The sequence below is a fragment of the Vigna umbellata genome, chromosome 1 (assembly GCF_029865625.1).
Source record: "Vigna umbellata cultivar VRB3 chromosome 1, Vumbellata_1.0, whole genome shotgun sequence".
In the NCBI taxonomy this organism is placed as follows: domain Eukaryota; kingdom Viridiplantae; phylum Streptophyta; class Magnoliopsida; order Fabales; family Fabaceae; genus Vigna; species Vigna umbellata.
In genome coordinates this window covers 60,485,640-60,629,818 of record NC_142165.1, presented here as the reverse complement: position 1 = coordinate 60,629,818, position 144,179 = coordinate 60,485,640, and the positions used below count along the sequence as shown (strand labels likewise).

Below are 144,179 nucleotides of genomic sequence, written 5' to 3'. Positions count from 1 at the left end.
AAGGAGCATTGGTATCTTGAAGAAAATGAAGTTTTGATGATGTTAAAAGATGAAGAATTGAAGACTCTTGTTGTATTTACATTAAAAGCAATTTTGTAGAAATAACTGTATAGGAATAATTTATTGAGGTAAGATCGCTTAGAAGTTTTCCATTTTAGAGAAACCTTTCGCAAATAATCGATTATTTCGTGTAATAATCGATAATCATGAGCCAAAGTAGAAAGAGATTGCTCGCTCAAATAATCGCTTGTCCAGGTCACGCAAATAATCAATTATCTCTCAAGATAATCGATTATCACTTTTTGAAAACCCCATAACGGACACAAATAATCGATTATCACTTATAATAAGCGATCATCACTGGCGATTGGGAGATATCTTTTCAGTTTTTGACCTTGCACTAGGCTTATAAATAGAGGACTTCACAGCTCTTAAAAAGTAACTTTTCATTTGAGAGTATTAGAGCTGTGTGCCTAAGGGAAGCTCTATGTGAGTGAAAAGTTTAACTAAGTCATTTGAGAATACAAAAATAGTCTGAGGAAGTCCTCAAGTGTCAGTGTTGCTCAAATCACGTCTTGTGAAAAGGAGAAGCTTGCGCTTAGTGTATCTAAGGTCGAAGCGGTTCTCTACAAGTTGATTGAGCAGGTTCATCTATAATCTTTTTTTGATCTAATTGTAATCTATGAACAATATTTTAGTGAAAAAGGTTAATCACTGTTTATAGTGATTAATGCCTAGACATAGAATCTTTTGATTCGAACCAGGATAAAACATCTTGTGTGATTTTCTCTATCTCTGGACCTTTTAATTTACCAACTATTTTTAAACGTCCTAAAAGAAAATCACGATTTTTAAAAGAACCAATTCACCCCTCCCTTCTTGGCTTTTGACCGTTACACGTTCTTTAAACATTTTGTTGCGCGGTATCGGTTGTACCAACACTTTATGTTGTTGAGGGGGAACAAATTTTGAGGGGGAGTCTCCTATCTTTAAAGTTTAAATTTTTCTTACTTTAAAATCTTTTTGTTTATGATAAAAAGGGGGAGAAACATTATAATAAGAGTTATTATTGCTTAAAGCTACTAACATCGTTATGTTTGTTGTAAGTTTAAAACTATGCATATAAACATAAAGACTTTTCATCAAAGAGATTTTTTATCATTATCTAAAAAAGGCAGATTGTTACCATTGAGGAGCATTGATGTCTTGAAGTAATTTTGATGATGATTTTTGAAGACTTGAAAAATCTTTATTATCAATGTTAAAAGCATTCTTTGTAGAAATCATTGTATAGGAATCTCTTTGCATCTGTAAAAGCACTTCGAAGTTTCATGTCTAGTAATTCCTTACGTCAATAATCGATTATCCAAGGGAATAATCGATTATCATAGGGGCTAATCGATTATCACTGTTTGGTTTTATATTATCCAGGGTGTGGCAATAATCGATCATCACTAAGCATAATCGATTATCACATTTTCTAAAACCCCATAACGGCCTCAGATAAATTATTTTCACTTATGGTAATCGATTATCACTATCAATTAAAAGCAGGTTTTTCAGTTTCTGACCCTAGCCTATATACACCTTTCCTAAACCTTTAATAAAAAAACTAAGCCTTTTGAGAATACAAATTTGTTCTAAGGAAGTTTTCAAGCTTTAGATTGAGTTCAATCAATTTTTGTGAAAAGGAGAAGCTTGTGTTTAGTGTGTCTAAGGTCCGAGCGCTTCTCTTCAAGTTCATTTAGCTAGGTACTTTCCATCGTGTGTTGAAGGAAGGTGTTTTCTATTTCTAAATCTTTGCATTACTTTGTTTGTAATCTGATATTAATTTTTAGTGAAAAAGGTTAATCACTCTTTATAGTGATTAACGACTAGACATAGAATCTGTTGATTCGAACTAGGATAAAATCCTTTGTATGATTTTCTTCAACTCTATAACTCTTGCTTATAAACTATTCGATAAAAGTTGCAAAAGAAAATCATACTTTTTAAAACAACCAATTCACCCCTCCCCTCTTGGTTTTTTACTATATTCACGCTCTTTAAACGTTTCGTTGCGCGACACCAATCTCATTATTTTCTCCTTTTAGCATCAACAGCCATAAAACGCTTCGTTGCACTAAAGCTGATTGTTCTAAAATGACATGTTTCATACTTAGAGCACCAACCTTGCAATGTTGACCAATTTCAACCCCTTTGACCAAGGGCTGATATTCAAATAAGAAAAAGGAACAAGGGTCAGAGTGCAATTAATGAAAGAAGAAACCTATCTAAGAGCGAAAACTAATTTTTAAAACTAATTTTTCTCTTTTGAAAAAAGGGCATTTTATTAATTCTAAAAATCCATTTAAAAACACCTTTTTTAACTACATTTTTACAAAACTATGGATTTAAAGGAAAAACTTAAAATTGTTATAATTCTAGAAACTTAAGAACTATAATGAATTAAAACAGACTTCTGAACACAGAAAAAGATGGAAAACTTGGGAGTTATCAAAGGAAAAATACAAGCCTATGAAATCCTACACTACTAAAGGCAAAATACAAGTCATGAAACATGTTATACTCTTTTTTTACAAAGCTATAAAGAGCCAATAAATGAAATGGTTTCCTTTAGCCAAACATCTTGTCATCCTTTTATTCTCTTCATCCTTTGCCCTATATATGATCACATCACATAGTTCAATCCACTTTGGGGCCTAGCAATTGTTATCCTTGGCTCCTCTCTTATCACGACCCTTAACATAAGTAAATCCATTTTTTGTCTATATTCCTCTACACTCATGTTCTGTTGTTGGAGGCTGTGGAGCTTGTCAATTAACTCCCTATATATCATAGTAAGAAGGTCCATGTCTTCTCCTTAGGGCTAACCTAAGCTCATCCCAATATCTTATTTAGGGTTGATGATGTATTCTTAGGTCCTTAACCAAGGTAATCCACAAATAGATTACACGGCCTTGAAAGCTTAATCTAGACATGTGAACTCTTCTTTCCTCACTTATATGGTGATACTCAAACACTTTTTCAACCTTCATCTCTCAATCTAAGTATTCTTCTATGTCATCCTTTCCATGGAAGGGGGGAAGGTATGTCTATGGGATCTCCTAGGTAGGGATTGGTAGAAGTCCTCATTGCAGTGACTACGGTAAAGCTTATGTCGACTAGGAGAGGAGGATGTTTCTCTAGTGTACCTTCTTTTTCTATGTGAGGATTCTTCTTCTTGTTTTCCCATGTTTTGGCTCACCATGAATTGGGCAAACATATATGTCAACTAAATTATCTCTCTCTTTTGTTGTTGGAGTTCATCTATAAGATGCATGCCCTCTTGGTTATCCATCACACTACCATGTACACTAGAATGATGTGAATGGTCACTCATGTTGTGAAGTAAAAGTAGTTTGCAAAGGTTTTCAAAAGAACTTCACAATTATGAATGAAAAAGGTTTTCACAAATGATTTTCTTCTTTTTGGTGGAGGATTTCTGGAAAGAAACAAGGTGTAAAGGTGTTCCAAGTAGCTCCCAAGAAGGAGAGGTGAGTTACAATGGACAAGCTTAGAAACCAAGTCCTTCCTAGACAAAATTTCCTTATATTACCTTTACCTAAGCTTTTAGGTAAAAATCTTCCAAAACACTTTATCAAATGCAAATGTAAGAGTGGTCCTAAGCTAAAGAAAGGTTTATCTAAGATTATACAAACACAACTATATAGCATAGAGATTTAAAAAAAAGGAAACAAAGCAAAGAATAAAAGGAATGTAAATAGAATGTAAATATGTTAAACGGTCTTATGTGAAAGTGCAAGTGAAAATTTGGAGCCCCTTGACAGACTTGCATTTTTAAAGGTGGAATTAATACTATTACAATAATTTAGCTATGGAGATGAGACTGTACCAATGACATTTTCCCAAGACACAAAGCAAAGAAATAAATGAAACAAAATTACAAATCAAGAAAACTAAACAACACAAAGGTTTCATGATATTGAAGCAACAAAAGCAATGAGTAAACATCATTTTCTTCTTCCTTCTCAATTGTTTGTCATCTCCTTGTGTTTCCCTCCCAAATTCTTCTTTATATTCTCTCTTTTCGAAGCCAAAAGGAATCCCTCTATCTTCCTTCAAACTTTAAGATGCAACCTTCAATGATATTCAAACTCCAAAAAAGGAAGCACAAACCCAAGATGTTTCAAGCCCTCTAAAGGCCAAGAAAGAAAGAAAAAAAAGCACGATTTGAAAGGTTAGCTCAAAGGGAATAGAAATGGACAAGACGTAAAGATGGTCAAGAAAAGACAATATAAAAATAAGGCATAAAAACATGTAGGCACTAAAATGGAAATTCGTAAGAATGGTGCTAGAATAGATGAAAGAAACCAAAACAAACTAAGAGTAAAAATATGTGATGATCTTAGCCAAGGAGAAAGAAGCTTACGATAATAAAAAAGGGTTCATAAACAAGACCAAATTTCAAGATCAAAATGGGTTTCTAGTTGTTGTTGTTACTTTTCTTGTATCTCTTTTGTCTTTACTTCTTTTTGTCCTTTTTCTTTTCTTCTTTTCTTTAACTTTTGTATAGGGGAATAAACTTTTTTTCTTATATCAACTAGACACAACAATAACCAACATAATATTTTTTTCACTTTCATACCCATTATCAAAGGCTAAGACAATACAAAATTCATACTAAATCCTAAGCAATCGAGTATAATTTGACAATTACAAAGAAGACTCTATGGAATCCTAACTCTAAGAACTTGTTTAGAAACTAAAAACAAGTGTGAATCAGGCCAACGTACCCACACGTAAAACCCATAATTGACACAACATAAGAACATGAAATTCGGTTTTCAAACTTTGGTGTTTTGTAAAATGAAAATAAAATGGTAAAACGAGAAAGTAATGACATTTTGGATTCAACAAGACTTTAGATAAAACAATAAGATCATAAAATCAAAGAAAAAGTCTCAAAAACATAACCCATACCCATGAAAAATAGAGAAAAATTGTGCAAATATTCATATGGAAAATGGAAATCCTAAAACACAAACATGGATGATTCAAAAAGAATAAGTAGTTTGAATAAAATTTAAAAACACATGAACAAATATATGAATCAAAACACAACATAAGATATGTAGGAATAGACAAGACAACACGAAATGGGTAAAGACATACAAAAAAATGGGTAAGAACCAAAAAACATGTATTTCTTATAGACCTCCACTAAAAGTAACCTTAGCTTTAGATACTAATTGACGGAGGCTCCTTCAATGAAATTGATGAAGATCCCTTGATGAAGATGATCAAGGTGTAGAAGCATGAAGAAGAAGAGATGAAGTGGCTTGATGAATGGGTAAGTGATGCATCTTTGAAGGAGGTTGGGCCAACCTTGAAGGAAAAGATAGAAGAACTTAGAAAATTGAGAATTGCAATTTTGGCAAAGTTTCAGTAATGTCATTCAAGTTCTAAATCTTATAAAGGAAGGAGCTCTCCTTTTATAGAAGAAGAAGAACCCTCTAGAAAGAAAATAGTATATGCACTTGAAAATAACTTAGAAGCTTCCTTATCCAAGGGGAGGGGAGGGGTTGAATGAAAGCCTCTCCTTTCAACCAACTCCTAACAAATGTCCAAGGGAGATGCATGGGAGCCTTTCCCTTAAGTGACCGACCAAGGGGGGTGTCCCTTCTCCATTCCAAGTTTAAAGGCTCTTTAAGGCCCAAATCAAGCCCAATTAGGCATTAAACAAAGTCCAAGGCCCAAAAGGTGGCACGAATCTCCTCTAATTTGCGCAAAGCTACTTAACAAAACTAAACAATGTTATTGGCCCAAATACAAGGCCTAAAAGAGAGTTATATTACATATTTACAAAGTTATTTAAGAGAAAGGAAAAGCTTAGTAATTGATGCTCCACAAAAGTAGAGTTTCTGGAGCTTCATCTTTCTCTTCCATGCTCTTTGTCATTACTCTTATGAGTGGTTCAATATGTCCTTTAGATAATTCTCCTCAAATTGCCTCATCTGTCGTCTACTTCGACACTTAGGAGTTCGAAAAATCATTCACTGAGTGAAGAAAGAGGTTGAAAAGCATAAAGAATGAAGAGATTTGTTTAAAGAAAGATACTAGAAATAGGAAAGACAAAGAGATGAACCCACTTTCATCGAGAATGATGACCTTCAGGAGAGTTCTTCTTCGGAAAGGCGGTGGTGAGTGATGGAATTGGAAGAAGAAGAAGGAGCAACATCAAAAATTCCCTTTAATTCAGACTTCAACAAAAAATTTTCCAATTTTCTTTTTTAAAAATGTTAAATTTCACGTCATTGAGCTACGTCATTTAAAAATTACACAACATGCAATGTCTGTTTTTTAACGTTGTTCAACAAATTTAATGACAAAAGTTATATTACTTTAATTTTTCAAAATTAAAGACTCAATTGAGACAAAAGTTACATTGCTAATTTTTCAAAATTAAAGACTTAATTGAAACAAAAAACTTTCAAGGATCGACCTGCAATTTCCAACAAAAACAAGAAACGTGGATAATGATTAAACCTATTTATTTTATAATTGTATCTTGTTAAGTAAGATGTTACAAATTTTTTAATATAATTTATAACATTATTATTGCAATACGGTTGTAAATATTTCTATTATAATATTTTTATTTTAAATAAAATAAAAAAAATACTAAATTAAATATTTAAATTATATTGCTTTAAAATCATAAATTATTTTTTATTTTGTTGCTTCTGCTATATAAAGTTTAAATTTAATATTTTTAATGAATTATTTTAAATTATTTTTTCATAATTTTAATTTTAATTTCATTTTTTTTATTTTTCTTCTCATTTTGATGAAACAAAATATAAAGAGTCAAACATAGCATCAATAATGTTCCAATAAACCTATTTAAAAAAAATAATTCTGCAATAAATATATTTAAATAAATTTTCTTCAAAAAATATTATTTTTTAAAAATCACTTTATTATGCTTGGGTCTCTTAAACACGTAATTGGGAGTTGAGATGCAATATCTGGTAGGTGAAGTCTTTCATAATTCAATCACATCTTTCACGTGATATTTATTCTAAAATATGTGTTGGAACAATTTTTCCTTTATTATGTTTTAAAAAAATATTGTTAAGAAAGATTTATAGAGAGCAAAAACGTCTAACAACTTTTGTTTGAAAATTTAATCAACAAACATAACTTAAACTGTATTTACGATTGATAAAAACAGTGTTGAACGATGTAAACAAATGATCTATATTTAGCCAGAATAATAATTTATAAAACTCACAAGTGTGTAATAAAATTGCGTTATAACATTTCAAACTATTTAAAACAAAATTATTATTAAATGTTGTATCTTGTAAATGTTATGTTACTTAAAAGAACAAACGCATAATACACAAAAACATGTATCATCACTCTATAGTTTATAATATTAGATATATGTACAATTTGTACTTCTTTTTATATATGTTTTGCTTCTTCTCTATATAATCATGATAATATCAAATTTTATTCAAAAGTTATATACAAATACAAGATCAGAAAAATTTTCTGCAATAAGATCATCGGTCCCACGGACAGCTATTAAAAAGTAGGAAAGCTATAGTAATATTTTTGGTTGTGTAATGACTATTTTTTAATTTAGAACAATGATATGCATATATTTTAATTCTATCTATCTATTATATATTTAAAATTTTTATCTTTGTTTTCTTATCATATAATATTATTTGTAAATTTATCAGTTTTTCTTTCTAAAATATATTTTAAATATCAATGTATGTTTTTGGTATTCAAATACATATTTAAGTAAATAATCACAGAAAATTAAATTGAAAAAAAAAATTAATTGATGTTCTAATGTTTAAGTAAATTTTTTAAAAGATTTTAAAGGACGATTAAGTAAATTTTTTAACATGAATTCAAATTCCGAGGAGATATTTTTAACATATTGGAGGTGAAGGATGAAAATAAGAAGGTGGTGGGGACTGCTAAAAAGAAGCATTGAACACGCCTATTTAATTCCTTATTTATCTTCTGTCCCACGGATAGCTATAAAAAAACTAGGAAAACTATAGTAACTTAGTTATCGAAAAATAGTAATAAATTATCTTAATAATTTAATAATATAATGTTTTATGACAAAAAATAAAATAAAAATAATTAAAATATTATTATTTTTTTGTTGTGTAGCGATTATTTTTTAATTTAGAACAATGATATGAGATATTTTAATTTTATCTATCTATTATATATTTAAATTTTTTATCTTTTTTTCTTATCATATTATATTATTTGTAAATTAATCAGTTTTTCTTTATAAAATATATTTTAAATATCAACGTATGTTTTTGGTATTCATAAATATATTTTGGAAAATGATACTTGAACAACCTCTTTTGACAACATTTAGACACGGGACAGGTGTCTAAATAGGAGTGGTCCACGTGGAAAATCAAAATAAAAATGAAATCTGACGTGGAAAGGGGGTGGGCAGGGTTTTCAAGATGTGCGTTTCAAATTTGAAATTCATTTTGGAAGAATTGTAGAGAGAGAAGCGCGAAGGTTGAGAGGGAGAGTGTGACCTAGAGAGAGAGGCCGAGAGAGTTGGAGAAAGGGAGTTCGAGAGAGAGAGGTTCGACGGAGTGCTTGCCGGAGTGCCGCCGGACAACGTTGAAGGCCGTGTCGGAGCTATTCAAGCCCTCCAGCCGGTACCGATTCACGGCCGCCGCAGCTCCGACGTTGGCCAACGAAGCAAAGACGGGATCGTGTTTCGTCCGGCCCAGCGAAGTAGGGGCGCGTTCAAGGTCTCGCTTCGTCCCACCTGCTTCCGTCCCTGTGCCGGAGTGCCGCCGGAGCATCGCCGGAGTGTCGACTGTTCGGTGGACGAAAAAGAGGGGTTTTCCGGGTTGTTAGTCCCACCCACACATTTTTCTTCGTCTTTGTTCCAACTGGCACACCTCTCATGTCTTGTAGCTCATTTCATCTATTTCTGAGTAAATTGGAAACAATTATTTAGGAATTAATTAACAAATTCGTGGCACACAAAGCACAATTGGTAACGATGCAGGTGCTGGACCAAAACTGGTACCAAAGGCTGAATAAGTGGGTACTTGGGTGTAACTTTTTGCACAGAAAGGCCAGCTTGGTCCACCACACTCATTTTGGAGTGCCTCATGTCTTGTAGCTCATTTCATCTATTTCTGAGTAATTTGGAAACAATTATTTAGGAATTAATTAACAAATTCGTGGCACAAAAAGCACAATTGGTAACGCTGCAGGTGCTGGACCAGAACTGGTACCAAAGGTTGAATAAGTGGGTACTTGGGTGTAACTTTTTGCACAGAAAGGCCATCTTGGTCCACCACACTCATTTTGGAGTGCCTCATGTCTTGTAGCTCATTTCATCTATTTCTGAGTAATTTGGAAACAATTATTTAGGAATTAATTAACAAATTCGTGGCACACAAAGCACAATTCGTAACGCTGTAGGTGTTGGACCAGAACTGGTACCAAAGGCTGAATAAGTGGGTACTTGGGTGTAACTTTTTGCACAGAAAGGCCATCTTGGTCCACCACACTCATTTTGGAGTGCCTCATGTCTTGTAGCTCATTTCATCTATTTCTGAGTAATTTGGAAACAATTATTTAGGAATTAATTAACAAATTCGTGGCACACAAAGCACAATTGGTAACGCTGCGGGTGCTGGACCAGAACTGGTACCAAAGGCTGAATAAGTGGGTACTTGGGTGTAACTTTTTGCACAGAAGGGCCATCTTGGTCCACCACACTCATTTTGGAGTGCCTCATGTCTTGTAGCTCATTTCATCTATTTCTGAGTAATTTGGAAACAATTATTTAGGAATTAATTAACAAATTCGTGGCACACAAAGCACAATTGGTAACGCTGCAGGTGCAGGAACAGAACTGGTACCAAAGGCTAAATAAGTGTGTACTTGGGTATAACTTTTTGCACATAAAGGCCAACTAGGTAATTGGGTAAAAGGTTTTGCACATGAAAGTCAATTAAGTACAACAAACTGAATTTCAACTGCCAAATATATTTCTCAATAATTTGTGAAATCAAATTTGATGTCCAACCAATACATAAATATGAAAAGTAACAAGTTTTCTTTCATCAATAATCTCCAACATTCGACAAAATGCCTAAATCTTCCAGCACTTGATTCCTCCGCACGTTGTCCACATCCAAAATCCATTGACAAACATATTGCTTCCTAACTTGTTGTAGTTCTTCCTGCAAAGACAGTAATGCACAAAACATGAATCAAATGCAACATTCGTATGAAAGATGCAGAACATATAAATTTTTACAGCTTACAGTTGTGTAACTGGGCATTGTGTTTCTTTCATATTTCTCAATGTCATCCCACAACTCCATAATTTTCAAAACAATTACTCCACAATCAAATCTACAACAAAACAAGTCCAACAACGCAAGTATGATATTTAACATATGAATTATACAATAAAATATTATATTTACAAAAATCAACATTACAAACATACTTGTTTGGTTGGATTAGAGTATGCAAGTGTTGTACCTCCAATGATGGTTTCTTGTCTTCCGAACAATTCAACAAATGTCCAAAAAGCAATGCAAGATTATGTGCCTGAAAAACAACACACTCCCCTAATAAATTTGTAATTACAAAGTAAACATCAATTACTACACATACAATGACATTGTCAATCTTTTGGCGTTCTTTTCTTTTGTGCCCAAAAGAGTCCAGGGCAAACATTTGCAGTGATGGAATCTTCACAGCGTAGCACCACCAATGCCCGTCATGGATAATTGGGACAAACAACTACAACAAATAAAATATCACACCATAAAGTACGAATAACCATAAACATATTGTCGAAATTAATTAAATGAAATGTAATTGCACTAACAAATTCGGCATTAACAATGTCATCAAATCCGATGATATTAGACTGGAAGTAGTGACAGTAGTCATTCAATGTCCAAACTTTGCGATTACTCTTTCTCTTTCTTGAGTCAATTAAAACATGGGTCTGCAAGGAAGTCACATAGTTAGCTTTCATTCTCATGTTAATAGAATATTAAGAGCATAAAATATCTACTATTTTAACCAACCGCATATAATGGACTAAAACATATCCTTTTCACTAGTCCAGTGCTCCTTCTTTCAAAGAACATGAACACGGATGTGCCAAACAAAATCCCCTACACAACCAAGAACTTCTTAATACTATACAATTCAACCGACATATAAACTAAATCATAAATTAACACACCAAATTTCATTATTACCATGTTGCCAAGCTGCATCCTAGGTCCAAAAGAATAACACTCTTGGGTTCCAAATGTTTGACCGCAAATTTCAGAAACAACCCTAAAAAAAAATATCACATAAGTCAACATGTTTCATCATCACACTATTAATAAATATAATTTAAAAATTGTCAAATTATCAAATTCATTACCTCTAAGGAAGCTTAAACGGAATAACCAAGTTGTACAAGTATTTTGGATTTACATTCAATAAATTATCATCCTCATTATCATCATATTGTGCCACAGTGCATACAAGAGGTGTAACATCCATAACGTCCTCAACGTCCTCCTTCTCTTCTTCGAAACAACCACCCACATCACTATACCTCACTATTTCAAAACATTGGCCTTCCCCATCTGCCCCACCATCAACATGACCATCATCTGCTTTACCATCATCCCCTTCTTCATCATCACCTTCAACTTCATCACGTTCAACATCAACACCACATGTACCACCATTTTTAAAAAAAGAAGGTTGCTCTGTTTCTTTCTTCCCAACACCTACCATTGTAGCCAAAGTTCTTAAATCTTTATTCATTGCAACCATTTTTCTTTGGTTGTCTTCAATTTTCTTCATCACCACTTGTTCCCAACTCAACCCTAACTCATGTCCATCATCTTCCGGTATTGGCCCTTGTTCCAAATGAAGGGCCGCACGAACGATTGAGTTTCGACGATCCTCCTCCCGCAAAAACCACTCCCAACATATCTATAAACATCCATATATAAGTAATCATTAAATAACAAAAAACACAATTCATGTACTACCTATTAAAAATGTAAATAAAAATAAGAACTAACTTACCTCTTTCCGTTTAAACAAGTCCTCTATTTTGTTAGACCTTAACTTAAGCGAAGGCCAATTTATTACTCGCGGGAAGACAATGTGATGTGCACCGTCCGCTAAACCCAAACGTTCAACCGCCCATAGCTAAAAAACAAATATTAACCAAAACGAAAATCATATAATAAACAAATTACGGCCACATGAAACGTAATAAAATTTTAAAATTGTTACCTGCAACACTGCAACATTCCCACTGAGACCTAGGTCCCTTATGTCACGTTGCCTTATCATCCTTGACGCATTTCCTAAACTATTTACCACAAATGTGTGCACAACTTTTGCCCAATTATATTGGTACAAATTATCGATGTTATCTAATACTGTAAAAGGCATGTTACTAACTGCCTTTGAATGTCTAGGAAAGTAGAAAACAATAAAACAAACTAAAAAATATACAAACGACAAACACAATCAACATCCATGTCATTATTTTGAATTAAGAACTTTATCCTATGTATGACATCTTTTAGAGTGAACGACTTTGATGAAAATTGATGACAAACAACAGCATCAAAGTTATCATCAAAATTTACATCTAAACCACCAACACCCAACCCTAAACCCATGCAAACATCGCCAACTATAAATGGTACCATTGTTTGCTTCAAAACAAAACATTCGTTGCGGCAAACCCAACGTCTAACCATTTCCTTGAACAAAGGACTGCAGAACTCAATTGGATTATTCATATAAAGACACCACTTGAATGGAGTCCCCTCGATACGTGTCCTATCACTTTGGCGTAGTATAGAATTAAGGTCGACTATCGGTTTTGTGTCACTCCATGCCCGCAACCGCAACTACAATTCATTTTCAAACAATAAAACCATCATAACCTCTTTTCAAACAAAAAAACCATCATACCCTCTTTTCAAAGAAAGTTATAAGTTTTGATAATATTAAATCTACTTACATTCTTGTAACCTTCTTCTTTTGTGCAATCCATGACTACCAATCCAACAAAATTACAACAACAATGTAAGATTAACCAAACAACATCTATAAAAATCATGAACACAACAAAATGCAATAGAATTCAATTATATGTCAAATTGTAAAGGATAAACATGAAATGGACAACCACACACACAATATCATTAATTATATCAAAGGACCTTCTAAAATCCCAAGTCATCCAACCACATTTATTTCATCTAATAACTTATCAAATATCTAGATTACAGGTAAAGCACAAAAAGTGAAATTTATTCCATAAATTTTCCCACTTTTTCCGTAAACATTTTCAGTATCGTCAAAGGAATAATGTTTATGTTCTCATGTCCATAGTATCAATCACCACACATTTAATTTATCCAACAAGTCATATTATTACAGCTTACAGACAACGGATCATACATAACCAAAATCATCCACAAACAACATCATGCATATATTATATTAAAGCTTCAATCCACTGGAATAAAAAAAACGAACCTTGAGTGAACACAAGGTGTGCCGATTGGAACAGAGACGAAGAAAAATGTGTGGGTGGGACTAATAACCCGGAAAACCCCTCTTTTTCGTCCACCGAACAGTCGACACTCCGGCGATGCTCCGGCGGCACTCCGGCACAGGGACGGAAGGAGGTGGGACGAAGTGAGACCTTGAACGCGCCCCTACTTCGCTGGGCCGGACGGAACACGATCCCGTCTTCGCTTCGTTGGCCAACGTCGGAGCTGCGGCGGCCGTGAATCGGTACCGGTTGGAGGGCTTGAATAGCTCCGACACGGCCTTCAACGTTGTCCGGCGACACTCCGGCAAGCACTCCATCAAACCTCTCTCTCTCGAACTCCCTTTCTCCAACTCTCTCGGCCTCTCTCTCTAGGTCACACTCTCCCTCTCAACCTTCGCGCTTCTCTCTCTACAATTCTTCCAAAATGAATTTCAAATTTGAAACGCACATCTTGAACACCCTGCCCATCCCCTTTCCACGTCAAATTTCATTTTCATTTTGATTTTCCACGTGGACCACTCCCATTTAGACACATGTCCCGTGTCTAAATGTTGTCAAAAGAGGTTGTTAAAGTATCATTTTCCATATATTTTTTTACTTTATCTGGACGAAGGATATCATTCTGAAGAAATGTTTCTTTAGTTTTAGGTTGTGAATTAAGTAACTATTTTATTTTTCATTACATAAATATAGGCCGACAAAAGAATCTTTCTATAAACACGAGTTTTGCGCATGAGTTGATAAATCAACACTTCTGGATGATAACGTCAAGCTCGACGATTTCCGCATTAAATTGCACTTATCATATCGACAACCAACCTACCATATATATATAGAAAGCACGTCTCTCAGCTCCTATTTCACCTTCACCTTCTTCACTGTTATTGCTCTTTTATTTTCATTGTGATAAGAGAAAGTGAAACAGTGAAACACAACATTAAACTCCAGTCTACTATAAATTAAACACTTAGCACTTCCATATAAACAACAAACCATTCACAAAAATGAAGTATCTAAGCTCCTATTTCACCTTTGCTACCGTCATTGCTTTTTTATTTTCATTTGAACCTCCTTCACTTGATACTCGTGAAAAGTTTGTTCGATGTCTTTACAACTATCCCCATATCTCCAACTCAATCCCCGATGTTGTTTACACACAAACCAACTCTTCATACTCCTCTATACTGGACATGGCCATTCGAAATTATAGGTTCTCCAATTTAAGCTCAAAACCCCAAGTCATTGTCACGCCACTCCACGTTTCCCACATTCAAGCCACCATAATGTGCTCCCAACGCCATGGCTTGCAGATTCGAACCCGAAGTGGAGGCCATGATTACGAGGGTCTCTCGTTCGTTGCCCAGGTTCCCTTTGTCCTCATTGATATCTTCAACCTTCGAAATATCACAGTTGACGTAGAAAACCAAACTGCATGGGTTCAAGCTGGGGCAAATCTTGGTGAACTTTACTACACCATTAGCCAGAATAGCAAAACACTAGGTTTCCCAGCGGGTGTGTGTGCCACTGTAGGCACTGGTGGCCACTTCAGCGGTGGTGGTTATGGATCCTTGATGCGTAAGTACGGTCTTGCCGCAGATAATATCATTGATGCTCACATAATAGACGTGAATGGTAATCTTCTTGACAGAAAAGCCATGGGTGAGGATCTGTTTTGGGCCATTAGAGGAGGTGGTGGAGCAAGCTTTGGAGTCATCGTGGCTTGGAAGATAAAGCTAGTCCCAGTTCCATCAACTGTGACAGTGTTCAATGTTGCAAGGACATTGGAAGAGAATGCAACCGAGATCATTCAAAAGTGGCAGCTTGTGGCCAATAAAATGGACGAGCGCATATTCATTAGGGTGGACGTGAAAAAGGTAAATTCAGTTGAAGATGGAAAGCAAACAATACAAGCAAATTTTGTGTCCATGTTTCAAGGAGGTGTAGAAGAACTTATTCCATTGATGCAAAAGAGTTTACCGGAGTTGGGTTTGGACAGAAAAGACTGTACTGAGACTAGTTGGATTGGTTCAGTTGTTTTCGCGAATGCTGTGTTGCTTGGATCTAAAATGAATGAAGAGCCTGAAGTTTTGCTGAACAGAAGTCGATTTCGTCCAGGAATAAACAAAGCAAAATCTGATTATGTTAGGAAACCCATTCCTGTTGATGGATTACAAGGGTTATGGCGTTTGCTGTATGAAGTTCCAGATGGTGAGCTTCAATTCGCCCCTTATGGAGGCAAAATGGATGAGATATCGGAATCTGAAATTGCATTCTCACACAGATCTGGATTCATATTTCATATTCACTATGTGGTCGTTTGGGAAGAGGAAGGGGATGAGGCTGCAGAAAGGTACATGAATTGGATTAGAAAGTTGTACAAATATATGGAACCTTATGTTTCACAGTCTCCGAGAGCTGCATATCTGAATTACAGAGACCTTGACATTGGAGTTAATAACAATGGCTACACAAGCTACGACCAAGCCAGCATTTGGGGTCTCAAGTATTTCGGTAACAATTTCAGAAGATTGGCTGAAGTGAAGACCAAGGTTGATCCTCACAACTTCTTTAGAAACGAACAAAGCATTCCTACCCTATCCGATGAAGAAAGTTAAATTAACTCTAAACCATCTAGTATCTATAATTGGAATGGAATAAAATAAATTATATGCAATATGTACTGTATGTATAAAACATTCTATTATGATATATTTATTTTCTTTCATTATTGTTCTTCAATTTTTGTTGCCATTATTAAATAAAACTAATATTCTCTGTCAAAATATAAACGGATTGAAAAAATTAATTAAAATATAAACTTCTTTATCATTCCTATATGCATATTTGATTACATATATATATATATATATATATATATATATATATATATATATATATATATATATATATATATATATATATATATATATATATATAAAGAATCACATCAATGTTAGTTATAATTAAATTTTAATTATTTAATTCTCATATATGGAATATCTGCTTGATTTATTATGATGCGTTTTCTACTTCACAAAAAGATGTTGAAATACTTTCTTTCCTCAATAAAGTTTTGCTGTAGTTCACCTTCGACGTACAAGATTTGAGAGTAAATAATAGAGTTGATAATGTGTTTAAATGATGGAAGTAATATTAAAAACCTAAAAGTAAAAAGAAAATTTTTGTTAATGAATCTCGTTACTTAAAATTCATATTATCTTATTAAAACTGGTTCTTCTTTGATGATCCTCTGTCATCTTTTTTAGTGTTCTAATCGTTAGGTGATTTATTTTAAGATTAGAAAGTACCTAAGTGATCACTACAACAAGGTCTTTATTCCTATCAAATCAATTATTGTTAAAGAATAAATGAATTTATGCTCTTTTTCTCTATTTTTCATGTTTTTGGATGTATGTGAGCTTAACTCTATCACATGTATCATCTACGTCTTCCATTAGGTTTTCTATTGACCAATGATTTTAACGACGTAACTTGATCATGATTTTGTGTTTGTGGGGGTAGATAGAGTTATTTGATCTTTAGTGTTGTTTTGAGTTCTTTTAGGGTTGTTTGACTTTCTAACTAGTAAGGGAAGCTATTTTTTTTAATGTTTTTTACTATTTTGATATTTTGAAATAGTATACTTAAGTTGAATTAATGAATTGAGTTGCTGCATTTGAGATATTTTGAGTTTGTTGAAGTTCTATTGTGTTGTGATATACTTGCTTGAACTTTTGGTTTGAAAATCTTATGGTTTAGTTTGAGAAAATACTGATGAAACTGCTTGTTAATTGGTACTTGCAAAATGAGTAAATTGATATCCAATATAAGGCTTAAATATGTTTTCCAAACAACCACAATTATAAGGATACCAATTTGGTCAATTGCATAAGACTTGAGTACACGCAGATCAAGAATGAAAGCTACTGGTTTCTGATGTGGAATTGAGGGTTTAGAGTGACAATTAGCAGTCCAAAGTCAGAGAGCCACTGGGCTCCAAGGCATGGAACGACCAGTTTGGGAATTGAGCTGCAAAGTTAGTGGGCTCTTTGTGTTTAGGCACTACAGAACACTATAGGTCATTGAACATTATGAAATCAATGGGCTCTTTGTTTGGGTTGACACTGTTTGTTGGGCGCTGAGCAGTGCTTGGTGGTGTTGAGTGTCACTTCTTCCCTATAAGTCTAGAACCCTTTTTCTCCGTAATTCGTTGGGTGTCCTTTTTCGATTTTGTTTATGCTTTTTGTGTTTTTCTAATTCTTGTTGGTTTGAACTGTTTTATATAGAATCAATGCTTAATTGTGTGGAAATTATGGATGTTTTATGTTTGATGAATATGGTTGTATGTATTGTTAAAGAATGATGTGAAAAGAGTTCCAAGAGAATTTCTTGTGGTTGTTTCAAACAATGTATGTATTGATGTAGGGCTTACATTTCGGGGGTTATCTTGACACTCTAATAACCAACCAATCTTAAGTGGAGAATGATGAGTTATGTGTGAGAAGTAGCAGGAGGTCCTAGTTTATGGTATGGTTCTTTGGCCATAGGTAGTAGACAAACTAACCTTGTGTGGTAGCTTGGGTGAGTAAGTTGTTTCACCACTACAAGTGCATAAATCGCCAAAGTCCTACATCAATACATATATTTAAATGGTAGAGTTTATGTGTATGCTTATATTGTCGCTTGAATTTAGAGTGTAATTGTTGTATTATTGATCTAAAATGCATGTTTATTCTTTTGTAAAAATTAGGTTATCTTTTTATTTGTTTGTATGTTTTATTGTGTTTCTCTTTTATAATAATCATCTTATTGGTGTGAGCATAGAATAATGTTTCAGTGAAACAAGACTAAAAGGTGAGAAAACTTATGTATAGACACTAAAATTAATTTTATGTATATTTGTAATTTTGTAAAACTAATTCCAAACAAATCAGACTATGTATAAATACTCTTAGTTTTTTTAACATCATTATATATAAAGTTAGATATTATGATTATGATTAAATAACTATAATGATATTTTATATATTTTATTTAAATTAATTGTTTTTATTTATTGGATATTTGACGCTTTCGTAATAATGTTAAAACTATTAAAATATAATACATTGAATGCAAAAGTTTAATCACGTTAACAAATTATTGTGAAAAAATTTGAATGAGATGGAAAGGAATTGAGAGAAAGATATGTAAAAGAAAATAATATAAAGATAAAGAGAACATAAAACAAACGGGCTTTCTGAAAATAAATTAAACTGGAATTAAGGAAGACTTGTATCTCTGTGGTGAGGGCCATGCAGTTATCAATACGAAAAAGAAAGAAAGTGAAGGAAACCTGCCTGGTGTATTTATTTTCAACCTCAAATTTCAAGGAATATTAAAAATAAAAAAAAAAATAGCATGCAACTAACACATGCTCAACTACCTTTCACTTGGTATTGCAGGCAGGCATTTCGTAATTTAGTTTTTAAATAGAGTGTATTCAAAATAAAAGATAAAAATAAAAAGTTTGCAAGGAAAGAAATGCCTTCAAAGTGGGAGTGTCAAGGAATAAAATAATATTAACATTGAAAATTATAATTCATCAATCTTTATACTTTCTCTACATTGTTGAGAAGATTTATAGGAGAAACAATATCAAAAAAATTAAATCAATTATTAAAAATTTAAATTGATTTTATTTTATATTTTAAAATTATAATGTAAGATATAATAATTAAATATTTCTGAATATATTTTATAATTATATAAAATAATAATAAATAAAATGTGTTTATCTAATAGTTATAATAATTCCATGTTATTTTAATATAATTTCATGAATTAAATTTTTTTATTTTAAATAATAACAATAATTTTATTTTAACATAATTTATACTAATAATATTTGATTTTAAATTACATTTTAAACACTAAAATAAAATTATAATTTTATAATTTTATTCTTTAAAATATTTTTTTGTTTATTAAACCATTCACATCACTCCTAAATTTTCTTCTAATTTTCTACCATTTTACACTTAATCTAAATAACGTCTAAATGTGAGAATGTGGAATAATGAATTTAAGAAAAACAAAATATAAGAAAAAAGTGGAAGTTGAAAAGTAAATAAAAATATATATTTAATTTCATGGATGTGATAAATTAAAAAAATATTTTAATTAATAAAATTATAAGATTATAATTTTATCCTTGAAATTAAAATTAGTTTAAAATAAAAGTTAATTATTTTCATAAGTTAAAAAATGTGTTATCATTTAAAAAAATTAGCAATATTAATTAAAATAAAAAATAATTAATATAAATTAAGTTAAAATAAAACAGATTCATTAGTTTAAATAATATAAAAAATAATAATTTTAATTAGTAAAAATATTTCAATTTAAAATATGATTGACTAAAATTAATTTAAATTTAATGACTTCTTAAAAATTATGTTTTAATTCATTAAAATAATTTTAAAAAAAAGTATGAAATAAAAATTGATAAAATGAAATAAAATATGATTTTTTAACAAAAATCCAGAAAAAAATCTATTGTCACTCAACCATCCATAATCAGTTGCGGTAAAATATTTGACCCGTGTATTTATATCTAATGGTCATTATTGAATTTTGTCGAAATAAATAAAAACTAAAAATAAAAAAATAATAAAAATATTTTTCATTTCATAAAACATTAATGTGTTTCTATTTGTATAATAATTCCACCTGTCATTTTCTTTAATTTTATTTTTATAATAATATTATATAAATAAATAAATAAATATATAATTAAAAATTATGTGAGTACATCTTTAAAAAATAATAATAGAAAAAAATGAAATAAAAAAATTTAATCTCTCAACCATACCATTATCAGATTACGAATGAAGAGCAAAAAAAAGGTGTTATTTCACAGGCTATAAAGGAACCATACCATTACCAGATTCACTACTATTCCCTCAATTTCTTCCCCAACCAATTATTGAAATTCTCCAAAAAGTTTCGTCAACTTTTTCAAACAGAAAAGTAAGCCTACCACAATACTGTCTTCAAACCTACAAAAATTTCCAACTTTAGACCAGCCCATCGTCTACGGCTTCTTACTCTATCAGATTCATTATCATTCAATTCAGAAAACCTCTATCATACGAATACAACAAATAAGTTTAATCATATTATCTATTCAAAAAGAACAAAATCCAAACTGCCAAAATTTCATCAAATAAATTAATATAATTCAACAAGTAAGATAAATCAATACAATCAAACGAGAAAAATAAAATTTTGTTCCAATTTATATCCTATCTTAGAATCAACTTTCAGTTTTTCTAATTTTTTTTGTTCATTTTCTTTCTATTGTAAAAAAGAAATCTAAAAAATAAAAAACATGCAAAAGTGAAAGAGTGATTATACCATGTCAAATGTGTTTGTCTTCTTTTAAGTTAGTTTTTTCCATAGTACAATCTTGATGTTTACGGATATATCTATTTCACGTTCCTTGCAAGGAATCCTACCGGATTTAAGTTCAAAGAGTCTATGGCCAAATTTTTTTCATATCAAAATAAAAGTTCTTTTCCTTATTTTCTTCTTAATAGGGACAAGTGGCCTTGTTCTACCCGTGTTCCTCTTTCATACCATCAAATGAAGGAAGGTTAATAATGATTTTTCAACCGATATATCCCATCATTAGTGACAATATAAAGATTTAAACGAAAGAAAAAACATGAGCAGGATAGAGTGGCTTAAAAGAAAAGCAAAATTAGATATGAAATATATTGATCGGAATTGATTGTCATTAAGCAGATACTAATAGGTGATTGTCTTACGCTCTACAAATATACGACATTAATGATTAATATTGGATTTGATTACCTAAAATATATTGCATTAATGGTTAATCAATGGGCGTGGTTGTTACAAGCCTTGTAGACAGCTGATGTTCGGATACAATCATCATTTTCTATCCTAATAAAATATAGACCTCTTTATGAAACATATCTGAGCGTCGGAGTGTCTTGTTCAAGTCAACAACCCTTGGAGTGGATCGCGTTCTCGAGGAGGATTGGAGATCAAAAGAGAGCAGAGCAAAGAAGGACGACCGACCCTCGGACCAATTCAACTGAAACATTTTGGCGCCCACCGTGGGGTCGAGCGGCATCCCCATGAAGCCACGAAGAACCAGACGCCCGCTCGGTCTCGACATCGCTACTTCAGATCAACACCGGGCTTTGCAACAAGAGTAAAAAATTCCGTAATAATTCCAAAAGGCATGACTTTTGTTTTTAGAACTTTCAGGAACGTTCAGCCCTACATCCAACCTTGACAGGTTCCAGTTTTCATTATAATTTATAAATTATAATATATTTGTTTAACTCATATTTTTGTGAGTAAAAATATCCTGCATAGGAAGGTAAAGAGCTGTGTTCAACCTTGTGAGGTTTTACCAACTCTTAAATTATAAAATATTATGCACAAGATGGTTCAGAGCTGCGTTCAACCTTGTCAGATTCTACCCACTCTTAAATTTAAATTATAAAATATTATGGACAAGATGGTTCAGAGCTGCGTTCAACCTTGTCAGGTTCTAACCACTCTTAGTTTTAAATTATAAAAATTATATATTATGCACAGGATGGTTCAGAGCTGCGTTCAACCGTTCAACCTTGCAGGTTCTAACCACTCTTAATTTTAATATATAAAAATTATAAAATATTATGCACAGGATGGTTCAGAGCTGCGTTCAACCTTGTCAGGTTCTACCAACTCTTAATTTTAAATTATAAAATATTATCCACAGGATAGTTCAGAGCTTTAAAATATTATGCACAGGATGATTCAGAGCTACGTTCAACCTTATTAGGTTCTAACAACTCTTAATTTTAAATTATAAAATATTATGTGCAGGTCAGACCTCAACTTGGTCAGGTTATAATGGCCACTTGGGGGAAGTCAGAAAAATGACTTCAGAAATCTCCGCTCAACGCAGGAAATCAGAAAAATGACTTCTCCCTCAAGACCGCTCGGGGGAAGTCAGAAAAATGACTTCAGAAATCCCCGCTCAACGTAGGAAGTCAGAAAAAGGACTCCTGCCTCAAGCCGCTCGGGGGAAGTCAGAAAAATGGCTTCAGAAATCCCCGCTCAACGCAGGAAGTCAGAAAAATGACTCCTGCCTCAAGCCGCTCGGGGGAAGTCAGAAAAATGACTTCAGAAATCTCCGCTCAACGCAGGAAGTCAGAAAAATGACTATGCCTCAAGCCGCTTGGGGGGAAGTCAGAAAAATGGTTTTAGAAATCCCCATTGAATGTAGGAAGTTCGAAAAAGAACTCTTATCAATCACTACTCAACAAGTTCAACTTTGTCAGGTTCTAATGCCTTTTCATTATAAAAATAAATATTGAAGCGTTTACTTTATTTAAAAGCATATTTTTTGGAGTGAAAATCTCTTGCAGAGGAAAAAGTTTCAAAGAGAATTCTTAGCATTTTTTGTTCAGTCTAAGGAACAGATCCAAAGAGAACTCCTAGAGTTCGCCGCTCGGTACATAGAGCAATGAAGACTTAAAGCATCGAAGATAGACTCCTTAAATACAAGGTGAGCGACCTCTTTTAAAGCTCATAATAATCCCTACGCACCTCTTTTAATAAAGAGCTTGCTCGGACTTCGGGGACTTATGTACTATATGAAGTATACGGATCGGAATTGATTGTCATTAAGCAAGTACTAATAGGTCAGATTGCCTTCGCTCTACAAATATACAGCATTAATGATTAATTATTGGGTTTGATTACCTAAAATATATTGCACTAATGGTTAATCAATGGACGTAGCTGTCACAAGCCTTATAAGTAGAAAACTGATGACTAGGTACAATCATCCTTTTCTATCCTAATAAAATATAGACCTCTTTATGAAACATATCTGACTTGAGCGTCGGAGTGTCTTCTGCAGGTTAACAACACATTGGAGTGGATCATGTTCTCGGGGAGGATTGAAGATCAAAAGAGAGCAGAGCAAAGAAGGACGACCGACCCGCGAACCAATTCAACCGAAACATCGCAAGGTGAGTATAATAACAAATGGAAGAAGGTGTAACGGAGGAAGAAGGAATAAAAAGGAAATGATTGAAAGAAAAGAAGCCTCACAAATTCAGATGAAGAGAAGGTTGCGCACTTAGAGGCTCACTCACTCAAAAGCTCTCAAAAAAAGTTAGAGATTTCCTCACAAACTCTCAAAGCTCACTCTCTCAAATCTCACAATAACTCATGTCGCGTAACGCGTTTAAGCTCTCCTTTTATATTAAAATAGATTCATTGTGTCGATAGTTCCAATTACTGGAGCCTTCAATGGTACCATTTTTTGAAAAAGTTAAAAAAAACAAAAGAAAAAAAAATAAAAAAAAGCATAATATATGAAAATCAATAATGTTTTTTTTTCTATTTTTCATTTTTTTCATGGGATAAAAAATGTTTCAAATATACATTTAATTCTTTTAATTTTTTATTTTTTATTTTTTGTTGTAGCATGCATATAAATTTATTTTCTTTATATTTTTCAAATTGATCTAAAATAATGAAATTTCAAAATAAAATGAAAAAATGAAAATCAATTCAAATAAAAAAAAACAAACTCATATTTTTCCAAGTTTTTCCACTATGATAGCAGAGAGAATAGTTCTCGAACCCATAAGGCCTAGTTGATATGCATGGTTTCCTTGGGTCTAATTTCTCTAAAAATTTCAAAAGAAAAGGAAAAATGAAAAGTAAATAAATAATTAAAAAAAATAGAGAATGAAAATAAAAATACAAAATTCATATTTTCCAAGATATTTTGTTCTTCAATGGGATATCGGAGAACAGGTTCATAAGTCCATTAGGCTTAGTTTTCATATATGATTTCCCTTGAGCCTATTTCTTTGAAAAAAAAAAGAAAAAAACTTCTTTTACATTTCAAAATTTTCACTTGACATCATATTTTTTGAAATTATTTCAAATAAACTCAGAAATTAAAAATCAAAAACATAATTTTCCCAGTTGTTTTCATTATAAATTAAAAAAAACAAAAAAATTGAAAAAAAAAAATGAAAGTAAAAAGAAGAAGAGGAAGAACAACTCTTGATCCTATTAGGCCTACTTGCTATGTATGATTTCCCTCGAGCCCAGTTCCTCTGAATTTATTTCAAAAATAAAAGGAGGTAAAATGATTTCTTTTAACATGTTTTCATATTCATAATTTTATTTTTTTCTTTTCTTTCGTGATAGAAATATTTTGAACATACAAATATTTTTTTATAATCTTTAGCCTAAAATTTATAGCATGTACATAAATAATTTTTAATTTTTTCATATGTATGGTCCTCTTCGTTCATACGAATGACCTATATATTCATGAAAAGAAAAACAAATAAATTTTGAAAAAGGAAAGAAAAAGAAGCAAAATTATTTTTTGAGATTTTTATTCTTACCTTTGACAAAAATAAGAATAGCTCTCAAGCACGTCAAACCCAATTGTAATATGTGATTTCCCTTGAGTTCAATTTCTCTAAAATTAAAAATGACAATAAAAAATACAAAAAAGATTTCTTCAAGACATTCTTTGAGTAAGACTTGTCAAACCCACAATAGTAATTTACTTTGTATGCTCAACCTTGTTGCAAACTTGATAGGTTGGTTTAGACATTCTTTCTCTTCTTTGCGTATTCTCTAACCTCTAAAATCAAAGTCTTTGTAGTTGGTGTTCGAGTTGGAATTGTTGCCTTAGTAATAAGTTTTCTAAACAAAATTTACTAGTGCATTAAGATTTATGCTGCTGAGACTAGTTTGATTAAATAGCTTGACTATTTTATGATTATATTTAGAATGGTTTAAATAATTGATAAGTGCTTGATATTTGTGAAATTGAATATTTAATTAACACGTATCTTGTTTTGATTATGTATAAATTATATGATAATTACCCCCAATTTTACTAAATTTGAAAAAACACAAGAATTCAAGGAGTTAAATCTATAAATTGTAGAAAAGAAGAAGAAATCTAACCATTTTAGAAGAATCAGCCTTACCACGGTTGTAGCACCACCTAAGGTCTTGAACCACAAAGAAAACTCATGCATGAAGGATTCTTTAAGCCATGAGCTGGAGCTTGAGCTTTAGAAGAATGCTTCAATATTAAGTAACCTAGAACAACTCTAGCCTAGGAATTCATAGCCTAAGCCGTGGAGGAAACCCACCAAGGGAGGAAACCTCAACGCTAGAGCCATGAACCATCACTTGAGCCATGACGCGAGAGTCTATAAATAGAACATTCTAGACAGATTCAAAAAGAGAGGTGGAGCAAGAGAGAACTAGAGAGAGAAAGGAATTTGGTTTTAGCCTTCTTAGGGTGATTTTAAAGAGAGACGCATAATCCTTGTATTTCATAGACACATTCTTATAGGATGAGGAGATGTTTTCCTCCTTCTTGCATGTACTTCTTTCCATATTCGTGAGAAATTAAACCTCCATTGTGTTGAAACATGATGTAGCATATTCAAACTCTCTTATATTCTTTGACACTTTCATTTATGGAGTTTTCATTTGATTTAAGTAGTTAATTGATTTATGCTTTATTGTGGGATGAACTAATCACTTATCATGTTTAACTGGCTTAAGATTGAGCATAAGCTATTCTTGAGTTGTGGTCCAATTAGTTTTCCTATATCTTTCTGGATGAAATAGGCTAGAGATGTTCAATTGGAATATAGTTTTATTTGTAATGCATGTGAGTTGTACGCGGTCACTGGCATGTTTTATACTAGACAATAGGAAAAATACTAGTCTTTGGGTCGTGGGATGGGCCTAAAGTACCATAAAGAGCACCCCTAGGACTTGATCAATTGAAGCTGCAAGTTTGAAGGAAAATATGATACAAGAGAGGAGGGATATATGAAATAAGACTCCAACACGATTTTAATACTATAATCACTTCTTTGATAGCTTAAATCGATTTCTAGATTAAAGTGACAAAACTCTTGACCTCCATACTCACACTTTTTACATAAAAACAATCTCATATCAAATCAAACTAATCACAAAATAGTTATTTCCGCAAAATATCTATGGATATGACACTTGTTTACTACAATAAACCTAGTATACTTGTTGGCATACTTTTGATATTGCTAACCAGAGCATGTAACAATAATCATATCAGAGTTGTAAATAAGATAGCCTACAAGCTTAAGTTTGTCAATGAGATTCTTCACCTCTCCTTTTCTGATGCTATGAAACTCAAATCATATGTGATTTCAGACCTTGTGTGAGCACCGACTAGACTTTGAGTTTCATTCTAAAATTGTTTTAAGGTTTCACAAAGCAGAAACTATGTTGTTATTTCAACAATCATTAAATTCATCAACCATCCAAAGAGTTGATTCATGGGCCAACCAATCGTCAAAGCATTTTTTGCTTGATTCTGCAAAAATATTGAATTCTTCAAGGCACTCCTTTGTCCCTAGCATATACCCATCAAGTTTACAACCTTTGATAATAAAAAGCACCAATGATTTCATAGTAGATAGTTGTCCCTGTCTAGCTTAACAAATACAATGGATGAGAAATTGTAAGACTCGTGAAAAATATTTATAATAGTAAATTTTAGCATTTTATTTGTAATAATAATTTTATGGATAGAAAAAAATTAAATTTTTGGATATAAAATTATTGTAATTTTAGAAGTTCAAATTTTTTTCTTATTCAGAATTTTTAAGAAAAGTGAATAGTGAATAGTGAATAGTGAATAGTAAAAAGTGAATAGTAAAAAAAATAAAATAAAATAAAAAAAATTGGAAGGATAAGAATTCCTACGTAGCATGGAAGGAGATGGGATAAGATTTATCAAGTTGTTCATTAAAATACTATTTTTAAAATAATATTAAAATAATAAATAATATTAAAAAATTAATGAATAGTAAAAATTTTTACCTATAAATAGAGATCAGAGGAATGGAGTTTTTGCACCAAGAAGTAGAGAGAAATTAGGAGAAGAGAAGAAATTAGGAAGTTTTTGGAGTAGGAAGAAATTTTAGAGTAGAGGTTCTGAAGAGTTTTCGGGGAAGCAAATTCAGAGCAAGAGAAGTCTGGAATAGAGGTAGGGGAGCTAACCTTTCTAAGCTTTTATGTTATGATATAGTACTGTTTTATTACTATTCATGTCTTGAAATTATGTGTGAATACTGTTAATGCTTACTATTTATTTATCTTGAATTTCTGTGTCAATATTATATGCTGTTATTTTGAATCTGTAAATAAGAAATTTGTTAAAAACTAGTTGAGGAACACTTTGGCTAAGGAAAGACTTGGTACTTAAGTTGTCCATTGTGACGCACCTCTCTTTCCTGGAAGTCTACTCGACAAACTTTTAACTTAATTCTTGTTGAACAGATTATGTACTGTTAAATTATTATGCAATATATCTCGTTGGAATGAATTTATGTTATTGTGGTAGATACGAAATTGTGAATTTTAATTGTGATGATTGTAATTTATTATATTGGATTTGAATTTATGCATCCGAACATGATATGAGTATTATGGGGAGATTTCGTAATAGTATAATGTGAGTTGAGAAATGTGAGCATTGTATGAGTCTCGTGGAGAGATTCTGTATTGATGTGGTAATTGTGTATATGTTGATGTTGAGGGTCCTGTAGTTGGAGGTTATCCTGATACTCTAATAATCATCCAGTCTCAAGTAGAGAAGGATGAATTATGTGGTGAGAGGAGCAGGAGGTCCTGGTCTATGTGCCGGTTTTGGACATAGTGAGGGGACTAACCTTGTGAATGGTATGAAGTATTTTGGAAGTGTATTTGTAAGAAGAAGTAGAAGTCATCACAAGTGCATAACCTCCCGTGACCGCTCATCAACGTATCATCCGGATGAGTGTCTTTTTGGGTATTGTGGGATGAGTGTCTTTTTGGGTATTGTGGGATGAGTGTCTTTTTGGGTATTGTGGAATGAGTGTCTTTTTGGGTATTGTGGGATGAGTGTCTTTTTGGGTATTGTGGAATGAGTGTCTTTTGGGTATTTTGGAACGAGTGTATGATAGGAATTATGGTATGATGGTTTGAGGGTGTATGACATAATTATTATATGATGTTAGTATCAAAGCAATTATGCATGTTTTATAAATGAGTGTTGCATGTTAGCTCACCCTACTTGTTTGTGTTGTTTGTGTTTGGGTATGTACGATGATCGTATAATTTGTTATACGGGAGTAGATGAAGGAATGTCGTATGATCCAGTACCAATGAAGAAAGAGATTGAAGAATAAGTTAGAAGAATTCGAGTTATATTTAGAAGTTTATAGTTGAAATCTGAGTTTAAAATATGTATAGATATATATCAGCTGTAAATCTTTAAGTGTGAGATTACGGAATGTTACCGTAAATGTAATGTTACAATATATAAATTATGAATTATCCAGTGTGAGATATTGGGATGTTACATTAATGGTATCAGAGCAATTCGTCCTTAGGATGACATGTGGGTTGTACGTTTAAGTTGCCTTTCAGAGAAGAGGGCTAAGTGACATGATTTGTCATGTGTTTTTAAGTTTAAATCGTAGAGTGAGTGCAACCTACTTAAGGTTTTAAGAACAGAAAAACGTCTTGATAAGAGTAATGAGGGTGCACACTCATGACTTTATCAGAGACGAATTTCCTTTCTTAATTCTTAAGGTTCGGGAGGGAAGAGTTATGGTCTGAGTCTTTTTGTGGTGTGCTCTATAGTGATAGAGGGATACAGATTCAAGGATAACTTTACCTTTATACCTTCTTTAGATTTAATAAAAACCTTTGAGACAAGTTTTTTTTCTCTCAAAGATAGCTAGATGTTGTGTATTGGAGCTTGAAAGTAAAAACACCAGAGTTTTGGTCTTGAAGTATAGAACCGTCGTTTTTACTTGGAAGTGTTTCAAGAACCGAGCGAGAGGATCAGATATCAATAGTTGTACAATAAGAGTTAAGTTCAAAGGTTTAAATGAAAAGAGTGTTGGGGTAAGCATTAGTGTGGCAAGGTTTGAGAAATCAACTTAGTTCTGCATATAGGTGATGCTTGAAGATTGGAGAAAAGAAAATAGTGAAAGAGTTGAAGTTAAAGTTAAAAAAAAAAGATAGGAATACTAAAGTAGATTAAGGAGAAATCAAATATTAGACGAAGAGTAGAGGAGGAGTTGTATATGGCATATAGCAGATTTAGAGAAAGTTTAGTAGGAGAAGAAATTTATAAGTTAAGAGAACACGAGGTGTTTAGAAAAGAATGAAGTATTGAAAGGATTCTAAGCTAAGATGAATAAAAGGAAATGGTTAGATTTTTTCAGTGAATGTATTGGAGTTAAGATTTGAGAGTATGAGATTCTGGTATGATGAGCAGTGGAGAAAATCCAGGTACGAAAATTTTGGCTTTCGGCTTGTGCAACATGTTATAGTTGTTAATTCTCAAAGAAAAAAAGTATGAGAGGATTAAAGGATCACGGTTCATGGTTTAATGGTGGTAAATCTTATTGGTTTTGAAATATTAAAGTAGTGTAGGTTGAATTAATATGAACATGGTAAGATAAACTGGAAGGGGAAGTGGTTCAAGTTTAAATTGGAAGTACAATTAGAAGTTGATTTGTTAAGTGTCAGTTTAAATAGTAATACAAGTTAATAAGGGTTGATACAAGTTTGGATGGCTATGTGTTATGAGAATGAGAGTTGTATTGCAAGAATTAGAGGATTAATTAGTACAACCATTAAACTATATTTTAATGTCATAAGGTGGATTTAACTTATGTGATATAAGCGGTTTATTTAAATGAGTAGGTGCAATATTGATAAGGTATGATAGTGGGAAATTAGTTAGTTTTAAATTCGGCCTTATCGAGATTAAAATATATGATTTCAGAATTTATAACATTGGTGATATTAAGTGATCTGTTGAGTCTGATCAGAAAGGTATAATTGTTAGGTGCTAGGTTACAGACAACACTGAGTTTATAGGATTAGGTTAGGTTAGAAAGTGGGATTAAAATTGTTAACCTCAATGGTTATGTGAAAGATGGGTGAAGATGTGTATGTCTCACCTTGATCTTTGACTAGTGATGCGTGTGTGAGTTTATACTTATTACTCTTAATTCACATAAGATACAAATTTGAGATTTGGTTAATACTAAATATCCTTGGGATATGGTATTGGTCTAGGGAAGCACGTTACAATTGAGATGGCGTTGTTGTCATCAACCCTAATAAGCTCCCTAGAGAGAGTGGTGGGAAGTACACTTACACTTACCCGGTGTAGCTCCGGATGGGCGATGGGGGGGTGACGTTGTGTACTTGCCCTGATAAGCTCTTTGAGTGATAGGAATTGCCCTGACAATCTTTAGGCGAGTGGTGGGAAGTAACATGGTGGTTAAATGGTTGGGAAGGTGTAATTACCTGAAAGAGCTCTTAAATAGAGTGGTGGGAAGTGATACTTGGCACAATGATTTTGTGTTATGACATGTTTTGGTGATCCATAAATTCCTTATACCTTTGGGTGTAAGGTTGTAAGAGGAGAAAATATGATATATAAATGTATACAAATTAGGGTGTTTCAAAGCCAGTCGTGATGCTTGAATGGATATATTGTTTGGCGCAGTTAGTAGTATAATTTGTATAGATACTTTGAAAGATATAATCTTATGTGCTCTTGTTTCATGATTGTGGTATTACTAATATGTGTTATGTGCCATATCAATAATTATGATCCTATAATATTCGATCCTTTTGAATTCTGTAAAGACGACATTAAATATGATTTTTAGCTGGGGTGGTCATGTGAAATTAAAAATTATGCTAGTTGTTCCGTTATAGTTTAAATTTGAGTTTGAATTACAAATATGTGTTAGCATAAGAGTATACAAACGAGAGCTATTCTCAAAGAAATTTCAATTTCATTATTGAAAATGAATAAAACAATGGTGTATGATATGACAAATATCATATATTTCAATAACTCAGGTCTATAAAGTCATTAGGACTACACAATTTTTCAATTGATGCAATTTTGTATTGTCCGAATCTCATAGGTATAACCAGATGCCTTAATCTTCATGTGAAAATGATATATCACCCATGTGCTAAGCAAACATATCTTATAGGGCTGTAAAAAAAAAAAAATTCATTAACTAGCAAAGCAGATAAATATCACAATGCATAAATAAAATAAAATGTTCACGTGTCGGCCACAAGTGGTCGTTAAGAGTACAGGCCATAAAAATATAATAATTAAATAAAAATAGTCTCCTTAAGGAGACTATTGATCGGCGAACGACAATCTCAAAGAAAGCTCTGTGGAAGGGGCTTTGATGCGAAACGGCATGGGTTGAGTAACTTTCTCTTCTTCTTCATGTATAGCGGGGATGGGAAAGAGATCTAGGAGCCTTGGAGCCTGTGGAATTACCCATGAAGGATCTCCGATGGTGCCAAAAAAAAAAAATAATAGTAGTCAGAGATAAATAAAATAAAATAAATAAAGAAATTAGAAAAAAAAAAAAAAAGGAAAAGAAAGAAAGTTTACCATACATAAACGACGGAAGGAGGGAATATGAAGGTTCAGATGTACCAGGGACGTCTTGCGGCAAGCGTCGATGCTTCACCCGATTTCCATGGTTTTGAAACCAACAATAGACGCTATATTCTCCAACTTCTCCGTACTCCTTGAGTCGTTCTGTAATCTCGCGAATTTGATCTCGACTAGGATTAATGATCCCATGGTTGAAGATGTTCAACAAGATGTTAACTTGTTCCGGGGTGGACCGCCATCGTTTATAAACTGTCTTGGCTTTGATATCCATTTTTTTCTAAGTTTTTGTTCATAAAGTAAAGTAAAAGTAAAAAGATTTATTACGTTGAAGTCAAGTTTCCAATTTAAGTCAAGTTTTCCATTTTGCTTCTTCTCTTTTTAGTTTAATTTTCATTGTTCAGTCTTTGAAGTCTCAATGTCAGAAAATAGATCTGTTTCACGGTCCTCGCAATGGATCCTAACTAGATCTAAGTCCACAGAGTCCATATTTTTATTGTTGTTTAAGTAAAAGTTGTTTTGGTTCGTTTTAATTGGGGTACGTGGCGTTGTTCTACCCGAATGTCTCTTTCATACCTTCAAATGAAGGGAGATTAACAACGGTTTTCCAGCCTATATACCCCGTGCTTTAAGACAAAGTGTTCATTAATATGACAATATATATATATATATATATAACGAGTAAGAAAAAGAGAAAAAGGAAAGAGAAGTAATGAATATAATACTAATCAAGCGTAAAGCAGAAAAACATAGAAGAAAAGCTTTAAGAAAGAGAAGAAGGGTTGAGAGAGAGAAAAACTTACGAACGAGGAAGTAGAGGCAGGGTCTCACTTGATAGAGGGTTCACTGAGAAGCTCTTAGACACGCTCGAAGGAGGATCTCACTCGTGTTCAGATCCCACAAGCTCTCACACTTAGAACTCTTAGCGCTCAGATCTCACTCACACCCAGAGGATCGCTCGAAAGCTCTCTCACTTAGAAAATCTCACACTCTCTCACACGCTTCAAAATCGCAACGCCCCAAAGTGTCGCTCAACGCGGTTCGCTCCTCCTTATATAGCCAAAATCTCACTGTGCCCACAATTCCGGTCATGCATACCGGAGGCTTCAATAGTATCGGTAAAAAAAAAAATAATAATAATAATAATAATAATAATAAATAAATGGTAGTAGTATCTAATCTTTTCTGCATTTTGGAAGTATAAAATATTCAAATTAGAAAGGATCTTCTAGTAAAAATTTAACCATTCGGTATAGAAGGTCATATGATAAAATGGTTTGGAGAAATATCAACTTAGTCAGGGTAGTTTGGGATAGGAGAACAGGTGACTCTACATGGGAGTTAGAAGAAGAAATGAAGCAATTATATCCTCAACTATTTTCTTGATGTATAGAATTTTCGAGGTCGAAAATTTTTGTTGTTGGGGAGAATGTAAGACTCGTGAAAAATATTTATAATAGTAAATTTTAGCATTTTATTTGTAATAATAATTTTATGGATAGAAAAAAATTAAATTTTTGGATATAAAATTATTGTAATTTTAGAAGTTCAAATTTTTTTCTTATTCAGAATTTTTAAGAAAAGTGAATAGTGAATAGTGAATAGTGAATAGTAAAAAGTGAATAGTAAAAAAAAAAAATAAAATAAAAAAAATTGGAAGGATAAGAATTCCTACGTAGCATGGAAGGAGATGGGATAAGATTTATCAAGTTGTTCATTAAAATACTATTTTTAAAATAATATTAAAATAATAAATAATATTAAAAAATTAATGAATAGTAAAAATTTTTACCTATAAATAGAGATCAGAGGAATGGAGTTTTTGCACCAAGAAGTAGAGAGAAATTAGGAGAAGAGAAGAAATTAGGAAGTTTTTGGAGTAGGAAGAAATTTTAGAGTAGAGGTTCTGAAGAGTTTTCGGGGAAGCAAATTCAGAGCAAGAGAAGTCTGGAATAGAGGTAGGGGAGCTAACCTTTCTAAGCTTTTATGTTATGATATAGTACTGTTTTATTACTATTCATGTCTTGAAATTATGTGTGAATACTGTTAATGCTTACTATTTATTTATCTTGAATTTCTGTGTCAATATTATATGCTGTTATTTTGAATCTGTAAATAAGAAATTTGTTAAAAACTAGTTGAGGAACACTTTGGCTAAGGAAAGACTTGGTACTTAAGTTGTCCATTGTGACGCACCTCTCTTTCCTGGAAGTCTACTCGACAAACTTTTAACTTAATTCTTGTTGAACAGATTATGTACTGTTAAATTATTATGCAATATATCTCGTTGGAATGAATTTATGTTATTGTGGTAGATACGAAATTGTGAATTTTAATTGTGATGATTGTAATTTATTATATTGGATTTGAATTTATGCATCCGAACATGATATGAGTATTATGGGGAGATTTCGTAATAGTATAATGTGAGTTGAGAAATGTGAGCATTGTATGAGTCTCGTGGAGAGATTCTGTATTGATGTGGTAATTGTGTATATGTTGATGTTGAGGGTCCTGTAGTTGGAGGTTATCCTGATACTCTAATAATCATCCAGTCTCAAGTAGAGAAGGATGAATTATGTGGTGAGAGGAGCAGGAGGTCCTGGTCTATGTGCCGGTTTTGGACATAGTGAGGGGACTAACCTTGTGAATGGTATGAAGTATTTTGGAAGTGTATTTGTAAGAAGAAGTAGAAGTCATCACAAGTGCATAACCTCCCGTGACCGCTCATCAACGTATCATCCGGATGAGTGTCTTTTTGGGTATTGTGGGATGAGTGTCTTTTTGGGTATTGTGGGATGAGTGTCTCTTTGGGTATTGTGGAATGAGTGTCTTTTTGGGTATTGTGGGATGAGTGTCTTTTTGGGTATTGTGGAATGAGTGTCTTTTGGGTATTTTGGAACGAGTGTATGATAGGAATTATGGTATGATGGTTTGAGGGTGTATGACATAATTATTATATGATGTTAGTATCAAAGCAATTATGCATGTTTTATAAATGAGTGTTGCATGTTAGCTCACCCTACTTGTTTGTGTTGTTTGTGTTTGGGTATGTACGATGATCGTATAATTTGTTATACGGGAGTAGATGAAGGAATGTCGTATGATCCAGTACCAATGAAGAAAGAGATTGAAGAATAAGTTAGAAGAATTCGAGTTATATTTAGAAGTTTATAGTTGAAATCTGAGTTTAAAATATGTATAGATATATATCAGCTGTAAATCTTTAAGTGTGAAATTACGGAATGTTACCGTAAATGTAATGTTACAATATATAAATTATGAATTATCCAGTGTGAGATATTGGGATGTTACAGAAATCATTTTTGCTATTTGAAATTGTAGTGGATGTCATGGTTTGTATTGGATTAAGAGCCTTTAAGACTTAAATGCTCTAATACCATATTGAGAAGTAGACTTTAAGTCTCACTCAACCTTACAAAATTGACTTGTAAGATGAGATATACACCTACAATATATATATATATATATATATATATATATATATATATATATATATATATATATATATATACATACATACATATACAGAGAGAGAGAGAGAAAAATTAACCTTATCATTATTCGACGTGGGACTTCCAACACACCTCCTTAAGATGGGCAATATACATATTGTGTGTGAGACTAAACATAATTGTATGTCTAATATAGGGATGACAATGGGTCAGGTCAGATACGGATAGTGTCTACCTGTAACCCGCCCGCTACCCGCACGAGCACCTGTTTCAAAAAAAAATTGCAGATATTTTAAAACCCGCGGGTACCCACAAATATCAAAAAATACATATTTTATACATTTTTAAAATAAAATTACAAAATAATATATGAATTTTAATATAAATAAAATAAAACATAAATTAAAATTTAATTTTAATTAAATTGAATCTAATAAATATAAGTTAATTTTATTTTAAATTAAATTTATTTAAATAAAATATAAATTAAATTATTATTTTCATATTTTGCGTGTAACGCGTATCCGCAGGTCGGGTTAATATCTGCACTCGACTCGTTTATAAGCGGGGTATTAAAATATTCGTTACTCGCAACTCGTGGGTAGTAAATATCTGCGTGTATCAGCTATCCGCCGTGGATTTTATCCTCATTATTCGTGGGTGTAGATGTTTTTGCCATCTCTAATTTGATAACAACTCAATAACAATAGGCCCAATAAATAACAAACTTAACTAGGATAAACTTTTAAGTCATGATTCTTATACTAAAATAAAAAATAAATATATTGAAGGTAAGAGAATAATGTATTAATATAATAGTAATAATTTACATATATAACACATGTTAACATGATCCTATGATTATTAAGTAATAATTAGTTTTACAATCATTGATTAACAATTTCATTAATTATAATGATTGACAATATTAAAAAGGTAATATTGGATACACAAATATAATCAAATCAAGGGATCTTGTTTCTATTTGCGAACAAAGTCAGAAATCCCATGACTCATGCAGGAAACCCATGACTTGCGGATGAAAAATTCTCTAGTTAAGGAGAAATCCATGTCTTGCAAAGAGGAATGAACGATCCAACAACGATTGTGGAACAAATTCACAATTTTGGTGGAGAGGATCTTGCACTAATTGTGGAGTAGCTTCCTTAGAATAACTTATGTGAAACTCTGCTACAAAATTGACATCATATGTGAAGAAATCACTAGAAAAAGAGAATTCTTACAAAATCGTTGTAGAATGAATAAAAAAAAAGGAAAAGTAATGCTACAATTGCGAATGTCAATTTTAAAGAAAGAACAAAACAAGTCATAATAATCTATTTTTATAACACTTTTAAATTACATACTCTTATTTCAAAATAATACAATACCTGATATATAATAATTGAACTTAATTATGTTACTTCAACATAATTGACATTAGATACTTAAAAATAAAACTTAATTGTTCATTGAAATTAGCACAAATGAATGTGAGGAGGAATTAACATGGCGATGTTAGTGTTTGAGTGGAATGGCATGCAAATGCAAGTGGTGATGAGGCATAATAATGTCATAGGTAGGTAGGGTTATTGGGTGAAGGTAGAGTGAGCTTATAGAGAAAAACTTGAGAACCACTTTACAGTTTTGTCAGTTCGATGGTTCCTATGTAGCCCTTGTACCGTGTTAGTAAACTAGGTTTGTTGGATCTCTACATTTTCCATTGCACTTTACCCCATCATAGGATGCTTCTTAATTCCATTTCGTTTTATACTTTATTTAGAATCAAACTGAAATAGAACATCCACAGTAAAGAAATAAAAGAAGGAAAAAAATTAAAAAATAAATAGAGGTACAAACAACAGAGTAAAAATGTCATTTGATAATTATGAAAATGTTTCTTCATTTTGATAGATAGATCAAGTATGAAAATATATTTTTATATTAATTCCAAAATTTAAATTTAAAATGTAGACATCCTACTCTATTATATATTTACTATTTAAAAGTTAAGAATATAGGTAAGTTTTATATTAAAATATGACTTTTCCTTTTTTTTCTTTTTGATCCATATAAAAAATTATAAAAGTTAGTTTTAGGTACTTCTGAATAAATAAAAATAAATAAAAACAAACCCATGTTTTTATAAGCACAACTTGCCATATTTTGCAATTTTTTAAAATTTAATATAATATAATGTTTTCCTTAGTGATGTTGATCTAAAAATTTCAATTTTACTAAATATTAGTATTTATTAAAATATAATCATTATTTGAATCATGTGTTTTGTTTTATTTACATTTGTCGAATTTAAGATTTTAAATATTCAAAATAAATCTCAAATCTACGGTATATTTCATAGATTAATATTAAAAAATTTAAATTTGATCTCATAGGTTGGTGGATTAAACATTCATTAATTCATTGACAAGTTTTTTGTTTTCAATTTAAAAAAAAATTTAACAATTTTTTTCTAATTCAAATCTAAATAAATTTTAATCCAAAATGATGTTAAATTAAAAAGATAATTCAAAATAAAAAATATAATACAATTCAAATACAGTCCAAAATCATCTTAAATTTCAAATATAATGAAAAACAAACACAAAAATCAAAGTTAAGTGGATTGGCGAGCTAACCATGCTCACCGCGAATTCAACACTCAGATGAGTGAGATTTTAGTAGGTCGGACTCAAAATTAACCCATATCAAAATTTCAATTTTTTTTAATGTAGTGAATCGAATTAACTCATTTATTCCAACCCATTTTAACAATACTAAATAAAATCATTTGTTAAATTCAGTACATTTTAGTAATATAGTATTTATTAAATAAAGACTTTGCTTAAATAGTTTCCTTTACTACTACGTTTGTAAACTATTATTCTCCGTACTACATAGGAATTATTCTAGAAGGATGTAAAACGTTCCCATCTTTTAACATAAATAATATATATATATATATATATATATATATATATATATATATATATATATATATATAAAGAAAAAGAATTAATTTAACTTTTTCATTTTTTCATAAGGAATGCTTTATTGTGATGGATATCAATCCAAATTATTATACTCATCTTTTAATATTTGATTGTCAATAAAATATTTACAAACACCTTTTTTTAATACATTTCGATTTTAATTGGTTGAGAAAACATCAAGTCGCATTTGAAATATTATCTGTTTTAAGATTTAGAATTCTACAATTTTATTTTGAATTTAAAGATGTTTTTGAGAAAAATATATTTAAATTAACTTTAATTTTAAGTTTTAAATAATATAAGGGTATTAGACGTACGGAACATTAATTGAGATAACAAAGCAACAATGAGTATAATCTATACATCCGTATCCATTATCTATTGTTGGATACTTGAAGCATGCAACTCTAATTATGGTATAGTCAGCTCAAGCTAGTTTTTGTTTTTCGTATTCTAGACACTTTAATATCACACACACATTAATTGGTCTCAGTATTTTGACTATTTATATAATATCCTTTTATCCCCTCATTTTAAGATATTACACTTTTCTTTTTCTAGTTTATCTCATGTTAGTGTTCCACACACTTTTGTTTTTTTTTTATTGTATAATATTTCATTTGATAGCTTAGAATTATTAAAACAACATCATATAATCAATACTTAAGAATATATAACTCAAAGATATATACTGTTATTATAGTCATCTAAAATATAACTAATATATATATATATATATATATATATATGATTTTACACAATTAAAAAATAAAATTATACTAAAGTCTATAAAAAAAAACTTATATAAAACAAAATCATTGTAAATTATAGTAGATTACAGTCATTATCCTAAATTATATCAACAAATATATTATTACATGTTCATACCATTAAGATGATAATTAGAAACAAATAAAATAAACAAAAAAAGTAAAATAATGTGAAGAAAAAGTATTCATTAATTAGTTTATTTTCCGTTAATTCAAGTTACTTTAAAAAATAATTCTATTTGATAAAAACATCTTTACTAGTACTTCATTTATGTTGTAAGGTATTTTTGTACAAAATAATATTTTTTATTTATTTTAAAGTGACAAATAACTTGAGATAAAATATTATTCTAAAGTGAGAAATAAAATGAAATAATGAAATGGGAAGAATATTAAAGGGAGCCAAATTTGAAGTGAATACACAGGGAACAAAATACACTTAATGGACAGTGTTTCGGTGTAAATGTTGGGATCGAGATATGAACCTCTTGAGTCGTCTCCACTCCTTCTGTCGTGTCTTTATCTTCGTTTCCTTTGCTTTATCCACCAACTTAAGGGAGAATGGGAGGGTACCTGCGAAGGCACTCCGACGCTCAAGTCAGAAAAAATGGGAATTGTAGAACTCTCTCAGTTCAATAATAGTAGTAAAAAATCATCAATCTCGCCTAGGAAAAACGTACCCTTTTTTCCCCTCTGCTTTTCATATTTTAAAACAGTAAAATAAACCGTTTACCTGAAAATCTGGTCGGTTATAGAAGTTGACCACCTGGAAATTGTAACCGTTAGATCGTGCTTAATATTGGGTCAGTTACTCCCGTGGTTCGTGGCATTAGACTGATATGTCTAACCGTCTGATATTTCTAACCGTTGATTAAGATTTAATATGTTCAATTTGACTAAAGTTGACCGGAGGTGTTTCTCTTGAAACTAACTGGATTGTCGCGACATCACTGGTTAATTGCCGATAGTCTAGTGTATCGACACAAACATGCGAGCGTTATATGTCGCGACGTCGCTTGGATGATTGTCGATTATCTAGTGTATCGACACAATCATGCGAGCGTTATGTGTCGCTAGGTTGGTTGTCGATCATCTAGTGTATCGACACAATCATGTGAGCGTTATGTGTCGCTACGACGCTTGGTTGATTGTCGATCATCTAGTGCATCGACACAATCATGCGAACGCGATAATACGATCGTTTTAACGTTTGATGTCCAAAAGGTAAGTCGCGGGTTCGGCATTGACCTTGTGATGTTTTCGTCATACAATTGGTGAATTTAGGTATCCTACGGTACAGAGAGAAATACAAATAACATATTTTTCTGATTAATTAGTTTACATGGCATGTTTCGTTAATATTATTGATTAACTTTTTTCCCAAGATATTAAATAATAGGAAGGATTTACAATAATATATATATATATATATATATATATATATATATATATATATATATATATATATTCTAATAAGTTTCAATAGCATACTTAATAGAACATAAGAAAACTGAGATTTAAGAAAAAAAAAGTGTCGAATTAGTGTTTATAATTATTATATCAACTACAAAAATGTCATCCGATCAGGAGGCATTATATGAATACTTCTATTATAATTAAAAACAGAAAAAAATAATAAAATAGAGTAGGAAAATAGAAGGAAAAAACACAGATGTTAATTAATAAAGTTTTAGAATGACAGAGTGTGACCAAAATAAATATGAAGAATATTTGGTAGCAGAAGATCGAAGTGCTTCAGTTTGCAATTTCAATTAGGAAATCATCTTTGGATATTTTGTACATAAATTTTGTTTGCACTCTCTTATCTTCCACTACACTGCGTCAAGTTGATGTCTACGTCGATTGTGTAAGTGAAAATTCTTAGCAGACACGGCCCAGCAAGGGGTTCTGGTCAGTGTCAAAACTGCTACACATCAGTAGTGACACAATCCCAGCATGAGATTTGGCACATTATAACATTACAAGATTACTAATAAGAACAAAAAAAAAACTATAAGATTAACGAGGAAAGTGAAAAACATTAGAGACAGGTTTTTTAGTATATGGTTATGTAAATATTAAGAAGGAGGGTTGCATTGTTTGTTTGACTTTGTGTATGGAAATTAAAAAGAAAAGGGATGGTTGAGTTGGGGATTGCTTGGGAGTGAACATAATTTACTAAATATGTTTGGTTAGGCTTTTTCTGAAAATGGAGATTTCTTGAAGGAACAGAAAGATTTCGAAAGCAGAGGATGAACACTTTTTCCATAAGTTGAAGGAGTGTTGAATGGGAGAGATTGACACGAACAAGACAGCGTGACAGAAGAGGGGGGAAGGGGGGGCTTTTCTGACTGAGATTTGCTTCCCTTAACAAAACCAAACAAAAGCCAATTGGGTGAGAGAAAGGGAATATTATGACTCATAGAAAGAAGAAAGGAATAGTGAATAAGTTGAATGAATGAATATGATGAATAAGAAAGGATGATGAAGGAACTAATATAGCATGCTAATAGTATATAGTATAGCTTTGTGTATGGCATGAGTACAGCTAGCTTTAGCAGCACCAAAAGCTTTTCCTTTTGGTAGTTCACGCCTCCCTCTGCTCTGTAAACTGTAAAGAAACCTATCACTTCGATGGGATTGGACGTATGCATGTATCATCTGACACCACACTTTGTATCATTCTGATTTTATTCATATCATTTCTTCACCAACTCATCTATAATCAACAAATACATAACCTTCTCATGCATTAATCATCAATTTTTTTTTTCATTTAATTACTTCTCTCTTACTTGTTAGAGTTTTAGTAAAAATCAACAAAACTATAAAATGGCCTAAAACCTCAAGTTGTTTTCAGCAGTAACTTTTATAACAAAACTTGAGCAAAAACCCTAAAAACTATAAAATTATTTTCATGAAAGAGTCGTGAGTTTTCAGCAATAAATATATTATGATATAATGACTTTTTTTAAGTAAGATTTGATGCACCTTTTCCATGCTAGAGTTGTCATCTACATACATATGAAGTGTACTTCTCATTGATGGCCTTGTTTTGTCCCTTTGTGGGAATAACCTGCGTTTGAACAAGAGCAACGAGAAAAAGAAAAAGGAAATGCCGCTACTCTTTGAGATTTATGACAGAGAAATTGGTTTGGATTTGGATGAATATTGAATCAACACTCATGAACACTATTTTATATGCCCCCATGTGTTTGTCCTAGCAGGGTGTTGCGCTTTCATCAATTGCATCTGTCTCACTTTTCTGCCACTATGTCCTTCCAACCTCGGCCTTGACAAAACAACACTGAAATGATAGATGCATTCATCAGAATCACTTGCCTTTTCTTTCTCTTTCTTTCTCATCCTCCAAAAGATGCCAACACACACAGATATGCATCCACTAATTAATTAATTATGCTATCACCAAATGAACAATTCAACAACCCAAACATGTTCTTTCATCTTATATATACACTTGTCCCCACTTACCACCAATGCCACAACACAACACACCAAAACACAACACCCAATAATTTCTTTCTTCACATCATAACCACCACCAACTTCTAAATCCCACGTCTTTTGTTCCATTTCTGGTTGTGTTGCATCACACTTCTTCACTTCCAAAACCGTCTTCCCTTCTCTCCATTCTCCAACACCCCACTGAAAATGAGGAACAGAAACAACCATCCCAGGTGATTGCTATAGCTAGGAGGAGTCAGCAAACAACATGACAACAACAACAGCTTCAACAATTATCCTTCCAAAAGCCACTTTTTTCGTTTTCCCTTGTGGAAGCTACACTGCTTTCCCCTCTTAGGTTGTTCCCTAAAATCATTTCCACACCCATTTTCCTCACTATTACGCAGCAAAACAAGAAACCATGCATAACCTTTCCTTTAACATTAAAGGCAAGCCTATCTAGCATAAAAAAAAACTGCACTACACTCCTCAACATTTCCCATTTCCTCCACTCTTTTACTTTGTGTTTAACCAAGCAAACACAGATAATCTTATACATATCCATCTCGAGCCAACCGAATATATTTATATATATGGAAGGTTTTCACCCTTCTATGACGTCTCCTTTTTCGTACACATTCCCCATCAGTGGTGCTGGAAGTAGTACTACTACTAGCAATCTTACCACTGCCACTTACAGCACTTCTAGTCTATGGATGAACAGCAGAATATGGAGCAAGCTCCCTCAGAGGCTTCTCGACCGTGTCATAGCCTTCCTTCCTCCACCAGCTTTCTTTCGTGCACGTTGTGTTTGCAAGAGATGGTATGCCCTTCTCTTCTCCAACACCTTCCTTGAATTATACCTCCAAGTCTCTCCACACCGCCACTGGTTCATATTCTTCAAGCACCACAAAACTCGCAAGAGCTACATCTACAAGAACAACAACAACGGTAGTGGCTGTGGACATGGTGCAGCCTCTTCCTGTGAAGAAGGGTACCTCTTTGATCCCTCTGACATGGCATGGTATCGCATTTCCTTTGCTTTGGTTCCTTCTGGCTTCTCTCCAGCCTCTTCTTCTGCTGGTTTACTTTGTTGGGTTTCTGACGAGGCTGGTCCTAAGACCATGCTTCTGTGCAACCCTTTGGTTGGTTCTATCACTCAGTTACCTCCAACGTTGAGACCTAGACTATTCCCTTCCATTGGCTTAACCATCAGCCCCACCTGCATAGATGTCACTGTTGCCGGGGATGACATGATATCTCCTTATGCAGTGAAGAACTTGACATCTGAAAGCTTTCACATCGATGGAGGAGGGTTTTACTCCTTGTGGGGCACTACCTCTTCTCTGCCTAGGCTTTGCAGCCTTGAATCCGGTCGAATGGTTTACGCTGAAGGAAAGTTTTACTGCATGAATTGCAGCCCTTTCAGCGTCCTGGCTTATGACATCACATCAAACAACTGGTTCAAAATACAAGCCCCAATGAGGAGGTTCCTTAGGTCTCCCAACCTCGTTGAGTGCAAGGGGAAGCTGCTTCTTGTTGCGGCTGTTGAGAAGAGCAAGCTGAACGTGCCAAAGAGTTTGAGGGTGTGGAGTTTGCAGGCTTGTGGGACGATGTGGGTGGAGTCAGAGAGAATGCCGCAGCAGCTTTATATTCAGTTTGCTGAATTAGAAGTTGGAAACGGGTTTGAATGTGTAGGGCATGGGGATTTTATTGTGATCATGATTCGTGGAACAGACAAAGCGTTGCTGTTTGATATATGCAGGAAGAGGTGGCAGTGGATTCCACCTTGTCCTTACATTGCACATGATGGCTTTGAATTGCATGGTTTTGCATATGAACCTAGACTCGCCACTCCTGTCACTGGTCTCCTTGATCAATTGGCTCTTCCCTTCCACACTTTTGGTGCTTAAATCAGAAAATCATTTTCAACTTTGTCATATATATTCTATGATTTAATCATGCCATGGTAATCAAGGAATGCATGTCGCATATTAGCTAGGAGAATGAAAAACTAATGATGTCTTAGTGATTTGGTTTGTAGAATCAATATTAACGTGTCACTACACTGGTTAATTACTTAGCTGTTACAATATTTCTGAGGTGCGGTTTGAAATCTAATCAACTAAGTTGTGAATGCAATTTTAAATTGCCTCTTTTTTGCTGTTATCAGCTTCCACATGCAGCAGCTAAAATGTCTATTATTACCTGTTATTTTCCTGCTCCCTCCAATGAACTCATTCAATAAGGTCTCATGGAGAAAGTTTAATCAGTGATGTATTATCATATATACCGATATGAACGTTTAAATTTTACCTTGTTTCCATTCATTTCTTGCTGCCTTCTATTGAGCTAAATCAATCTCGTGACCTCTGAAAATTGGACTAATATTTTGCATCCAAGAGATAAGCTATTGCTTCTTTACCAAATTATTCCACGTTTCTTCACTGATATTGATGCAATATTTACAAGAGGAATGACATATAGTATGTATACTTTTTCTATATAATTATTTGAAAGCTTTGGAGTAAGTAAAACATTTTTTAAATATTATTATTCTAAAAGACATGTCAATTACTAGATATTAAAATAAGGTTCAGAACATTATTTCCCTTTTATAATATATTTTTATAGTTTATCTTTTTATCATTATTTAAATTACTCATCTTTTTTTTTAAATTGAATTGTAAGAATTGTTTATTAGGGTTTATCCAAGTTTATTACGAATTTTAAAAATTTAGCTAAAAAAGAGTTTGATAATAAGTTAACATAATTTTGCTAAACGCATAAGAATTTAATAATTAAGTTGAGAATTTGAAAATTTTAAAAAGGGAGTAACAATTCTTATATCCCTTTGACAAATTCATAAGTTTTACAATGTAATTAACAACTAATAAATTTTAGCTTCATCGCATCGAAAGAGTGCTTCCAAATTTTGACACAAGTAAATACTACAAAGTAGTATTAAATTAAGCAATTTTTATCTGTATTTTTTAGTGTATACTAACTTCTGAACGTGTTTGGTTTCAATTGAATTACACAACTTATACATCATATATAAAGGAACTAAATTAAAAAGTTAGGATTCGAAAAATGTGGAATCAAGGAACTCAATGTTTTATAATATCTTTGAATTAAAATCTAGATATTATATTTTATAGTATTTAAGTTATAGGCTTAGGGAGAAAGATGAATTAGTAATACAACTGTTTAGAAAATGGTCAACATAGAGATGAGTTGGAAGCCTTAGAAGACAGAAGCAATATGCAGTACTCTATCATGACTGCAGAAGCACAAGGAAACATCGATTCTAACAAGTCATTTGTTTCACTTCCTAAAGACATCACTAGAATTTTGAGATATTTATTGTATTACGTACTCATGTTGTTTGTGCTTGGTCAAATTAAACTTTATACAGCTAGTGAATTCTTATGATATATTTAGTAAGCTACTAAGGTGAGTTCTCTTGGAAAGTTTTGAGAAATATCGTCATTTCTTTCTTTCAGTTTTGTAAATAAAGGTTGTACATATTTTATATATTTCTTGCTAATAAAAAAATGAGTTCAAAATCAGATAAAAAAAAAAGAAAAAAAGAACAAGAGAAGAACAAAGTGAGTGTGCGTATTACTGATACACAGTACATATATATAAGACATCGAATCATGTGTAGAAAACTGTTGGACATATATTTTGGTTTGACCATCTGCAAAATGGTTGAATTGCAAACTATCAAACTTCAGAATTCTCAAAACTACATGTGTGTAATGGCCATATATATATATATATATATATTCACCAAGCATGCAAGAGTTGAACCAATGAAATTTAGGAGCTTCCGAAAAAATCTTCAAAGAAAGATGGTTTGAGCCCTTCTAGCTATTAATTTGTACCAGTTGATAATTCTGAACTTAATAAGGTTGTTGTGTTTGAGTTTAGCTTAATACTGCATGCTACAGTATCATTGGTCTATGATCTCTGCACAACACCCCAAATCTCTAATGAACTATGATGGCTTGGTATAAAAGAAAACTTTTGTTTTAGAAGAAGGTGCGATCTACTGTTCACGATTGCGTGTTAATGATTTTTCCCCTAGTATTGGTATTGTGGCTAATTTGGGAAGGTCAAATGGATATAGCAGTAAGAAACTTACATTTTTGCTTATATGATTCCCACGTCTCTAATTGAAATTCATGGTTTTTTTAAAGTGGATTCACTTGTACACAACTCTTTTTCTTTCCTTTTTAATTCTAGCACCTCTCATGAGTATTCTTACTCCAATGTAACATCTCTTTTCAAGTTCTTAAATAAATTTCTTTATTTTCGGTTAAAAAATCGCATTTTTATATTTTATCAATAATTTATTTATTAAGTTAAAGTTATTTAATTTTCAGAATAGATAAAATATTAAAAAAATAAGAGATTTATTCATATTTTTCAAAATATTTTTAATAATAATAAAAGTATATATTTAACTATGTTAAATTTTATTTAAAAACAATGAAAACAAACATAATTACACAATTAGATCAATGCAAAATTCTAAAGTTAATAAATATTTACACAATTTAAAATAATTAATTCGGTAATAGTTCATCACTACAAAAATATTTTTTCTGTCATATGACAAAAATGTTGTTACAAAAAGTGTAAGTTCAGTAATATTTTTTTTTTTTGTAACAAGTTTGTGTCTTTTTTAAACTGTGTATCAATCATAAAAATTATGTTAGTGAGAAATCTTTGTATCATCAAATGTTCATCTTTAAAATTGTGCATCACAAACTATATTACAAAAGGTATTAAAAGAATGAGTGATGATTTTTGTTTCTCACAGCTAGTGTGTCACATAAGTGATCATAATAAAACATATTGGATATATATTAACAATGTTTAAAATTTGAGATATAGAGAAAATTCAAATGGTTACAAACCCATGACATATAATTTAAGAGGACATATAAACATAAAATTCCTTAAGGCTTTTCAAATGCTCTTATAGAGTTGGTGTGGTGTTGGTGCTTGGATTTGATGCAATAAGACAATAATTACAATAGAAATGGAGTAATTAGGATTGACAAAATAGAGCAAAATTAATGCCTCTAATAGAAATTCTTAAATGGTTCATTGCACACAAAGTGAATTCTTGGTTCAAAGCATTTTAAGAGATTGATACAGAGAGATTCGTGTGTAATATTTACTTTTAATTTTCATTTCACTAATGAAGCAACTAACTTATTTGTTTAATTTTAGAAATAAAAGATAAACTTCATTCCAACATGTTGATATCTTTTTCAAAAGACTCATATGACAACTAAAAATGACTCTAAGTTCACAAAATTATTGAGTTGGATAATGGTTTTACCACTTCAAGCTTTTAATACAGTAATTCATGTGAACAATTAATATTGAATCTCACTTTGATTATTTTTTTCTTTCAGGATGGTTATGAAAAACTTAAGGCTCACTGAGATTCCCCCAAGTCACATTGAAAGATGGTGTGTCCAGTCATCCATTTGATGATGTCATATTATGCAATCTTGTAAGAGGATTGAACAAAAGAGAAAGACTTTATATATGGCCTAGGATCAACAAAGTGAAAAATTCATAAAACCTTCAACTTCTTCAAATGTCATCACATAAGGAGAATTTCAGTAAATGAGACATCTTATATCTAACTTATTTACATAAAAGGACATGATAATTTCTCGAACATGAGCTACATATGTTTTACTAGTGCAAAAAAACTTCCGATGTCGGTGTTTTTCGGTCTTTAACGTCCAAGCATAAGCCAACAACATATCGAAAGACATTAATTTGACATCAGAAAATATCATCGACGTTTTTCGATGTTGGAAAACTATGCACACCAACATCCTATGACGTCCATCGCAATCCTCTTGACACTTAGTGGAGATCCAAAGGATGGTTTTTGTAGAATGGAAAGGGGATATTTGATATCTGAAAATGGGATCACCAACGTCAATATCGTTGAGTCACACCTTCTCGTTCAGATAAAATTTCCCCCTCGAGTGGGCATTATAAGGGATTTGATATCGTAATATGCACTTTCTGATGTTAAATTGACGTTGAAAATGGCAACGCGTGATGTCAATCAACATCTATTAACATCGAGTAGTGCAACGCCCGATGTCTTTTTAGTATATTTTTTTTATAAAAGCTTCGTTTTTTCAATATTACCACACCTGAAAATTAGAAAATCAATTTTTGCATTTGATATATCCAGAAATTATCTATTCACAATTCAAACTACAACTAAAGCTATGACAAATAAAACTAAAAACTAAAACTATCAATATCAAAACAAAAAGAATTGAAAGTAAATTATTTTAGCCTAACTCCATCTCTTCCAAAGATATGATGCTCAATCTTGTCTTAGCTTCCTAATTGTGGCATCTGTTAATGCGGAATGATTGTTGAACCGCTATAAAAACAAGAAAACTTGACTATTATTTTCATTATAATGTTCAAAGTTGAATGTGATTTGTAAGATTTTAAAGTTAAATTATTACCTCAGTCCAATCATCTCTAATTCTTGCTCGGATGATAGTCTTTATCCATGACATTATGTAGTGTCTGCATGCCTAGGAATATGTTTGTTTGTTACATTAAACATGGCAAAGAAAATAGTCAAATATGATGGTCTAAATTTCACATACGAAAACTAATAAGTTAAAGATCAATGAAGGCTAACCTTTGGATAAATTATTTCAATTTGTTGTGCTCTTGGCCTAGCCACAACTCTAAACTAATTTAAATCATTTGAAACATAAGTTAATATATTAATATCAGAATGAATTGATATGAAATAATTTAATACTTATGTTTGTAACAAGGATTTCAAGTAAGAATCCATCTTCCTATGTAAGGAACAAAACCAAACAACTTGACTTGTCTTGGTATGATCACCATCACTTGTCAATGGCTCCTATCATGAATAAAAAATAGTGAGTCAATTAATTAAATGTTGATAAAAGTGTACAATATTGAGTAACACATATCCATCAATATATGATGCGATATATAACTCTCTTTTAGACTCAACCATTCATGTTTATATATATGTTTGCTTGTTTTCTACTATGTTTCTAGATGGTTGAATGTCCTGGATTTAAGAAAGCCATACATTGTTGTCCGACCTTGGTCCACTATGATAGTGTCCATGTACCTATAACAATAAAGTTAAGTATATATATTAAAAAGTAAGTATTTTAATTTTTAAAAAAGGAAAGAGAATTAAAAATCTTACATCCACCATAATTGTATGACTGAAATATTTAACATTCTTTCTTCACCAACGACCTCCAGTGCATCACTTAGAGTAATATACAATGGCAGATGACATTAGAGGCCAAATACTCTTAACTCTCACTCCAGCTCTATTGGTCCTTTATTTAACCTATGTAATTTTTTCATCAACTTACCTAGAGGATCATCTTCTTCTGTTGCCTTATCAAGTTTACATCAATATGGAAGATTAAAGAATATTGATCATTTTTCTCAAATGTTTTTTCAATGGTCTTCTTTTCATATTTTCTGAACACAACATCAATATTCTTCACCTGGTTGCATACTTCTTTCCCATTGCGAGGACTGGACACAACATCATCTTCAAGACTTCCATTAAATGCTTTTTTCAATTTACAATAAGAGTGATTTCAAGGAAGGAATCTTCAGTGTCTTGTATACATAGGTTTTTGCCTATGCTTCAATTGAAGATAACTAGTCTTTTCTTCACAAATGGGATATGCAAAATGACCTTTAACACTATAACCACTTAAGTTTCCATATGCTGGAAAATCCTTTATGGTGCAAAACAACATTGCACGCTAACAAAAGTTTTCTTCTGAATATGAATCGAAGACCTCAACGTCCTCTTCCCATAACATTTTTCAAATCATAAATGAACGATTTCAGATACACCTCAATGTCATTTTCAGGTTGTTTAGGACTCGATATCATCACAGATAACATCATAATATATTCTCTTCATGCACAACATAGGAGATAGATTGTAAATCATCAACACATGGCTCCCTCGTAGTAAACAATATTCGGCCAACACCACCCTTGGTGGCTAGGTTTGCTTTTAGGGTTAGAAGGAGACACCCTTGGCCTATAAATAAAGGTGTCTCCACCCTTGTATTTCATCTTGGATTAATGTAATGTTAGGCTAGCAAATTATGACCATACACATAATAGATCAAGACTAGAACAACCCTAGAGGTTCCTCTAGTCACCTTTCTCATTGAGTTGGTCTAACCTCTCTTTGAGTCACCAACATCACATTATATCCACCTTCTCGCTAAAATCGTGAGCATATCTCCTCACCACCACCATTTGTGCCACCTTGGACCTTCCTTTCCCACCATTTTTCGCATCGTAATACTCCAAGGGACCATCTTCTTGCTTCCTTCTAAGCTTTGGCCCAACCTAGCCAAGGAGGTTGCTATCAACAGAGAAGACAAAATATTCAAAGCTAAAGAGCTCAGTCTAACGGATATATTTTGAAGAACATTTAAATATAAGATCATTCAAAGAAAGAATTAAGAGGATATAACTTACAATGAAAATATCAATCCTATGATAAACGTTTAGAAGAAAAGTGCAGAGAAGCTCAAGCTCAGAAACAATATAAGAAGAGAAAAAGAAAAGTCAATAAATACTCTCAAGCTTCATTTTAGTATTTGCTTATTGTTGTAAGAAGAGAGAAAAGAGAAAAGAGAGAAACACCTAGCAAGTCTATAGACTGTATTGTATTAAACACATATCCTCTCTGTGAGAGTTATTGTCTAAACGACTTGTAAGAAATTGGTTGATTCCAATTCTGAAGAGAATTATAACACTTGTTGTGTAACTCAAACGAGTTAAGGAAATCTAGGCAGCGTATCAGAGGATACCGAGATTGTTTAGTACTAGGAGTGGTGAAACTAAACCAGTTTAGGGTAATTGAAGTTATTCGCTGACAGGAGTGGTGAAGAATACTGCACAACCAAGAATGGTGAAGAATACAGCACAACTAGGAGTGGGCGAAACTCAACTAGACAGTGTATCGAAGGATACCAAGATGCCTAGAGATACCATAAGTGGTGAAAATACTCAATTGTAATCTTGTTGAAGATTATAGTAGAACCCTCTAAGGATAACAAGAGATTGGATGTAGCTTAGTTGGAGTGAACTAGTATAAAAATATTTGTGCGTTTATTTTTTACTTTTGTGTGAACACTTCTCTTATTAAGCCTACAATTGCATTTTAGTTTTGAATACAAGGGCTTCCCATACTGATGGAAACCTCCTTGGCTAGGTTGGGCCAAAGCTAGGAGATGTGCATGGAGGGGTGTTCCTTGGATGAATGGTGCGGAAATGTGGTGGTGGTGGTGTAGTGTTTAGTGGCTCCAAGAGAGGTTATGCCAACTCAAGGAGGAAGGTGACTGGAGGGGCCTCATGGGTTGCTCTAGTCTTGATCTAAGATGAGTAATATGACCAAAAATGAACAATGTAACATTACTCAACATCAAAGGTGAAATACAAGGGTGGAGACACCTCTATTTATAGGCCAAGGTTGTCTCCTTCTAACCCTAAAAGCATGACCTTCCACCTTTACTCTCATTGGCCAAAAATGAGGCCTTCTAAGGAGTGGACAAGTGTCCACAAATCCTCTCCAATGATGGGAGGACATGTGGCCACTCACAAAACACAATCCTCTCCATTCCTAGAGTGCCATGTGGCCACTACTAAAAGAAAAAACTTTCCACTCCTAAGGTGCCATGTAGCTACCTTTTAAAAAGTAAACCCTCTCCAATGAAAGCATGACACATGGCACACACTTTCCACTTGGTTTGGATGTCTAACTTTTATGGAAAATCCTATGCTACTTAGGCCTTAATACAAGCCTTAAACAAACCTGCACTACATGGCCTAATACAATGGCCTAAATTCCTACACTACTCTTCAATACATGGTTCATGATGGCTCCAAAGGTGGTCCATAAGGTAGAGTTGGCACCATCTTCAAGGATGACTTTAACTCTCTTAAAAGTGCTTGACCATGGCTAAGGGATTTTCCATCATTCCCTCCCTCTTGAAAATGATTTGCCCTCAAATCTTCAACATGAAACAAGGCAAAATTCCTTATCTTCTTTGGAGTTTTATGTGTTTTTCCACCAAGGTCAAATACCCATTTTATAACACAAGTTAGAACAAATGTTATAATAGTGAGTAAATGAAGAATATAGCTCCCAATAATAATACACCTTAAATCAAATGAGTGATCAAGGTCTTGAAGAGTAAGAGCATCTTTGAAGCTTTTATTTGTCTTGTGTTGAATGTATATGTTTGAAAGATTATCCATTCCAAGTTCCATGATAATTTTTTTAGGGATATGCCATCACATACCAAACTATTGTTCATTAAAAAGAAGTTCTTACAAACACTATAGTGAATATTCTGAATAACACATGAAAAAAATTTATTGTTTAAAATCATTTACAAGGTCGAACATTTAACAACTACTTGAAAAATCATGTACTCGACTAAAGTGCTATATTAGGATAGTTGCGGAAAAGTTTTTCCATTAACATTATTCAACCCCTCTTCTAGTGTTTTTCAGGAACTTCACCTAACCCCTACCAAGGATGGAGGCACATGCTTAGGGAAAATAAAATGTTTAGGAGGAAGGTTTTTTCACTTTCTTTTATTTGGTTTAGAGTTTCTTCTTCTTGTCTTAAAATAAATTCTAGACTCATAAATTACTCCTTTGTTTTTATAGGATTGTTCTTGGACACTCTTAGTTTGCTAAGGGGCACACCTAGATGGATCAAGAAGGGCCTTAGAGCTTGGCACAACATGTAAGGCTGCGTTTGAAGAGAAGAGGAGCCTGATTGACCTTCTAGATAGTAAACAAATGTGAGAGAGAGCCTTGGAGAGCAAGGAAGACTTTTTTGTATCTTCTAGATGACTTAGGCAGTCTTAGAAAGCATGGCGGCCTAGGTTGCCTTAGTATTTAGAACAAAACATTTAGTATTTGCTAAGAGGTCCCTAACCATGCTTATTTAAGGAAGTCTTTAGACCACATGTAAAGATTTGATTAATGTTAAATTGGGAGACACTTTTGTGTGCATTTGTGAGCTTTGCTCTTGTGAGAGTGTTCCATTCTTAGTCTCATCTTGAACCTTGGTTAAAATGGAAACAACCACCACTTATCTTGACTTTGGTGAGACTTTGTTCCCCTAAGTGGCGTGCCTTCCTTTCTCCCCCATTCCCTTTTTATTTTCTCCATCTTTTACTATTTTAATTCACGTTATCATGTTTTTTGTGTTTTTTTTCTTTTTAATGCTTTCACAACTTTATTGATCATTGTTGTTATCTTCCATTTTTTTATTCAATTGAACCATCTCTTCTTCTTTTTTGAGCTCTTTAAAGTACAACATCACATTTAAGATAAACATTTGATTATCTTAAGTCTCTACTAATTTTAAAATTAAAAATCTTTAACACAAATACTTTGCCCTACTCATTCTAAATATAAGATAGAATCTATATTCGTAAGTGTTTCCACTTACATTAGTTTGAGATAATGTAAAAGGAAACAAATGTATAATTATCTGGTTAGTTAAGATTAAATGCCTTTATAAGAATTTTTTTCTTTTTCTATGTTATGTAACTTTACCTTTCAAATATAATACAATTTTGTTCTTCTTAGTTATTGGTTAGACACAACACTCTAAACTTAAAAAAAAAAATCTTAGAAATTTTTTGAAATTTTCCTACTACTCTTAAAAGAAAAATGAATAAGTTACATAAATATTACAAGAGTGAAATAAAATAATGAAAGTAATCCAAAAAGTTATATAATTCAAATAAGTGTATTTTAGGAAGTAAAAATTCACATATTCAACTTCTAATATGTTATAAAGTATATCTAGTTAAATACTAATTTTCTTTTAAGATTTTTGACAATAAATTCTAGTCCTATTTTTTATGTTGAGAACCACTTAGGAAGATTAGTTACATTAGTTTGATCAAATATCTAAAATATAACGTAAAACAGAAGTAGTAACATAAATTATAATTAATGACAACAAAGTATTTGTTTATTATTGTGCTTAAGTTGCTCAAAATTCCCTTGAGAAATAACAACAAAGTTTACTGAAGTATTGTGCTGCAGGGTTTGTAATTATCTTCTCCCTTAAGTATTCTGAACTCCTCTCCAAACCAGTTTCCAAGAAATGCCTTCAAAACTAAAAACCACAAATCAGGTTTTTGTACCAAACTAGGAAAATTTGCCTTCAATATTACGGAAATAGGCAAATTTTTTGAAAATTACAAAAATAGGAAAGTCGTGGGGGGTCTAGACGACTTTTAATGAAAAAGTCGTGTCCCTCCTGCATGACTTTACACTGTTCATTTGACCAGTGTTGAAGTCGTGCACCCTAAAAACAACTTCATGATGTTGTAATCGATTACGAAGCATTGTAATCGATTACAACATGCTGAAGTCCTGTCCTCCCTACACGACTTCCCTTTTGTAGGCAAAAATTACTCTGGTAATTGATTACACTCTTGTTGTAATCGATTACCAGAGCGTTATGTGGGCAAAAACTCCCTGGTAATCGATTACAACAACAGTGTAATCGATTACCAAAGTGTTTGGTTGGTGAATAAATTTTTTTTGTAGACATTTTTGTTTTGTTTGTGTTACACAAAAAAAGAAATTGTCATTATAATTTATTGAAGCGAAAAACAAAAGAAAAAGCTAAAACAAAATTTATACGAAATATTAATATTAACTTATTAATTATTGATTGGATTACAAAATGGTAAGATTAATAAATAATTATTGATGAAATGGACAACTTCCCCTATGATGACCTCCGTTATGGCAGTAAAAGCATTTTTTCGGCTGATCTGGAGTGGATTGATCCATCTCATTACGAACACTATTTGTAGATGGTCTTCTGGATGCCTTGCGTCGCATTTGAGGATTTGGTATGAAGTTTGGACCTGTATACGTAGACCAATAATCTTCATTTTGGATCGGGTGAAATTGTACTTCGTATGCCTTGTAAATGTTGTTAAGATTGTACACTGGATCGATGACTTGGGTTAGTGGTATATGGGAATATGCACAAACGACAATGACATGATGACATGGGAGACGAGTAGCTTGGAAGTGACCACAATCACACCACCATTCATTTAGCCTAACCTTATACGAAATTGGATGTGGGCGGTATTGGTGAGGTGTTGAAATTTCTTGAACATCAAATTCAGAATTTTCACGGTTGTAGCGATGAACATGACAAAATGCGGATTGTTGTTGATTTTTTCTAATAATGTCGGTGATTTCTTTAGGAAATTGGTGGCCTGCTTGTAACATGTAGTTTGCTTTTAATCCTCGTTCAACAAACCATGATTGTGTCCTCTCAAATGTTGTTCTGATGAGAGCATAAATTGGTAATGAACGTGCTCTCTTTAAAACGGAGTTCATGCACTCAGCAAAATTAGTGGTCATATGTCCATATCTTCTTCCTCCATCAAAAGCTTGAAACCATTTTTTTAATGCAATTTTATCTATCTAAGCAACTTCTTGTGGGTATTGGTCTCTTAGTGCAGTAAGCTTTGTCGTGACAGTGGGTTGCTTAACCTCGTAAGCTGTAAGGACGTAATAAAAAAATGTACAAATATGTTAACAATGTATACACAGTAAATTGGTAGTAAAAAAGTTTGTAGTAGTACCTAAATTGATGAATTGTTTTTTGAAGTCTTGATTTTTGAATTTGTTGTTGAAGTTGGAGGCTAGATGACGTATGCAATAAACAGAGTTCAAACCATCTTCTTTCCAACCAACTTCTTCTGATCTTAAGGCCGATAAAATATCCTTTTCCATGTTAGTGACGATGCAAATATTTTGTTGAGGGCAAACATGTTCTCGAAGTAGTTGAAAGAACCATATCATGGCTTCCTTTGTCTCACCTTCTATAATGGCAAATGCCAATGAAAAAAGATTTCTATTGCCATCCTGAGCTATGGCGGTGAGCAAAGTTCCATGATATTTTCCCGTTAGAAATGTTCCATCCACTTGGAGAATGAGTTTACAATATTTGAATCCTTCTATGCAAGGACCGAAAGACCAGAAAACTCTTTCCATAGTGTCCACTAGAGAACAAGTGCATTGTAAACAAACTGCATAGCAAGAGCCTTCTGTTTTGCGATCCAAGCTTTTCTGTATGACAGAATATCCGAATCGAGCTTTAATATCTGCAATCAAACTCTTGATGGGAATGGAGGGGTTTGTCCGGACATAATTTGATACAATTGCGGCAATGTGAGTACTATCAAGATTTGTATGATCTTAGATAGTATGTTTGAGAAACATGTATGTTGTCCGTCGATATTCTTGATTTCCCAATATTTACGGACTTTGCTATAGGCTGCCCTCAAACGCCATTGACAGCTATTGTGGTATTCCAGACATCGAATAACAAAAATGTTAGGCTTCAATTCAACAATACTGTATTTGCAACCGTTGGTGATGTGATATTGTTAGAGTGCAACAATAGTTTCCTCCTTTGACTTGAACTACATACAGTCATGCAGCTCTGGAATGACATGTTGAGATGATTGTGTCATGTGGTCGTCGTCATTGTGTTCATTGCCAAGTATGTTATCCAATTCATCATCTGTGTTGAATTCATCAACATTATCTAATATCAAAGGTTCTTCGTCAATGACTTGCGATGATGAAGATGATCCGAAGTTCCACGATGACATTACCAAATAGTGGTTCACGAGAAAAAGAAAGATTGAAGTAAGATGAAATTTGTTGATTGTTGAATGTCGAATTTGGCTGTGAAGATGGAATGGTGAAAGAATGGTATATATAATGAAATTTGAAGTTTGAAGTTCAGTTTGTGCATGGAAGCTGTTACGGTTTGAAGTAGGTAAGTACTACTTTTCATTGGCACCATCAACTATGTATAGGATTGCATGCATGCAGTGAGTTATTACATTTCATTGATTTAGTATAAAATATTCAACTTTCATTTACGGATACAGTGCATAGCTTTTTTGTTTGATTGAGTAGTTTTTTTTTGAAAAAGTAAAAGATGTTGAGAGATGTTTTAATAGATGTATAAAAATGTTAACTCATTAATATAATAATTTATAATTTATAATAAATAAAACTTATTTTTAATTTTCTATTTATAAAATTGATTTGTTGAATTTTTTAAGACTTAAAAACCTAATTTCATTAATTAAAATTGATTTAAATAAAATAAAAAATGAAAAAAGTGAAATTTACTTTGTTGTATTTACATTGAAAAAATAACTCTTCCTAAACATAACAATACATCACAATGTCATCAACAACTATGTGTGCCTACAAAAATTAAAATAATTACACATAAATAACCTCTAATGATGCTTTACAACAAAAAAATAATTTTATTCAATAACCAAACACTCTGTTGTAATCGATTACCAGAGAGTTTTTGCCCACATAACACTCTAGTAATCGATTACAACAAGGTTGTAATCGCTTACAAGGGAGTTAGTGCGAACTGAACATACTAGTAATCGATTACAACAAGGGTGTAATTGAATACCAGAGTAATTTTTGCCACAAAAGTGAAGATGTGTAGGGGAGACACGACTTCAGCACGTTGTAATCGATTACAATGCTTCGTAATCGATTACAACACCATGAAGTCGTTTTTAAGGTGCACGATTTCCACATTAGTCAAATGAACAATGTGAAGTCGTGTAGGGGACACGACTTCTTCATTAGAAGTCGTCTAGACCCCACGACTTCCTTTCAGAAAAATAATTGGGAATGACTGACAAATTTGCCTAGTTTGATAAAAAAAAACCCACAAATCAAGTAAAAATATAATAATACAATTGAAATTTAAACTAAACCATTTACGTAAAGTTTAATCAAAATAAACAAAATTAAAGTCCAATGATAATATTTCAAATAATTACATAAAAAAATTCTTAAAAAAATATGTTTAGATGATAATTCAATCTCAGTCACTATGTTTTTTTTTTCACTTATAAAATCAGCACAGAATATACTATTTAAGTGATATAAATTCAATTTTCAATTTTCATTTTAAGAAATTCAACGTGCATTTCAATATTTTATGGAAAAAGTTGCATTCATAGAAAACAAAACATAGAATCTGCAAAATTTTCAAGAAAGTATACATATCAATGTAATTAAAAAATAAAATAAAAACCATACGTTAATCTTTACAAAATAAATGTGCTAACTAAATGAAGAAAACAGAATATAAAAAAGAATTCAATACAATGTACCAAAAAATGCTATTGATAAAATTGAAGCTCTCTTATCTACAATTTCCCAATGCGTTACGCCGTGTGGGCATTTCAATCCATTAAGTCCCAAAAACATAGACAGAGACCAACACAACAACCTCTTCCAGTTGCAGACTAGGCTTCCTTATGATTATGATGGGAACTACATGTTTCCCAACTACTAATGTTCTTTTCAAACCTCAAAAGCTATCTGGGAATTTCTCTATCCTCTGTGATAACGTTCGCGGTCTCAGTTTCCTCACTCCCAAACCCCACCTTCGATCCTCTTATTCAAACTTAGGAAATGGTGTAAAGTTTACATCTTTTTCAATGTCCAAGACAACCCATTTGAAGGTCTCGCAAGATGCACTCTCTCCCACAGAAGAATCGCTCTCTTCCTCTCCTCAGGTAATTGGAGAACATGACTTACTCGTTGTGGGTCCCGGGGTTCTTGGTCGTTTGGTTGCTCAGAAATGGCATCAGGTATTCTTTCATTTTCTTCGGCCAATTCACTATCGTACATTGGAACGCTAGTTTATGCAATTCTTTGTTAAGGACGAATATAACATTATGGTTTATTGACATTGTATTCAGAATTTACTTGTAGCAGAATAATATATTTTTATGTATGAAGTTGTTGAATTTTTAGTAATTACTTTATAAGTCATATTTAAGGTGATTTCTATTTGGTTGACGATGTAAAAGTTTTTACGTTGCTATTCTTATGATTAGTCGATATTCAGTAGCTGGTTATCTATATGTTTGTGTCTATTTATGTGTTTGCAAGCAGGAAATTCCAGACTGTCAAGTTTATGGTCAGACAGTGACTACTCATCATCACAACGAGTTGATACAAATGGGTATTTACCCGTCTTTGAAATGGACGGAAGCTACTCACAAATTTCCAAATGTCATTTATTGTGCACCACCTTCCCGCACACCGGACTATGCTGGTAATGTTAGGTGAGAAATCTTCAGGGTATGGCAACATGGTAATGAGTTTGTTCAAGGCTTAATATACCAGCAGTGTTGGTCAGTTAGTTTGGTTTGTGCTAATGCCCACCTTTGTTCTGGATAATGGATTTAGCTCTTGAGGAGTATTCTTTATGCTCTGAAATCAGTCTTTAAACTCCTACAAATTGTTTTTGTGTGGTTTTGATGCTTTCTTATTGGTTGAATATCATGGATGAGGTTTAAGCACACCAATCTGTATCTCAATGCAAATCTTGTTAATATCCCATTGTACTTCATTTATATCATGTGACATCTTTTCTTCAGCACGATCATGTAACAGCTTAACATACATTTCGTGTAATAAAAGCTTTTTCACTGAGAATGACCTCAAATTCTGCTAAATGATCTTTGAAACTTAATAATCATGGCATTGCACTCCTGGAAAATCTATATTTTTGTTGTACTTTTTGTTGTTTGTGTGTACCTCTTGTTAATTTATCTGTCGGCTCAAATTCTTATAAAAAGATTCAAAGTTTTAGTTAGAAATAGTGTCGAGATAGTGAAAGTTATGTGCAAGGTATTTTTAAAATACTAATAGGAAAAGTATTATCATAATGATGATAGAGTGAGAAGAGATTGGTTGCCGTGTAAATTTCTGTGGGCTGTGAATGCTTTTATTGGGGACTTGTTCTATGTATGAAAAGATTGAGACCCAGTAAATAATGTCATATGGAGGGGGCAGATGCAAGGTTGATAAGCATGTTGAGTCAAATCATGTCAAATTTATGTGTCATTTGTTTGTGGTAGTTATAAGAATCTGTCAAGGTATGCGAATAGAGATTTGAGGTACTCTCTAGCACTGACTTATAAGCCCTTCAAAAATAGAATATGAAATTATTATTTAGAGAACTAATAGTACTTCTCTGAAATGTTTTTAGTGGTTTGCTCTGATATCTATCAGCAAATAAGTTTTAATGTTTAAAAGTTGTAACCGGGGAACAAGATTTACAAAGGGTTGGTGGTTTGGACTTCGGGATGAAAGGGAAGGAAGGGTAAAATTTTCATTTCTCATAAATATTCTCTAATCTGATAAAGAAAATAAATGAAAGAAATAAAATGATAGACTAACATAATGTCCTAATATATTTGGTATATAAAACTTATATTGCTATCTTAATTTAAAAATAAAAACGTTTCCCTCCCTTCCCTTCCCCTCTGAAGGCACAAGTATTAATTGTATTCAATCTCAGAATTCTCATTCTTGATAAAGAACTTGACTTATTGATTGCATTTTTACATGCATCCTATTCATAGGATGGGCAAGGTTATCTCATGTTTACCATGATATTCTGTTTGATTGCTTTCATCATTGCCTGTAGTAACATTGAGTTGATTGGTCAGATCAACTTGGATTTTCTACTTAAAGAAAATGACAGTGCAGTAGTTGTCTTCTTATGAAATCATTTACTGATGTGGATGGTCAACTAATCAGATTGGCTGCATTAAGCTGGAATGGGGAAGGTTCTTTCTTGTTTACGTCAAGCAGTGCTCCATATGATTGTAATGATAATGGAACATGTGATGAGGTGCGTTATACATCCAAACTGTCATATTCTCTTGTTGCTTCTCTGTTTAATTTTATTTGATTTGAAGGAGATAATTACTGTGTACATGGTGGTGATACAGGCTTCTTTTTTCCAAATAATGTAATGAAAAAATTGTTTTAACTACACTTGTGCAATCACAGTACTTCTATTCCTGTGTATCTTATTCCATTTGCCAACCGATACTGTTAGATTTTCCCTTTCTACGGTCTTGAATGTTTGTTGATTTATCCTCATGTACTTCATTTTAGGATTCTCCAGTTTTGCCAATTGGGAGGAACGCCAGGGTTGATGTCCTTCTAAAAGCTGAAAATGTGGTACTGGAGTTTGGTGGCTGTGTTCTGAGATTGGCAGGACTATATATATCCTTGGTTATGTTCAAATTATCAGGATTGTAGGAATTTTTTTTTAACCTCAGTAATCTTTGCCACTATGCTTTGTTTATTTCAACCTTAACCAATTTTACAAAGAAGATAGAGGTGCCCACAATTATTACTTGGAAAAGGGTACCGTTGATAGTCGTCCTGATCACATCCTGAATCTTATACATTATGAGGTCAGAGTACCATTTCCTCTCTGTTTATTTCTGTATTCACTTTCCTTTTTGGTCCTGTAACTTCTATTTGATATCATTGAACCCTTGAAGTGTACTCTGTTGAGAGCTAGTGAAAAAATGTTCAGGTGGTGGTGTTAATGAGTTTCAAGTAGAAAACTCACTCAGCCCTAGTTTACTGATTTCTTCTAGAAATATCACAATAGGAAACAGTACATCCATTTGATGGTTTAAACTTTAAATATATTTAAAGCAGAAAACCGACAATGAATTGGCAGATTGCATACTGGAAAACTGGGCAAGCATAAAAATCAACTATGATACAGTGAGACAAACTGAAATTAAGACAAAAGCTTAGTGCTTATTCCGACTAGTTTAGTTCTTTATTTTTGTGTTTTTGAAAGCATCTGAATATAGCAGAGAGAGCTTTGGGCTCCCCCAACCTCTAATATGCAGCCACTGTAATATAAGATTTGTGAAAATTAGATTATTTCAACTATCAACGGATTACATGTATATAGTTGATTATTGTCATAATTAATTATAGTTAGAATTGGAATTTTTGTTTGCATAAGTTTGTTAAAACGTGGTTTTGTGATAACTATTTTTGTTTAGAGGTGTAAAAACAACTTCTACACAAGAAAGAGTATTATGAAAATGAAAGGGAAAAAAATCTTTAAAAATAAAACAGTTATAATCTTTTAGATTCTTAAAAACAACTTGTTTTTCAGAAAAAAATTACAAAATTTTAGCTGTTGCCCCAAACATCGATCTTATCTTAAACAGATTATTTTCACCTAAAACAACTGATGTATTTGGGAAACAGCTTTCCTAGACGAGCTCTAAATAGTACTATACTTTTACTAGTTTGGCCAAAATTGGGACCTATGTCCATTCCCAATCATCCGTTGGTAATAACGTTTTTCTAATCCACTATAGCCTTTCCAGGCTTTGTGTTTAGGTGTTTACCTCAAACTCTCAGAGCTACAGTTGACTCAAAACAGATAACTGTCTAATAATATTGGTTGGATATGGTTGCAACACAGTGTCATGCTGTCATTTTTTATGGTTTAAGACAACACAGTGTCATGCTGTCAATTAAGACAACACAGTTGTCTTAATTTTGCTAGCTTTCTCATCTCTTCTGGGAATTTCTAGAAAAGTGTTACTTTGACTGCACCTCAGCAGACTTATCTCTCAACATGAGCATTCTTATCGAGTCTACTGGAGCTTGTTGAATCTATGTACATTTGAAAGCATGCTTCTAGTTTGGTTCATGGACTCTCATTTTTGTTTTAAGTTTTAGAAGCAGTAGCTGCTTGGTTTTAAGCAAATATAAAATGCAAGGCTAGTAAAAACTAATATTAAATTTGAAGATATGTTTATAATTATCACATTATCTAAGAAACCTTGAGCCTATATATTCTAAATGAGGTCGTCCTCTCTGTTTTCTTCTACATATCGTTTTCTTAATGTATTTAGCTTTGTTTTATGATAAGGTTAGAACCGGTGCTCATTTTTTATGTTTCCACAACAGGATGCAGCTTCCCTTGCAGTTGCAATCTTGAAGAAAAAATTCCGTGGACAGATTTTCCTTGGTTGTGATAATAATCCTTTGTCTAGGTTAGGTGCTTTATCTTTAACTCGTCAAATTAGACTCTGAATATTTAAAGAACAATCTCAAACTAATCATGGGTTTGCAGGCAGAAAATGATGGACCTGGTTAACGAAAGTGGAAAATTCAATAAAAAGTTTGATAAATTTACTGGTGAGTTCTTTGATGGTGAAACATATCTGGAACTGATACTGTCATATTACTTCATTGTATGTTAATTTAGCCGAAGCTGTTATCCTTTTTACATACTGTGTTGATGAAAGTTGTTTCAGAAATGAACAAGCTTACTATACCTGATGAATTGTGATTATATGACTGTAAGAAACACACACTTCTTGATTTTGAAAGCATAATGAATCTTGGTATATTTTGCTTTGCAGGAACAGATGATCCTCTAGGAAAAAGATTAAACAATACAAAAACCCGCCAGGTGGTTGGGTGGGAGCCCAAGTACTCTAGTTTTGCTGGTTTTCTAGAGAGCAGTCTGTGACAAACTCCTGAATTTGTCTATTGTTGTTCACTCTGATTAATTTGGAAACCACCATATATACATAAGGTGCTTAGTTAGGGAATTCTTGCTGTAGATGGATAGTTCATGCATATCAGTCACAACTATGCAGTGTGTACATTTTCCTATTTCTTGGGAAAAAGGATGATCAGTTATTGAACTGTTTTGAAACTGTTTCATATTCCATGATGGATAAGCTAGTGGTAATCTTTTATAGAATACATTCTTAGTTAGGAATAGAAATGACAAAAAATATTTATGTTCATGGCAGCGAATAAAATCTGTATCCGTGTCCAACTCGATCCATTATCATATATGATCTTTCTATATGAGAAATTCAACTGACGAGAAATTTGATGGGAGGCAGGAAGAAAGTGAAGGGGTGGATATTGAAGTTGGTCCAGTTGTATGGCAACACGTAACAGGTCTTACATAAGCATGGGTGGAAGCTTGCAAAGGAAATATTGGTGCAACTAAACACTTTAACAATATTTATATTAATTGTCACCTTTTTAATTTGTTAAAACAAAATTTTAACCGATTAAAATAACTTAAAACTGATTTAGTTTAGTGATTTAACATATTCAAACTGCATCACTTTGCATATAGTTTTTTTCAATGAATTAAAATGTGTTTTATTATATTAAAAAAGAGTTTTATAACCAATCTAACTCGTTCAATTTTGCACTATATTAAACCAATTTCTTTTAAAAGTACGCAAACATTTTAAAAATAGTAAGAGTTGTTTGATTAATTTGAAAATTACTTCTCGAATTTTTTTTTAGTGAATAAATAGATTAAAACATAAGATTAAGAAGAAAACATTTAAGAACATTCATTATTCTTCTTTTATAGTTATGGACTTAAATTTTTTAGGTGGCCTTGTTTTTTTATAAGTAGTTGATTATTGATCAAGATGCTTTTTTTTGTTAGGTTTTATGTTTGAGATGGTGCAAAATTTAAGATCTTAATTTAAGGTCAGTAGTTCGGAGCAGATTTTTTATTTTCTAATCTCTAGCCTATATGTACAATCTTTCTAAATCTTTAAGAAAAAATCGAAACTACTTGATAGTTTTCATCGTGTGTCGAAAGAAGCTGTTTTCTGTTCCTAATCATTTTGATTGTAATTCTTTATAGTGATTAACGACTTAACATAGAATCTATTGATTCAAATCAGATAAAAATCATTGTATGATTTTTCTCTATTTTTATAATCTTTGTTTACTAACTGTTCGATAAACTTACTGAAAGAAAATTATAATTTTTAAAATCATCCTTCCCCTCTTGATTATTGACCATTTTCACGCTTTTAAAAGGTTTTGCTACGAGATACCAATCTCAACATTATCTTTCTTTAATTTTTTTTAAGTTTTGTAAAAAAACTTGAAAGTGTAATGAATTAGATTTGTGAGAGTATTGAACATCTTAATATAGTTCTGGTGTAAAATTGAATTAAACTTTGGTGATATTTTCTTCTTTTTTATCATTATATATTTATTAATTTTTAAAATTAAAGAACAACAACACCAACACTTTTTTTTCAATAAATTAGACTCTTTTTTATTTTCGAAATTTACTTTAATTTTCCTATAGAAATATATCATGCATTTGTGATAATCTTTCGTGCATAAGTTGAGTCTCTCTTTGAGCTCAATATTTTATTCTAACAAACTCAATCGGTTTAAAGAAATAAGACATTGGTTAATGACTTGTTATATAGTTTGATTTTCAACTAAAGAGTCATTTGAACTAAACATTATCAAACTAGGTTGAATTTGGTTCAATATACAAAACTCAAACCAAAATAAATGATTTTTGTTACTACAAAATTGTAAGCAATTTAAAAAAGAATGCCAAACATTTTATGATGAAAAATTACAAAGTAAAAAATTTTGCTTAAAATGATTCTTTTTATAATTATACTCATATTTACAAGTTAAACTTTCTTTTCTATTTGTATATAAATTACACAATTTCATAGTTAAAAACTGCAACATTCAAATATGCTACGATGTTAGAATAAGTACATGTACTCTAATTACAATACGTTGAAATTATAAAACAACTTTCAAAAGTCACATCTCATTTCTTTATTTTCAAATTTAAATTTAAATCAAACAGCTCGGTTAAAGAAAAAAAAATAGTCTAAAAGATATTTGATTTTCATTTTTTCAATTAGTTTTTTAAATTTATTCAATTTGAACACCGGACTAGCGTGTCCTTTCATTTGAAAACTAAATTAATAACATATTTTTTCATTGGTTTACAAAATATTTATTTGATGATTTAAATATTAGCTACCAATTAAATATTTTCAAATTCATTAAGCGATATATAAATAGTGTTTATGTTGATATATCGCAATTTGATAGGGTAAATTCATGTCATTTGTCATTAGTGTTAGTGTTTAAATGAACAAATTACTTTGTATTTTATAACACTAAAAATTAATTTAATATTTCACTAATACTTGATTCGTATAAATACATTACTTTAAACGATAATATTAGTTGTAGAATATACGTCATAATTTTATAAATCCAAGTTAAAAGGTTTTCAGGTTTTAAAACATTTAAAGTTTCAACTACCACCAAAGCGTTTGTAGTCCAACGGTTAGGATAATTGCCTTCCAAGCAATAGACCCGGGTTCGACTCCCGGCAAACGCAATCTTTTACTGCGATAAGCATTAACTTTTTCAGCTTTTTTTCATACAATGTTCGAATAGTGCCCAATGGCTTTAGATTTCATATATAAGTACAAGACATTCCAATTACCAATTGCTATTTATATAGCTAGTGGCCAAGTCAAAATCGCGATGCAGTTTATTAGCGTGACTCTTGTAAAAAGCTTAAATTTGGATCCAATAAAATGAATTAGATTTATAATCTAAATATAGTCTATTTAGTTAAAATTATATTAATGTACTTTGTCAATACAATTAAATTTAGTGAGTTAAAATTAGATTAATGTATTTTGTCAATACAATTAAATTTAGTGAGTTAGACTAACTTGACTCGATTATTTAATTTAGATTAATTTGACTCGATCTTAGATTTTAGTTGGTAGTATCAAGGTCAACTCGAATCGATTTTTGGTTGGAATCATTATGAGTCAACTATTGATTGTGATCGTTTTTGGTCGACGATCAATTGAGATCAATTAGGTTTAATATTCAACTAAGACCGACTTGACTTGAGTTGATCTTCATTTAAAGTAGACTTGAGTGGATATTTGGTTTGAACCAATTCGAGTCGAACTTTAACTAGAATTGACTCGGCTAACCTTCTATCAAGGTCAACTCATTCTAATATGGCATGATCCTCAACCATCTTAACTCGACTTATATGCAAATTGATTTTGGATCTTCAAACTAAAAATATAAATCAATCTAAACTCAATCAAAATCTAATAAGGATTTGGATTATTATAAATTAAAATGAGATTTCTAGAACAAAATTTTCTTATTATTGTTTAGATGCAATTAGTAATTAGTAATTAGTAATTGTTGGAGTCCAGAGAGCAATGGCCCCTTTTTTTCTTTAAAAGCCCATGTTTCTCTTTAAAGCCCATTTCTTTTTCTTTCAAAGCCCAATTTGTCTTTCTTTCAAAGCCCAATTTTAAGTGACAATGATTTTGTACGTGTGAATATAAATTTAATAAAATTTATTGAATCCACATTTCTCTTTCCGGTCTTGACTATCATGTTTGTTATACTCAATATTTCCCTTTGGTATTATATTATATATATGCCAAATTAATAATTCTTACAATGGAAGAATATTCTTGGTAAACATTATACATCAGGTACAACTATGAAAAACCAAATAAAAGTCTACCCTTCTCTTCCTTCTACATTTTACAAGCTCCGTTTTTTCTCCACAAAATTAAAAGCAAGAGACCATTTTCTCCCAACCCATCATTTAGTCAGTGTTGCATTGTTGACAGCAACGGTTGTAATCTGGAGTAAACACCCACTTAAGCAAGCAGAGCAGGGATTTTTCTGAATAGAAGTGCTTGGACCAAAGCTAAAGAAAGTTTTGTCATCTACCAAGGATCATAATGTACCTAGAGGAGACTCCTGTGCATGATCATCTACCAACCACAAGCCATAGTCACGAAACCGCTTTATTTTCTTCTCAAACCCAACTATATAGTTATTGTGAATGATAACATGCATGCCTTTAGTTTCCTTCACCCATGTCTTGTTCTTGAAATATAATCCGCCGGTGGGGAATGCTGCCTGTGGCAGCAGGTACATATCAACCTGAAATGGAAAAACTAATCATGAAAAGAACTATATATACCATGTACATATTTTAGATGTTCTAAAAACTAAAATAATCCCACCATCTCCTTCTAGGTGGCAAATAAATCCATGATTTAAAATGGTTATATATCAGACTAGAGATCAAGATTTAGAACAAAGAACCTTTGAAGAACATTTGGAGACCAAAATGACAGATAAAAATAATGAAACACTGAAACATAAGCCTTAAAAGTCAAAGTCACGTTTAAGATAAACCACAGAACAATCAATAACCAAAAGGAAAATAGAATTTTTATAGTAAATTACAGTATAATCAACCAGTGCATTTATTTCTTTATTATTTTTATAGTAATATGCCACACAAATAATCCAACAAACGAAAAAAAACAAACAGCTTTTTTATGAGGATAAGGTTACGTACTTCTAAGCCTCCACCGAACCCCATATTGGAAGGAGACCAAAGCCTCATTGGACCATACTTATTGAAGTTTTAGATCTAGGGAATTTCAAAACATGGTCATGAATAGAAAATAGAAGTAGCACCTGGATAGGCAATAAGGTACAGACTAGATAGTTGACACCAATTAAACTGTCAAGTCACAAGGATAGACTTTCTACTTAAGTTTATAATAGCATGCACTTTGCTAATTTATCAGAATTTAAAAACAGACTTTACTTATTAGTGATTGGCCTTTATGCCTATGCGCCATTATTAGAAACAAAAGATCCTGAATCCTGATTGACTATCCGAACAAGTTCCTACCATATATCAGTATAATTTGTCTACATAAGCTATATAGACTAGAAGGAAGTAAGAAAATACAACAAACCTCTTTAGCAATCTTCATCAAAGCCCAGTTAAAAGCAGGCTGGTCATTAGATTTCACAGTTTTAGTCCACGGTTGAATCTGAAGTTCCTCAATCCACTTTTTCAAAACTAGCTTTGCTTCATTGGTAGGGTGGAGGAAAATCATGCAGCTACAAATGTAAGGACGGCCTTTTTTTCCTGGTGGTGGTAAATCGTGAGAATGGTTCAATGGTTTGATCTGATCTCAGAAAGAAATTAAAAGATAAAGTCAATAATACAAAAATAAAATGAACTTTCACACTAAAATTGCAAACATATTCAAACAGGGAAAATGATAAAGAATAAGAGACAATTTACAAACATCAGCACAAACCCAAATGGATTACAATGGAATCTCCTTTGACATTATTTGATTAAATTTATGATTATCTTCTTCAGTCATTCAGAGACAAGAAAACCCTCAACGGACCAGACAAGGAGGATATTTATATCATTGAATTTCTGGATATTCATTTCACGTTCTATCATGGATATCATGATGTTTTCTCTGCAAAATTGATTCATACATTCACTAAAAATGGGGTTTAAACCAAAAACAGACAACAGATAACAATGTTTATTCCAATTATCAATCATAACAAACATTATCACTCTATCTATACACTATTCATAAGTCAATGACGATGAAGTGAAGAAGGAAGGTATAGCATGATCAACCCAAGTCTTGTGTTAAAATTAAAAATTTTGGCGGTACAATATGGAATTACTAACTATGTATGAATAATAAGCAAAATCAATTTGGTTTTTGAAGTGTATTCCCGATGAAATATCTAGTAACAAATAATAATATCAACCATCACTTCAAAAACCATGTATTAATCCTTATGTCTGTCAATCTTGGATCAACCTTCACTTATTGCATTAATCCAATATCTAAAAGATAAGCCATGCATCATGTGTCATCAAATCAAACATAGTGAAACTATAAAAACCCCAGCACCAATTTTTCACAAAAATGATTTCCAATATGAATTTATATATATTTCTTGCTTTAACCTAGACAAAAACATTGATGTAACTCTTTGTTATTCTATAAAATAATTGAAGTCAAGGCAGAAGGAAATGAACTTATAAGAGAACACTCACTGTAGTCATATCATCAGTAAAGTACACATCATGGTTCCCTACAAGATAAGGAAATGGATCAGCCAACCAAACCATATCAACATCATTGTACATCACACTATATCCAAGCTCCAAAATCTTCAGCAGATGTCTAGGCCTCCTGGCTGTAAAGTTGAAGAAACCCTATATAGCGAAAAAAACCAAGCACAGGTCAGAAAAGCAAAGCGCCACAAAAATGTAATAAATAAAATCAACTTATTATTGTTTAAGCACATTGCGTAGAAGTTGTGCTTGGAAGAACTTATTTACAACTTATTTGAAACTTAGAAAAGCTTATAAACGTAAATGATACACTTTGATAAACTATTTTCGGGCAATGTCAATAAACTCTTGAAGATAACTTATGAAAACAACTTACAACTTATATGAAACTAGTTTAGCCCTATTTTATTCCTGTTTAAACAAACTTCTTAATAAGAACTTAGAGATAAATAAAATAAGAAGAAAAAATGAATTAAGCTTCTCCCATAAGTTTAAATTAACTCATGCATAAATTACTATATAGAGCTCTTTCACTTGGAAACACTAAACTTATTTTAACTTGTGTATAAACTAATTTTAAGTTATGAAAAAAGTTAATTCATTTTACCTTTTTTATTTTCTTATCTTGTAAATATTTATTGAAAAATTGATCCACACATCCACTTACTTACTCTTTGATTATACAAACAACTTCTAAACAAGTGCTTCCAAGGCAAACACTTTTAACTAGCATACACTTCCTATTAGTACTGAAGGGTAGCCCCTTTAAAAATCAGATGTTCATGGTGACTTTCACCATATCATCTCTCACCCAATGTGTTGGCAACCAATAAGGTTAGCACTCTACTTATATATTGCAATTTGATCACGTCTTTATCTCTAAATGATGCGAGATCTCCAACAACCCCTCACCCATCGAATACCGGACAAGTCGATCATGAGGACTGGATATCTTCATCGTGAGAATAAAGAAGACCCAATTGCAGATAACATAATAGACTCAACAAATTTCACTGTAATAGATTTTGATTCGGTCTTATTAAAATGAACTTTAAGCCTAAGTCAGGCTCATGAACCCTTTCTCTTCAATAGACTCACCTACCGGTTCTAGATTTGCACCTTAATCTAACATATAAGTAGCCTTTTATACAACCCCGCTCGAATGAAAGCTCCAGTAGTTAAAACTAAAGCACAAGAGCAGTAGGGGACTCTAAACCAAAAGAATAGTCCATTGGATGGAAAGGTCTCAAACCTTAAGTAACACATGATGTAGTTATTGTATTCAGAGTGAAACTCCTAACATTTCCTATTGTTATTACTGTATAAAGGAATCCAGTTAAATGCAGTGAGAAAGAAACCTGAGAGCCAAACTTATGGGCAGCTTCAGCATCAAGAACGGGAGGAATGAGAACAGCGTGGCCAGGCCAAAGATCATTGACCCGGTGGAGCGAGGCGTAGTCCTCGGCAATGACAAGGACCATATCCTGGCGATCCTGCATGGCTATACTAATCAACCAGTTGTTGAGGAAGGGCAAGTAGGGTTGGCTGACAATGCAGACGATGACGGAGCCATTTTTGGCCACAAAGGAGAGAGCTTGTTCCAGTGTGTAGTGGTCCCATTTGGAAGCTGAGGTTGAAGTTAAAGTAAAGGAGAGAGCTTGGGGCATGCCGACCCAGGGGCAGAAGACGCCCACTACGACCACGAGAGCGAGCAGGGCAAGGAGGGTGGTGGGGCCCAGAACGGAGGAGAAGGGTCTCTTGGAATTGGTTGAAGATGAAGCTGAAACGGGAAATGGGTTGGAGAAAGGGTTCTGCAAAGTTCTCTGGTGGAGGAAGGAGGACATTGCTGATCGATGCAGAAACAAAGAAGATTGGGAATTTCTGCAGAATGAGAACGACGGATTTCTGATTCACTCAGATCGGATCAGAACCCTGCTGATTCGACTGCCTTTCTTTCTTCTTTCTATCGCTTCGGTTCGTTGCTAATCTTCACTCACAAACTTCACTCTGCATCTTTAATCCTATTTTTTTCCTTGTCGTTACTTTTTTTTTATCACAACAATTTAAGCATATTTGATTTTAATCTTTTAAATTTAAATTGTGTCAATTAACTTTTCTACAAGATGAATTATACCATTTTAATTTCTTCAACAATTAAAATTATTTAGGTGATATTTGACTTGTGACGTTTGGAAATACTAAAATTGTCTATTCACACAATTTGATATATGAGACACTAAAGTATGCATGATTACGTACCAAAATTTCAATGCTCAATTTTTTTCTATTGTCAATGAATGTTACTTTTTACTTTCAGAGTTGCAAAAATAATCATAATAAGGAAACAAAAACTTTTTCTTAAGAGATGGGAAATAAAAATACTATATTATTATGCTTCTATAAGTATTATTAATAAAGTAAGTATAAAGTAAATAAGATTTTTACGGTAATTTAGTAATTAACATTTTAAGATCATAAATTGTTAAGTCTTTATAATATAAGAGGATAGATAAAAAAAAAAAAGTGTTTTTCTCTAAATACTAGACTAATCAACATAAACGTAAGTGTTACAAGACCAAAGTGTTTGTACTTCAATAGAATAGAAGTTCTAATGTTGTCTTAACTTTTAGGAAGAAATTTTTAGTGCTTTTAAAATAAAATAAGATAAATCATTGGACATATAAATTAAGGATACAATACTTTACACTTGTGCTGTTTTCCTGCGTGTACCGGTTCGGAGCATCGTAGAGAACTTATGTAGATTGATAGTGTTGTTTTTGCTTTGTAAACACGACATTTTAATTAAACTTAAAAATAAAAGTTTATAAAAAATATATAATGTTCACATCTCCTTTCTTTATTTTTCTATCACTTTTTAACATATGTATACAATGAAATATTTTTACACCAAATATTTTTACACTCTCATTTACTCTCCCTTCTTTGTTTCGATAATAGGTTCATTAAAACATTATTAATGTCAATCATTATATTTTTAAATATTATTTATTTTAAAACTCAAAACTCCATCAAGATCTTCTCATTAAATATTCATATCTCAATTTATCATTCGATACATTTAAAAAAAAAATTCCAAAATAAGTAATATCTCAAATACGATAATTAAGTCTAAACAAAATTTATTATTATACACATTTATATTTTTCTTTCATATTATTTCACAACAATAATGTGTTAAAAAAAGAACAAATTAAACTCTTATGAAAATCTTAATCTCTTAAGTATTGTCATTTTATACTTAGATTTTGATCATAACAAACAAAATAATTTGATTGTCTAATATAATCTATCATGTATTTAACGAGTATTATAGAAAAGTCAAATCAAGTCATTTGACAAAAAAAAGTATAAGTTATGTTTGAAATACAAGTAACAAATGAATTCATGTTAGATGTATATTATAAATGAATAGAGGAGTCCTCAAAAGATGTCAGATGAGTGCTGTAGAGCTTATATAGATTTTCAAGAAGTGTTAAATAATAACCTTGACAAGTTTAGATAACCATGTTATCAATAGGCACTCTTTAATATACATTCGTTTCCACTTACAATTTCATTTTGATTCATTTTAAAATTAATTTTTTAAATGAGAGTGAATTTTGGAAGTAAAGTTTATGAGAATTAGTGTAAGATTTCATTAATCTGACAGACAAAAAAATTGTTTAATTGGTAGAAATTAAATATTACCAAAATGCCCCTAATTATTAAAGTAATATAAAAAGATAATTGTTAATGTTATATTTAATTGTAAAAATATTAATAAAGAGTAAAAAATTAATGTTAACTATTATTATTATTATTATTATTATTATTATTATTATTATTATTTCATCCTGTAAATCATTTCAGTTAAACACACTATATTCAAGGGTGAAATTGTAAATGCTGAGAAATCCTTGCAAATTTGCGCATAGATGAAAGATTGGAAAATTCTTTTATCCTGTAAATCTGCGCTTTCAAATGCGCACAAATCTTTAAAAACGAACACAAAAATAATCTGAAATCTGTCTTCACATTTCATCGTGCACAGTAAATTACCCTAAAGTGAAGAGAGACTTAAGGAATAAGATGTAAGTGTTGTAAGAAAATAATAATAAAATATATTAAACATGTTGTTGAAGTAATATTCTCTAAATATTTGTCAAAAAGAGCACTAGTGTAATACAAAGTTGAAGAATAAATGCCCTTAACTTTTATAAGATAAATGTGGTGCTAGATGTTAATAACTCATACTAACATATAACTTTATTAGAAGTAGGATGACGATGGGTTGTGTCAGATATGAATTCTGATTCGTAATAAAAAAATTTATTTGTTACCTATCTTGTTATTTGTCGGATATCCACTTAAAAAATACTTTTGGATATTTTAAAATCTGCAAATTCTCGTAGATACTTGCAAATATTTTAAAAAATATATTTTATAAATTTTTAAAATAAATCTAAATGAAATTACAAAAAAATATAAAATATAATGTAAATTAAAATTTAATTTCAATTAAATTTAACCTAATAAAATAAAAATTAATTTTAATTTTAATTAAACTTAACTTAATAAAATAAAAATTAAATTTTTATTTTAATTTTTTGCGGGTAATGGATATTCGTGGCTACGAATAGTATGATACCCGCACTCAACCCGTTTATAAGCGAGTATTAGAATACCCACTATCTGTGAGTAATAAATACCTACGAGTACCAATTATTTGCCGCAATTTTTTTTTTTTTGCAACCCACGAACATAGATATTTTTGTCATAGATATTTTTGTCATAGCTAGAGGCACTTAATAATAGCCCATTTGTTTTACATAGTGAAACCTTTTCTTATTAGCAATGGAGAAATGGACATTGTTAGGTTTTTTAATGGGAGATACACTAGAAAAATTCGACATTAATGAGTCATGAGTAAACCATATGAGATGCTAAAACAATATCTCAACTCAATTCCTTGAGACAATGTGTTTATGAGTCATTCTTATTTTATATTGCTTATCTCACTCATTTCTACCTAAAGTGGGTGACCATATTCACACCTTAAATTTCCTATAAATTTTCTCTCTAAGTGTGAGTCTTTATTAAAAATTGCAAAGTACTCCTTGAAATTCAAGTGTTCTACCCATGAGTGTTTTACTCATATAACATTTTGATGATGTTTTCTTTTGTATATGTTGTTTAACTTTCTCATTTTTATTCAACGAAGGATTCAAAATAACACTTGGATCCTTACAATATCCTTTTCAAGACTAAGTTTCTTATACATTCGTACACTTCCTTCTCAATCATTAAAGTCAGGTACATAGCTTTCTTAGAAGCAGCCAAGGAGATATTATGATTGAAGAACCTTCTCAAAAAATTTGGAAAAAAGGCAAGATGATTTTTTATTATTTAGTGATAGTTAGAATGTTATATGTCTTTCTAAAATCTAAGCCTTCATTTTATATGCAATCATATTACTTGAAGTATTATATTGAGACCTGATAAGTGTTAGAAATTTGTCTTTGTTGGAGATTTCATGATCAAATAATCCAACTAATATGTTGACCAAGATTGTCATAATTGATAAGTTTAGGCTTTGGATTACTTTAATATTTTTGGTTAGAGGTGTAATTGTAATGTTTTATATAGATCAACTCATGATTCTTTGTTTTTTAATCTCCTTAATATATTTTCCCTTGAAATAACTAATAGTGATATTACAACTAATGATTTTTCTTCAAGTATGATCTAATATAGATAGAGAATCCTAAGTTTGTTGATTCCTTGTATTCAAAGTTTTTTTGGAAGGCAGAAAAAAAACATGTCTTGTTAAGATAAATATCAATACTAGATAAAAATTGTTTTTGTTGATGAAGAAAGTACCAATTTGGGAAGAACTCTTACTTAATGGAGAGTTTGCTAGAAATCTAAATGTGAATTTGAATCTCATAAAAATAAGAAAGTTAAAGAACAAATGAGAAAAAAAACTCAAATTTATTATTCTAAAATTTTAAATTAGAAATTGTATTATAATTTTTTATATATGTTGACATGTGACTCATTGATATTGAATCTCCCTAATATATTGATGGCAATGCTCTAGGTAGGACAAGCCAAATCTAGAAGCAACCAAGCCAACAAGAACAAGATGCTCAAGGTTTTAGATGGAATGCAAAATGGTAGTGGTATAAGGTGGAGGTTGTCATGGTTTTGGGTGTTTGAATGGTGATGAAAGGTGTGTTTGGTGGTTCTCTAAGAGAGGTTGGACCAACTCTTGGAGGAAGGTGGCTAGAGGAGGCCACTTGGGTTGCTCTAGCCTAGGGTGACCTTAAAAGAGTAGTATGACACAAAAATGACAGTATAACTTTACTCTAAATCAAAGGGATTACATGATGTAGAGTACCTCTATTTATAGGCTAAGGTGTCTCAAAATGGGCTGAAACTTTAACCTAAAAGAGCTACCTTGGTTGGCTTGGAGAGCAAGGAAAAATCCTGTCCAATAGAAGGGAGACAAGTGGCAAAAAGTCTCTCAAATGAGAGAGTGACAAGTGACCACTACCTATGGAAAAGCTCTTCATTCCTAGAATGACACATGACCACTAACTAGGTGAAAACTCTCCAATGGGAAGCTTCCACATGTCTAGGACGAAATTCTTCTCCCTTGTTCTCCAAGCTTAGCCAAAATGTTGACCCCTTGGTCAACACACCCATTTTGGATGTCCAAGCATAGTCAACTTTGAGCCTTGGCCCTTTGTTGACTTATTTGGTCAAAGTCCTATTCTACTTGGCCTAAAATACAAGGCTCAATTAAAATCCTACGCTACTAGGTCCATAATACAAAAGCCCAAATAAAATCTAGACTACTTGGCCCAAAATACAAAGCCCAAATAAAATCTATACTACTTAGCCCAAAAATTATTCTTACTCTACGAAATCTTTATGATGACTTAAGATGACCCAAGAAAAAGAGTCTAGGTTCATTTTCCATAGATGCCTCCAACTTTTGATGAATGTTCTAGGTCATGACAAGGGTATGCCATCACATATTTCGTGAAAAATTACCAAAAACCACATAGTCCACACCTATTTGTTATTTCTACTCTCCTAATTTATAAATGTCGCATGATGATTGAATCGTAGTCTTGAGATGTTAAAATTTCATATTAATAATGTTTAACATGATTTAAAAAATTCCAACTAAAACATTTATGATGCTTTCAATGACGGATATGTTAAAATTAAATAATGATACAACCTTTCATATATATATATATATATATATATATATATATATATATATATAAAATCTGATGATTATGGATAACCATATTTGAAAAAAAAAAGGAGAAATTAAATAGAATTTGATAAACTTGCGTAGTTGTGTGCATAGTGCATGATCAGTGTTTCAATATGTTTCATGTTGATGTATTTAGAAGCAGAACAGAAAAGAAGCCTCCTTTGAGTCCAAGCAAGAAAACCAAAATAACATTCTCACCAATCGCTCCCTTACGTCTCTTAGACTCAAACCAACCACTCTCCAACGCACAGTTTGGTAGATACACACACTACTCTTTCGTATGATTATTATTATTCACATAAACTCTTTCACAGTTTCTTATAAAACCCACTTCTACAACAGATTCACCATGGCATTGAACTCCATGGCTGCTTCTCATTCCCATTTCCCAAGTGACTCAGGCCAGGCATTGAACTCCTCCCTTTGGTGCAAATAACTTGTTTTGTTACTATGAACCTTAGAAAGTCACTTATTTCTTATGATGTTTACTATGTTTGTTCTGATATAACAGCATCGACCTCCTACTCGTCAATCTGCATCAAAAGTGTGTCGAGTTTGTAGTGATCAGATTGGACATGGGGAAAATGGAAAGCTTTTTGTGGCTTGCCATGTGTGTAGTTTTCCCGTTTGTCAACCCTGCTATGAGTATGAGAGGAGTGAAGGGAACCAGTGCTGCCCTCAGTGCAACACCCGCTATAAGCGCCACAAAGGTTAACTTAGCTTATGATCGTTGGTTTTTTACTTTATTGTTGTTGTTATTGTAAGAACTTCATTTTTTTTTGGAAAAACTAATGTGATAATATGGCATTGGCTTCCCTGCAGGTTGTCCTAGAGTAGCTGGTGATGATGAGGAGCATTCTGATGCAGATGATTTTCATGATCCAGATGAGAAACATGATGCCAATCATTGGGTAAATTTTTAATAATATGATGGCAAAATCTTACTTCTTGTACGATTTTTCAAATATCTCACATGATTTTTAATAACAAAAGTAGAAAATCACGTTAAATTTATAATACAAACACAAAACTAGCACAGTGATGCATTATAATACAATCACATTCAATAATACATCACAAACTCCCACTTTATATGCTATCTGTACAATAATGCTAATCTTGTGCTCTTATTTTTTATCAAAGTTCCAATGATACGTGCAATGCAGACATTGTTCCTTCCCTTTTCATGTAATTTCACAGATTAGGATTTATTAAAATGAATGAGTGTTGCTGTGGCTATTCTAATTGAATAGAAGTAACCAGAGATCTGGGTGGTTGTCTGTGATTTCTATAGGAAAATAAAGACCACAAGGAACAGCAGTGGCATCCGAAAGGTCAAGCTTTATCTTCAGCAGGAAGTGGTAAGTCAAAACTGTTACGATCAATCGCTAATTATGTTCAATGTAGGTGATTTTTTTGGACATAATCTTTAATTTATGAAAGCTTGTCTGAGTTGATCTATTGTTCTGCAGTGGCTAGTAAGGAATTTGAAGGGGAGAAGGAATTCTTCAGTAATGGAGACTGGGAAGAAAGATTAGAGCAATGGAAAGCCAGGCAAAAAAAGAGAGGTATTCTTAACAAAGAGGAAGCCAAAGATGACCAGGGAGAAGATGATTACCTGTAAGTGCACTTTTCAGCATAAGTTGAAAATATCTCATTCTTCTGTATACATGAGATTAGTCTAGTTTGGTATCCATTTAAAATATGTGAAAGATTCAGGAACTTACCATATACAGTTCAATTTTGTAAGAATATAAAAAATAGTTACGTGTCACATTATGCAGTGTGATAAATTTAGTTTCTTATGAGTTCATGAATCTACAATGCCTTACAAAATGTAAGTTATGGCTTCAAATGTATGTTGTAGAACAATTATTACCTTGAAACATGATGCATGCAATTTCATTTTTGCACCTTGCAGTTTGGCTGAAGCTAGGCAACCATTGTGGCGTAAGGTTCCAATATCTTCAAGTCTAATCAACCCATATCGCATAGTCATAATCATGAGGCTCTTTATCCTCGTTTTCTTCCTCCGTTTCCGTGTCTTAACTCCAGCATATGATGCATATCCACTGTGGCTTGCCTCTGTGATGTGTGAAGTATGGTTTGCACTGTCATGGATACTTGACCAGTTCCCCAAATGGTTCCCCATAACTCGTGAAACTTACTTGGATCGCTTGTCCATGAGGTTTGAGCGTGAAGGGGAGCCAAACCTTCTAGCCCCAGTTGATGTCTATGTGAGTACTGTGGACCCTTTGAAAGAGCCTCCCATTATAACAACAAACACTGTTCTTTCAATCCTGGCTGTTGATTACCCGGTTGACAAGGTGTGTTGCTATGTATCTGATGATGGTGCGTCTATGCTCCTTTTTGATGCACTTTCAGAAACTTCTGAGTTTGCACGAAGATGGGTTCCTTTTTGTAAGAAGTATAGCATAGAGCCAAGGGCACCGGAGTTCTATTTTTCTCAGAAGATTGATTACTTGAAAGATAAGGTGCAGCCTACCTTTGTGAAGGAACGAAGGGCCATGAAGGTAGGCCATAAAGATAGGACAAAAAGGTTGCGTGTTTCTAAGAAATTATTACATGATCAAACTATTATGATCTGTTATATGGAGTGGAAATGAAAATTTTAAACAATATTTAATGAAAAGGACTCGTATATGTTGCTGTTCAATCTCTTTATGAATCCCTTCGAAAGACCTAACATAACATGATGTTGGTAATCTCTACTTGATATATAATGGAAATCCTTTATCATTTTTTTGCTTCATTTATAACTGTTCTTCTGTTTTTTGTTTTCTCCACTGCAGAGAGAATATGAAGAATTTAAAGTAAAAATTAACTCCTTAGTGGCAAAAGCTCAGAAGAAGCCTGAGGACGGGTGGGTGATGCAGGATGGAACCCCTTGGCCTGGCAACAGTACTCGTGATCATCCAGGAATGATTCAGGTTTGGCTATGATTCAAATCCTCTTGCTAGTTCTTGTGTTGTGCATTCTTCATTGTCTAATCATGATGGAACAAAGAAACCATAATATAGGAACATTTGAATATCTATAATTTTTGTCCCTCTTGGTTAATTCTTCGAGAAAATAGAGAAAAGGAAAATATAATAACGCTTATGATTTACAAATTTTCTTTCCTTAGATTGGAAAAGCTGGTTCTCTGGTGATGTGGTTCATGAACTTACAATTGCAGGTGTATTTAGGAAGTGGTGGTGCACTGGACGTAGAAGGCAAGGAACTGCCACGGCTGGTGTATATTTCACGTGAAAAGCGTCCTGGCTATAACCACCACAAGAAAGCTGGTGCTATGAATGCTTTGGTAGGTACAAAATAGTAACATGTATAACAAGAAGAGTAGAAATTATGTCTAGAATATGACTTTTCTTTGTTGTCTATACTTTAAAGGTTCGAGTTTCAGCTGTGCTTTCAAATGCACCTTTCATGCTGAATCTGGATTGTGACCATTACATAAACAATAGCAAGGCTATAAGAGAGGCCATGTGCTTTTTAATGGACCCCCAGATAGGAAAGAAGCTCTGCTATGTCCAATTTCCACAAAGATTCGATGGTATTGATCGTCATGATAGATATGCTAATCGCAATATTGTATTCTTTGATGTAAGTGGCGTTCATCTAAACTATGTAACTTAGTATCTGCAAACAGCATTTCAATGATGACATTTGATGTGAGTTTTCTATGTTTCTTACATGTTAGATAAATATGAAAGCCCTGGACGGGATTCAGGGTCCAGTTTATGTTGGAACTGGATGTGTGTTCAATAGGCAGGCACTATATGGATATGATCCACCAGTATCTGAGAAAAGGCCAAAGATGACCTGTGACTGCTGGCCTTCATGGTGTTGTTGTTGTGGTTGTTCGAGGAAATCCAAGTTAAAGAAGAAATCTGGTGGAAGAGGGGGTCTCTTTAGTAGATTATACACCAGGAAGAAGAAAATGATGGGGAAGAACTACGTTAGGAAAGGGTCTGAGTCCATGTTTGATCTTGATCTTGAAGAGATTGAAGAAGGGCGTGAAAGGTATGGCGAGCTAGAGAAATCATCCCTCATGTCCCAAAAAAAGTTTGAGAAGAGATTTGGGCAGTCACCAGTTTTCATTGAGTCCACTTTGATGGAAAATGGTGGACTTCCTGAAGGCACCAACAGTCAATCGCTAATTAAGGAAGCTATTCATGTTATAAGTTGTGGCTATGAAGAGAAGACTGAATGGGGAAAAGAGGTAATCGATCTCATTAATTACAATGAGACTAATCTTTTAAGATGAAGGAAGTTTTGGTTTTGCGTGATGCTTCATTTGGTTCTGTTAGTCCTTTTGACAAATTTGTTTGCATGCAGATTGGATGGATATATGGCTCAGTCACAGAAGATATATTAACAGGGTTTAAGATGCATTGTAGAGGATGGAAATCAGTATACTGCATGCCAAAAAGAGACGCTTTCAAAGGATCTGCCCCAATAAATCTATCAGATAGGTTACACCAAGTTCTGAGATGGGCCCTTGGTTCTGTTGAAATTTTCCTTAGTCGCCATTGTCCATTGTGGTATGGCTATGGAGGAAAACTGAAATGGCTGGAGCGGTTGGCTTATACTAATACCATTGTTTATCCATTCACTTCCATCCCTCTACTTGCATACTGCACAATTCCAGCAGTTTGTCTTCTCACTGGAAAATTCATCATCCCAACTGTAAGTACACAACTGTTACATCCTTTTTTTCATCGTTTTACATGGATAACTAGTTTTCTTTGCTTTATTGTGATCACTTTCATCCCTAGTGCTCCAGAAATTATCACATGGTTCTGGGTTGTTATCAATCTTAACACGACATATAATAGAGATTTTAAATTCAATCGATTTTAGAGATTCTACATACAGTATATAAATAAATGAATGCAAATATAAGTCGCTCAAAAGTGCTACTCTTTGCAGTTGACGAACCTTGCTAGCGTATGGTTCATGGCTCTATTCATCTCCATCATTTTAACTGGTGTGCTAGAGCTGAGGTGGAGTGGTGTGAGCCTTGAAGACTGGTGGCGCAATGAACAATTTTGGGTGATTGGAGGAGTATCTGCTCACCTTTTTGCTGTATTCCAAGGTCTCCTTAAGGTTCTTGGAGGAGTGGACACCAATTTCACAGTGACAGCCAAAGCAGCAGATGATACTGAATTTGGAGAGTTGTACCTGTTCAAGTGGACAACACTTCTGATCCCACCAACCACTCTTATAATCTTGAACATGGTGGGAGTTGTGGCTGGAGTATCTGATGCCATTAACAATGGGTATGGTTCATGGGGTCCTTTGTTTGGGAAGGTATTCTTTGCTTTCTGGGTTATTGTCCATTTATATCCTTTCCTCAAAGGTCTCATGGGAAGGCAAAACAGAACTCCTACTATTGTTGTCCTTTGGTCAATTCTTTTGGCATCAATTTTCTCTTTGATTTGGGTTAGAATTGATCCTTTCTTGCCAAAACAAACTGGCCCAGTTCTCAAACAATGTGGAGTAGAATGCTAAGGCACTGGAGTTGCATGTGTGTACAAAGGGACCACTTCATATTCACCATGCTCGTGTTTAGGAAGTAGATTAAGAGTACTTTATTCATAGTAGTGTACACACATAAATGTAAAAAATCTGCATCAAAACCACTAGAATGGGGGCTTCAATTCAATTACTTCCATTAAAAGAGAGAAGAGTCCAAGGACTAAATACTTTGTTGTTTCATTCATTATTTTTAAAGAAAAACCAGAGATTTTAAATTTATGCTACGTACTTATCATATTTTAATGATAAATATAGATTTTTGTGTTAGTCACTGTTATTCCTTTTACCTTATTAGTACTAATAATTCGAAATTATAAAATTTTATGAAATTATAAAATCATAAAATTATAAAATTATAAAATATATTTAGTGAAGAATTTTTTAATTAAAGTTTTGTTGTGAAATTGTTAATCTCTAATTTCGTCAAAATAAAAAAAAAATATTTAAAACATTTAAAAAGTAGATCGGTAAGAAATTTCTAAAATAAAAGTAAAAATAAAACATTTTGAAAAGGAAAATAAAAAATAGGTTTAATGTCTCCGTAGGTCCCTATTTTTGTCATGAATTTCAAATAGGTCCTCTTCATTTTCAGCGTGTCAATTGAGTCCTTTTTTTTGTAAAATTGAATCAATTACAGACCTGCCGTTAATTTGGACAAACGCCCGTTACGGTATTGGTTAGGTGGCATGGTTGAGTGCAGACGTGGCATTTAAAACGATTATTGTATTAAATAATTGGTATGCACGTATGATTATTCAGTTTTGGGTAAGGGCATACTAGGAAATTTGAAAAAATTAAAGGGCAACTGAGATTGGGGAAAGAATTTGAGGGTTTTTAATATTAGGGTTCGCGTGAGAGGCCAAAAATCGCGATCGTAAGTTCGAGCTGAAGCGGCAGAGTGCATGCAGTGGGCGGTGTCTGTGGGTCCTTTTTGTTGGAAGCAAGAAGCTGAAGCACGTGGTCAGTGGAGGTTCATCTAAAGGAAGGTAAGTGTTTGTGCTTTATTGTATTCGTTTTTATTCAATCGAAACTACAATATTCGGTGGTGGTCCCCCATTGATGTATGCTTTGGTCTCTGGTTTTGATTGCATTTTGGTGGTCCCCCATGTATGTTTAAAGTTATTTCACTTTGTCTGAGTGCGTATGTTTAAAGTTATTTGATCTCTGTGCCTGTTTTAATATATATTTTTTTTGTCGTGATATGTTTTCATAATAGGTCTGTAGATATATTTATGTTGTGTTGTGCGTAATGGAGGACGCTATTGTGTGTGTGTTCCACCATGGAGGAAAGTTCATTAATGATAGTACCGTAAAGTATGAAGGGGAGACAACAACTTTGTCCTTTGACCCTGACACGTGGAGTTTTTTTGTGGTTGTCAGTGTAGTCAAAAGTTTAGGATATGAGAATTTTAAAGATTTATGGTACTGTTTAGGAGGGGGTTTAGTGTTGGAAAATAGGTTGGAACAATTGATTGATGACAGAGGTGCCATGCATATGGCTAACTTAGCTAGGCTTAATGGTGAAGTTCACTTATACGTTGTCCATGTAGTTTCTGATCCCGAAGTCATTCATATGCTTCAAGACATTACTAATGATGAAGGAGAAGTTGAAGGTAATGGTACAGTACAAAAAGAGGTTGAAGAAGATGGTGATTCTGTTAAAGTAAATGGTGAAGGTGATGGTGACTTACAAGAGGTGAATGTTTGTGAAGAAGATGGTGAGGGTGTTGAAGTAAATGGTGTAGTTGATGGTGACTTACAAGAGGTCAATGTTTGTGAAGAAGATGGTGACGGTGTTGAAGTAAATGATGTAGTTGATGGTGACTTACAAGAGGTGAATGTTTGTGAAGAAGATGGTGACGGTGTTGAAGTAAATGATGTAGTTGATGGTGACTTAGAAGAGGTGAACGAGGGTGAAGAAGAGCAAGAGTTGCATGAGGTTGAAGAAGAGCAAGAGTTGAATGTGTGTGAAGGAGTCGTGGAGGATGAAGTTTATCTTTGTAGTTGGAGTACATCTACTGAAGAAGGTGATGTACATGGAATTAATGAGTGCTTAGAGGGCGTAGTAGATGTGAGTGTTGAATGTGATATAGATGGTGATGTAGATTGTAATGTCCAAGTAGAAGTAGAAGTAGAAAGTCTTTATGATAGTGATGATGACCGTGATAATGTCAGTGTTGAATGTGATGATCATGACGATAGAGGATTGTCAGATTTTGAGTGGAAATCTGAGGAATTTCTTAGTGCAACAGATAGTGATGAAGAGGTTAATGACAGTGAAGGTTATGGGAGGTTTGGTATTTTTTGTATGCCAAAAAGTATGGTAGACTTTACATGGGAAGTTGGGACTTTTTTTGCAGAAAAGCAAGATATTTTAGATGCTGTAAAAGGGTATGCCTTGGAAAATGGGAGGAATATAAAGTTTGTAAAAAATGACAAGAGAAGATTGAGGATGAAGTGCTTTGGTGCAAAAGGAGAATGCCCATGGACCATATACTTTGGTTATATGGAGGCTGTAAAATCATGGCAGCTGAGAACTAAAAAAGACATTCATACATGCAGCAGGGAGTTCAACCTGAAGTTAGTTGACGCCAAGTGGTTGAGCAAAAAGTTGGTGAAAACAGTTCAGGAAAATCCTAAGATGAAGGGTGTTGATATTCGTGAAAAAGTTCAAAGGAAGTGGAACATAGGTATATCAAGGTCTATGGCTTATAGAGCCAAAGCTATTGCTTCTAATGAAATTGATGGGTCCTTTAATGAGCAATATAAGAGGATATATGATTATGCGCATGAGTTGTTGGAAAGAAATCCAGGATCTACAGTTAAGGTCCATGTTGAGAATAATGAGGGTGAGTTAATTTTCAAGAGATTTTACTGTTGTTTGAAGGCATGCAAAGACAGTTTTGTCTGCTGTAGGCCAATAATTGGATTAGATGGAGCCTTTTTGAAAGGGAAGTATGGTGGTGAGCTATTGACGGCTGTTGGGAGGGATGGAAATGATCAAATGTTGCCCATTGCATATGCGGTGGTAGAAGTCGAAAACAAAGATTCATGGATGTGGTTTTTGGAACTTTTGATTGATGATCTTGGTGGTGGAGAAGTGTGTTCTTCAATTACTTTTGTCTCCGACCAACAAAAGGTAATAATCATATTTAAATTGCTTCTTTCGTATATTGGTTCATTAATTTGATATGGTGATAAATCATTTATGTTAACACCACAGGGTCTACTACCAGCCATTCAACAGTTACTCCCAGGTGTTGACCAGAGATTTTGTGTCAGACACTTATATTCAAACTTTAGGAAAAAGTTTCCTGGTAAAAATCTGAAACAGCTGATGTGGAGGGCAGCTACTGCCACTCATCCACAAAACTGGGAAAGGGAGATGAGAAACATTAAAGATATAAATGAAGACGCATTCAAGCATTTGATTGCCATCCCTCCAAGGTTGACAATTTGTATTAATTATTTTTGCCCTTTGTATATTATTTTATGTTTGTCCATATTAGTTGCAGTTTTAACATATATCATCTGTTGTAGATATTGGTCAAGGTCCAGATTCAGTCCAACACCAAAATGTGACACATTGGTCAACAATATCAGTGAGGCTTTCAACAGTGTCTTGGTTCACACCAGGACTAAACCAATCATAACAATGCTGGAAGAAATTAGGGTATACATAATGCAAAGATGGGCAAAAAACAGGTCTAAGATACAATCATTTTCAGGACCAATTTGTCCAAAGATCCAGGCCAGATTTACAAAGGAATCCCAAGCAACCAAGAATTGGATACCTAGGTAACTTTCTTCATAACTTGATAAATGTTTATTCATTCCTTGGTAAACTTTATGTCAGACACTTTAATGTGTTGTTTAAATTTTTTATTTCTTTATAGCTGGTCAGCACACAAACTGTTTGAAGTAAGACACGTCTCCCAAAGTGGAGAAAAATTTGTTGTAAACATAGACGAGTTCTCATGCTCGTGCAGGAGATGGAGCATCACAGGAATTCCATGTTGTCACTCCCTTGCCGCAATGAAGTTTCTTAATATTGATGGCCAGCAGTTCATTCCGGCTTGCTTTCTAAAGTCCACCTATGAAGAAACCTATGCATCAATCGTATATCCCATCAACGGCAACAACATGTGGGACCTAACACCATATCCGGATGTCATGCCTCCTAGGAAAAAGGTTATGCCTGGAAGACCTAAAAGGAAAAGAAGACTGGAGCAGTGGGAGATCAGAAAGGATGATTCACGAGTGAGCAAGGGTGGTTTGCGGAAGAGATGCGGGATATGTAGGGAGGTTGGGCACAACAGGAGTCGTTGCCCGAAAGCAACCCAAGAACCAATCATGCCATCATCGCAATTATCTGAAGTCTGTATGAATGATGAGGAAGCTCAACTATAGATGTGTGTATAAATGACAATGATGCCAAGTTTAAGGAACTTTGGTTATGTAATAGTCTAAGGAACAAGGTTAATTGTTTTACTGCTATGTAATTTAATGAATGACAATGATGCCAACTATGTATGGTTTTGGATGTATTACAATGATGCCAACTATGTATGGTTTTGGATGTATTACAATGTTTTGGATGTATTACAATGAGCAGGAACTATTTTGTCAATGACCAGGAACTGTTTTGGAACTGTTTTGGATGTATTTTGTCAATGAGCAGGAACTATTTCCTTCTTGGACGTCTTATATACAACGATACAGGACGACCAGACCGAACGGTCTTAAGAAGTAGAAGTAGTTGGACGAGCGCTAGACAAGGGAGGACCACCAGACCGAACGCTCTTAAGAAGTAGAAGTAGTTGGACGAGCGGTAGACAACGGAAGACGAGCAGACCGAACGCTCTTCAGCACGGACGTACTTGGACAAGCGCTAAGCGCTACACAAGGGAGGACGACCAGACCGAACGCTCTTCAGCACGGACGTAGTTGGACGAGCGCTACACAAGGGAGGACGACCAGACCGAACGCTCTTCAGCACGCACGTAGTTGGACAAGCGCTAGACAAGGGAGGACGACCAGACCGAACGCTCTTCAGCACGCACGTAGTTGGACGACCGCTAGACAACGGAGGACGACCACACAGAAAGGTCTTGAGCACGAACGTAGGTGGACGAGCGGTACACGAGGGAGGACGACTAAACCGAACGCTAGGGAACAGGGACCTCGTTTGACGATCGATACACACGGTACGACGACCGGACCGAGCGTTAATTATTATGTAACATTGCTGTGAATAAAATAAACATTAAACAATTTTGAAAAGGCTTAAAACCTGCTACATTAAACCAAAACCTCAATTTATTATGTTTATCACTTCAGTAACACAACTTCATTCCTTCACATCTAGTCATATACATAAACACTACTACATCTAGTCAGATACATAAACAGTTCCATCCTAACAAACCGAAAAACCCGCCTAATTTCTTCCTAAGAATACGATCAACACTACTACATTATGGATTTATGATCCATATTGAAATTACAATAATATTAAGTAAAAAAATCAAAATAACCAATCCTGTCAACACCTTCATCCATTTCTGCACAACGTTGACAGATTTAATCAAATCACTCATCATCTTCGATCCACCTCCCATTTCTCTTGTCTTTGACAAAGACTCATGTTTTTCTTCCCACTTCACATTCGTATAGCTTTTGTCATCACCGTCTTCACAACACCATTTGAAGAAATTGCAACCACCTTCATGTCCAGTCTGTGAAAAAAATAAAAATTAAAACCACTTTCCACTCAAACAAAACCCTACTTCTACACGTTCTTACCTTGTACTTAGGGCAGCTCCAGAATTGCTTCCCTCTGTTCTTAGCAGTTCTAGCTGTTCTTACCACTGTTTTCTCTCCACAGAGGCAAAGGGGTGATACACCATCAATGGTAGATACTCCACCACCACGAAAAACGACATCACAGTTTTGATTCCGCCACCTATTGCATGTCGAAGATGAACAAGAATGCGACTTTTGCAGTTCATTATCCATCACTTCGAATGGAACAAAGAACGCGCACCCTCCCACTTCGAATCGAACAAAGAACGCGCACCCTCCCACTTCGAATCCAACAAAGAACGCGCACCCTCCCACTTCGAATCGAACAAAGAACGCGCACCCTCCCACTTCGAATCCAACAAAGATACACCTGATTTTTGGATCGAACTTAGGATCCCATTTTTGGCCTCTCACGCGAACCCTAATATTAAAAACCCTCAATTTCTTTCCCCAATCTCATGTGCATTCGTCAATTAAAACCTCTTGGCCTTTAATTTTTTCAAATTTCCTAGTATGCCCTTACCTAAAACTGAATAATCATACGTGCATACCAATTATTTAATACAATAATCGTTTTAAATGCCACGTCTGCACTCAACCATGCCACCTAACCAATACCGTAACGGGCGTTTGTCCAAATTAAAGGCAGGTCTGTAATTGATTCAATTTTACAAAAAAAAAGGACTCAATTGACACGCCGAAAATGAAGAGGACCTATTTGAAATTCATGACAAAAATAGGGACCTACGGAGACATTAAACCTAAAAAATATTATCAATTAGATTTCCATTTATTTTATTAATTAATTAAAAACGGTTGTTGACGTTGGAAAAGTTGTTTTTTTATGTTTTTTAGAATCTACTGTCAAAGGGCATATTCATTGGTCCATCACCTTGAGCTTCTTCTTACAATCCCCTATGATTCAATTGATCTTCATTGCATAATCACACTTCTTTGTCAAAAAAAATCATCATTTGATTTGCTTACTCAAGGTAAGATTTAATTTCATTACAATCTATAAATACATGAACATGAGCTAAGGTCAATTCCTTACTAGTGAACCAATGAGTTGTTGTCAATACATAAATTTATCAATAAAAATATCATAATTTGTTTATACAAACATATTCGATATTTAACATTTTATTTTTAAAAATGAAACAAGTAAAAATTACTACTGCAAAAAAGCTTTTAAAGTATGTTATTTTTGACATTCAATGTCTAATTCAGATCCAATGTCTTATTGGGAGACATCAATTTGACGTCGGATCCCTTTTCTCGAACGCCAATTTTGACATCGAGCCCCTCCTAAATCGACGTCCATTTCTTTTAAGAGAAAATTAATTTGTTTTTACAATATTACCACATGAAATACAGCAAACCATTTCAGCATATCACAAAATTGTATATACTATGAGTTTCAAGTAATGAAGATTGGACACTCAATGTTGCTGTCGAGATTTGTCAACTCGTACACAAAACTACACCATAAGCCAAAATTAATCGGTGCAAACGAAATTTAATCGATGCAAATGAAATTGAATCAGTGCAAACTAAAGTAAATCGGTGAAAAATAAATTAAATAGAAGAAAATCAATCAAACATACCTTGCAGCAGTAATGACGAACGCGAATGAAACGAAAACCCAAATGAAAACGCGAAAGAAAGTGAGGCTCGCGTTTTGAGTTTTTGGGGTTTAAAAGAGAATTTGACATCGGCCCCCCTCCACCACCAACGTCTAATTGCTAAAAAAATCCATTTTTGTGCTACTTTTGGGGTATTTTCGCATCTTATTGATGTTCAAGGAAGGGGATCTAATGTCCAATATCTGAAAAAGTGACGTTTCAATTCTTATTTTGCAGCTTCTAGCAGAGGATTTGACGTCTAGTTTGGGGGGCAGGGTGTCATAAAAAAATTAATACTGTCACTTAAAATGAGGTATTTTCAGACCTTTTTGACGTTTGTGGAGGGGAGAGCCTATGTCTAATTCGAGTTAAACGTCAGGGTCCTCTAGCCGACGTCTAAAGACAATTAAATAATGACTTTTTAGTTCTTTATGCAAACCATTTGACATCTGACCCTGAGAGAACCGACGTCTATACCTTATTTGACATTTGACCATGGTAGAACTGACATCTATACATTATTTGACATTTGACTCCGGGAGAACCGACGTCTATAATGACATTTCATTTACAAAATTGTCATCGATATTTTTTATGTTGGATTTTCTTTTGTTAGAAATTAAACGTGTGACATTAAACACTATTTTTGTACTAAACTTAACTTACCCTCCAGTTATTTTTCCAACCATTTTAAATATTCAAAGTTATTTATTTCAAATGTTACTTTTCTAAGTTATATTTATAAACAATAGAAAAAATTAAGTGTATTATTAAGTACACATAAATGAAAATTATACTATCACAAAGAAATATAACAAATTATATTAAAAATTTCATGTGAGTTTAACAAAATTACGAATATACTTCTGAAATACATTAATACACTTATAAAACACATAACATAAACCCATATAAAAACTCCAATATAGTATTATCATATAAACAACACATACTAATTTATTAAGTGAAATACTGAAATATAAAATATAATTAACTTTTTTTAGAAAATGTAACTATGACTCCTATATAATTTAAAAATAATATTTAAAATTAATTTTTAATCAAACTTTTAATTATATTTTTAAAATTTACATTTATTAAACGTACAACTAATAACTTTTAATAAAAAAATATATTAACAATATTAATTATACGTATGAATTTTGAATATGCAATTAATTGTACAACCAATATATACATATACCGATTCTTACTGTTAACATACAATTAGTATATATTTAATGTACATTAATATATAGATTATATACATTAATGTAATGAATCATAAGATATATAATATTGTACATTAAATATTCCTATGTATATAAAATTCTAATTAATAAATACATATTTTTATATTAACTGTACAATTACCTATGATTTCTATATACATTTTTTAAAAACTATTTCTCATATTATATACATATCAATTAACAATAAAAGAAGTTTATTTATTGATCATATCAGTTAACAATAAAAGAAGTTTATTTATTGATTATATCAATTAACAATAAAAGAAAGAAGTTTATTTAATTACTAGTTGCAGAGATTCTATTTATAACTGCTCTCACTTTTAAGGCATTTATACGACGGACCTGAACCCACCTATTCAATGACCCAACACATGTTATTATAAATATTCAATGACCCAACACATGTTATTATAAATATTCATACTTCAAACTAACAAAATGTTCATTCTGCCCACCAACTAGTCTCTCACTTCTCTACCATAACCAGAACAAAATCTCCTTCCTTTTGCTTATTTTAACAGTGTGTTTGAGTGTTTCAAGATCAATGAGATTCTTAGCGGTGTGTTTTGTCTTCTTATTTCTGGTGTTACAAGTAACAGACATTACATGTTTCACTTTCAGCAAGGAGAAAAAGCTGTCAGAATTCAGGGCCAAACTTGAACGAAAGATTCAAGATTTAGCTGCAAGTCCTTTGGCATCACCACCCGCTTCATCAGAAACAAAGAGGGTAACTAAGACACAATGCATTGCAGAAAAAAAAGTTTTTTTTTTTCCTTGTTTTAACCGTTTGTGACAAGCAGTTAATGACATTGTTTGGTGTTGTTTGTGTTAGAGAGGGAGAGTGTTGTACGTGAGCGAGTATGGTGCGGATCCAAGTGGAAATGAAGAGAGTGGTGATGCCATTTTGAAAGCAGTGGAAGATGCTTCTAGTTTGCAGAAGGGTTATGAGATGGTTGCAGGGGTGAATGACCTTGGAGGAGTTGTCATTGATTTGGAAGGTGGAAACTACAAAATCAGCAAACCCATCACATTCCCTTCAGGTGTTGGCAATATTGTGGTTAGTATCTATCCATCTATTCTCTTCTGTGGTGTTTTTTTTCATGGAGAATATTATTTTCTTTTCATATTTTTACAATGTTCAAGCATTTGGTCAAATTATATTTTTAAATACACTTTTTATTTAGTATTTACAAATAATAACTCACATGAAAAACCAGGGCATTAACTGAGGACATTTTTGTTTGAATATATACTAGTATTTTAGTTAATTTTAAAAGTAACGTTTTATTATTTTAATCAGTCTTTTGAAATGTGATTGATGCTTACTATTAAATTTAAAAATAAAATTGTCCTTTTACAAATATAAGAAAAAAAAAAGAGGCACATCACTGGATCGGTGTCATAAATTATCTGTCTCTGTTTCCTACCGACAACTAACAATTTCTCAGAAGATGTTTATGTAAAATAGTATTATCATAGAAATTTGGAACCATTTTTGCCACGTTCCTTTTAAAGCTTTCATTAAAAAAACGACTATTATGTTGCTACTGTTTACTTATCATATGTAAAGTAGATTACCTATGATACTTCCTATATATATAGTAAGATTTTTCCTGAGAAAGAATATCATCAAATCTGCAAAAGATTAGTCCACAGCAGAAGTAAAAGAAGTCCGAGAATCAGTGACCAATCTTAAGAAAAGCTTTTGATTTGATCTACTACCATACTACCATTCTTTACCACATTCAAATTAATCAATCTCTCTGTTACTAAGCAACAATTTTCTAATTTTGTGATGAGATAGAATCTACATAGTGGCTATAGTTATTTCCATGATGAATCTTGCACTTCTCTTTTTGTGAGCAACAACCAATTTAGTGTGTAACTTTGGCACAACCTTTTTTTCGAAAAAGAAAAAACAACTTCCTCGTATTTTTTATATGTTAAAGCTTTGGTTCTGAAAAATTCACAAAGAGTATTATTGATTAGGTAAGAGAAGGAACGTTGAGAGCATCTGATAAATTTCCTGGTGATAGACATCTAGTTGAGTTATGGTCATCAAAGACTGGGAAAGAAGGCAATGGTGGAATTTACTATGAAGACATAACTTTCAGGGACATTCTCTTTGATTCAAGCTACAGAGGAGGAGGGATATTGATCATTGATTCTGCTAGAATCCGGATCAACAATTGCTTCTTCCTTCACTTCACCACAGAAGGAATTCTGGTCCACCAAGGACACGAGACCTTCGTCACAGATTGCTTTCTTGGACAACACTCAACCGTCGGAGGAGACAACGATGAGAAGCACTTCTCGGGGGTGGCCATCGATCTTGCTAGCAATGATAATGCAATCACAGATGTTGTAGTTTTCTCAGCAGCCATTGGTGTTGTTCTAAGGGGTCAAGCTAACATTTTAACTGGGGTGCATTGCTATAACAAGGCAACAGGTTTTGGTGGCATAGGGATATTAGTGAAATTGCCTGGTAATTCTCTGACAAGAATTGACAACTGTTATATGGATTACACTGGAATAGTGATGGAAGATCCAGTTCAAGTTCATGTCACAAATGGGTTGTTTCTAGGGGATGCTAATATTGTATTGAAGTCTGTTAAAGGTCAAGTTTTGGGTCTAAATATAGTGAATAACATGTTCAATGGTGACCCCAAAAGAAAGGTTCCTATTGTAAGTCTAGATGGGGAATTCAGCAGCATTGATCAAGTGCTGGTTGATCATAACCTTGTCAATGGCATGGGCTTGAGATCAACGGTTGGGAAGTTAACTGTCAGTGGAAATGGCACAAAGTGGGTGGCTGATTTTTCATCGGTTTTGGTGTTTCCTAAGAGAATTAGTCATTTTCAATTTTCATTTTATGCTCTAGATGAGCCTAAGTTTGTAGCATTTTCTGTCACCAATGTGTCAGATAACGTTGTTGTTGTGGAGAGTGAGAAAGAAGCGAAAGGGTCTGTTTCCTTCACAGTTGAACAATAAGAAAGAGGAATTATTTTGTATTCGATAAATAATGTTTTAGTTAGTAATTATTGTAATACTAGTAATTTAAGTGTTTTCCCAACTATGTAGTTCATTGCAACTGAAATTGTCAGGTTCCTTTTTCAAGAGACCAAACAGAAGACACTCTTCTAACAATAATATTCAAAATAGTAAAAGATGAACATGTGTATTAATATTATTGAATATGTAATGTATATCCAGAACAAAATAAAAGTAAATATTCCCAAAGGAAGCCTTCCTTCCTTCAATGGCTAAGAGGTATAGTGTAAACCAAAACAAAATATCTGATACCCTCATGAGTTAACTCAGTCTTTATTTATACTTTCTCTCTCCTCTTAACATTAACTTTCTACCGTTTAGTATTATCACTTTATATCGTTCGGCCCTTCACTCGTTCGACCCTTACTTCCCTCCTCCCTTACAGCCACCGTTCGGTATTAATATATATATATATATCGCTCGACCCTTACTTCCCTCCTCCCTTGCAGCCACCGTTCGGTATTAATATATATATATATCGCTCGACCCTTACTTCCCTCCTCCCTTGCAGCCACCGTTCGGTATTAATATATATATATATATATATATATATATATATATATATATATATATATCGCTCGACCCTTATTTCTCTCCTCTTTTATTCCTCTTCTCATATACTTTTAACTTCCTAACATTACTCTCCCCTTCAACATCAACCTTGTCCTCAAGGTTGAAGTAAGGGAACTGTTGTCTGATGTAATACTCCTATTCCCAAGTGGAGTCCTTCAATCCGCCTTGTTGCCATTGTATTAAGACTTGGGGTATCTCCTCCCCTTGCTGCTGCTAGTTTCTCGCTATAGCACTTTTCCGGGGCTTTGCAAATCCATGATAAACTGAAGGAGTAGCCACTTGATAGATGTAGTGCAGAAGGCATATCCGTCCAGTTTGACAATAAGTGGAAAATTTCGTTCCCAGTGCATATTCACAAAGAACTAGTATAAGCCAGTTACCATGGCCAGTTTTCTATAACTCAAGGCCTGATAAAACATTAGCCTCGCTATCGCACTCCAACAACGTACCAAATGTTGTCTCCTTGGAGGCATTGTGCATTGACTCTCTCTCAACATAATTAACTTGATCATTTTCAAAAGATATAAACCTTGCTTCGTCCTTCAAAGCATTCTGTCTAATACGTTTTCTAGTCATTCTCACATATGATCTGTTAGACTTAGCCTTAAACTGATCATCTACAACTACAATCCTTCTGCTATTATTCAAATCATGATATGCTCCTTCTTGGCAAAGCTGCTGCAATTTCTCCACTTCTTCAGAAAGAGTTTCACTTTTGTGGCTTTCCTTCCTCAAAAGCATCTGATAGTCCGCTAACTGGTTGTCTTTGGCAGCCTTTAGCGAAGCGAGCTCGACTCTCAAATCATTGACTTGTCCAAGAAGCTCTTCCTTCATGGTCTTTAAGTGTTCAATGACCTCTTCTACAGCGGACAAACAATTGATGAATTTAAGTTGTTGTTCTTCATTAAGGTGTTCCAAATAAGATAGTTTCTTAGTCTTGACTTCGATGTACTTGTCATGGAGCTTCGTGTACATAACCTCCATTGAATGCACAAACTGTACTGAGTTAATTTGAACTTGAAGTCTATCTTCCTCTAATGGGATTCGATGGTCTATTTTCCTCTCAGGTGGCAGCCCCTAGGGTTCTCGAAACACCCCCTCAAAATCTGCCGGAATCTGTTGCAACCCCGCTTCCTACACTGGTGCCAATCTCTCTGCTTCCTAGTCTCCCTCAGTCACTTTTGCTTGGCTTAAGCTCCAAACTAAAGTCATGGTTTCTATCTCCCTCTCCTTTAACAATGCCTCAGGAGTAACCACTTTACTAGCAATGTTGGATCCCCCTAAATTTCTACTTCCATTTCTTCTGACTCAAATCGCATCATAAGTTCTTCCCAGTTTACCTTAATTTCTCCTAACCTTGTTAGCCATGTCACCCCTAATATCACATCTACTTCTCCCAAGTCAAAGAGGTGGAATTTCTCTATCACTTCCAGTCCTTCCAAAACTAGTGGAACTTATGTACAACATCCCTAGGCTATTTTTTTTTCTGCCCATCCCCTAGACTCACCTTTTAAGGTGGTGTCTCTCTTATTTCCAATCCCAATTCCTCCACCATTCGGTTTGAAATAAAATTGTGGCTCGCGCCACTGTCAATTAATACTAGGACTCTTCTCCCTTGCATCCATCCTTGCAATTTCATCATGTTCGATGGAGTGAGCTCTCTTGTCGAAAACAAGGACAACTCCATGTTCCTATGTTCCAATTCTAGGTTGTCCTCTACTTCATTTTCATCATCTTCCTCTGCCAAAATCATCACCCATAGGTTTCTTTCGGCGCACCTATGGCCTGGGTTGTAAGGCCCCCCACAGTGGAAACAACACCCTTCTTCTCGTCTTTTTATATACTCTGGATAAGGTAGAGTTCTTACCCCTTGGCCTTGGTTGTTTCCCTTCCATTGCTACCAACTTTGGAGCTCGTATTACTAGAGATTCCCTCCTTCTTCGAACCATGCCCTTCGCTAGCGTTCACGGATGCCTCCAATGATCTTCGATACGTTTCCACGATTGTCCCGAAACTCGCGGAATATCTTCCCCATGTCGCTCCTCCTTTTTCTCCCATTTCGCCACTCCCTCGCGATACGAACCCAGCTTGTTCGACGTCTCGAGCTCGCTCCATTGCCGTCAACAAATCGCGTGGGTCGTGTGGTCGCACCAGATTTCGCAATCCCTCCTGCAAGCCAGCGAAAAAATATCCTAGCAATTGCTCTTTGTTTACTCCCGAAGCCTGCGCCACCGGGATTTTGAACTCCTGGATGTATTCATCAACACTCCCCTTCTAACGCACGACAACCAATTTCTCAGAAATAGTGCCCCGATTCAGTCTGCCAGACCTCCGCGTTAGTGCCTTCGTGAACATCTTCCAATTTGGATGTCTAGTTTTCTTCCGCCAGAAGCGGAACCAGTAACTAGAGCCTCCCTCCATACATATATAAACCAACTTCATTTTCTCCTTCTCCGTCACGCTCTGATGTCAAAAAACTTCTCAGCCTTTGCGATCCAACCCATGGGATCAGTACCTTCAAAAGTTGGTAGCTCAACGCGCTTCATCCAACTACGTTGTACTTCGCCTCGGTCATCTTCCGATTCATCCTCCGAAATCTCTGGTGGTCGTCGCTCTCGTTCGACAATGACGGAATCTCGACTCCCTTCGGAGCTCCGATCCTGGTTCCTGGAGCGTCGTCCTGAGGCTCGTCGGATCTCGAGAGTCATAGCTCGTACCTCCGCCTTCAATTCCTCCATTGATGACTCCATCGCCGTCATTCGTCCCTTCATTCTTCTTCGCTATTCTTCCCTCCGAGACAGATCCGATAGGTCGGACCAAACTTGTTAGGTTACTTTATTCAAGAGACCAAACATAACACTTTTCTCACAATAATACTCGAAATAGTAAAAGATGAAAATATGTGTATGTATATTATTGAATCTGTAATGTATATCCAGAAGAAAATACCAAGTAAATGTTCCCAAGAAGCCTTCCTTCCTCCACTAGCCAAGAAGTCCAGTCTAAACCAAAACAAAATATTTGATACCTTCCTCAGCCAACTCAGCCTTTATTTATACTCTGTCTCCCTAACAATGTAACAAACTTTCCCACTATTAATTTCCTAACATTAACTCTACCATTCGGTATTATCACTTTATACCGTTCGACCCTTACTTTTCTCCTCCGTTGCAGTTCGATATATATATATATATACACACACCGTTCGGTCCTTACTTACTTCCTTCCTCTTTTATTCTCCTCTCAATATACTTTTAACTTGTTAGAATTTCGTATAAGATTACGTATAGAATTTCATATAAGATTACGTAGTATTTTCTATCATAATTTTATTAAGTTTAAGTCAATGTAAATTATTATAAGCCATCCATACAAGTTTGTTAAAATTAATTCATTTTGATGACTCCCGTATAATATTTTATCTCATTGTGTACTTTAATTGTGACGAAATAGTTCCTAGCTAATCTCGTGTAAAATTATTCTACCAATGTTTGACATGAAATATAAATTTCTTTTAGAAATATGAAATCTATGCTAAAGTGTATATCAATTATGAAAATCACCTTTTCTTTTTTGTCTCGTGGGGTTATTAGTTGGTACTAAAAAAATTTAACATTTAGTTTAACATTAAAATTAAAAATCAAGTTTAAGAACTCATCAAAATATTTTAATTATAATACCTCTTGTATATGAATTGTTATTCATTGTAAACATAAATATGTAAGTATAAAAAAAATTAGATATAATGACCAAATTAAAATGCAATAACCGTTCTTTTTCGTATCCGAAAAAGAAAAACGAAGGCTAGACCCAATAACCGTCTCACTTTCTTATTCAAACTATCGTTTTTGAAATTTAATCTTTGGACTTTACTTTCTAACTTTTATTTCATAATATTTCATCACATTATTTTCCTATATTCATTAATTAACTTCCATATTCCCTTTTATTGTTAACTAGTAGTTTTCTTCTATTGCACACGTAGTTCTTTATTTTACATTTTTAAGTTTATAACGAATAAAAACTTTACATATAAGATATATAATATTTTTTAGGCTTAATATTGTTGGTCGCTATTTTTGTCAACTATTTTCGACGTGAGATTCATTTTTTCCAAATGTTCAACATAGTCCCTTATATCATTATGTATGTTCAATTTGGTTCTTTTGGCTAACAATGTTTGAATAGTTAACGACTAAGTATCAAAGTCAACAATCAGTAAATGATGTATGGCGTGGTTGTTTCTCGTTATCTTCATCCTAATCACTTCATCATCTTCCATCTTCAACCTCAGACATAACAATTTACCACCGTGAAAACATCAGATTTTTTAAAATCTAAATAAAATTACATTTATGATTTTAATTTTTCAATTGGGGGGAGGGGGCATTTTATTAGAGAACCCAAATAAGGGTCAAGACTTTGTTCTTTTAGAATCTGGGAACCCAGCCTTAGGGTCATGCAAGAGAGGGCTCTGCTTTTCTTTCTTCTGATTCAAGTTCGCTTCGAGGTAGGGGAACCATTCTTTTCTTCTCTGCTTCAGGCTCGCGCATCAACCATATCTGTAGAGGGTTCTCCTGCACACAAAGGCATTTTCTTTCCCTTTCTCTTTTCTCGTTCTGGACAACATCATAAGGAGGGAGAACTCCCCTTTCCCTTCTCCTTCGTAGTTATGGTTGGGGTTTTGTGTAGGTAGGGCACAAACATGTGAATGACAGCGGCGCACTGCGAGAGACCCTGTTGATGGTGTTATCGTGGAGGGGGAAGAGTTGACCCGGTGTTCGAGGTGTGGCGGCCTTCGTTCATCAGCGCTCTCGCGGCCACTAGGGTGGTGCATCGTATAGGGAATTTTGGTTTTCTTTTTGGGGTTTTACTGATCTTGTTTGCAAAATTGAAAATGGGGATTTAGGGTTTTTCGGTTGAGAGATTTTATGTTCTTAATCATTCAACGTTTGCGATTGAGGTTGATGGCTACGTTTTGGGGTTGTCTTTGGGATTGAGAGTTATGTTCTATATCTGATTATTGGTTTTTTTCTGGTTGCGCGAGTGGTGGCAAGGGAAGCGCAAATGGAGGTGGCTATGGATGTCACAGGGCCGTCAATTCGATAAAAACCCTAATATTAGAAAATCACTTCCAAATATAAAAAATTCACATGACTGTGTGTTTAAGTGGCCACGTCAACTGTAACACCCCTTCTCAGAGTGTCACAGTATTTTTTTTTTAAACAAAGCATTGGTTCACATTTAAAGCCACAACATTTAATATTATTACACAATAATATCATCAAAGTTTTCAAGAGTAATTATTGAAGTACAAACCAAATATTAAAACTCTTTATTACAAACCACACATTTCACAATTTAAAATACATATTCTAAAATCCCATAGAGATTTTCCCATCACATCCTTGCACTAAACTTCTTCAACTTTCCCTGAAATATCATTTACTCTCGTATAACGATACGAGTTACACGATCATCGCAGACACATAACCAAGAAGTTATAAAAAACTTGTTTTCACAGTTCAAACATCAAATAATAACATTAAATATTATCTCCTGATATTGTATCGTATAAAAATAAATGGACACGAGTCTCACTTCGTTTTCCATTCCTCACACATGGATATTAGACTTATCGGTTTTTTTCCTTCACACACAACTAATGGACACTAACCCTTCACATGCAGCTATTGGACCTATCTCGGTTCTATCCTACATATACATTTGATAAACATATATAAAAAATGGTCCCTCATATGAACCGCGGATAAGAGTCGTCCTCCACACGCAGCTTCAGACATATCTTCCTTGTTCTTCAAGGTCTTACGAGTAAAAACTCGTAAGAGGAAAATAACAGGACTCGAATCCACCTATCGCCTTTTACAGGCAAAATGAATTATCCTTTTCACTACCGAGATAAAACATAAATGTTCCTTTAATAAAACTAGATAATCATCCAAGGCTATTCTAATAATCTCAATAAACCATCCATATGACAATTCACATTAAATCCAAAAATCATGTTCAAAACTGTTTGTTGTCAATTTTGACCTTTGCTCAGTGTTTTACTCATAACTTTCTCTATAGAACTCCAAATGAGTTGATTTTTGTTTTGGTGGATTCTAGACTCAAATATATTTCCTAGGACACTAGACTCATAATTTTCAGATCACAGAGTTAGCTTCAGTAAAAATTTTAAAATCAACATTTTAATCTCGTTTTGCTGTACTTTCAGCTCTGACCTTTGCTGACTATTTTGCTAATAACTTTCTCTACATAACTCCAAATAAGATGATTCCTTTTGAGTTAGACAGTAGACTCACTGATCTTTCAAAGGACTATTAATTTGTAATTTTTGAAACACTAGACTAGCTGCAGCAAAATTTTCAATGTCAGCGTTTTTCTATACTTCCTATGTAGGTTTGTTTCCAACTTCTTGTTTCATATTTCTTAATTGATGATGATATGGTTTCAATACTTTCATCACATAAAAGAAAGGCTGGAAAGGGATAAATGAATAAGTAATGAAGTATAACAAGAATTACCTCAAATGGTTAATTGTGGAAAAAGTTATACTGACAAAAGTTCAATTTACTTAAATTACTGGAATGTTAGATAGACATTTGTCATAACTTCAAACTCCTTATTCAAGATCCGACTGGTCAAAAATAAACAATTACATATCTAAGACCTATAGTAAATATTTTAATTCGATCTAATGGTTGATGAGGTCAAACTCTTAATTTTCCTTAGATGGTTCAGGGATAAAACTAAGCTGGAAAATCAGCTAGCTCAAAATGCGGAATATATATATATATATATATATATATATATATATATATATATATATATATATATATATATAACTTTAGAAGTTTGATTGATAATCCGAACGGTCAAATTCAATATCTATGTCTTAAAAACCATATATCTTAGTAACAGAAAAATAAAGTGATCACTAACTTATTCTAACATGCGAGACTTATTTCTCTAAGTACAAACCTCAAAATAATAATTCGAACAGTCAAGACAAAATAATATATCTTATGGTTCATATATCAAATCTTCAGGTCAATCTAACGGCTCACTAGGTGAGAATATATATTTTACCGTAGGGAATTAGTAGCATAAATAAAGTAGTCATCAATTTACTCAAACATGCGAGATTTAATTCTCTAAGTACAGATGACAAAATAATAATCCAAACAGTCAAAGCAAAGTAATATGTCTTATGTCCCATATATAAAAAATTTGACTACAATGATAAACGGAATAGAAATGGACAATGTACTGAGGTCACTCGAAAAACAGAAAACAATACAATCATAAGTAAGGAAACTAAAACTCACAAATAGATAGCTACTATTACTAAATTCCAATATGCTCATATTTAGATTCATGATGATGAAATATGAAATTATAATATCTAAGAGATGGTTTAGCTTCCCCTACCTCAAGTCCAGTAAGGAATCCTTCACTCCTACTTCTTCTAGTCACAGCTAGTTTCTCACTTAGCTTGCTCACAATTTCACGAAAGTTCTTAGTGAACTCACGTTCTCCTCCTCTGCCCTTTGATATCCCCCTTTGATTTCTTAAATAGAATTCACTTAATAATTGGTAGAAGAAGTTTTTCAAATGAATGGGTTCCAACTTTCATAAATTAAGGTCAATTGTCTCCCGTAGATTCATTTTTTTCATTTCATTGTCCATTTCATGTTTTGTCTCTTTTGGTGCATGAAACAAAGGAAGTCAAGATGCTACGTTGGAAAGCAAATAACTACTATTTGTGTGGGAAACCAAAACATAATTACACATCATGGAGGAATGGAAGGATAAGATACGGTTTATTACGAAAATTATTGCACAGGGAAACTTAGCTTAAGGAAAATTAAAATAAGGTTTAGTCTTTAAATGGATAAGTCTAACGTTCATTCAATAAGCCTTTATTACAAGTAAGATGGCTTAACACAAATAATTTTCAGAAAACACCAACAAGTGGCAATAAAAAAATGTAACCAGGCATGAACTTTGAAGAAAAAAATGTTACTGCCTATTGATGTCACTTACAACATCAGAAAATTTTGTTATCTAACATATTCCACATCTAAGTCCTGAAAAATAATTAATTCAAAATAATATCACTTAGTTTAACTTTGATTCATAAAAATAATTTCTAACGTAACAAATGATTTAACTGCTGAGAGTATAAATTTTGTTAGTACCGTGAGAGAATATCTACACTATTCAAATCCATTTTAAAAACATACTAAGTACTTTCTAATCTTAAAATTGACAAGATTAGTATTACTTCAAATTTCGTCGAAACATCAAGCATAAGTGAACCATATTATTCAGTATCCATGGTAACATGACTAGATTCCATATACTCAGACCAAACATCACTATGTAATTTAACCGAATAAATAAACCAACATAATCATATATTAACACATGATTTTATGAATATTGTCACACAAAAAGAGATTCTTATAAACCGAGTTATACATTTTAGAGGAAAAAGAGAATAATATTTATCGTAATTATTTTGGGTGTTACATCAGCCAATAACGGTCATGTCATTCACTGATTGGTCATCTGGACATAATCGTTAACAATTTAAACGTCACCAAAAGAACCAAATTGAACATAAATTACGATATAAAAAACTACATTGAACATTTAAAAAAATGAATTTCACATCAAACAAAACTGACAAAAATAGGAAACAAAAGTGACATTAAGCCTATTTTTTATATTAATACTTTTAAGTTTATAATGAATAAAAAATTTACATACAACATATTATTATTCAAGTATTCCTTTTTATGAATTTTAAATCCAGTTCAATACTTTTAGTACCAATTAAAAGAGTTTAACATGATTAGACTAAAGTGGCAACTTATACTTTTCAATAACTTATACTTTTCAATATTATTTACTGTTATTTTTGTTTTGTCTTTTACAGGACTAATTTAAGTGTGTGGGAAGAAATCTCTCGATCAATATATGTTACAAGAGTGTTTGCAATTGAAGAATTAAATTGCTCGAATAAAACACAACAGGAGTACCTTCTAAAATATAAAACCCATATTAATACATCGAAATTGGAAAAACTGTTACTGTTTCAAAACTATTCTTATGAGTATTTTAACATAATTCTGTCTGGTGTGAAAACAACAGGCAGTGCCTTTGAGCAAGGTGCTTGTGTTGTGGCTGTTGGAAATGGAGATGGTGGAAGAAAGAACAACAAAGGCTGATTCGGCTTCTTTTGCTCCTTCCATTGGACATTTCACCGAGACAACATGGTAGTAATAATGGTGGAAGAAAATGATTACAAACGAAAAGAGAAACTTAATACTACTATTAGGCAAGTCTCCACTACATCATGGTTAGCTTCGATCAAAAACCTGAAGTCATAAGTGTGTAATCGAATGTAATCAACCTGTGATAATGGACTTACGTGGATGCCATTAATATGTTGAAAATTTAGCTTTTCTTTTAGCAGAGCAGGGATTTCTATTTTATGTTTTTTACTTGAGCTTTGTGGTTAAATGATTGTATTGTATCATGTGATCAATTAGGGAAGCAAACACCAACCTAGTTTAGTTTCAGGAATTTGTCTGTACAGAATATGGTAATTTGCTTTTTAAACAGATCCAAACTGCACAAAAAGTTTGCAGCCAGACCATTTTCTGATACATAACAGGGCAAATCTGGTACTAAGGGCAGGAAAACCGTGCGATTGATGGAAAATTTAGCTCTCATGTAATTTATCTTTTAGGTTTCTTACTGATATTACATTGCATTATCGGATGAGTGTGAATTCAAGTTAAAAAGATTGCAAGAAAAGACACACAACAAAAGACATGTGAACTATTTTAATTACAACAAAATAGTTCAGATATCACTCTTATTATTCCCAACAAATTTATTTAAGCCACAAACATTATAAAGAAAAATCATAAAAAGGTTGGGCTGTGGCAACACTCGCTACACAAAACAATCGATCTTAACTCAAAATTACATGGTGGTTTAATCAAATAAAAATAAAATGGCTACAGGAGTGTAGGGTGTTTCATTTTACTACAAAACATAGACAAGAAAGAGAACAAAGTGAATAACAATGAAAAGTTTACTCCAAAGCAAGCCTTGCAAAGTGCTCCCGGGAGCTCCTGAACCAGAACCACTAGATCCTCCTGAAGGACTCGGTGGCACTATTTGAACACAATCAGAAACAATCAAGCATGTCATTAGCTGTGAGTAAGTAAAGTCACATTTACCATATACATATGTATCTATGCATGCATATATGAAGCAATTTTCTCTCAGGATTGAGACAAACAAGAAACTGAAGTGATTATTGGGTCTAACCTGCACAAGTGTTCTGCGTTACAAGTTCTGCTGAGATATTGTTGAATGTATAACCAGTATAGGCACAGACTGTGCGGTTGCAGGAATCAGTAGAGGAAGTGGTGTTGCCAATGAAGACGTTGCTTGAACATTGCGCAGGAGGGCAGGTGGACCAGTTGGTAGGTTTGAGGTTGGATTTCTCGCATTGTAATCTAAATACATATTCAACATAAGAAATGACATCACACGTATCTAACACCAACAAGGAAAACAAATCAAAGGTACATAAAAGTATTAACATAATATGCGAACACCAAATGGGGGTACTCACATGTAGTTGTTGCTGGACTCACAGCTGCATTTGACGCATTCGTGGGCAGTATAGGCGTAAGAAGAATTTGCAACAAGCAATGGATAGTCCAAGGAATCATTTTTCACACTCGAGGAACAAGCTGCCACAACCAACAAATTCAATCACCCTAACATTTATTCGATGGAAATAAATGGTAAATACTGTTAAAAGTCTCAACTAATAATAAAGTTAATTTATAATATATAAAATAAGTGCAAATAGTTAAATTTAAAATCCACATTTTTACATGAAATAAAAATAATAAATTAAAATTTCTTATTTGTTAAATCTATTTACAAATCTCACAGGCCGGTTTTATTATCATGAAAAAAAAACTGATCAATCAAAAAGACTGTTTTCAATAAATTACATTAGGGACTTCTGTTGACTTGATGAATCAGGGACAAGGTACACGACAACACATCAATCAGGGACAGGAGGTAGCGTAGACATGTTTTCTTTGTGTAAAATAGAGATAACGTGTAATGAGATTTGAATTTAAAATTCCGTACCCATATATTATCCAACTTAATTATACTTACAGATTGGATCAATCCTAATAAATTAACACTATCCAGACACGAAAGAAAAACAATTGCACTATTCGTATATCTAATTTACATAATAATTCATTTGTTTTAATCACTTTAAATCCTAGGAAGTGGATCTCTGCATAATAGTTTTCTAACAAAAAGTTGTTTGCATAAAAAAGTAATAGAGATGTTTGAAAAAATATAGATATAAGAAAAGAATAGTTAAATATATTTAGCTCTTTCAAAACTAAAATAAATTTATACCTTTAATTTTAGAGAAACGAAATGAAAAGTAGTTTTATAAAAATTAAGTTCACGGGATTAATTTTAAAAGTAGAACAGGTACTGAACTTATGTTTTTAGTTGAAAAAGTTGGATAGACTTGGCTATGATTTTTGAAAAAAAAAAGATATTTTTTTAGTCCTTATTACTCAATTCTATCTTTCTCCACAATTTAGAATAAATTGATAATTTGTTTTCTTCTCATTAAATGCTTATAAAAATGAGTTTTTTTATTAATAGATAGTCAGAAGAGAATTTAGAAAAAAGGATATTCTTGAAAAATACTTCCAGTTCCTAAATAACAAATTCAAGAGACTAATATGGCATATTTTTAAATATTATTAACTAAAATAATATTTTGAAAAAAGTACTTTTAGTTTTTAAATAATAAATTTAAGAAATTAAAATCATATATTTTTTAAGAAAAAAGAAAAGAAAAGAAAAGAAAGTCACTTTTAAAAAATCAAAATGTAAAATCATGGTTGGTGAGTACAAAGGTGTATATTTGGATTGGATCAACAAATCTTTCATTTTCAATTGATGTATCCCTAATTATCATAGATTGGGATTGGGAATGCGTTTGCAAAGAGCGCAATCACAGTTTGCATGTGATGGAATCGAAAGAGAAAAGAGATGAAAGTGGTAGGTTACCTCGAAGAGGAACATCAAGAATCTGACCGCCCTGAAGCTTTTTGGGGTCGGAAATGCCATTCAGAGTGAGGAGGGTCTGCTGAGTGGTGCCAAATTGTTCAGCAATTCCCTCCACCGTGCTCCCCATCAACACCAGGTGCGCATAGTGCACCACTCTGTTCCCATCCACCGCATCGCAGCTACACGGCAGCGGAATATAAAGCGTGTCCCCGGTGGTGATGTTATTCTCGTCAGGTAACTTATTCGCCTCCGCGATCTGAGGATACTTCACCAAACCCCCAAACGTCGTCGTCGCTATGTTGTACAGCGTGTCGTCCTTTTTTATCTTATAAAGTGGAACCCCGTCCGAGAGTCCAGTCCCGTTGCTGCACCTGCACGGGAACGGCACCTTCACAACCTCATTGGGCCCCACCACGTGGCTCTTTGGGGTGTTGCTCGGGAGGTTGTTGGCGCCTAGGATGTCCACAAGTTTCTTCACGGTGAAGAGGGTTTGGATGTCGCCAAGGGTGGTGCCGTTCGTGTGAGAGTACCCTATGAGGGCGCCACACCTGGAGTTGTTCGCGCTGTTGCACACGAATTGGGCCTCTACGCTCGCCACCACCGCGATTGCAACCACCGCTACAACTCTCGCCATCCAAACAACCCCTTTTTGAGCACCCATTTTCTTCTACTGTGCCTCAAGGAGAGGGTTTTCCAGACTTTATAAAGATAAGGTACGAGCTGAATTATGCGTCTATGACTTTCTATTTGAGTTGGGTCTTGGTTTCATATGTGTGATGTGGTTTCCACATAAGTGCTGTGTGGGCAGAAAGTTATTCAACTAATAAAATATTGAGGAATATGCATAAAATAGCTAGGAGGAGGCAATTAATTTGAAGCTTTTAGGGAGATTGTAGCTGTGAAAAATAGAAATCATGTGGTGTTGAATTTTCTTCTGTCCTAAGTTGGAACGATTGGGGATAGATCCTGGAAACTGCACTTCTCACTTGCTCACACAACACTGCGTCAGAGTGTTGTTACTATGACTTTTGTTCCTCAGCACATACTATTTCAGTTGGTGCCACAAGTTAAAGTTAATTTACGCGTTTAACATTTATTTGATTCTTTAATAAAACAATAGTTGTACTAAGAAGGAAGGCATATTACCTTTAGAAAATTCAAAATCAAGCATTGTGTGGCCACATGGGGTTGACTCCAAGTCCTTGTGATTTTACAATTCTTTGCTTAGACTAACATTTTGACAAGTTTTGCAGTGTGAGAATGAGAATTGAAGGATAAAAGGGAATTTCCTGTTGCAAAGATGGTTTAGAAATTAAAATGGTTTTGCAACGGTGATCATAATTTATTTGTCTATATTGAGATTTGGACCATTCAACTCTTGTCTAGAAAAATATTGAGCAGATAGGGACGTCACTGGAGTTATCTTCGCAAACGCGTGTTCACAGTTTCCCTTGTCAGGAAGTCGCCTAAGCTGAAAGAATGAAAACGACAGAAACACAAAGAAACAAGGAAAGTTAGTATGAAACCAGAATCTTGGGTGCGAGACTTTATGGTGGGTTCTGTTTTGTCCAGTACGTTCATTTTTATTGATTTTAATTTATTTTTTTAATTATTAGTTAAATAAAGTTTAATTGATGAAAGCTTAAAATATCAAATTATAAATATGAATATTATATGTTTTTAATATATATATATATATATATATATTTATATTTGATAGTGAAAATACAAATATTAGTTTGTACCATTAATTAAAAACACAAATACTAACAAGAGTCTACAAAATTCACATGAAGTTGTTGACGAAAATATCTTGAGGAGCACCGTGCGATACTTCAATATTTGAAATTCCATGTGAATATGACTATAATTTACATCAATGCTGTCCTTGTTTCCAGCTATGGAAAGATGGTGAACGAATATTTAGGAAGAAAGTTCAAATTTTAGGTTACGTTGGCGTGAACCGATTTGCGAAGATGTAGTAATGAGGAAAGAATTTGCAAATAATTATTATGTTTGCATACAGTGATTTCAGTGGATGGCTCAATGACAGAAAAGACAATCTTTGCGTGGAAGAGGAAATTTGAGAGTAAAATTATACATTTGTCTCTGATATGTTCAACTTAAAAATACAAGATCATTTTTAGATTAGTTAAAATTAATTTTTAAAAAAGATGTTCATAATATTATTGTAAATATTAATTTTATTGATATTATTATTTATTACAATTAGTATTGATATTATTATTTATTATAATTATTAATTTATATAAATTAATTATATATAAAGTTAATTTTGTAATTTTATTTTTTATCTTTTAAATTATTTTTCATTCTATCAAATGAGTTAAATCACTCTGGAAATTTATTTTCATTTTACTTCTAAATTTGTTTAAATTTGTCTAAATTCACTAGTCACTTTCCTCCAAATTCATTTTTTTCAAAAAAAAAAACACAAAGTAAAAAAAAAATCATCAAATGAGATAGTTTTTGTTTTAAAACTTATTTTGCAATGACATGAAGTATATACATATATTATATTTATAATATTATTTATTTTAATAGATGAATCTTGAGCTAACTTTATTATCAGATTATTTTTAAGCAGAAAGGACAACGTTAAAGAGTGAAGTCAAAAATTTATTTTAAATGAAACTCGATTCTATATCCGAAATAATATATATATATATATATATATATATATATATATATATATATATATATATATATATATATTTTAATTGAGACAATGACACTTCTAATATTAATATCATTTTTGTAACGAAAGTACGTGTTAAAATAATGAATAATACAATTTTTTCAAGAAAAAAAAAACTTAAAAAACTAGAAAAACTAGAAAAACTAGGGTGTCTATTAGTTTGGGACAATTTTTATTGCCATAAAAAAAACTAGACAAGAAAGAAAGGGCGTATATTATTTTCCCAGATACAGTTGTTATTGTCATCAAAACAACTTGAAGTCCCCGTGGACCTAGAAAATAGAGTATTAAGAGTAGATAGATATATTAAAATAATGATATTGAACACTTAGTGTTAAAATAAGCTAACAGTATAAATAGAAGTTTTAAAACATTCAATTCATTATATCAGTACGTTCTATCTCTAAAAATACTATCTTCTACATTTTCTCCTCCTTCTTTAAAATTACTCACTATTGGTTCATTTGATCAGTCATTAGAACCTTCCTAGGCGATCCTGAGATCAAGGGCTTTCTTTTCCATCGATCAATTTCGTGTTTAGAGCCGGTAAGTTTGTCTCTCTGATTCTTTAAATTTTTGCAATTTTTGGTACATGCAAGCATTGTTCGGTTTTACATGTGTTCATCTGAGTTTTGATTCTGTTTCTGGTTTGTTGGTTGGTTTCCTTTCACCAATCCAAAGTCTGTAGGCTATCCTAGGATCACTTACGGTTTAGCAAAACTGTGGAGAGGTTTAAATCTATCAAGTTGCTTTGAGCTAAGGGAAGCTAGTTAATTTAATTGTTTAGTTGATGATGTATGAAAATGTTGTTGATGATTTTGCATGTGTGTGAAATTGAATGATTTGATGTTCGGTGATGCTTGTGTGGACTGTTAGATGCTATGTTCATGAGGGTTGGGTTTTTGCAAAATTTTGGTTCAACGGCCGAGTGATTTGTGAGGAAGTGTGATGGTGAAATTAGGGAAATTGTGTTCGGTGTGAGTTTGGTCTCTATAGAGAATCTGGGCAAGTTATTTAGGACTCATTGAGATCCTTAAGTCACTCAAAACTGTACTAAAACAGAGAAATCTGGTTTTCGGTCCTTGAGTTCATGATTCTGTAGAATTGAATCTCAAATCTGAGATGAAACTTTCTAAATGATGTTAGAAAGGTTTAGGTACCTTAGTTAAATGTAAAGATATGTATGATTCATGTTTGGAGGATTAGAAGTTGGGAAAAATGTTTAGTTTTGGTAAAATCTAGCTTATTCATAATTCTGCAAAAGTTCTGCAGAATTATGCAGAAAGCTGAGCGTTCGCTGTTGACCGCTCGGTCATGTTCAGGTACTTGGTCATTAACTGGGTTCAGTCTCTTTAGTCTTACACGTTCATGACCGTTCGGTCTTAGGTAGGTGGTTGCTTTTAGTAGTGCTCGGTCTTGTACTAGCACTTGGTCTCTTAGTAGTGTTCAGTCTTGTACTAGCACTCGGTCTCTTAGTAGTGCTCGTTCTTGTACTAACACTCGGTCTCTTAGTAGTGTTCGGTCTTGTACTAGCAATCGGTCTCTTAGTAGTGCTCGGTCTTGCACTAGCACTCGATCTCTTAGTAGTGCTCGGTCTTGTTATAGGGTTCGGTCTAACCTTAGTCCTTGGTCTTACAATAGTATTCAATCTTGCACCATTATTCGGTCTTGTAATAGTATTCAGTCTTAACTATGTTCGGTCTTTGATGAGCCTTACCTGTTAATGACCATTCTGTGATATTTTAGTAATCGGTCTTATATTAGTATTCGATATCAACTCTAAGTGTTCGGCCTAAGCTATAGGTGTTCGGCCTAAGCTATAGGTGTTCGGCCTAAGCCATAAGCGTTCGGTCTGACTTAGTACTTGACCTAGTGGTACTTGGAATTCTCTAGTTGTCGGTCATTAATAGTGCTCGGCCCTCTCTTTAGTTGTACCTAGTATTGACCATTCGGTCTCCAATGTTCACAGGAGGTTCGGTCTTACATGAGATTTTCCATTGTGGTTTGAGAACTTAATAAATTTAGTTATATGAATTTTTTGTGCATAAGTGATGGTGTGGTTATTTTATTAATGTATTATGTTCCAATTGGTATGAAAGAGAATTCCAAGGAGGCATATCTCGGTGCTGGTTATCAAAGTGGTAAAGTATGAATATGGACAATGAAATCCACGACGTTTATCCTGAAATTCTGATGATTACCAAAACTTCAAGTAGAGATGGGTAATGCATTGTGTGAGAATGTCAGGAGGTCCTAGCCTATAGGGTCTTAGGTGAGTTATAACGGATTAACCCCGGGTGACAGCTGATAGTTTTCCAGTTACTACACCCTCGGGTGTACGAACAACCTCAAGCTACATATTCATACAATCTGGACGGTCAAGTCAAGTGTTTAGTCATTGTCTGTAATGTATGGTCGGTCATTATATGCTTGAAATGCTCGGTTGACACATGCTTTTGTATTTGTTTAATTTGCATGATTAGTGTAATCAATTAAATTACTCTAACTTACCCTTCTTTTCTGTCTTGTCATGTTGGTCTGTTTGATTTTTTCTTTGCAATGATCATCCTGTGAATGTGAATAGAGAGAGAAAAATTTCCGTCTGGAGCAGGCGCTGGAAGGTGAGGATCCATCTGTTTAGCATAAGACCGTTCGATTTTGTACTTCATTCCGTATCAGCATAGGAATTTTGTAAAGTTTTAATTTTTTGATTATTTTAGAATACTTATAAGTTAATTTTATTTACAATCATTGTTCTACCAATGATGTCTCATTAATATAGTTTCATACTATATATATTTGGGTTAAATATGTTTTTAGTCCCTAAACTATTGACCGTTTCTGGTTTTCGTCCCTCTTCCAAAGTAAGGTACAATTTAGTCCTTAATCTTTAAAAAACGTTCGTTTTAGACGAAAAAACGAACGTTTTGAGGACTAAAATGAGGACTAAAAACAAAATTTTGAGGACTAAAACGAACGTTTTTCTAAAGAATGAGGACCAAATTGTACCTTACTTTGGAAGAGGGACGAAAACCAGAAATGACCAATAGTTCAGGGACTAAAAACATATTTAACCCTATATATTTTTTGGAACGTTACACCATGAATCATTAATTCCTAATCACTTTAACGAATAGTGCAATCAAAGACCGAAGAAAAACCAAACATAAGAAATAGATTGAGAAAGAAAGCGATAATGTAATTGTTTTGTTAATATTATAGGAAGAAATGATACTAAAGATAAGCCACAAAGCCAGCACCATCTTTCTCCTGAAAAAGACACATTTAAGATGAATGAGTAGCGGCAACTTCACGCCGCGCATTTACTGAAAAAAAAAAAGTGAAGAAAATAATTGTTAGCGTTAGTAGATTCAACCATTCGCACTTCTATCACATCACGACACTTCTTTCTTCAATAATTCTCAGACCCAAACTGATCAAACTTTTTCTTTTAATTAGGTTTAATAATTTTAGAGATCTTTATTTCTTTATGTGTCAGGTCACCGTATTTTCAAAAAAAACTCAATTATGTTCTTTTTATATAAAATTGAATCAATTATGATCTTATCATTAATTGTTGGAATGATAATTATTGTGAATGATATTAAATTTATTGTCTAATAACATGGTGAGCTAGCATTTAATAACCACATGACACACAGTAAGAGGTTAGTTCATCATGTCAACAGACAACAAATTTAACATCGTCCACAACAATTAACGATAAAGTCGTTATTGACTCAATTTTACATAAAAAAATCCAATTTAGTTCTTTGAAAATAAGAAGATTTAATTGACACAAATATACATAAATAGGGACATCTAAAATGATTCAACCTTTTAATTAATTATTCTATAATTTTATAATTCAAATTTATACCATCAGACTTAACTTTAAAACTAAATTATAACTTTAATATGCTTTTGCTGAATTTAATTGAGGTAGGTCGATTATAAGGTTCTCAAAATTCGAGGAGTTACTTTTTGTTAGTGGAAAAATTTTAAATTCAAAAGATAAACCAAGAAAGATCTTTTTATAAAAGACCCTTTTACACTTAAATCAGTAAAAGTTTTAGAATTTATAATATATATATATATATATATATATATATATATATATATATATTAAATGTTGAAACATGTGGTATTCTGAGGAAGTTTAGGTACTCAAATCACTTAAACTTTTTTAAGTTAAAGAGTGGCACAAGTATCTTAAAACTAAAATCATTTGACAAGATTGAAGAAGAATCAAAATGAAGATGAGTTGCTTTATAGAAAAGGAAAGAGAGGAGTGGATTATCAAGTAAGCATATTATGTGTCCATATATGCCAAGACCGTATCAACTTATGCCATCATTTTCTTTTAGCTACTAGGTAAAAGTTAAAGTGTGATTTTAAGTTTGATATTTATTAAAAATAATAAAGTTAAGTAATACATAAAAAGTAAAATTCATAAATTTAATATTTTCAAGGTTAATAATAAATAGAATTTAGTAAATTTTGTGTGTGTTGGTAATCTGTTTAGTTTTAAAACACACTGAACATTAATTTTGCTAATATATTAGGGTATTTTGAAGACTGAAGCGACAGTATTGAAAACTCAAGTAGAGAGAATCTAAATTCGTAAGAGATGATTTTATAATTTTTTTGCAAGAATGGTTTATTCATTAACAGTAACTTTTTTTTTAAAGCTAGTTATAAATTTTATGTCGATTAAGAATAAAAATAATAATTATAATATATAAATATGTTAGAAATTAGGTAATAGAAAAATAATTTCTTAAAAACACAAACTAATAAATAAGAATATAAATTTAAATAAAAACATATAATAAATTTAAAACTTAAGTTTAATACCTTAAGGTCTTCATCCACCAATTGAACAAAAGTATTATTTCTTAATCTGAAATTTTTTTAACAAAAATTACAAACCTTCATATAATTTTTTTGGACAATTTTAAATTCTCACACAAAGTTAGAAATCACACATGTGAGCATGCCAAATTGTTCCTCTTCCTCTCTTTATAATTCCCTGTAAAAATGGTTCATAATTCATTAATACTAACTTTTAAAAAAAAGTTATAAATTCTATATATAAAGATAAAAATTATAATATATAAATATGTCAAGAATTACACAGTAGAAAAATAATTTTTTTAAAGAAAACCCATTCAAATAATAGTATAAATTTAAATAAAAATACAAAAAATTTGATGTGATTCCCCGTCTTAATTAAGGTTTACATCCTTCCATACTTTACAGAACAGAAGTATTATTACTCAATATATAATTTTTTGAGAAAAAATACAAATTTTATTTTTCGTATAATTTTTTTTGTTGAAAAAATTGCAAACTCTTTCCATACAATTTTTCTGACAAAAATTGCAAATTTTTGAACAGACAACTAACCAAGTAATAATAATTCAGAAAAGAACCCTTTATTTTTATAGTGCTTTTTTTGTTACTTTGTTTTTCATATTATACTTGATGTGAAACTTCAATGAATAATAATCAGTTGAAAACCAACCAATAGATATGATTCTATCAAGTTATATTAGATATAAATCCACTTTCTAAAAAGACACACCAATTAGGTTATTTTATGATTATGTGTCGATCACTCCTTGTTTCTCACTTTCTTTATTACAGTGAAATTTCCTCATCACTTCATCACCATGGCAGAAACTAACTCTGAATCTCCTACACCTTCGTCCTTTGGCCCCATGAGAAGCATACCATGTGATGACCAAGTTGGTGGGTTTGATTGGATGGTCCTTGTGGCAGCCATTCTATGTGCCTTGGTGTGTGCTCTTGGCCTCAACACGATGCTGCAATGTGTATTCCAATGTGCTTCTCGTGTTCTGACGCAACCTCGCCAATGGATGGCTTCTCGCAGGCTGAATTCTGGTCTGAAGAGGAAGGAAATGGTGGGTTTGCCAACCTCAACCTTCACAAACTCTCCCTCTCCATCTTCACCTTCTACCTGTGTCATTTGCTTGGCTGAGTTCTCTGATGGAGACCCTATAAGGTTCCTCCCAAACTGCAAACACTTTTTCCATGTTCTTTGCATTGACAAGTGGCTCCTTTCTCACTCTTCTTGCCCTACTTGCAGACACCTACTCAACCCAAATCATCACCATCTTCACTCCTTACATACTGTCATAACAACTTAGTCATCTATTTATCTTCCATTTAATACAACTATTGTTTCTAACATACCTCTTTTTTTGGATATTCAATGCAAAAGCAACGTAGAATTGGACTCAAACATGAGACCATTCTTGCACAAGTATCTATCAAAACTTTCTCCACTTTATTTTGTTTAGCTATCTTCGTTGAGTTCTCATTTTCATATGAGGACATCTGAACAAATTATGATGTAATTTTAGCAAACAAAAACATACAAATTGAATCATCAGTATTATATTAGTAAATTTTTTTTCTTCTTAATAATACTTATTTCACCTCTCTCATGATTAACAAACTTGTTAACAATATAGGGATGTGATTGTATTAGTAATGATCTTATGAAAAAAAATATAAAAAAAAAGTAAATTTAAACATTAAAAGGATATATTTAATTTTAATAAAATATTTAATCTAAAGATTGTATACAGTAATTTTATATATAAAAAATAATAAATTATTAAGTTAATATCCACTTCAAGAAAATGTCTAAATAGCAAATTGTTAGACATATATATTCGTTATGCTGTTCTGTAATAGGATCAGTTATAGTTGATGTTAACCTAGCTTATATATAAATAGTAGATCATTACTTTTTACAACAATAATAGGATGAGTTATTATCTTACTTACTTTTTATTCTCTTTTTTTCATCATTCCTTCCACCTTACCTTCACTCTCATACCTTTACTACACAAATCAGTATCAAGCTTAATGATGAAAGTTTTTTGGTGTGGCAACACCAAGTTTTGGCCACAATTCGAGGGCTGCATTTCTCCTGATTTCTTGATGGTTCTCCTCCGCCACCACTTTTTCTCACGCAAGAAGCTCAATCACAAACTCAAGTTAACCCTGCTTACATCCATCATCAACAACAAGACAATCTTCCTGTTGCTGGGATACTATCTTCAATCTCAGCTCCACTATTTTGATAAAGATGGTTGGCCTAAACACTTCATGTGCTATATGACAGAAGCTTTCCAACCGTGTAAAGAAGTTAAAATTACAACACAAGAATCTCAAGAAAGATAAGCCTATTTCCACTTACATTCCTGAGATTAAAAAAATCTTTGACTCTCTTGCTGCCATAGGTTATCCGATCTCTGATGCAGATCATATAGAGGCAATTATTGAGGGCTTACCAACTGAATATGATGTGTTTGTCACGTCTATTCTCTCTCGCATTGATCCCTACAGTGTTGAAGAAATTGAGGCGCTGCTCTGTCTCACAAAACGTTCGGAAAAGCATATTCACGTTGAATCTACCATTCAACTCAATTCTTCTACGTCTTCTTGGAATCAATACAATCGCAGCAACAACTCTGATCGTCGAAGACATTCACGAGACAAGCTGCTTCTGAAAGAGGAAATCGTTTTCTTAATTCAAGAAACTCATCCCAACAATCTTCCTCCTCTCAAAATAACTCCAGGTTACGCTATCAAATCTGTTCAAAGCCTAGTTTCGCCGCCTTCAACTGGCATAGGTTTGATCATGAATATCAACCTTCAATTTATGTCAACAACTCTCAGGTTACTTCTAACCAAACTGACATCAGTGATCATCTTTCATACATATCTTCACCATGCTTCCAAGATTGTTTCTCCTTCGGTCAATACTATTTCTTCTACATGTCCTGTTTTGGATTTATGGCATGCTAGACTTGGCGATGCGTCTTTACCAGTAGTTAAACGTGTCTTACATTCATGCAATATTTCATATAAACCTCAATCTAGTTCTTCCCTTTGTAATTCCTGTGTGTAGACTATAGACCGATGGGTCAACGCAATCCGATCGGTCAATCACTTAAAATTTCAATCTTGATGACTCCAAAACAATGTCAATAGAACGGTTATTAATTGAGTTGGTAGTAGTTTAGTATTTTACACATTAAAGATGTTACAACTTGATTAAGAAGATAAAAATATACTTATGAGATATTGGGAATGATCAAGTCAATCTTAATAAAAACTTGTTTTGAAATTTATAAATACAAAAAGATAAAATAAGAAGGTAAGAAGTTGCATTTATTAGACATTTAAAAATTAACTGTAATAACTTATCGATATAATTGAAAATTGTCTTTAACATATATTCACTAACTCGATTTTGAACTTTAAGAAAGAAGATCCGGAAAGACATTGTAAAAGATAAACAATTTGTAGTTAGAGAAGTGATGTAAAGTTTGATTTTCATATTATCATATTTGTTCTGTTAATGGAGATCATTATTACGTTTTGTTTGTTGATGTATTTTTGTCAGGACCATTAAATTCAGAGAAAAGTGAAATCTAGGTGTATGCAGCTAATTGGACCGATCGATTTTTGACGGTAGTATATAAGTAAACTTTTCAAAATTTCGGACCACTTTTTACATGCACCTCTTCTCTCCAAATTTCTGAGTTTTTATTTTCTCCTTCTTCTCTCTAAAATTCTTCTCATTTTCTCTACAAATTTTCATCTTTCTTTTTCTTCTGATCATCAATTTAGACCGTGCCTGAGTTTCCTAGTAGCAAGAGCTTCTCTTTTCACCAATCAAGTTGTTGTTTGGAGTTGGTAAGTTAAATTCACTTGTTCATTGAAGTTTCTGTATTTTCTGATACATGCAAGCACTGTTCAGCTTACATGTGTTCATCATCTACTTCTCTGAGTTTGTTTTCTATCTTTGATTCTCTGGCTGGTTCCTTTTCACCGATCAAAAAAGTAGTAGGTTGCCTTAGAAGCTGTTTTCTGTATAACCGATCAGTATAGGATGATTTGTTTAAATCTAGAAATAGAACCGTTCGGTTTATTTCCTATGTTTTGTATCAGACTTATGATACTTTATAAAGTTTTTAGTTTTATAGTTATTTTGGATAAGTGTAATGTTAAATACTTTACTAACTCTTGAAGAACTGATCTATCATATTATTATATGAAATTTATCTATGATATAGTATTATGTTATATTTTGAGATATTACAATTTTCTAGATATACATGGGTTTACATGTTGCATGTTCAATCTCGAGCTCTTGATATCTTCATCAGTTTTAAAACCTTAATTGAAAACCATCTCGGTCATACCATTAAGGCTATTCAAACATATAACACTCGAGAATTCATATACTTTGATAATTTTCTTGTTAAAAATTGTATCTCCCACTGATATAAGTGTCCCTATTCACATCCTCAAAATGACACTGTAGAAAGAAAACAGAAACTAAATAAATTATTTGCTCGCAAATAAATAAATTCAATTATGACATATACCATATAAAAAAAATGTATCGCATCAATTATAATTACAAATTATTTAAAGTTGTTCCTACAAAACTCAACTATTTTAAGTTGAACAGAAATTGACGATGAAAATATATAATATTTTTTCACACTATAAATACATTTTATAATTAAATTGATAGTAAATAAACATATGATGTATGACATATTCCTCTATAAGTGGATATTCTCTCCGACACATCCAAGTGTGTGATAAAGCCACATTGATCCTGTGAGTTAGTGAGGATTAAGATTTGGTGACTTTATGAGCAGAAAAATAATAAAACCCTACAACTTTACATTTGAATAAGATGAAAGGCAATGACCAAAAGTTCCCACTTATGAAAGATTTATGCTGTCTCAAACAAAATAGAAAGGATAATAGATTGGACCCACCATAATCACAATAATGAACAAATTCAAACAATTCCGACAGCATGCATGATCAAAATGGAGACGACATCACTCATCAAAAACCAAGTTCCTGCAAATATAGACAAAAATCCTAATGACTAGTTTTAACTTCAACTGTAATGGAGTCAATAGCAGAATAATTTGAGGTAGTGTCGAACTGTGCAATTTTAATAAATTTTAAAGTAACTTAGACTAATTCATAGTTCCGTTGTAGTCTAGTTGGTTAGGATACTCGGCTCTCACCCGAGAGACCCGGGTTCAAGTCCCGGCAACGGAATGGTTCTTTTTTTTCTAATTTTGTATTGCTATTTAGTCATTTCTACGGGGCAAACATCGAAATTAGATAAGTTGCACTATTGGTTTCATGGATTAAAATTTTAATGAGAATGTTACATAAAATTAGTCCCAAGTATGTATGATTAGTTCACATAAAAGTTCTGTTTTTTATTTTTTCATTTTTACATTTATATTGTCGTGAAGATGGATAAAAATATGATATTTTTTCCAAGAATGTTAATAGTTATTGTTAGCTATAGGCATAAATGATCGATCGATCAAATCTCAACTCTTATTACCATGTTACTCTTCATTTCTTTTCAAATATTTGTGAATTATAACATTGAAGTACTTTGTTTGTCACGACATAGTTCTCTTTTTTTTATATATGCTTTAAAGCAATTTATATAGAATTTTCATGAATGAATGTTGTTCATTGTATCTACTTTAAAGACATTTGGAACGAATCTTTTCACTTAAAATTTTTGGTTGATTGCACGAGTCAAGTTAAAAATACGAAGACATGAAATAGAGCTAGAGAGACTCTAAAGATAGAGTTGAGCTATAAATATTCAATTATAGATAAGTTACAAGTTGTTAGATATCATCAAGTCTTAATAAAGTGACATACCATTTTTACACTTTTTTCTTTTTGATAAAAAATAAATAAAATAAGAAAAAAAATTCATAGTATACCAAAGCGAATTAGTTCAATCAATTTTTATGTGATAAAGGTTGATAGTTAGACACATTTTATCATGAGTATGAGTGTAAGTTTTATTATGTGTTTTGACAAATATAAATCATCATCAATATATGAATCAATATAGATATATTTTATATTTAAGTTTAATATGGAGGACATAAGGACTTTTTAGTCAATTTTCTATTAATGAAAGTTAAAGATGCTTAAAGTGTGAAATTGAATTAGAGATCTTCTAAGGATAGAGTCGAGCTAGAGATATTCTAAGTATAGAGTCGATAAAAAAGTATTTTAAATGTAAATCTAATTTAAAGATGTTCGAAGTATGAAACGAGTTAGAAATGTTTAAGGCAAAAATACTTTAAAGGTAGAGCCAAGAAGATCCAATTATAAGTAACTTAGTAAAGATGTTAGACACAAATTATGATAATATATTTTATTTACAGTTATTACTTTTGAACTTTGAGAAATGTAATTGAAGTCATTTTATTTTCTCTGTTATTTCATTGGACAAATGTTTTTGAAATATTATGTTATGCACGTTTTAAATGTTGAGGTTTTTGAAAATACGTTTCCAAGTTATGTTAAAGTTTGAAATTTTATGATTTTTGAATAACCTGGGATACCCTGGAAATTGGAGGTGTTACAATTTGTTTCTTTAATAACAAAATAATTGATCATGTTGATGCTGATTTTTGTTTGGAGGGCTGTGTTATATATTTTACCTTCTTATTGTTATTAAATTTTGTTTTTAAACTTTAGAAGCAGTAGTTTATCTTCAGGGAGGTGCATGATTCTTACATTGGGATAACAATTATCGTGACCAGTCATCAGCTTATTTGTATTGTTGCATAAGTATGGAATTCTTTTATAATTTTATGCTAATAAACTATTAAATCATCAATATGGGTATTTAAGTACTCAAAAATTCATTTCCTTAATATTTTTGTGGGAAACAATCATTTCATACCAAGAGCCAAATCTATTTTAAAGATTATTTTCCTATCCGTTATGAATATGTTTTACTATTATCCTATAAATCCAAATTTGATTATCATCTTCATTAAGATGTTGGATCAAATATTCAGAGTCTAACAACAGCCTTTTCCAATGTTGACAAAAGCCTGTAATAAATGATTGATATGTTCCACATGACAGTCAAAATGGAAAAATGATTTAGTCATTCCTAGATTATTCATAAAAAACACGTCCTTGACTTTATTTTCGGCACTAGTATTTGTTTGGTAATTTCAGACATCATAGCATCAACCATAGCAATGTGTTTGGTGAGTTGTGGGGATTACAAACTTTGCTGAAGATGAACTACGTACTATTTCTAAAATGTAAAAACGAAATTTAATAACAATCAAGGAAAAGATATAACATAGTTCTCCAATCAAAAATCAACATCAACATCATCAATTATTTTGTTATTAAAGTGACAAACAAATAAACGAACACAACAAGAGCAATAAATTGTGGTGTCGCGGGTTATTGTATGTGGGTAAGAGAGAGGATGGAGATGAGAGAGAAACAAATTGGATAACTGAAGAAGGTGGATCAGGGTTAGGTGAGTGTTTCTGATTTTTTTAATCTTAAATTAAAAATAAAAATTATTACCCTGTGTTTAAAGTATGTATTTTTTTATAAATGAGAATTTTTTTGTCCTTTAAAACTTGTACGCTTATCTAAAATGCACTAATTGAAAAAAATATTTATATAAATTAGCAAACTTTTATATATATATATATATATATATATATATATATATATTAATATTATAGTGTAATAAATATTTTAAAATTTAATAAATATATTTTGTTTGGGTTTAATGATTTATAAAGTCTATTTTGTTGAAGTGAAATGATAAAGCACAATTTAAAATGAAGAAAAGATGTTTTAAAATAAGAAATAAATAATATATTAATTAAAATTATTAAAATTTTGAAAAATTATTAAGTATTCTACTTATTTTTATATATTTTTATTGACGTGGATATGGAATTGTGATATATTAAATTGAGTTGATTATGGAACATATGATATATAATAAATTGAGTTGCGATGGCGTTAATAATAAAATAATCGTTATAACTATTTTTTACTTACACTATTTTGAGAATTCTTATTTTTTGTGTAACTAAATCTTTTTGATATAAAATTAATAGCATTTTAAATTTTTTAATAAAGAAAAAGATTATTTGAAATAAAAATAAATATGAATATTAAAAATATTGTTTATTAAAATTATATGAAAATTTGTAAATTATGGAAGCTATATATGTTATTGAGTATGTTTGGTCTGCTGGTTTTAGAAGACTTTAACTAATATGAATCTTCTTTAGAGTGTTAGACTTTCTTGTCCCACTACGTGGTTTCTTAATGCTTAGTAGAAAAATAAAATAAAATGTGTACTATCATTGAATTATAGGTATCTGATATCTTTTGAGAAGAAATTGTGCACATAAGTGTACTAATTTAGGTTTGAAAAACAAAAAAGATTTTAAATGATATTATGTTAAGTCTTATTAGTTTGAATTTTTTCCATAAGAATCAACTTTTTATTTTTAGAGTTGTTCAGCTTTTTTGGAAAGTTTGTTTTATATTTTTTATATAGGTTTTGGTTTGGTCTTCTCTTGATTCTTGTTCGTTGTTTATTTTCTAAAAGTTTATTTTTCAATGACAAATGATAAATATGTTGTTGTAAAGTTACTATAACTGATATTGTAAAATACATATTGGTGTTTATCATGAATTTTGTAAACAAGTAAAACAAATCAATATAACTAGATAAATTTATTAATATTAAAAGACATATATATTATTCTATTAATATTAATTATTCAAGGGTTAAATATGTTATTTATCAGTTAACTATCAAGCGTTTTTGAGTTCACTTCCTCTTTTAAAGTTTGTTTTATTTTTATTCTTCTCCTTAATAAAACTGTAATTTTTAATCCTCAATGACCAACGACGTTAATATTTTTATGATGTGGCTAACCGTGTGCCACGTGTATGGCCAATTCTAATTTTGTTTCTGATTGTAATTAAAATTAAAAGAAAAAACATTAAATTGTAGGGTCAAAATTAGAATCTCTTTTCTTCTTCGTTCATGGATTCATCTTTTTGGGATACTTTTTTCTTCTCCATCTTCAACCAACCATGACCAACACCAGGTCCAACAACCGTGCCACCTCTACCTAAAGCTACCGTCAGCAAAGTTGGCATCGCCTTCACCTTACTTCACGCGACATCTTTCTCGTTTCTAGATCCACGACAACGTCAACCAACGAGGCCCTGTTAGCGAACCACGCGACTTCGAGCAATTGTTGTGTCGAGATCGTAGTACGAATGAACCTCTGCAATGAAGTATGTCTATGCTGCAATAAATTTGAGAAAAAAAATGGAGAAGAAAATTATTTAAAGAACCTCTACGTCGAGAACATTCCAAAACTTTTATTGAAAAGAATTGAAGCAACATATTTAATTAATTGCTTGGCTCTTAGATACTCAAAAGCATTCATATTCAAATTCATATTCAAAAGCAACATGATTAAAGGCATTATAAAAGACTAGGAACTGATTTTGTGATTTACACCCCTTTTTCATTTTGAATTTTGGGTGATCTTCAAAATCTGTTTTTTTTTATTCAATGTTGCATGACACTGCCGTTAGGCCGATTAGTGAATTGGGCCCACATGCTTTGGAGGAACTTCTACCAGAGATTACTCTCTGGGTGAAGACGTCTGAATTCGAACGAGTTAGTTTTGTGAATTGTGATATTATAATATTTTTTTTTTGTTTTTTATATATCGCCCATAAAAAATGATGATGGGCAAAATTTGTAGTTGTATTTTTATGGTTTCTTTGTGTCAGTTTTTTGGACCGTGACAGTGGGTAGAGGTGGCACAATTGTTGGACTTGATGTCTGCCATGATTGGTTGAAGATGGAGAAGAAAAGAGCACCCCTATAAAATGAACTCATGAACAAAGAAAAAAATGGATTCCAATTTTCACTACAAGAAATGCGTTAATTACCGAAGGATTAATACCGACGACCAAAAGTCATCGGTAAAGATGATATACCGAAGGAGTTACCGACGGTCAATTAAGATGGTTATTATGGAAGGCTTTTGCCCATCGGTAAGCAACAACGAATTTACCGAAGGCTTTTGGCCGTCGATATAGGCATGGACTTCATGAAATCAGGAATTGGGATTTCCCTCTTCCATTCTCCCAAAATCCTATTCGGAAAAGCAAGCTTCCCCTCTTCTGAGTTCCCTCTCCCCTCTTCCCCCATCGTAATCTGTCTCCTTCTCTCGTTCAGAGTTCGAAGCACCTCAAGTTCCTCAAGTACCATTCTTTCCACTCGTCCATTACGGTTTCGCCATCGCCATTGACCGTTCTCGAGCTCCTCTCCATTCTCCAAAAGCATGTGTGGTTGAAGGACGAAGGAATTAACGTGACACCTTCCATTGTGGAAGGTTGATAACAATTGCATATATCGTTATGTGATTCAATTTTGATACTAAATTAACCTTTTTTGACTTTGAAACTTGCTTAAACTCTTGTTTTTAGTTTATTTTTGTGAATAAGAGAGTTGAGGTTATACTTGATGATTTTATCACTAAATTCCCTTGATTTTGTAGGTTATTGGAATGAATTGGAAGAGGAGTTGAAGTATCAAGGAGTTGGAACCTAGGAAGGACAGAAAAAGCACCAGAAGAGAAGTTTACAGAAGGTCACGCAACCATGCCTGCTTGCCCTTTCTAGGGCCCTTAGCCTCAGCGCAGGGCGCTTGGTTACCCTTTTTGGGGCCCTAAACGCCACTCTGCACCGCAGCATGCCTGGACGCCCTTCTAGGGTCGCTGAGCACCTAGTTCAATGCATCATTGAGCGCCTGAATGCCCCTTTCAAGGCCCTTAGCGCCACTTCTCTCGCAAGCTCGCCCGGTTGCCCTAAGTAGGGGCGCTGAGTGCCAGCGTGTTGGGCTTATGGGCCAATTTTTGATCTATTTAAGGACTTGCACGCCCTAGGGTTCACATATTTTGACGGTTGAAGCTCGGAAACACACCTTTCGACCCTTTGGAGGCAGATTTGGATGCGGGAGCTCTCCTCTTCGTTTTCTAGGCTTTTAATCTCATTCTTCCATCATTGTACACCTAGGTTCTCCATGATAATGGAGAACTAAACTCATTTGTTGTTGGGGAAGATGTAACCTCTAAACTTTCATGTATTTGGATATGTTTTGAATTATTTTATGCTTCTTTCATCAATTATTAGTGATTTTCTCCTTTACTCAATGTTTGTTATGTCTTGATCACTCATAGCATGATGTATGACTTTCTTTGTTATTGGGAAATACCTAGGAACCAGGATTCGGAGAATTTCACCCAAAGGAATATTGCCTAGACATAGGGATATAACGTTTGGTTGTCTTAAGCTTCTTTTCATAATGCAGAATTGATTATTAGGGATGCAAGACATTGTGGTCTAATAATTAAGGATAGGCTTTTTACGCCGAATAAGATGAATTCTTATATGCATTCTTATATGATTTCTTGAATAAGATGAATTCTTATATGCATGAAAGTAAGGACGGTGAAATCTAAACCCCAACAACATTATCATTAACACCATCTATTCATTTGTGTTTTAGCCTCAAATGATCAATTTGCATTCATATTTACTTTTGTTGCATTTGCATTTGCATTTGCATTCAAAAAACCAACAAAATAACTTTTCAGTCTTAATTAGTTAAGTAATTACACGATTGTTTATTGTTGTGAGTCTTTTGGGATACGATACTTGGTCTTAACATTTTATATTACTTGATACAATTTGGTACACTTGCCAATGAGTTAACAACGGTGCTTCTCTTAGGGTTTCCTTCACGACGGTCCTTTGGCAGCGTGAGGAGGTGCGTCATCGGGTCAGTGGGCGGTGTCGCGGTTTCGAGTAGAGCTTTGAGTTCGCGAAGGAGGCTAATCCAGGGGCTACATGACGAACTGGCTTTCTGTGCGTGATAAGGGCTTCGCAAGAGAGGCTATCAAAGGTGCTAATACACCTAGGGTTGTCGCTGCTGTAGAGGTAAGTTATTGCTTCAAATTTTTATGTATCTTTTGGTGGATGCCCTCTTTGTGATGCATGTATGAGTTAACCTGTATATCTCTATTGCTTTTGGTTCGCATACAGATTGGAGAATTTGTTTAACACTATATATCCAGGTAAATGATTGCAATTCATTTTAGATCATGTGTTGGGGTTGTTTGTGTCATATAGTTGAGGTTCTATGATCATATGGTCTACATAGGTAGTCTTGCTATGTTGCTCTGTTCTAAATTGATGAATTAAGTATGAGAAATATGTTAAATTGATGTTTGGGTTGTATTGGGGTTAGGGAAAATGAGGTTTCCTCTCGGTTTTCCTTTGTGTCCAATAGTAAAATGTGATGAGGCATATTATGGTTTTGAAAATTGGAACAGATTAATAAAGGGTGTAAAAGACATGAAATGATTGGGAGTAGTTCTAGCGAATTAGAGGTTATAGTAGAAGTTAGATCACAATTGGATGAGCCATGACTTTTTCGTGATTGAATAAGTCAAGTCTGTGATAGGCATGAGCCATGTATTGTAATCTGTTTGCAGCCTTACGTTTTGCTTTTGGGGTTCAATGAATTCTAGTGCTTTGGTTTGATGTTAAATGGCTTGAATGTCTGGATGATAAAAATTAAAAGGTGCAGGAACTTGGTTAATCTGATAGGACATCAAATCTGAAACTGAATGTAAATTGTGAATGAGATTGTGTTCTGAATGAGGCTGTTGAATGATTATGATAAGATTAGAAGCTAGTAAGTACATTGTCTAAAGTCTGAATTGGTTCATTGTAATTCTTTTTGACTGGTCCATTATGAGTTTGCTCATGCTAAGCCTTTTAATTATAGCTTAGTTCAAATGAAGTTACACCTTCTTGAGTCAATTTGTTTGTTGTTCCATTTGAAACTTGATTTTGGTGGTATGATGTTGTATTTTACTGCATAATTGGCAATAACAAGGGTTGATTTTCGGTTTATGCTTTTTCTGTGCTATTGGAAAGCTTGAAGAAGTTTAAATTGGTGTTTGAAAGTTGCTAGTACTGTTCATTTGGTCATAGTTTGGCTTATATGAAGATTTTCTTTCTAAACCATCACTTTTTGAGTTAAAATGGAAGTGGAGTAGTGATTTTGAGTTGCAAGCTGTTTATAACTCATTTTAGAGTTTAAACACAATTAAAATCATCAAACAAAGTTGCTTGAACATTCAGTTGTATTTTTAAATCACTCCCATGCATTTTTGAGTATCAAACCACCAAACTAGGGACTTTCTCTAGTGCAAAATTTATTTTCCAGCTACTCTTTGATTCTTTTCTTTGCCCAAATTGAATTTTGGATTGGTAAAAGTTGGTTTAATGTTTGAAAATGAAATTAAATTATCAAAAGAAGTATAATCAAGTGATAGAAAGCATATAGAACCTTGAAATCCATATTAGAGGCCCTGAAAATCAAAAACTCAAAATCTGAAATTCTTTGGGGCATTTCATCAAACACCTTTAAAAATATCAAACAGTTTGCGTCTAGAATGAATTTTGATATGTGATTTCGATTTTTCTTGCTTTCTTAATCTGTTCTAGAGCCTTTATTAAGTTCCTTTTGAGTGCTTGTTGTTATTCCATCCCTGTTCCATTTGAATTCCTCATTCTTGGCTTCTAAGTTGTCAAAATTCAAAGAAATTGGTTTGCTGAATTCTAGTGCAGTATGATAAATATGTTTGGTGATGTTTGAGTTGGTTTTTGGAGGTCTATGACATCTCTTTGAGGCATCCAGAAGCAGGAACATGTACCTACTAAGGTAGCTTATTAGTACGTGTCAGATCTATAAAGAAGCTCTAAACTTTAACAAGTTGATTGAAGTGTAGTTCGTTGTGGATTATGAGTCTCCACTAAGTACTGAAATCTTGGACGTACTATTCTTCTAACTAAGTTTGACAGTTTGTACTTGTTATTCCATTCTGGATACTATTAGCTAATGCTTAAACTGCCGCTATGCTTATTAAATTAATGGAATGAAAAATGAATAAACCTAAATACACTTCTATTTGATGTGTTAAGGTGAGTTTTTAAAGGAGTTATAATTGTGGCTAGAAGGGAAGGAGGAGAGTCTTCAAAGAAGACTTGAGCAGGAAAGGAAAGCAAAGGCGAAGGTATGGTGACCTAAACTGAAATTGCATGATTGTATGTGTTATGTCCTATTATTTTCATTCTTGTTTCATGAATGTTATCTTGTTCTAAAATGTTGTGAATGTTGAGTTTGAATGTTAAGTTATGTTGATTGGAGTTTTATGATATTATAAACATTGAGGTTTGTCAAACTTTGTTGTGAATGGTTTGAAACTGATTGTCAAATATGTAAGAGGTTTGTTTTGGTACTTTAATTTGTGAATGATGCATTTGAAAAAATAAAGCTTGACAATGACCTCTTCCATTGGTTCTAATAAGTCAGAATTAGCCATGAGACATCTTACCATGCTTGTAAGATCATATAATGTGTAGGTTTAGATTACCCTTTTCAGTTTAGTAATGTCTTCTACATTAAAGCAACTTGACTAGCATAAAAGCAATTTGCCTTCAATAACTGAGATGAATTCTGTTCCACTTCCCAAGTTTCTTCTACATCAAAGAAACTTGATTAGCATAGATTTCACTACTTGTACATTGCAAGGAGTGTTTCCAAATTGGTTGTGTGAAAACAACACAAAAGAAGCTTTAGGTTTAAATGACCCTTTGGCTTGTAGCTTTGGCTAACAAGACACACTCACCTATCTAGCTATGCTAATTTAAAGTAATAAAGTTGCCAAGAGTTGAAAGAGCACCAAGGACTCTTCCAAATACTTGGACCTTTTAAAAGGCCTTTTAAAACTTAAAATGAAACTAAAAGAAATCTAGCCTATCACAAATTAGATTACACAAAAACAAATCCAAAGAAAACAAAAGCTATTCTACTTCCCACTGCTGCTACGGTTTTGTTTTTGGTCCAAATTCCTTGTGTAGAGCAAGATGCATGTGATCCTAGCAGCATGGTTGTGGACCACCTTATCAAAGTTAATTCAACACTCAAAATTAGTGTAAACAATTTTGGCTTTTCAAATCAGAAAGGCTGTTATTCATTTAAATACTCTCCACATAACACTCTCTCTTATTGTCAAAGATATGAGGCCAAGTTAGCCACACAAAGCTCAATAAAATGAGTGTTCTCTCTGCTGTTTAATGCACTCAAATTTGCAAAAATAGATTTTTCAACAATTGAAATATACTGCAGAATTCTCTCTGCCAAAGTTATTTTAAGGTTTAATACCCAATTTTGTCCCCAGTTTGGTTCGGAAATCTCAATTTAGCCCCTCTATATAAAAGTAATTGTAATGGATCCTTACTTGTAATTATGTGAGTCAAATTAGTCCCTTCCGTTAAATATAGGCAAACAGAGTTAATGAGCTGATGATGTGGCAGTAGTCACTGATTAGGTGTCAACACGTAATTGAGATTGTGCTTACGTGGTGTTAGGGCACCTGATTTTAAAGTTAGGGCACCTAATTGGGGATATTTAATTGGGGATAAAGTTAGGGCAACTGGAGTTGGAGTTCTTCACGTGCATTGAATAGAAAGAAAGTTAGGGCAGCTGTAGTTGGAGTTCTTCACGTACATTGCCAACACGGAGCAGTTGTGGGTGTTGTTGTTCATCATCTTGTCATTTGTGTTGTTCTTCTTTACGGGTTGTGCTTAAGTTAGTGGTTGCTGGTGGTTCGCGGTTGACGAGTTCTTCTTCCTTCTCAGTGGTTGTCTCGCTTTGGGGTTCGCAATGTCTTCGAATCACGGTTGTTCATCTTGCTCATGGGGGAGCTCTCGTGGTGGTTCATCCAGAGGATTGGTTGGAAGCCAAATATGCCATTGTGGGGAGGCTGCTGTGTTGAGAGTGGCAAAAACAGTTAAGAACGAGGGGAAACAATTCTGGGGCTGCCCTAACTACAAGGTTTGTAGTTTAATGTTTGTGATAAATTATTTTTAGTTATTAATGAAAATTTTGTGGTTGGATACTTTGAACAACGGACAAGAAATGAAGAACTTCAAGGATGCAATTTCTTTAAATGGCTTAATGAAGATTACGTAGATGATGCTGCTAGTACTATTGGAAGGCAAAGGAGGAAGATTAATAGCCTGGAGAAATGTGTTAGGGAATGTCAGAAAAGGGAGAAGATGTTAATAACAATGATATGTTTTCTGGGATTCATTAACATTATTGTTGTATGTATTTTGTTTAAAAGTCCATGATGTGTTCTATTAGATAGTTTATGTGAAGAGCACTTTGGGCAAATTGTAATATGATGTTATGAAATGAAGGTGAAATTTGAATTCAAGCATCTGAAATTATGGTTTGAATTTACATTTTGTTTGATATATACAACATAAAATGAGGAAGTGGTGTGTAACTGGCAATAAAATGAGGAAGTGGTGTGTAACTGGCAATTAAATGAGGAAGTGTCTTCTGTAATCCAAAAAGAGAGTTCTGTATAAGAAGGGACTTTCAGTGATTGGAAGAAGTATATGTGCATTGTTTTAATCCAAAAAAAGAGTTGTGTAACAGAAGCTGTGATCAAACACCAAAACAGAAGCTGTGATCAAAAAAGGAGTTGTCCAACAAATCCACTCATAATGACATCATAATCAAAACAGAAGTTGTGATCAAAATATAATGAGAAATTGGATTTGTGAAATGAACATCCAAACAAAATTTGTCATTGAAATTGATATGCCAAAGGTCCAAACACCATTCATAATTACATCATAAAGAAAACAAAATCTGTCATTGGAATTACAAAGTGGACTTCAAATGCACGTCTGACAGTTAACAAAATACATGTCTGTGATTACAAAATAGCCATCACTTAACCTAAACATACTTAACCTAAACATACTGTCAGTCCTAAATCACTTTTAAACTTGTGTTGTAGATGGCTGAGTTTGTTCCAAAACGCATTGAGTAAGCTGACTTGGTCCAGTAATTGGCTGACTTTGTTCAGCTTGGGTTTCAGGTTGCTCAGTTGATTGATATTGAGTTTGGTTTGCTGGAGGAGCTTGTGGACAACTATTTCTTTTATGACCAAGCTGTCTACATATGGAACATCTCTTACAAGTTCCATTTTGCTTGAGTTGTGTGTCATCCTTCTTTAGCTCCCAAGCCTCTAGCCTTCTCTTCTTTTTTGGTCTACCAGGCAACACTCTTTTAGTTGGAGGAAAAACATCAGGCTGAGAAGTCTTTTCCCATAGCTGAGGACCGTTGACATGGTAAATGATTGGAATGTATGTTTCTTGGTAGGTTGACTTTGTAAACCAATGTGGGACGTAGTCTTCTCCATTGATGTTGATAAATATCATGGCAGCTAGTGCATGACAACATGGGATAGCTGTTAAAGTCCACTTTCTGCAACTGCATTCCAGTTTATCTATGTCAACCACATACTTGTCACTCATCATTGAAATGTGTCTGACCTCAAAAATTTTTTGTCCTGACCAACTGCAAATTTTTAAAAGACAAATCACGGTTTATAGTACAAAATTGAATACATAAAGAAGTCAAATGGTAATGTAGTGATGTCAACATACCTAGGGATCCAGTATTTAGTCAAGTGCAATTCCTTGTCAAATCTTTTCTTAATCTTTGGACAAAGGGTACCTTCATATGTACTTATTTTGTTTCTATTTGTTGCCCATCTCTTCATGAGGTACAGAGAATGTCTTCCATCATTGTGATGATGGGCTTACCTCTTGCATGTAATATTACACTATTAAATGCTTCGGACATATTATTCACTAAGGTGTCACAAACAACATTACTTGTAAACCTTGACCGTGACCAAAATCTACTTACACAAATAACAAGTGCAAAATATCAGCTATGAAAACAAAGAACAATTAGTAGGAACAATGAATTTTAAAGGCATGTGGATTGACATACCTTGGTGGAATGGCTAATAAGTATTTAAAGGCGTCTGGATTCACCTCTTTAACTTCTCTCATCACTGCTTCCCATGTTTGAGGGTGTGTTGATGCTGCTGCCTTCCATAGTAGACGTTTTAGAATCTGGCCAGGAAACCTCTTCCTGAAATTAGCATAGATGTGCCGAACACAAAACCTTTGCTCCACACCAGGGAGAAGTTCTTGTAATGCTGGTAAAAGTCCCTATTGACATGAAGGTATACAATTTAAAATAAAAGACATGAAGGCTTAAAAGATAAAAAAAAAATGCCAATGGTAGTAAGTTACTCACTTTTTGTTGATCTGACATAAATGTGATGGTTGAAGAAATCTCCACACCACCAAGATCATTAATGAGGAAATGTAGAAACCAACTCCAATTGTCCTTATTCTCCACCTCCACAACAGCATAGGCCAAAGGACACATTTGGTCATTCCCATCTCTTGCTACTGCAGTTAACAACTCACCTCCAAATTTCCCTTTTAAGAAACAACCATCCAAACCTATAATCTTTCTACATGACACGAAGCTGTCCTTACAGGCCTTCAAACACACATATAGTCTCTTGAAAATTGGAGTGTCCTCATTAGGTTCAACATGAACTTTGACAGTTGAACCAGGATTTGAACGAAGCAACTCATTGGCATAGTCATACACTCTTCTATATTGTTCTTTAAAATCACCTTCTATTTGTTTAAAAGCCATTGCTTTTGCCCTACAGGTTGTGGACTGAGAAACACCAATGTCCCACTTCTTAGAAACTTTGTTATGGAGGTTATACAGATTAATATTTGGATTGTCTTTCATAGTCTTCTCTAACCTCCCACTCAACCATTTTGAAGTCATTAAACGGATGTTAAATTCTCTACTACAAGTGTGGTTGTCTACTATTTTCCTTAGCTGCCATGTATTTTCAGCTGCCTTATATGCACAATATGCAGTCCAAGGACATTTCCCTTTTGACCCACAACATCTGACACGCACTCTTCGGACCCATTCCAACTTCTAACATCATACTCATCAGCTTCTACTCCATTACCCTCTACCTCACCCTCTACCTCACCCTCTACTTCTGCCTGCCCCTCCACATCAGACTGCACGTCTACATTCACACCATTTCCCTCAGCATTTGAATCACTTTGTACCTCAAGATGTGCCTCCACACCAACATCCTGTACCTCAACCTGTGCCTCCACACCAACATCCTCCACTGGCTCTGATTGTAATTCTACGACATCCTCTACATCACCCACTACATCAACCTCAACTTCAATCATTTCTGGGGCTACTTCTGATTCAGGTTCTACCTCAGGTTGTACATCAATCACTGCCTCTGTCTGAACTTCTACCATAGCCTCTATATCAGGTTCTACCTCAGGTTGTACATCAACCTCAACTTCTATCATTTGTGGATCAACTTCTGATTCAGGTTCTACCTCAGGTGCTACTGTCTGAACCTCTGCTTCACCCACTGCCTCAACATCTGCTTCACCAATCTCTATCTCAACTTCCTTTTCAACACTCTCTCTCCCAACTTCTCCTTCACCACTAGGTCTATCAACTTCCAAATCAGCACTCTCTCTCTCAACTTCTCCTTCACCACTAGGTCTATCAATTTGGTGTTCAGAAAAGTATTCCAACTGCAGAAGATACTCAGGTTCACACACCCTATGTATAACATAAAGGTGAGCTTCACCATTCAACATAGCAATATTGATCAGATGACAAGCACCCTTGTCATCTAATAAAGGTTCCAAACAATCTTCTAATACAGGACCACGACCCAATGAATACCATAAGTCCTTTACATTCCTATAACCCATCTCCTTTAGAATGCTTAATATTTCAAAATAACTCCATCGATCAGGGTCTATTTTTAAAGTTGTGGTTTGACCATAGTGATATCCAAATGTCCCATTATTCTCAAATTTTCCTCCATGGTGAAACACAACTTCAATGTCTGAGTTGGCCATATTATCTAATATAAAAATTGTTCACAGTTAATCTATGCTTAACCCTTAACCCAAATGATATCTAACCAAAAAACAAAGCATAAACATATCACTGTACAGACCATAAACAACTCAAACAAAGCAAAACCACATTTATCACAGTAAATAAAGAAAATGCCACAACACAGTACCACACACTATCAAGGGGGACCACAATGACAATGTCGCAACAGAAACAAAGCAAATGCATTGACATTGGGGCACACAACACAGACAAACCATACAAAAATCAAAAGTTCTGGGGGGACCACACCGAAAGCAACCAAACACAGAACAAAACCTACCATAAACGCACCTTCGAAAGTCGCTTTTCGTTATTTACCCCACCAACACGATCTCCACGAATGGTCGTCCACTAACATATGTTTTGTCTTAAACTTAATGGTTCCCGCGATCACTGCCTCTGTCTTCTTTCGCACACACCAAAATGCCCTAATCTGCAACAAATTACCCCCAAATCATTTTATCCCCAATTTCCAATTAGGTGCCCTAACTTTAAAATCAGGTGCCCTAACACCACGTAGCACAATCTCAATTACGTGTTGACACCTAATCAGTGACTACTGCCACATCATCAGCCCATTAACTCCGTTTGCCTATATTTAACGGAAGGGACTAATTTAACTCACATAATTACAAGTAAGGATCCATTACAATTACTTTTATATAGAGGGACTAAATTGAGATTTCCGAACCAAACTGGGGACAAAATTGGGTATTAAACCTTATTTTAACTTCATGTGCATCCACTCAAATCCATTTTCTAAACTGTTTCAGGGCATTTTCACTCCACTAACAAATTTCTTTTCGATGATATACATTCAATCTCACCATCATTCAACTATTTGGCTTGTATCTCAAAATTTGGCTATAGGAGTTGCCAATTTTCACACTTTTGCATTCTGGACAACACACTTGAATTCTAAAATTCACATTCCTCTCCACTTCTTAAGATGCTACCTTGGTAGGGGAACGATTCTGCAACTTGAGTTCTCCAATTGGACTTCACAACATCATTGAAATCAACCAAAACAATCACCAAAGACATTAGTTAACTGCAACAAATTTCAACCAAAAATTGGTTTTAAAATTGACACTTACGAAGCCAAATATCTTTAAAGTAATGAAAAAGGGTGTAGAAATGAAGGAAGCACACAATTAGATCCTAGTAATGGTTCTAGAACAAATTAGGAAAGTAAGATAATTGAAATGCAGATTGAAACCAGGTGTTTTCGAAACTGTTTGATGAAAATCATAAATTGTTTGATGAAAATCAGAAATTGTTTGATGAAATGCCGCAATGAAAATCAGTTTTGGTGTTTTTGATTTTTGATTGCTCTAAACTGTATTGCACGGTTCTAAAACCTTTGTAACACCTTGCATTAATTCTTTTGATAATTTATTTTCACTTCAAAGCACTAAACCAGGTCTTGCTACAATCCAAATTGCATTTGCATGACAAAATAGCAAATTAGTTTCTGTTTTTCAGCTCTCCACCAAAAGAATTGACCCAAGATTGGTGGTTTTAAAAGTGAATTCGTGCACAAGTGATTCTAACACTCTAGTAATACATTCAGCAACTTTAATTCACCAATTTAAACTTGTTTGAACTCTAATTGGGTTCAAAACCAAACTTTATAGCATATTCACCCTTCTACTTCCCAATTTCACTAAAAAATGAGGTTTGAATATGCTATTTTGCACATAGATGAATCTGACTTCAATTTGAATGTTCTAACAAGTTTACAACAACATCTAGGACTTGTTTAAACTGCCAAATAACACATAATCACATCAGCACGAAAATTGACACGTAATAACCCATATTATGCAGAATTTGCATTTACAACACCACCAAAATCAAGTCTGCATGAATCAAGGACTGGAACAGTGATCAAATTGACTCAAGGAAGTGTCATTGCATATAAGTAAGCTATAATTAAAATGCTTAGCATGAACAAACTGAAATAGTGAAAGTCACCTCTTTTTCTATCCTTTTTAGCTTCTTTGTTTTCCTTGGCTTGTCATGCTTAATATCCCAAAGTACACTAATTTTAACTAATGTTAATATTCTAATATGTCTAAAGTAGTCAAATGAAGGTAGAAAACTACTCATAAGCAAACAAGTACCTAAAACTCAAAGTTTGAGTAGTTTCAACCTAAACAGTTCACTTAAAGGGTGACAAATTAGCAATTAACCTAAAGAAGAGTAACTTTAAGTAATGTTAACATCCTAATAAGTCTAAAGTAGTGAAATGATGCTAAGAAAGTGGTCAAAAGCAAAGAATTCCCTAAAACTTAAAATCACAATACTTAAAACCTTAAAAATTCTAGTAAAAAGTCATTATAGGTCATTTTTCGTTCTGTTGTGATTATGTGATGTTTGGAAGTTTAAACAAGTCTAAATTGATGTATTAAAGCTGTTAGAACCATTCATATGAAGTTAGAATGACCTGTATGCAATTTAGTATGTCAAACCATCATATTTGAGCCATTTTTGGAACTTGCAAAGTGAATCTGAGTTGCAGTTCTGTTTTGTGCCTAATTAGACTTCAAACAAGAGTATTTTAATGAATTAAAACTGTTGAAAAGATTAGCAAAGTGTCAGAATGGCTTAGGCACAAAATCACTTCCAAAGCCACCAATTTTGAGTCAATTTTGGGAAGTAGAAAGGTAAAAGCTAACCTAAATTAGAAATTGGCCTAAACTAGGCTAAGAATATGTAGTCTTCATATCCTAACAAGTTTAAACTTATTAAATGAAGGTAAGAAACAACTCTAGATGGTTCAAGTACCTAAAATTCAAAATCACACTACTTCAAACCTAAAAGGTGTACTTAAAATGTGACAAAATGCCAATTGACCTAAAGTAGACTAATTTTAAGTAATGTAAACATCTTAACAAGTTTAAAGGAGTGAAATCAAAGTAGGAAAGTAGTGAAAAGAAAAGAATAACCTAAAATTTAAAGTTTGAGTATTTAGTACCAAAAAAGTGTACTTATAAGGTGAGAAATATTCAATTCACCTAATGTAGACTCATTCTAAGGTATGTAAACATCCTAACAAGTCTAAAATAGTGAAATAAGGTAGGAAAGTAGTGAAAAGCAAAGAATAACCTAAAACTCCAAGTTTGAGTATTTAGTACCTAAAAAGTGTACTTATAAGTTGATAAATTGTCAATCCACGTAATGTAGACTCATTCTAAGGTATGTAAACATCCTAACAAGTCTAAAGTAGTGAAATCAAGGTAGGAAAGTAGTGAAAAGCAAAGATAACCTAAAACTCAAAGTTTGAGTATTTATTACCTAAAAAGTGTACTTATAAGGTGAGAAATTGTCAATCCACCTAATGTAGACTCATTCTAAGGTATGTAAACATCCTAACAAGTCTAAAGTAGTGAAATCAAGGTAGAAAAGTAGTGAAAAGCAAATAATAACCTAAAACTCAAAATTTGAGTATTTAGAACCTAAAAAGTGTACTTATAAGGTGAGAAATTGTCAATTCACCTAATGTAGACTCATTTTAAGTAATGTAAACATCCTAACAACTCTAAATTAGTCAAATGAAGCTAGGAAAGTAGTCAAAAGCAAAGAATTAGGTAAAACTTAAAGTTTGAGTAGCTGGAACCTAAAAAAGTTTGCTTAAAGGGTGAGAAATTGATCACAATACATGTTTATTGTATGTTCATGTATATGTTGTATGTTGATGTATATATTGTATGTTCATGTATATTATATGTTCATTTATTAGGCTACAGCTTGATTAAGTTAAGTAATCATTTAAAATCCTATGATCCACATTCTCATTGGAATAAGAAGGGTAAAAGTACTATAAACACTTAGAACCTACAAAATATGTGTAAGTACTCTATAAAAGAGGACTTCACTAATAATAAGTTGTCTCCCCCAAATTAAATACACAACTCCCTTAAGATGTCTAAGGCATTTAAATACTAAGGACGTTTCTTTGCATGACCCTTATTGTATGCCTATCACAGTAGTGTTTTAATTGCCTTGCATGTTCGACTTAAGTAGTAATAGGTTTATTTCTTATGTCACATGGAGTGTTGTTGTTTTGGCTAAGTTTATCTTTGTTTGGCTTGTCACAGAACATGGCCCATTTCCCCAAACATCGTGCATGGATGTATGACCATTGTTATAGTGGAAGAAGAGGTTTGAAGGAAGCTTTTGTCGTTGGAGTTGAAGAGTTTGTGGAGACTGCTCGACGATATCAATATTATGCTCTTGATGGAGGGATTCAATGCCCATGCATCAAGTGCGAATGTACAAGGATTTTTGAAAGAAGAAGTCGTCAAAGTTCACCTATACCAAAAAGGGTTCATGCCTAATTACATAGTTTGGACATTGCATGGTGAATAAATTCCTTCTACCTCCACTGCAGCTGAAAAACGGCTTGGATCAGGTTCAATCACTATTGTACATACATCTGAGATAGATCAATTTGCCTATATGCAAGAGATGGTCGACAATGTTCTTTGTTGACATGCTGAACAAGAAGCAAACGATAGTTGTGATGAAGAGTCTCCAAATGAAACCACTCAAAGTTTTTACAATTTACTGACAAATGCAAATCAACTTGTATTTGAACGTTCATTTGAGTCAAAATTGCTAGTGTGCATTAGACTCATGGCTGGTAAATCTAATTGGAACGTTCCCAATCAAGCATTGAACTTCTTTAGAAAATTGATGTTAGATCTCACACCACCAAACAATTCTATGCCGAAGAATTATTATCAAGCCAAAATATGTGTTTCAAAGCTGGGATTGGAAGCCAAAAAGATTGATTGTTGTATTAATGGATGTATGTTATTCTATGACAATGAGAGTGGCAAAAATGATGCATTGTTGGTTGAATGCAAGTTTTGTGGCTCACCTCGACATCAAACGATGCATGCAGGACAGAGGCAAAAAAAACCAATTCCCTTAAAGTCCATGTTCTACTTGCTTATAATTCCAAGATTACAAAGAATGTTTACTTCAATGCAAACATCACAACACATGACATGTCATGATGGTAACAAAACTAAAGGAGTTTTGTGTCATCCTTCTGATGGTGAAGCTTGGAAGCACTTCAATCGTAAACATTCATCCTTTGCTAGTGAACCGCGTAACGTGAGACTTGGTCTATGCTCTAATGGGTTTACGCCGTACATTAAGGCGTTTGCATCACCATATTCATGTTGGACGGTGATAGTTACCCCATACAATCTACCACCTGAGATGTGTATGACAAAGCCTTACATGTTTTTAACGTGTATAATACCAGGTCCATCCAATTCCAAATCAGCGATTGATGTTTATTTGGAGCCTTTGATTGATGATTTGAAGAAGCTATGGAATGGTGTTTGGACGTATGATGTTTCAAGGAAACAAAATTTCCTTATGAAGGTAGCTTTGATGTGGACTATTAATGACTTTCCAGCGTATGGCATGTTATCTGGTTGGAGCACGCATGGACGATTAACTTGTCCACATTGGATGAAGCATACAAAGTCATTCCAATTGAGTTATGGTCGGAAAAGTAGTTGGTTTGACTATCATCGACGGTTCTTTCCCATTGATCACCCCTTTAGAAGAAACAAAAAGGCATTTCACAAAGGGCAATTTGAAACGGATATGCCCCCGCCAAAGTTTACTAGATCACACGTTTGGAGAAGAGTGAAAGACTTGCCAAAAGTGTCTGAATGTGCTCAGAATAGGATAGAAGAGTTTTGGGAGTGGCATAATTGGACTAAAAGAAGCATATTTTGGGATCTTCCCTATTGGAAAGACAACTTGCTAAGACATAACCTCGATGTCATGCACATAGAAAAAAATTTCTTTGACAATGTCTTCAACACAATTATGAATGTTATTGGGAAGACAAAAGATAGTGACAAAGCAAGAAAAGATTTACCTTTGTCTTGTGGGTGAAAAGACTTAGAGTTGAAGGCGCAAGCTAATGGCCGATTGTTCAAACCAAAAGCAAATTACACCATGTCAAAAGACGAGGAAAAAATAGTTTCTGGATGGATCAAGGAGCTTAGAATGCCAGATGGATATTCTTCTAACTTGTCCATATGTGCCAATGTTCAGAACGGTACTATTCAAGGGTTGAAGAGTCATGATTGTCATGTATTCATGGAAACTTTCATCCCTCTTGCATTCAATTATTTGCTAAGGCACGTGTTAAATCCATTGATAGAAATCAGTAACTTTAAAGATTTGTGTTGCACGACACTAAAGGAAAATTCCCTAAGAAAGATGGAAGAAAATATTCCAATTATTATCTGCAAATTAGAAAGAATATTCTCTCTTGCATTCTTTGATCCAATGGAGCATCTTCCAATTCATCTTGCATATGAAGCTTGGCTTGGGGAACCGGTGCAATACAGGTGGATGTATCCCTTTGAAAGGTTTATGGGAGAATCCAAACGTTCAGTTAAAAATAAAGCTAGAGTAGAATGATCAATTTGTGCAGCTTACTTGCACACAGAGATAACATATTTTTGTTTACATTATATCAAAAGCTTCGTATTGTCTCTCACTAATGTCAGAAATGAAATGCAATGGCAAGCTGAATCATGTCAAGGTGCATTATCAGTTTTTCGACAATCAGGCCGTCATGCAGGGAAAGAATTCACTCATTGGTTAACTGATGCTAAATTCAACTATGTTCATGTCCATGTCTTAATCAATTGTAGTGAAGTTAAGTCGTACCTTGAGTATGTCATCATCCAACTGTTACCTTTGCAATGGTTAAATTGTTATACACTAATTCATTTCATTCGTACCAGCTCATTTCTTGTGGCTGAGCAAGTCGCAGAAGAAAATGCTTATGCTCGAATACACTCAGAGTTTCCTCAATGGTTCAAAAATCAGGTCCGTACTTTTTCCTATGGTTTGAGCAAGGTTAATTTGACTCTTGTTGTAAAAAATTTTTGGTATCTTTGTAGGTTTTTAACCAGGCATTAACTCCAACGATTCAAGAGTTAAGACATCTCTCCAATTGGCCAATGAGATGTGTGAAAGAATGACACACTTACTTCACCAATGGTTACAAATTCCATACACATGAATGGTCGAAAGGAAAGAAAACAACAAATTGTGTTGTGTACGTCAAGGGTCTTATAGAGGGTGGTTATGATGATTTCTACGGCATCATTAATAAAATATATGAGCTAGAGTACAACAACACTACTTCTCAAAACAGAATAGTACTTTTTATTGTGAATGGTTTGATCCTTCTAAAGTTGGTACTAGAATGGATCCTAGGTTTAACATTGTTGAACTGCAAATGAGATTAAGATATCGACCGTTTGATCCTTTCATTCTACCAACTAATGTCAAACAGGTTTATTATGTGTCATATCCACCATTCCGCAATATTGACAAACGTGGTTAGGTTGTTGCAATACAAACCAAGCCTAGAGGTTACATTTACTCAAATGAGGTTGAGGAAGATGTCGCCTACCAACTTGACCAAATGTCACAAGAACAAGAAATTATTGAAGTTGAATGTATAACAGCATTGCACGACCCTAATGGTGATAGAGATGAATTAGAAGAACCAATACAAGGACGACAAGAAGAAAAAGAAGAAGAAGAAGAAGATGAAGATGATGATGACGATGATGATGACGATGATTGAATCTTGGACATCTATTGTAGCAAATTTAACTAGCATTTCAAAAACATTCCAATTGAGTTATGCAAAATACCATCTTAAAAGTTGTATGCAATTATTTTACATTCACTTTAATTTGTATTGATCCTTCCTTAGTCCTTTCTATTGTTTTACTTTATTTGTAACCATTTCAATGCAGTAATGACAGGAGAAGGTTCTTTACGTCCTGATAAAGGAAAGGGGGTAGCAAGGCCTAAAAAGAGGCAACGGCAGGCACCACACTATGTACTTAGGGTGCCTGCTACATTACCTACCACTGCTGCCCCAGTCCATCGTCTGTGGGACCATCACATGCAGCAGACCCCCCCCCCCCCCTCTTTTAGCTGTAGACGACATTCATAATACCCCTCCAGTACACCCTCCTACTCCCCTACAGCAGACCCTTGTCCTCCCCCTATAGTAGACACTCTTCCTCCCCTATGGTTATTACTTCCACTCCTCCCCCTGACCCTACTTCTAAACCTTCTTCATCTTCTATACCGGCTTCTGAGACCGCCACAACATCTGCTGATCCAGATTCAGTTGGTGATGCTGTTGACCCGCCTCTCCATGATCGACCATGGATTGAGCCTTTTGGTCGAGGGTAAGACTTTAATCCCTTTTTTTAATTATTTTGATGTTTTAAGTTTGCCTTAATGTGATTGACTTTTTATATTTTTATATGCAGGTTTTTTTTCATCCAGGGTCCTTCCCAGGCAATCACACGATCAATTAAGCAACAATATTTGAGTCCATGGCCTACTTAGGGAGCAATACCTGTAGACGACAAAGAGCCATTCTGGCAGCGTTATAAGGTGAACAACCCATTAAACT

At 33.2% G+C, this 144,179-nt stretch overlaps 14 protein-coding genes, 2 non-coding genes and 2 pseudogenes across 16 annotated transcripts; 10 read left to right on the top strand and 8 right to left on the bottom strand.

Annotated features, from left to right (window-relative positions):
* Positions 1 to 10,151: 10,151 nt before the first annotated feature.
* LOC148205954 (uncharacterized) lies at positions 10,152 to 13,956 on the bottom strand. The gene is made up of 11 exons (XM_088105812.1): positions 13,790 to 13,956; positions 12,358 to 12,541; positions 12,145 to 12,270; positions 11,504 to 12,048; positions 11,313 to 11,394; positions 11,136 to 11,225; positions 10,931 to 11,053; positions 10,714 to 10,842; positions 10,544 to 10,647; positions 10,356 to 10,446; positions 10,152 to 10,271 (listed from the first exon to the last, which is right to left on the bottom strand). The coding sequence occupies exons 1-11, from the start codon at positions 13,954 to 13,956 to the stop codon at positions 10,152 to 10,154; spliced, it is 1,761 nt and encodes a 586-aa protein (XP_087961938.1).
* Positions 13,957 to 14,576: 620 nt separating this feature from the next.
* Positions 14,577 to 16,364, top strand: LOC124822241 (tetrahydroberberine oxidase-like). Its single transcript, XM_047294229.2, has one exon. It carries the CDS (start codon positions 14,644 to 14,646, stop codon positions 16,252 to 16,254), a length of 1,611 nt encoding a protein of 536 aa, XP_047150185.2. The 5' UTR covers positions 14,577 to 14,643; the 3' UTR covers positions 16,255 to 16,364.
* A 26,602-nt stretch (positions 16,365 to 42,966) lies between these two features.
* On the top strand, positions 42,967 to 44,997 carry UFO (F-box family protein). The gene has a single exon (XM_047311757.2). The coding sequence runs from the start codon at positions 43,496 to 43,498 to the stop codon at positions 44,813 to 44,815; it is 1,320 nt and encodes a 439-aa protein (XP_047167713.1). The 5' UTR covers positions 42,967 to 43,495; the 3' UTR covers positions 44,816 to 44,997.
* Positions 44,998 to 55,751: 10,754 nt separating this feature from the next.
* Positions 55,752 to 56,429, bottom strand: LOC148205953 (uncharacterized). Its single transcript, XM_088105805.1, has one exon. The coding sequence runs from the start codon at positions 56,427 to 56,429 to the stop codon at positions 55,752 to 55,754; it is 678 nt and encodes a 225-aa protein (XP_087961931.1).
* A 63-nt stretch (positions 56,430 to 56,492) lies between these two features.
* LOC124836581 (uncharacterized) lies at positions 56,493 to 57,688 on the bottom strand (annotated as a pseudogene).
* A 1,600-nt stretch (positions 57,689 to 59,288) lies between these two features.
* LOC124836580 (uncharacterized) lies at positions 59,289 to 64,662 on the top strand. The gene is made up of 8 exons (XM_088103970.1): positions 59,289 to 59,722; positions 60,030 to 60,202; positions 61,686 to 61,779; positions 62,049 to 62,160; positions 62,265 to 62,353; positions 63,888 to 63,973; positions 64,054 to 64,118; positions 64,346 to 64,662. The coding sequence occupies exons 1-8, from the start codon at positions 59,387 to 59,389 to the stop codon at positions 64,453 to 64,455; spliced, it is 1,065 nt and encodes a 354-aa protein (XP_087960096.1). The 5' UTR covers positions 59,289 to 59,386; the 3' UTR covers positions 64,456 to 64,662.
* A 2,406-nt stretch (positions 64,663 to 67,068) lies between these two features.
* On the top strand, positions 67,069 to 67,140 carry TRNAG-UCC (transfer RNA glycine (anticodon UCC)). Its single transcript has one exon. It is a non-coding gene; the product is annotated as a tRNA-Gly (tRNA).
* Positions 67,141 to 68,178: 1,038 nt separating this feature from the next.
* Positions 68,179 to 72,748, bottom strand: LOC124836579 (UDP-D-xylose:L-fucose alpha-1,3-D-xylosyltransferase MGP4-like). Its single transcript, XM_047311753.2, has 4 exons — positions 72,075 to 72,748; positions 70,696 to 70,857; positions 69,572 to 69,787; positions 68,179 to 68,738 (listed from the first exon to the last, which is right to left on the bottom strand). Exons 1-4 carry the CDS (start codon positions 72,558 to 72,560, stop codon positions 68,529 to 68,531), a joined length of 1,074 nt encoding a protein of 357 aa, XP_047167709.1. The 5' UTR covers positions 72,561 to 72,748; the 3' UTR covers positions 68,179 to 68,528.
* A 5,611-nt stretch (positions 72,749 to 78,359) lies between these two features.
* LOC148205952 (cellulose synthase A catalytic subunit 4 [UDP-forming]-like) lies at positions 78,360 to 79,634 on the top strand. The gene is made up of 5 exons (XM_088105787.1): positions 78,360 to 78,416; positions 78,522 to 78,720; positions 78,833 to 78,921; positions 79,305 to 79,371; positions 79,483 to 79,634. The coding sequence occupies exons 1-5, from the start codon at positions 78,360 to 78,362 to the stop codon at positions 79,632 to 79,634; spliced, it is 564 nt and encodes a 187-aa protein (XP_087961913.1).
* Positions 79,495 to 83,800, top strand: LOC124836582 (cellulose synthase A catalytic subunit 4 [UDP-forming]-like). Its single transcript, XM_088103969.1, has 8 exons — positions 79,495 to 79,630; positions 79,932 to 80,544; positions 80,824 to 80,961; positions 81,210 to 81,335; positions 81,422 to 81,634; positions 81,732 to 82,253; positions 82,370 to 82,720; positions 82,964 to 83,800. Exons 2-8 carry the CDS (start codon positions 80,014 to 80,016, stop codon positions 83,543 to 83,545), a joined length of 2,463 nt encoding a protein of 820 aa, XP_087960095.1. The 5' UTR covers positions 79,495 to 79,630; positions 79,932 to 80,013; the 3' UTR covers positions 83,546 to 83,800.
* Positions 83,801 to 86,078: 2,278 nt separating this feature from the next.
* On the top strand, positions 86,079 to 88,155 carry LOC148205951 (uncharacterized). Its single transcript, XM_088112557.1, has 4 exons — positions 86,079 to 86,711; positions 86,796 to 87,019; positions 87,113 to 87,370; positions 87,469 to 88,155. Exons 1-4 carry the CDS (start codon positions 86,079 to 86,081, stop codon positions 87,980 to 87,982), a joined length of 1,629 nt encoding a protein of 542 aa, XP_087968683.1. The 3' UTR covers positions 87,983 to 88,155.
* An 894-nt stretch (positions 88,156 to 89,049) lies between these two features.
* LOC148205950 (uncharacterized) lies at positions 89,050 to 89,590 on the bottom strand. Its single transcript, XM_088116645.1, has 2 exons — positions 89,378 to 89,590; positions 89,050 to 89,310 (listed from the first exon to the last, which is right to left on the bottom strand). Exons 1-2 carry the CDS (start codon positions 89,588 to 89,590, stop codon positions 89,050 to 89,052), a joined length of 474 nt encoding a protein of 157 aa, XP_087972771.1.
* A 3,106-nt stretch (positions 89,591 to 92,696) lies between these two features.
* Positions 92,697 to 95,376, top strand: LOC124835445 (Pectin lyase-like superfamily protein). The gene is made up of 3 exons (XM_047310372.2): positions 92,697 to 92,982; positions 93,088 to 93,312; positions 94,245 to 95,376. The coding sequence occupies exons 1-3, from the start codon at positions 92,800 to 92,802 to the stop codon at positions 95,244 to 95,246; spliced, it is 1,410 nt and encodes a 469-aa protein (XP_047166328.1). The 5' UTR covers positions 92,697 to 92,799; the 3' UTR covers positions 95,247 to 95,376.
* A 38-nt stretch (positions 95,377 to 95,414) lies between these two features.
* On the bottom strand, positions 95,415 to 98,938 carry LOC124835447 (uncharacterized; annotated as a pseudogene).
* A 6,795-nt stretch (positions 98,939 to 105,733) lies between these two features.
* LYM2 (lysm domain GPI-anchored protein 2 precursor) lies at positions 105,734 to 109,337 on the bottom strand. Its single transcript, XM_088103967.1, has 5 exons — positions 109,197 to 109,337; positions 108,051 to 109,095; positions 106,564 to 106,684; positions 106,254 to 106,444; positions 105,734 to 106,096 (listed from the first exon to the last, which is right to left on the bottom strand). Exons 2-5 carry the CDS (start codon positions 108,709 to 108,711, stop codon positions 105,966 to 105,968), a joined length of 1,104 nt encoding a protein of 367 aa, XP_087960093.1. The 5' UTR covers positions 108,712 to 109,095; positions 109,197 to 109,337; the 3' UTR covers positions 105,734 to 105,965.
* A 124-nt stretch (positions 109,338 to 109,461) lies between these two features.
* On the top strand, positions 109,462 to 117,163 carry LOC124835446 (RING-H2 finger protein ATL78-like). The gene is made up of 3 exons (XM_047310373.2): positions 109,462 to 109,602; positions 111,242 to 111,315; positions 116,419 to 117,163. Exon 3 carries the CDS (start codon positions 116,445 to 116,447, stop codon positions 116,940 to 116,942), a length of 498 nt encoding a protein of 165 aa, XP_047166329.1. The 5' UTR covers positions 109,462 to 109,602; positions 111,242 to 111,315; positions 116,419 to 116,444; the 3' UTR covers positions 116,943 to 117,163.
* A 3,667-nt stretch (positions 117,164 to 120,830) lies between these two features.
* On the top strand, positions 120,831 to 120,903 carry TRNAE-CUC (transfer RNA glutamic acid (anticodon CUC)). Its single transcript has one exon. It is a non-coding gene; the product is annotated as a tRNA-Glu (tRNA).
* An 11,724-nt stretch (positions 120,904 to 132,627) lies between these two features.
* On the bottom strand, positions 132,628 to 134,515 carry LOC148205949 (uncharacterized). Its single transcript, XM_088105784.1, has 3 exons — positions 133,961 to 134,515; positions 133,649 to 133,872; positions 132,628 to 133,207 (listed from the first exon to the last, which is right to left on the bottom strand). The coding sequence occupies exons 1-3, from the start codon at positions 134,513 to 134,515 to the stop codon at positions 132,628 to 132,630; spliced, it is 1,359 nt and encodes a 452-aa protein (XP_087961910.1).
* Between the last annotated feature and the right edge of the window lie 9,664 nt (positions 134,516 to 144,179).

Coding starts and splice junctions, on each gene's coding strand:
- LOC148205954 (XM_088105812.1), bottom strand. CDS start 13,956: ATGGAGTGCTTGCCGGAGTGTCGCCGGACAACGTTGAAGGCCGTGTCG. Junction 10,447..10,543: donor ACTCTAATCCAACCAAACAA/GTATGTTTGTAA, acceptor GTTTTGTTGTAG/ATTTGATTGTGGAGTAATTG. Junction 10,272..10,355: donor CAATGCCCAGTTACACAACT/GTAAGCTGTAAA, acceptor CTGTCTTTGCAG/GAAGAACTACAACAAGTTAG.
- LOC124822241 (XM_047294229.2), top strand. CDS start 14,644: ATGAAGTATCTAAGCTCCTATTTCACCTTTGCTACCGTCATTGCTTTT.
- UFO (XM_047311757.2), top strand. CDS start 43,496: ATGGAAGGTTTTCACCCTTCTATGACGTCTCCTTTTTCGTACACATTC.
- LOC148205953 (XM_088105805.1), bottom strand. CDS start 56,429: ATGACCACTAATTTTGCTGAGTGCATGAACTCCGTTTTAAAGAGAGCA.
- LOC124836580 (XM_088103970.1), top strand. CDS start 59,387: ATGATTATGATGGGAACTACATGTTTCCCAACTACTAATGTTCTTTTC. Junction 60,203..61,685: donor GACTATGCTGGTAATGTTAG/GTGAGAAATCTT, acceptor TCAACTAATCAG/ATTGGCTGCATTAAGCTGGA. Junction 62,161..62,264: donor GAGATTGGCAGGACTATATA/TATCCTTGGTTA, acceptor ACCAATTTTACA/AAGAAGATAGAGGTGCCCAC.
- LOC124836579 (XM_047311753.2), bottom strand. CDS start 72,560: ATGTCCTCCTTCCTCCACCAGAGAACTTTGCAGAACCCTTTCTCCAAC. Junction 70,858..72,074: donor CCCATAAGTTTGGCTCTCAG/GTTTCTTTCTCA, acceptor TTCGCTATATAG/GGTTTCTTCAACTTTACAGC. Junction 69,788..70,695: donor TTACTGATGATATGACTACA/GTGAGTGTTCTC, acceptor TTCTGAGATCAG/ATCAAACCATTGAACCATTC.
- LOC148205952 (XM_088105787.1), top strand. CDS start 78,360: ATGGCATTGAACTCCATGGCTGCTTCTCATTCCCATTTCCCAAGTGAC. Junction 78,417..78,521: donor TCCCAAGTGACTCAGGCCAG/GCATTGAACTCC, acceptor CTGATATAACAG/CATCGACCTCCTACTCGTCA. Junction 79,372..79,482: donor TTTATCTTCAGCAGGAAGTG/GTAAGTCAAAAC, acceptor ATTGTTCTGCAG/TGGCTAGTAAGGAATTTGAA.
- LOC124836582 (XM_088103969.1), top strand. CDS start 80,014: ATGAGGCTCTTTATCCTCGTTTTCTTCCTCCGTTTCCGTGTCTTAACT. Junction 82,254..82,369: donor AGACTGAATGGGGAAAAGAG/GTAATCGATCTC, acceptor GTTTGCATGCAG/ATTGGATGGATATATGGCTC. Junction 82,721..82,963: donor GAAAATTCATCATCCCAACT/GTAAGTACACAA, acceptor TACTCTTTGCAG/TTGACGAACCTTGCTAGCGT.
- LOC148205951 (XM_088112557.1), top strand. CDS start 86,079: ATGGAGGCTGTAAAATCATGGCAGCTGAGAACTAAAAAAGACATTCAT. Junction 87,020..87,112: donor TTGATTGCCATCCCTCCAAG/GTTGACAATTTG, acceptor CATCTGTTGTAG/ATATTGGTCAAGGTCCAGAT. Junction 87,371..87,468: donor ACCAAGAATTGGATACCTAG/GTAACTTTCTTC, acceptor ATTTCTTTATAG/CTGGTCAGCACACAAACTGT.
- LOC148205950 (XM_088116645.1), bottom strand. CDS start 89,590: ATGGATAATGAACTGCAAAAGTCGCATTCTTGTTCATCTTCGACATGC. Junction 89,311..89,377: donor GGAGCTGCCCTAAGTACAAG/GTAAGAACGTGT, acceptor TTTTTTTCACAG/ACTGGACATGAAGGTGGTTG.
- LOC124835445 (XM_047310372.2), top strand. CDS start 92,800: ATGAGATTCTTAGCGGTGTGTTTTGTCTTCTTATTTCTGGTGTTACAA. Junction 92,983..93,087: donor CTTCATCAGAAACAAAGAGG/GTAACTAAGACA, acceptor TGTTTGTGTTAG/AGAGGGAGAGTGTTGTACGT. Junction 93,313..94,244: donor CAGGTGTTGGCAATATTGTG/GTTAGTATCTAT, acceptor ATTATTGATTAG/GTAAGAGAAGGAACGTTGAG.
- LYM2 (XM_088103967.1), bottom strand. CDS start 108,711: ATGGGTGCTCAAAAAGGGGTTGTTTGGATGGCGAGAGTTGTAGCGGTG. Junction 106,685..108,050: donor TCTTGATGTTCCTCTTCGAG/GTAACCTACCAC, acceptor TGGTTGTGGCAG/CTTGTTCCTCGAGTGTGAAA. Junction 106,097..106,253: donor AACGCAGAACACTTGTGCAG/GTTAGACCCAAT, acceptor GTGTTCAAATAG/TGCCACCGAGTCCTTCAGGA.
- LOC124835446 (XM_047310373.2), top strand. CDS start 116,445: ATGGCAGAAACTAACTCTGAATCTCCTACACCTTCGTCCTTTGGCCCC.
- LOC148205949 (XM_088105784.1), bottom strand. CDS start 134,515: ATGACTTCAAAATGGTTGAGTGGGAGGTTAGAGAAGACTATGAAAGAC. Junction 133,873..133,960: donor TTATGTCAGATCAACAAAAA/GTGAGTAACTTA, acceptor TCATGTCAATAG/GGACTTTTACCAGCATTACA. Junction 133,208..133,648: donor TTATTAGCCATTCCACCAAG/GTATGTCAATCC, acceptor AAAAATTTGCAG/TTGGTCAGGACAAAAAATTT.